Raw genomic sequence first — 124,640 nt, forward strand, 5'->3', positions numbered from 1 at the left:
ATGGAAGCTTCTTAACTTTCCCATATAAAAGCATGTCCTGAACAAGCGAGCTAGGTGATTTGCAGGAAGTCGCTTATTTGTCTCAAACTGCAATGCGCCGTGGCGAGCTCTAACAATTCGCTTTATATGAAGCAGTTACATTTTATCTTCCTAATCTCCAAATTTACCAAAAATTATCTTCTCTTCCAAGGTGTCAATCTTCCGATTTAGGTCATTTGGTATTCCGCTCCACAAAGGTCTCTGCTCAGCCCTTCAGACTCCAGAGTAGAGGGGACCGTCTAATTATGAAAATGAATCCTTCTTTTTTAGTTTCTATTCAACATATTCATGATATTTCGGACTGAGAATTGCTTAAATGACGTTATTAAAAAAAAAAACAAATTTACATACTACCTGTAAAACGAGGAATTTTCGCGTGCATTTTAATTTCGCGAATTTCGCGAGCGCCAAAATTCGCGAAATTAAAATGCACGCGAAAGCTTTTGTCTACACTACACGCATTGAATGCCAGTAGCAATTCGCGAAAATTTCATGCCACGAAAAAGGCTGTCGGCTCCAATTCGCGAAAATTTCATGCCGCGAATATATCATGTTTTACAGCAGTTATGATTACATCAATTCGTAGAATACTGCGCAATCTTTTTGTAAATCACACGTCTGATAATATTTCTCGAAGAACTTTGAATAATAACATTTACTTTATACGTCAAGAATCTGAGTCTACCTGACCCAAGTATAGTGAAAGGACTATCTTCTACATCAGGGGAATATATTACAGCTGTATTAATCACCTATACCCAATAAAATTCTAAATGCATCAAGTTGAAGATCCTTCAAACACTATTTTCTGATTATCTATATACACTGTACATTGTAGGAAGAAAATCATAGACAATACGCACCGAACGCAACATCACATATTTCTAATTCCCTTGTTGTTCGGGTTATTTTTTTTTCTTGTCTCTAACTATTGTAAAATTTCTCACTGTTTCTGTAAATGTTTCCATTTAACATTTTTATTTTTTTTTTCATGTTTGCAATCTATTACCTTGTATGGTAATGTGGGAGTCCAGGGGGAAACAGCTGAATTTCGTAAATATACGGCTGACTTGGCAATCAAGTTCGTTTCTTCGTATTGCATGTATTGGGTACATATTCTGTTGTATAGATATACTGCATATTTTATTCGAATACGGAAATAAAAGCAACAACAACATAGTTCCTTCCTATGAAAATGTCGAGTGCCCTGATTTGCCCTATATTTCTTTCGAGTGTGTCATTGCAGTGAGGACTTCCTTATCAGCCTCAGGTCACGTCTCGAGTAATTTACCTTATCCTATATTCCACAACATCCAAATCAAGGCTGTACTCAGTACAGCCTGTCAGGTGTATTCTGCCATTGAATGGGGGCGGTATAGAGGAAGCTATCCAGTTTGACTTTTTTTTTTCAGCCGGAAAAATGAGGATATCATGGATGACCACATTCGCACGCAGCAAAACAAAACAAAACTAAACTAAGCTAAACAAAAATAGCCTAAACTAAACTAAACAAAAACAAAAACATGACCGAATATAGGCCTTATACCTGAACTGAAATTACCCTGAAGAATAACACCTTCATTAGGAAAGGCCGCTGTATAAGATTTAGACAAAACACAATAACAACTATAATTTGGGAAACATAGAAAGATGCTTTGACATTTTTATATTATTTTTTTTTACATTATCATAATTCATGACAAAGTGGGAATATCAAAGACATATTGATAGACAGTATGTGCGTAATAGAAAGAAAAAATGAGAGAAGTCAATACAGTTCCATGTTTAAAGTAATGGATCAATAATAATGAATGTAAATAAAGAAAGCATAAGCAAAAAGGCATAGACAGATAAATAGATATATTGAGGTAAGTAGACTACCCTCCCCTCTCCCTCCCCCCCCCCCAAAAAAAAAAGAGGAAAAAATAAGAAAGCGGCAAGCTTACAACGGTGTTGTTATTTTTTTTCTCAGTTTCCGTAAGGATGAAATATAATTACAGTAAATAATTATGTTGAAGCAAGACTGCCGACCTCAATAAAAAAAAAAGGGAGATAAAGAAACAAAACAGAAAAAATTGACCTTCGGTGTAACGACAACAAATTAAGAGCTGTAACTACGCAGACACAATATTATGGAAGTTTGGAGAAAATTACTCACAGTCACGTGATTAAGTTCAATGCCGACGATCTCCTAAACAGGAAACGTTTCCACGAGCCCTGATGTGTTAATGAATGTGTGTCGACAGGCAAAAGGGTACCCTTCCCAGCGTGGGTGCGTATGATGGATGACAATCATGACACTGTCTTTCTTGTTCATGCTGTTCAACTCCAAGGTAAAATATCTCCTGTACACCACTGATAAAACTTGTGTTGTTGTGTGCTATGGTGTGCATACAAGTATGTGTGTGTGTGTGTGCGTGTCTATGTGTGTTTTTGTGTCAGTCAAAATGTGCACGCTTGATAATCATAATAAATTTGCATATCATACACGTATTTTTCAACACGAGTCATGTACACAGGCAATGGACAAGAAAATACTTGTATATATTATTATATTTATGTTTGTACATGAATGTGTATATGTACAATGATGATACAGAAACCAATAAATCAAATCAAATCAAATCAAATCAAATCATGTGAAATGACGCGTCACCTTAAAAAAAGGTATGAATATGTATAAACTTCATGATCATGAATATGCATGATTCTCGTGGCTCGCGTGACAAGAGAATCGCGTGAGAAATAGTTATGACACGGTTGAACACCAGGCAACGTTTATGACGTGTAAATTGTTTACCTGGGTCATGCTCTTCTTCAGTGGGTGACCACGTGTCAAATGAAGTGATGCGGGGATGGTTTGTCATAACATTTGTTCTGTGTCCTGACTAAGAGCCTCATTGGTAAACTTGGTCGTGTCAGATGGTTGTTTCATAATGGACTGCATAAGTTGACATATCAATAAGCGCGGCCACAAAGGAAAAAAGAATATATTGTATATCACAAGAATTTCAAGAGTACATTCTAAACCAGAGCGTTTGAATGTCTAGATACTAACCCACATTTGAGAAGTGTTATTTGATCACAAGAGGTAATACCAAAACCTACTAACAGTGTTTCGGATCATGGGCAAAACGTACAAATAAATTGAAATAAAACATAACAAGAGACTGAAATGAAGGCTATCAAAAACTATGGATAAGTTCTTTTTTTTTCGTCCATCCTGACACAATAATTGACTTATCAATCTAGCTTCATAAAAGTTTGACAACACACATGTCTGCATTACAGCACTAACAAATCCAAGATTATAAAAGACTGCGGGAGCAGTTTTATTAGAAAAGTAGCGCGGAGTAGCTTTCTCGATATATTTTTATCTTTTAGTTGATATAGATTCGCTGGCAGCAAAAGAATGTATACATAATAATAATTAATAATAGGTAAATAAATAAATAAGTTGCTTTACGTGTTAAATCAGTGCTCCCAGCATGATCTGAATACAGCAATAACATGTCGTGAATACAGCAATAACATGTCTCAAAAAGTTTATAAATTTTAAAGGTTTTGGTACAGCAATCGTTGAGTAAGAAGACTATCACAGTTCGTGATGTCACAGTAGTGGAAAGATTTCGGAAAGACAAAGATAATTCAATATATTCTTATTTTCTAGTATGATGGAGCAGGACTTGACTTACCTTCTTTAGAAGATTGAGGATGTTTCTGTAGCAAGTTTCCATTCCCATTCCCATCTTTAATTTGCTTGTACTATATATAATTATGCATATGTATATATTTGGAAAAAAAATGTGTTTTTTTCATTGTTACTCATTTTCAAACGTATTTTGTCAATTTACGTTTTTGCAATTATTAAAAAGATGTTCTGTTTATAGGCCTACATTATATATAATTTCTCTGTTTATTTTATGGAAATGAAAATAAATTTGAATCTAGAATCAAGTCAATTGAATGTGCACTTTCATTATCTTATCTAAAAAATGTGGATATCTCTTTATGTTTTTTTTTTTGTATTATGATTTCACTAGTGAGGCATAGCTACTCAAAATTATGTGAATTCATTACTTGGATTGTCAGTTTTTCAAACTTCACTGATGTGTGCATTCACTTAATCTGCACATACATAATTATGTTTGGAGCATATTTCCCTTTAACGAGTCGAAAAACTGGTGTATTGCGTAGATAGCTCCAGAAAAAGAAACCTATAGTGCATATGACACAAACAATTTCTTTGCGCTCGTGGAGTTATTCGCTGCTTCAGCGACGAAAACAAATAGTAACAGACGGTATATTATTTTTTTTTTATCCCCTGGACCACCGCCATACCGGTAAACATATACGAGTCAATTTTATGCCTGAATTACGAGCTAATTTGTGGCACAATTCTTCAGCGACGGGTGAGCGATTTCTTAAATCATGATCGTTCAAGTCCATGGACCAACATGAATTGAGGGGGGGGCGAATCGAAGAGTAGAGATCAGAGGCTGAGGCAAAGGAAAATAAACCTCTGTGGGCAACGATGAGTTATTTGCTTGCAAAAGCAACTTCTGCCTCCCACTCATTCAGTAAATTGTCATGCAGTGATAGAAGAGGAAGAAGATCTATGGCTATTATTAGGCGTGCAGGACCCGTGTTGTTTGTGTCGATCCAGGAGGTGAGACAATCACCCCCTGGTCGATCACAGACCCAGGAGTTGCAGTACGCTGTATTTGGAATCAACATATTTGTAATCATTGTCATGCGGGTCTGTTAACTTTGGTTAAAGTGGTCGTATACTAACTTTAGCAGTGAGGAATTTCGACGAAAGTTGTTATTTTCATGAGGATTGTTGTTAGACATAACCGTCTTGCGTCTGTATTGACATACACTGTACAATGGACATTAAGGAGGAAAATAATTGTATGAGAAAATAGCAGCAGCAGCACAAAATTAAAAAAAGGAATGAATCTTTAAAAACGTGATATATTATATTTGATTTGATTTGATTTGATTCAATTTCTTTTCTGTATGGGATGGTTTACAACTACATCGACTTCAATACTTTCATTACCCTTGTATCCGACTAAATAGTATTATGACATTACACAGTAATATTGCTGTTTTTAATAATAATTTCAACAATTTTCGTTATATATTTTCGTTGCATGTTGTGAAGGTCATCAACAATTGGACGAAAGAAGCAAATCATCAAATTGGCAACCTTATCTGTAATTCCACATATCAGTTTTGTCCCATGACAGTTCCGTTGCTCGTGTGTTACCCTCTAAAGCCAGTACAGGACTTTTTTTTCACTTCTTTCACAATATTCAAGTATTCAAAGGTATTCAATGACTTAGTTTGGACTAATACGTCAAAAATTTAAATATTCCAAAGCACAATACATTCCTCCCACTAGTAATAACCAAGAAAGAAATCGCTGTTTAGTGCTAATTACTTCATTTCCTGTGCCTCTGAGTTTGTACAAACCAAATACAAAATGTACATGCAAGTGACTCTCTGAAAGCCATTCTCCACGTGCGGGTCTCATAACCACCACACTACCTACCTTCGGGCAATATTCTTTCAGTTTGGGCAATATTTTCTGGTATCTCCCTCGAGGCCAGTCAATATCATATAAATATTCTGAAGGTCATGAGACGCTCATTAATACTTATCCCATATTTTGCTCGGTCTTCTGCACATTCTTAAGCTCATATGTTACTGATTTCCTGTTGCTTTTGCTCGAGATTATGGAGCATATCTTTCAGAAAAGGATTTAACTGTACGCCAGTAACAAGTTATTATCATAGAAGAAAACTTGAAAAGTCGAAAACAACTTGAAAACTTGGAGACAACTTGTAAATCTCGACATCCTTCGAGCACGCACTTCTTGTAAATGTGCTGATTTGTGTTTGTATATAAAAAAAGACAGAACTGCCATCAGGGACCACTTGGAATTCTTTCCCAACGCCTCCCCTTGAGTGCAATCTGCCAAACGATTTGCAAGTGTTTTGCCATCGAGGTACCCGACTCACAATGTATCAGGACAGAATAGAGATTAAAGAATCGAATAATGTACGATCAGGGAGGTACTATATAGAGATTCTCTATAATATTACCGCCATGGTACTATCAAGGAGTCGTGGGGTACCTCCTTGGTAGAACTGCGAAGAAAGGAAGGGGTAAGACCTTTAGGAATTATTGTTCTACGAGTCTATATCGACAGGAGTTCGTGAAAAATAAAGGGTCAGTGGAACTTGTGATCATCTTTCATGGGTGAATAAGTGGACATAACGATTGATACCACAACAGCAGCTCCTATAATAGCCCTATATAGTGAATGATTTTACGTTGCTGTTTACATCTTGCCTCTTTTTATTTCTCAGAGTCTGCTAGAATCGCTTTGAAGTAAGACTCCACTACTAAATAGATACAGCAAACAGAAATGCGGAAACCTCCACAAAAACACCATAAATAAAAAAAGGAGAATGTCTTCAACTTGGAAGTTTGCCTGATATCGGGAAGACGGTGTTTATTTCACAGTAATTAGGCTTATCACTTCAAACGAGTTGATGTCGATCATCAACTCAAAGTTTACCACAAACTTTTCTGAAATCAACATTCTTTTCAAACTTTATCGTAATTTGTTCTGCAGAGTGTAATTGGGTTTGTTGTTTAAATGCATTCTTAGACTTCGTAAGAATTCCATAGGGCTTATGCATGGTCTCTTCGAATCGTCAAAGTAATGAATTATTCCAGTATATTACACTTCAAGGTTCATAAAAAAAGATATCATAAAAATGTGCCGTGGAGCAAATTTAAACGGTTTGGGTACCGTCTTATGACTATGTTCAACGGAAAAAGAAAAGCCAGCCAAAACTGTACTAAGCGCAGCCAAGTAAAGTCACGTACTTGCAACCAAGGAGCCATTGATCGAACGTGTCACCATATCCCACTGAAAACATGGAGTTATTCGGGTTGCTCCATCTTCAATCGTTCACCCCTGCTCTCATATGTATATACGAAACTCCATCTTCAGCCGTCGTTCATTTAAAGATAACAGTCCCTCGTCTTCGACTCCTAAAAGTCTATGTGTCATCGTTGAGTTATAAACATTCGAGTTACCGTGGTTTCGCGTTTTCCCTTTTTCATTTCTAGTTTGAAGAGGAGATAGGGGAAAGAGAGTATATGTTTAATCGAGGACACTTTTTGAGAGTTTGGGGGGGGGGGAGGGGGGAATGGGCCTATTTTGCCCGGCTACATGCTGACATCACCACTGATTCGTTCTTTGACTTCATGAACCCAAACCTGACCTTCCAATCAGCTCACTCGACAGATCTGTTAACCTTCATTTAACGAGAGTAAACAAACACCCGACAATCATCGTAGGACCGATGTCCCTTTCCCATCTTAAAATCGGTGGAAATGCTCCTGAACTCTCACTGTCTACAATGTTTCTCGTCTAGTCGCTGTACCCCCAAGCTTCACTCGGCGACCTCGCTTGCTGTTGAACCTGGGGCATCTTTCGACATGCCACAAAAGGTCCTCTCAAACTCAAGGACTACATCCTTACTCCAGCAATTTGTACACGCGGTTCATCTCTCGCCCATCAACGTTCGATGTATCTCTCCGTCCAGACACGACAGAGATGGACTAAACCTTGATGTGTTTCTACAACCGGGAATTGCACTTTTTGTGACCAGCGATCTATTCTCCACTTGTCGTGTCGACAATCAGTCGTGTGAGCGAGTGAACCATTATACAGCTAATAGCTTGCTTTACTTATTAACGACCACTGCACATTTCGGAGTAGAGAAGCCCAGACAATTGCACTTAAAATACTGGAGAGTAAATCGGGCTGTTGTGGGGCTTTCGCTATTCAGTTTTGCTCCCCGAAGGAGCGTCTGATTGTCAGTTGATCCTCTAATGACAACGGGTGCAAGAATTGGAGTATACATGTTGTATTTCTTTGGATAATTGCTCCCTCGGGAAACTCCTTTGTGTCAAGAGGATAACGATGAGAGATGCTCAACCCTCTCAGAACCACATACATAAAGTCCTACTGAGATTGTATATACATAATTATGTTGCCCAGGGAATGAAGAAGTTAAAGGGATAGCATAGTTTAGGTTGAGATTGGGATTCAGGTGAGATAATTGGAGGCAAGTTATATGAAATATTAAAGAGCATACAATTCTAAGAGGTATTCAAAGTTAATTTGATGAAAATCGGTGTGACCCACCTTTTGTTAGGACCACTTTGTTTTGATTTGTACTAGAATGTCTCAACCATTTCAAATCGGCTTTTCATCAAATAAACTTTGAATACCTCTTAGAATTGTATGCTCTTTAATATTTCTTAATAAGTGGTTGCTAATTATCTCGCAAAAATTTAAAATTTGAAACCCCATCTCAACCAAAATTATATCATCTCTTTAAATGGTCATCATCATCTCCCTATACGCACTTTGTCAAGCTTGTGATTCTTGCCTCCTATTGTTTTATTGCAGCAAAAATGGAAATAATTGTTAATCGAGTTGCAATCTCGACACAAAAATCATTTGTTAAAATGATTATGCAGTAGGTATACCCGCTCCTTTAAAGAGGAGATCCACCCCAAGGATGAGTAAACTTCAAAAGAAAGAGAAAAATATTCCCTACATAACGATACAAAAAAATGACAAAAATCGGATACGAAATAAGGAAGATATGGGCATATGGCATTTTGAAATTTCACATTTTTTCGGAAAACACTTCTTGACCACTCGTTATGAATATTCAAATCAGCAAGTTGACAGTGTCACGCTCTCACAATTTCTTATTCATTTCATTTACAGAAATGATATATCTTGGTATGGAAACACGCTTTTACTGGAATGAGCTAAAAATAACAATTTTTCCGAATTCCATATATAACATACATGAAAAATTGTGAGGGAATGACATCATCAGCTCGCTCATTTGAATAGGCACATTCCTAAGGACTGGTCAAGAAATACTTTCCGAAAAAATGTGAAATCTAAAAATGTCATATCTTCCTTATTTCTTCCGATTTTTGTCATTTTTGTATCATTCTGTAGGGAACATTTTTCTCTTTCTTTTGAAGTTTATCTATTTTGGGGTGGATTTCTTCTTTAAGGGATACGCACCATCACTGGCTATCGGACGGAAGCTTGGTAGTCTAGTGGATGTGACGCCTGTCTGGCAATCCGAAGGTCATGGGTTCGAATATCCTACGTAATTATGTATGTCGACGGACGGGTGTTCGTTGTAGCTATTCTTTAATCACTGTATAATCAGGGGGCATTTACGTCGATGAATGCAACTTTGTCAACCAATTTCAAAGGTATGATCTTATCGGTTTGTTGGGTTTTTTTTAATCAGTACTGATCTTTCTGCCAACTAAAAGAAGAGGTGCACATAGAGAGCATAGAAATCAGTTTATATACGTGTGAGATGTGAAAGGACGAGTAGGGCCTACATACCGAGTAAAATTCAAACCCCTTTGACATGGCTACTCCCCAGAGAATTAAAGGCGTGATACAGCCTGTTTCCCTGGTAGTCATTGTGTTAAGAGGTTTAGTTATAACCCTTGCAGATTTAAACTCCATTGCTCATGTTTAACTCGAAATGCAGAACCGACCCTAACAAAAAAGTCCTGTGGTACTCCCTGTGGTACTTGTCGGTACCACACAATGTACCACACACTTGCAATGTTACCACAGGAACTGTGTGGTACTGTACCACAGGCTTGTAGGGTACTCCCTGTAGTACTTGTCAGTACCACACAATGTACCACATAAATAAATGTTACCACAGGAACTGTGTGGTACTGTACCACAGGCTCATGTGGTACTCCCTGTGGTACTGGTTGGTACCACACAATGTACCACACAAATATATTTTAACACAGGAACTGTGTGGTACTAGGTCACAGGCTCGTGTGGTACTCTGGGATGTACCACAGGGCAGTACCACAGGACATTTCCACAGGAAAGTACCACAGGACAGTATCACAAGACAGTATACACACAAATTGTCTTGTGGTATTTTGGGACGTATACCACACGACAGTACCACAGGACAGTACCGCATGAATTGTCCTGTGGTATTTTGGGACGTACCACAGGAGAGTACAACAGGAAAGTACCACAGGATAGTACCACAGGACAGTACCACACGACTTGTTCTGTGGTATTTTAGGACGAACCACAGGACAGTACCACAGGACAGCACCACAGGAAAGTACCACAGGATAGTACCACAGGACAATACCACAGGAATTGTCCTGTGGTATTTTGGGACATACCACAGGACAGTACCACAGGACAGTACCACAGGATAGTACCACAGGACAGTACCTCACGACTTGTCCTGTGGTATTTTGGGACGTACCACAGGACAGTACCACAGGACAGTACCACAGAGCAGTACCACAGGGCAGTACCACAGGAAAGTACCACAGGATAGTACCACAGGACAGTACCACACGACTTGTCCTGTGGTATTTTGGGACATACCACAGGGCAGTACCACAGGACAGTACCACAGGAAAGTACCACAGGATAGTACTACAGGACACTACCACACGACTTGTCCTGTGGTATTTTGGGACGTACCACAGGACAGTACCACAGGGCAGTACCACAGGAAAGTACCACTGGAAAGTACCACAGGATAGTACCACAGGACAGTACCACACGACTTGTCCAGTGGTATTTTGGGACATACCACAGGACAGTAGACGTACCACAGGACAGTACCACAGGGCAGTACCACAGGAAAGTACCACAGGAAAGTACCACAGGAGAGTACCACAGGACAGTACCACACGACTTGTCCTGTGGTATTTTGGGACATACCACAGGACAGTACCACAGGAATTGTCCTGTGGTATTTTGGGACGTACCACAGGACAGTACCACAGGATATTACCACTGGACAATACCTCACGACTTGTCCTGTGGTATTTTGGGACGTACCACAGGACAGTACCACAGGATATTACCACAGGACAGTACCTCACGACTTGTCTTGAGGTATTTTGGGACGTACCACAGGACAGTACCACAGAGCAGTACCACAGGACAATACCACAGGGCAGTACCACAGGACAGTAGGCCTACCACAGGAAAGTACCACAGGATAGTACCACAGGACAGTACCACACGACTTGTCCTGTGGTATTTTGGGACGTACCACAGGGCAGTACCACAGGACAGTACCACAGGATAGTACCACAGGACAGTACCACACGACTTGTCCTGTGGTATTTTGGGACATACCACAGGACAGTACCACAGGAATTGTCCTGTGGTATTTTGGGACATACCACAGGACAGTACCACAGGGCAGTACCACAGGACAGTACCACAGGATAGTACCACAGGACAGTACCACACAACTTGTCCTGTGGTATTTTGGGACGTACCACAGGACAGTACCACAGGGCAGTACCACAGGACAGTACCACAGGAAAGTACCACAGGATAGTACCACAGGACAGTACCACATGACTTGTCCTGTGGTATTTTGGGACGTACCACAGGACAGTACGACAGGAATTCCTGTGGTAATTTTCGATGTATACCACAGGAGAGTACCACAGGAATTGTCCAAAATCCCACAGGAAAATCATAATGTGCTATTCCACACAGAAGTACCACACAGCAAATTAAATTCGTAAGAACCACAGAAAAATGCTACAGGATATTCTTTTTTTTTCTTAACATTTTATACCAGAGGACTATTACATCAGGAGAATATCAAACAGCAGTACCACACAGGAGTACCACACAGGAAAATTGTAAGGCAGAATCAACTGAAATTTATAACAAAAATACAAACAAAAAAAGCACATATTAATATTCCTCAATTAATTGATAGATAAGTTATGCTGTGAATTATAGCAATTGATTTGCCATTACTTATTCTGTCCTATACTCCTACAGTATTACCTATTTAGTGAAAGTGCTGATGTAAAGCATGAGAAATTTCATAAGGACTTCTGTGGTAGGCCCTACTCCTGTGGTACTCCTGTGGTACTCCTGTGGTACAAATTTTTACATAGCTCATGAATATTCATAAAAAGCACTCTAGATTTTAGAAAATACATATATGATTTAAGAAGTCAAAGTATTAATGATGGAACTTACTTTGAACTTTATGAAAGATTGTCTAATTATGTTATGTTATTCCCAATATCATAGATATTGTTATGAAAGTGTAATTTCATATCTTGATAATAAAGCATAATCGAGTTAGTAACCATGCCTTAATGCTTTACGGAGAGACGGCTATATATATATGTACTGATACGGTCGATGGCTACCTAGGAATAGAATATGACTATATAGATCTATTATAGGCCTAGATTGGCACTTGGCCATTAGACTCTCGTTTGAGGTTATATGTTAGGAGTAGGACAGGTTATTAAATAGGGCCATGTTTGTCCTGAAATCCATCACTCACCTATCAGGAATATTCCTTGATATGTGGCTAAAATTCTCCCAGAATTTTTTTTTTCGATCTATCCTGTGTGGTACTCTCCTGTGGTACCATGGAAATGCTGTGTGGTACTGCCCTGTGGTAATGCTGTGTGGTAGTGATCAACCTGTGGTACTGTCCTGTGGTACTGTCCCAAAACACCACAGGACAGTTCCTGTGGTAGGCCCTACTGTTCTGTGGTACTAGTCCTGTGGTACTGCTCTGTGGTACGTCCCAAAATACCACAGGAATTCCTGTGGTACTGCCCTGTGGTACGTCCCAAAATACCACAGGAATTCCTGTGGTACTGTCCTGTGGTACTGTTCTGTGGTACCGGTCCTGTGGTACTTTTCTGTGGTACTGCCCTGTGGTACGTCCCAAAATACCACAGGAATTCCTGTGGTACTGTCCTGTGGTATGTCCCAAAATACCACAGGACAATTCCTGTGGTACTGTCCTGTGGTACTTTCCTGTGGTACTGTCCTGTGGTACCGTCCTGTGGTAATTACCACAGGAGTACCACAGGACTTTTTCGTAAGGGGAAGTAATTCATTATCCGTCAGTTGTGGAATTCTATTAGTTCCAGATATGTTCGTGATGGTAAAATTGATAATGATGCTGTCTGGAAGGAAGGCTACGGAGTAAAGCGCCCTGAAGATGAGAAATATCAGACTTGCAGAAATGGTTTGAAGAGCAAAAAGCACGTACACAGTCATCCTCCAAATTCCACTTCGTCCGTCGACATGTCACGTGCTTCCCTGTGATGCGGCTTTTATAGGCTTACCATGACACGTTTTGTGGTGTTGTTGAACGATTTATTAAGCCGTTCATTCAAAAGGGGAACGGCAATACAGCAATCAACCTTGGGCCAAGAAGGTATCATACACTACCATAGCCTGTGACTAGAGCACAATATACGTGATACATAATATGATTTAGTCACCACCACATACACACAGACAACAAGGCAAGTGCCAAATTGTGTCTCGCCCATTCGCGTACAAGAAATTAATATTTTCTAACTCCCAGAAGTTCATTGACCCGCCTATGACCTTTTGTGAGCCATAATCGAAACGCGCCATAAAAACTTAACATTGGGCCGTAAAAGTTTTTTGACCCCTTTCTGTGACCTTTGACCTAGTGATGACCTTCAACTCCCCGAGGGACATCTACCATCCAAGTTTGGTCACAAACGGACAAAGGGATCAAAAGTTATGAGCCACAATCGAAACGCGCCCTTAAAACTTAACATTGCGCCCTAAAAGTTCGTTGACCCCTGTCTGTGACCTTGGACCTTGTGGTAACCTTCAACTTCCCAAGGGACATCTACCATTTAAGTTTGGTCACAAACAGACAGATACATCAAAAGTTACGAGCCATAAACGAAACGCGCCCTAAAAACTTAACATTGGGCCCTAAAGTTCATTGACCTCTGCCTGTGACCTTTGACGTTGAGGTGCCCTTCAAGTTTGGTAAAATGTGTAACTTTGTATAACCACTCTTCCCTCCAAGTTTGATTGAAATTGAAATCCTCAGTAGAGAGTTATGCAAGTTTTTGTAGCGTTACGAACAGACGACGGACGGACGGACGGACGGACGACGGACGGACAGACGCCGCAGGCGATCCCTTATTAAGGGCTTTTTACACTTGTAAATTTTTGCTTAGCCCCGGACCAACGGTGGGGCTAAGGGGGGGGGGGGGGGCCTTAGCCCCACCGTTGGTACGGGACTATCCTTAACCCACTTTCTGTTTACACTCGTTTTTGCCAAAGTGGGCTAGCCCCACCGATAGTACGGTACTATCTGGCCCTGCAAAATAGCAGGGGTTAGCACCGCAATTGCGGTGCCAAGCAAGTGAGTGTAAACAGAACGAAAAAATAATCCTGGGCTAAGCGACGGAGACGAAGTGCGACCCTCACTGACCAATCAGAAACGAGGTTATCAAGTGCTGCCGGTGCGTGCGTGTATACGCATACAGTACACAGCGTAATTATGAATATTCATGTGGTTTGGAAAGTCCGGGGCTAAGAAATATGAGTGTAAAAAGGTTAGTTTTCTCCTTAGCCCCGGACAAGAGATAGTACGGGACTAATTGGCGAGTGTAAAAAGCTGAAAAAATTGGTACGGGACTAATGATAGTCCTGGGTCAGAGAAAGTCCGGGGTTAAGAAACACAAGTGTAAAAAGCCCTTTAGTCTCCCCACACCTCCGATGGGCTCGACAAAAACATGAAATACACTAAAAACAAAAACCAAGGGATCAAATTGCAATCAAAGCTCAACTGTCCGATTCGAAGCCGACAAACCGGTTTTGCCAGATCCAGTATCTCCTTCTCTTAATCCTCCTTCTATAATTTCTTCTTCAATTCCATCTGTTTCTCAATATTTTTTTTCCTTGAAATCAATTCTACGTCCCCTTATTTCACAACGAATGAAATCACATTCTACAATACACCAGCCTTGCACCAACGTGGATTTGGACATCTTCGCGCAAACACACCAAATGTCCATGTTGTAATATCAAACACGACAAAGTCATAACAGGAGTTCTCACCGTGAAACCATGCTTACTTTCCTGTCTATACTGTTTTCCGTTACTTGACCATGTTTTGTTTTGCAGATAAAAGTGCCGTTTGTGTTGATTCTTAAACGCCTGCGCTTTGTAAGTTAAAGGTGAACCCCGCAATACCGAGGTACTGGCAGTCTGAACTACGAGAATTCTCTGATTATAAGGAAAACGGACAAACTAAATGACAATTTTATCAGTAAAATTTTCCCTGTAAAGGTTATGGAAAATTAATGTCCTTGTATTCGTGTTTGTGATCGTTATAAAGGGATTCGCCTCATAATTATGACTGATCAATATCAAGACCTGATATCTCCAGAATGTTTGATCTTGTTCCGTGACAAATTAAAGATAATAAAAAGTTTTGGTACCTCAAAAGTGTCCTTGAATTTCCTTGCCTTAGTTTGTGTTTCAGGTTAAAGTACCTTTCATATAAGTAACACTGTGAGACTTACTCGCCCCAAAGTGCTCTCATGTCTTAGTAATCATGCAATTAACTGCGACCAGCAGCCCCATACGCATAGCGACCAGCAGTCCCATACGCATAGCGTAATCGGGCTTCGCATTGTAGCATTCAGGATCATGACAGATTTAGTATCGCAGGGTAAATGTCAACTTCAAATCCCAAAAATTCTTCAATTTGAAGACTTACCAATTAAGTTGAAGTATTGAAAACAGGCTTCGGGCAACGTTTGGTTCGGCCTATAGTCCCTTTCTGTTCGAATTGATGTGACTCGGTCGACAGGACCTTAGGAGAGCTACATACAGTACACCGAATACTACAGCCAGTGCCTGCGAACACATCATATGCAGTCCGCACACAAATTTCAAATCCATGAACGGATAAGATGTTTGTGTGCGCATGCGCTCGCCATAGTATCCAGTGTATGTAGCTCTCCCAAGGTCCTCTCGACCGAGTCACATTCAGTCATCAATTCGAACAGAAAGGGACTATTGGCAGAACCAAACGTTGTTCGAAGCCTGTTTTCAATACTTCAACTTAATTGGTAAGTCTTCAAATAGAAGAAATTTTTGGATTTTAAGTTGACATTTACCCGCGATACTAAATCTGTCATGATCCTGAATGCTACAATGCGAAGCCCCATTACGCTCTGCGTATGGGGCTGCTGGTCGCAGTTAGCTATGCGTACAATGGGCTGCACGCTGCTGGTCGCAGTCAGTGGTTTCGTACAATATTAATATCGACGCTGGTCAGCGTCGGCTCTGGTACGAAACCATTATTGCATGATTACTAAGACATGAGAGCACTTTGGGGCGAGTAATTCTCACAGACAACGTACTTTAACCCGAAACACAAACCAAGACAAGGAAATTCAGGGAAGCTTCGTTCTTCCCAAGAACTGTAAGGAACTGGAATTCCCTGTCGTCAGAAATTGTTTCAGCGCCATCTGTGGGATCATTTCGAAACCGTCTAACGGTTGATCACAGTGGCTAGTATTTTTGTCAAATTTTCTATGTGCTTGTAAATATCTGTAAATAAATTGTATTATAATGCAAATAGCACCAGTCTGCAAGAATCTTCAGTCTATTGAAGGAGGCAGACTTAATCAGAAGAAGAAGAAGAAGAAGCTTTTTGAGGTACCAAAACCTTTTATTATCTTTAAGAAACAAATTGATTAACAAAAAGCAACAACAATACAGCCAGACATGCGTTGATGTCTAAAAGAAACCCATGGCAATTCACATTTTTACGACGAAACAGACACCAGCTTTAAGCAAAGTCTCAGCAAAGTCTATGATTGCATTCAGAGGCATTATCATTTGCAAAAAGGTGGAACAGACTGAACAATGGGCAGGAATAAGAAGTTACACAAAACTGGTGGGAGAAAATTATATTTTGAAGATGTTATGACTGACAGCATTGGGTGGCGATAATCTCCATACGAGCAGAAATGTTGGCAAACATGGAGGTACCAATCTTTTGAAAGGGACATAAATGTGAAAGATTTGGCAAGTCGAGTATACAAGCTATCATAGTACACTAGGGTGCAACATTCAAGATTCGACATCGGTAAAATCCATACTAGGAGTGTTATCGGCCAAAGAACAGCCAGATTTTCCGGTCTTGAGTCAATTATTGGAGTAGAGTTTCCCCTGATGTCACGGGGAGCCAGAGTGCGCCGCTGTCGGCCGTACGTCACAAAGCTCCACACTGATTTGCGGAGCCCAGTTATTGATATGTAAAGTAAACCATCTGGATTGGGACGTGATCTTTCGACAAACTTGTTACGCTGGTATCCGGACAGCGTAATGAGATTTGATTTCTTTCCTCCACTTATTCATTGATTGAAGCCACACGAGAGCTCGCCCGCTTCCGTCGTCCAAGGACAGGACTGGTGAAAGATGCCTCATACACACACGTGACTCATATTACCCTGGCTGACATTCATGTTTTCAATGTCATTTATTTATTCCCACCCCCCCCCCCGTGTTTTGTCAACCCCTGTGGCTTAGTCCAAACCTAGTTTGTGATGGGGGAGAATGACGCGTCTACCCCTCGCTGTTAGCCTCGAATAAGATGCCGGGTGGGGAATATATAAAAGTTCAAGCCCTGTTTTTACAGACCTTACCGCAACAACGTCCGGAGAACAATATTCCTCGCCTCGGGCAATATCATAATACAACCGCGGAAGAGAGAGAAGGGTACCATTTTAACAAATCGAAAACCTTCTCCGGGTAGGTTTCTGCGAAGAGGGTAGGTCCACTGATGCGACTATACCCTGCCCACCAGGGCCAGCGTCGCCTATACTTGTACTTATACTAGATGGCTTGTGCACGTTGCATAGAAATTAGAGGTTAGCCTACAATCCATACTGTGATGCAAGTGTCAATCCTTCTATGTCTGCAATGTTGCGCATGCGTGTTAAGTGTATCAAAGGGATGTTACCGCGGTTTCGTTCTAATAGAAGGGCTGTCGGGGTAATGTCGCGGTAACTTCAGGGTAATGTCGGGGTAATTATACCCTTGCTGGCTAGGGTAGAATTTGGCAAAGGTTACTGCCACAACGTCGAGCAACATTTTGCTGGGACCGTTTTAACAGGCAGGGTAAAATAAGATTACCCGGACGCTACCCGTACGTTGTCGCGGTGAAAGGCTCTGTTAAAAGCGGGGCTTGACCAACGAGGCCTCGATCACCCCATCTGCATTCGCCCCGTTACGACTAAGCATCACCAAAGTATATCAAGACAGAAGTATTCTAAGCTAGGCAAACACTTCTAATGCAAGGCATTTTTGAGATGAAAGGATTTAGACCTGAACTGAATAATAATGGAGTATAATGCACAGACAACAGCTCCCATTATTAAATGAACGATTATCTCTCAGTATTATAGCTTGTGTTTGTGACTGCACAATCTAGTTTTGAGCGAGGTAGCGAGCTCTTTTTACTTCCTTTTACTATGTCATGCATTCTTCTTCATGCGCATAACTGGTCCACCCACGGGAATGGGAAGGAATTAGGCCCTAAACTCAAGAGTCCTAACGTCGACTTCGACTGTAGAGTGGCGGACGATAACAAGAGAACAAGGTATTATGTGCACGCGGGGGCACCCAGGGGCACCCAGGTGTTGTTGAAGTCGGTGTTGACTGCGCAGCGTGGAGGCGATCATGCCATCGGATCGTCTGCCTAAATCAGTCGCGACAGGCCGACTGACAGTATCGACAGTCCCAGGTTGACAGGCTGATCAGCCTCATTCAATTAAGTTTTCTCGAGCGCGCCGCGGTCTAAAAACAGCAACAACAACAACTAATCAGTGTGAGCTTGATAATCGTGACTTTGCCTTTCACGGGGTTTCTTGGAAGCCCTTCAGACTTGTCATGTTGAAGCCAAGACCTAAGTCGATATGGTGTTTTCTTGATCCTGCACCCCTGCAGGGGTGTCAGTTTGGCAGCCGTGAAAGTGTTAATTATAGTTGGAGGACAAATCATGCTAAACCACCGGGTCCCTGGGCGGGATTAACAACTTCCTGTTATACAATGAATTCGATGATGCCTTTAGGGCATGAGTTCATATTTTGACCAGATTAAGGGGTACACAGAGTTTGTCTTATTGTTATTTACACGCTCTGACGGACCAATAAGGTACTAAAAGAAACTGATCAGGCGCAAGTAAAAGGAGAATTAGAGGTTTATTTCGTTTGTATAGACGTGTGAAGAAACCAGCATGAGGCTGTTGAAAGCTACATTCATGAAAAGAAGTGATAAAAGGATCCATTAGACGTAATTTGATAGTTATATATAGTTATGCTAAATCAGTCATAATCAGTTAAAAACAAGTATTAAAAAGGCCAAAAATTCTCAATACTACAGAGACGTATTCAACGGCAGGGCCTGGCTTGAAGTTACAGTTCGTATGCATTTAGGGTAGGCTGTTTGCCCAGTCTTCACATTCTGTGGGATGTAATGAGCGTTATAGGGCTCACACGGGTAAATAACTCCCCATAGAGACGTGTGTTAAAATTCAAAATTAAAACAATAAATCTGTAAAATAGCTGGGAGAAATGAGGTGTTTCATCTTCACTAACCTGGATAAGTGAGCTATACCCTGTCATCCATCAAATTTCCGAGGCGGCCGGGTTCTTCAGCTCAAACTCTGTCCAAGGGTCCGCAAAGCCAGACTACGTGTTCTTTTCACTAAAAAAAAAAAATCACCTATTTTCTGTACATGCACCCAATGAAATATAGTCCCTTCAAATTCCATGAGAAAAGCTTTCATCTTCAAACCAGAATGCAATTTGTAGAGGAATTCATACTCAGTATCTGCAGCTATTCAGTTTTTAGATATGCCAAACTGCATTATTGATTTTTAATTATTATTTTCTTCATTTATTTTGGTATCTTTGGTACGAATTTGTGAAGGGGTCTGGGACATTCCATTTTATTTACAGGTGTGAGCCCTATAGACATTCGAGAAACAAACGCATGAACAAGGTACGCATGGATTATAGATCTCACTCCTCATTTCAAAGTGGGAGAAAAAGAACCCACAGAGACAACATGGGTAATTCGAGACAAAATTGGTGCATGGTTGTGTTTGATACAAGAGGGCATCTTACGGTTAGAGGGATCGAACTCGGACGGTACGCCAAAGAAGGCTAGTATAAATGACTTGCTTTCGAATAGATCCAACAAAACTTGAGGGGGAATTCAAAGAATGCATGTACATATTCAATCTCCTCACAGCGACAGCGAGTTGGAATTGACGAGGAAAAAAAAGATGAAACTTGAAAAATGGAGCTACATGCTTGAACTTAGCTTAGGGACACAATACATTTTTTTTTTCAGTCTAGACATAGATAATGGAGGGGTTAGTAGAAAAGAGCAAGTCGAACTTTTAAAGCTTCAAAGCGATTAGGATTCGGTCCACTTGTTGTCATGTATAGTTAAATCACAAGTCATTAGAGTCCGTCGGCAACTCAAAGCACATTAGATCATTAAAAGCACCTCCCCGTCAAAAGTGAGGGGATGTGAGGTGAGGGCATCATCTATTGTGATGATTATTCGTATAAATTCTCGCCTCGCGGTTAAAGCCACCTCATCAACGGTTGAAAAGGGGGTAATAATCGACATTGCCGGAAGGGTGATGCGACTTAACGACCCTCCAATTCTCACTTCGTGACTTCACGATTCATTCATTTTCTCTTTTCTTTTCTTTTTTCTTTTTTTTTTTGGGGGGGGGGGAATCTAGATTCTGCACGTCGTTTCCATATCAGCCGCAAGCATCAAATAATGTTCGGACGCAAAGACTCACAGAACGTGCAGAAATTTTGGGAGGCAAAGCACGATTCCCTCTTCGTCCGACATCATGCTCACTGGGTACGCTGCATTCTCTGGCGTCTGGGGCCTTTCGTTCATAGTGTAGATTTATATGAATATCTCATAAACGGCTGGCGATGAATAAATGACAAGATGACATCTTTCCGACGGCAAAGATGTAACTTCTTGAATAAATTCTTCCACTCTAGCTGCGATAGCCATAAGATGATACACGTACAATACTATTTTTAGAATATCATCTATGGTGAAGATAATGATACATTATAATGATAATGATTGCTCATAGCTTTAATCCTATAAATAACCGTTTTCATCACTACTTCTAACGTTACCAGTATAGTAACACCTTTAATTTTTATCATCATCTCATGTGTGCATAACGGATTCATTTTTGAATTGATATAAACCAGAGTAAATCAATAGAATTACAATGTCAAGGATTTTGACGTGGTGCACAAAGCCATAGCCACCGAAGTCTGCCTTAAGAAACCCGACTTCACTCCATGCATTTTCTTTCTTTCTTTCTTTTTTTCTCTCCTCAGGCAAAAGGGAGAGAGAGAGAAAAAAAATGAAATAATTGAATTCTTCCACCTGACATGGAATGAGGTCTAACTCGGCGGGAGAAATCTTTCATGTTCATGTTTACCCCGCATTGTTGGTGGCACGGAAACTTCGGAACGGCACTGGCAAAGCAAACAGCGAAGCTGAAACCAGAAAATACGAAAAATCTTTCGCAAACAGTCGACTGATCTTTCCTTCTTTCTTTCTTTCTCTCTGTCTCTCTTTCTTTCCCTCTCTCTTGTTGTGCCGTTGATTCATCCTCTAAGCTTCTTGACAGAGTGCCTTGAACTTTCGAGACGCGACTCCAGAAAACTGACCCCTTGTTACGAGTGTCCTCCTTTGAGGTAACGTCTTGGAATTGACAGTTGCGGGGCGCAGACAGTCATGTCCAGCATACAACACTGTATTCAACATTATCAGTTTTTTACGATCCTGGGAAGTCTACAGTTGTCAAGGCTGAGGAAGAAGCAAGCAATAAACCATGCAGACATGAGTGATACTTTTAAAAGGAACATTAGATTGCAATTTTCCTTTTCCCCCTTTTCTCTATAATTACATACTAGATACAAATTATACCAATGTTTCTTTGTGTAGATATTAACTTCTACGTCTTTGTGTACATGTAAACTTAGTACGTCACATAAAGATAGACTAATGGCATAAAAGAGTAAGAGAATGGTGTGGGAGGGGACAATGTTGACAGAGCAAAATAGACGAGAACTAGTGTTTCTACAGAAAGTAATGCGTATAGCTTCACTGCATATACACATGTCGAGTTTTGAGCTGGTTGCTTTTTAATGATCAAATTTCGTTTCCCCTACGCTAGTCACGAGTTTATTCCCTTTAAAGGGATCGTATAGTTTCGGTTGAGACCTAATTTCAGGTTTCTAACCTTTTTTGGTGAGATAATGAGAAACCACTTATGAAATATGAACGAGCATGTAATTCCATGACGAATCACCGTTTATTTGTTGAAAATTGGTTTTGAAATGGCTGAGATAGCCAAAACAGAGCGATTCTAATAAGTGTGGGACCCACACTTAATAACGATCGCTTTGTCTTATTTTGTTTTTGGATGTTTCAGTCATTCCAAACCCGATTTTCATCAAATAAACTTTGAAATTCCTCTTAAAATGGCATGCTCTGTACTATTTCATAAGTGTTTTCTTGGCATCTCGCAAAAAGTTGAAAGCCCAATTCTCATCTCCACCAATACTGTCCTATCCCTTTAATGATCTCAAAGTATGTAATTAATAAGCAAACCTTTTGTTACCATTCTTTTTCACTACAGCTACTGTGGACCATCATTAATGTGGATACTCTGCTATGTGTATGATTGTTAGGCAGCAGTTTGCACACTTCCGATGAAATGTAAATTCGAGTGACTTTAGTGATGTATATGGAGAACTCCGCAATAGTGTTTTCTCGTACAACACAATGTAAAGTAAAATGTTTTCTAAATTTGAGGCAGCCTATTTTGTCTCTTGCCAACATTAAAAGGACAACAACTTAATCTCACTTTAGCTATTTACCTGAAATCAGGGAGGTGTCACCTCCCTGCTGAAATCCAGAGCAGCCCCGTAGCAGGGAGGTCTCACCTCCCTGCCCGTAGTTAATGCAGTACGATACAAATAAAAATTAGTGATATTCATAATGTCCTTTACTACTCAGACTGAGCAACTATTCAAATGACATGAAAAAAACCTAGGTATTCAAAAAAGGGGAGCAATGGATATACAGTATTAGATATGCATACACAACATTGATAGTTCCTGTATAGGAGTCCGAGATTTCACTTACCAACACGTTACGAGGGTTGGGGTTGCTCTCTAGATGACTGAACAAAGCCCGTAAACATCCGAAGCATATCAAAATCGAAAACAAAATTTGCTTAAATCGCGATTAAAAAAAGACACACAAAACAAAAGTAGACTCTTTGTTCCAAATCGCTCTTCCAGTGTTACTACAGTGATCTACTAGTTTAGACCAGTAGAGCGATCTATCTCTCGCAAACGCCGAGATCTAAATGGTTATTTGAAAGAGATGATTCCCGAGGCACCTCTTTTCACTCCAATTTTGTGTATGGACGTGCTGGCGACGCGTCGGAGCGTGTTCTTAATGTACACAGCTCACACCACAGAGATTTTATGCTAGATTCTCTTTGGCTCACACTTCTTTATACTCTATTCCCAGGTGATCAGACGGAAAATCATAGCATTTCGTCTGCAATGAGTGAGACCAAACTTCTTGGCGCGCCCACAGAAAATATTCTAGATTTCTTTTCAATTTCTGAAGAATACCAAAATTTGCGATATGGTGTGAAAGAGAGACGCAGACAAAATGTATGCGTGTGTGTGTGTGAGAGAGGGAGAGAGAGAGAGAAAGAAAGAAAGCAAGAAAGAGAGAGAGAGAGAGAGAGAGAGAGAGAGAGAAGAGAAAGAAAGTAAACATGTTTCCTAGATTTTTTTTTCTGTCATTCAGTAGAATGAAGGTGAGTGCACTTTGATTTCGATTTGTGAGTGAAAGAGAGCTGTGTTATCCATTGTGAGGACAAGGGTCGGCGGGAGTATCAGAGTTCATGGTAGGTTGACGTCATACAGGATGAACTTTGTGAAGTACTTCGGTTATTTTTCGATGTCCTGATATCCCAAGTCACTTTTTAATCAAAGAAATCCAAGATGCAGTATATACCTACACACCAGCTAAACAAAAACAAGCACCTGTTATATATGTGCAGTGTTGTCAAGTTCAAGTTTTATTTAGTATTTCCACTTTCTCAGTGATGGGATTACAAAATGATTGACAGTAAAACAAGAGTACAAAATATATACAACCATATCTTTTGATTGGAGAAGAAAGAAAAAAAAAAACATACTTAACACAAATGTAAATGGTCATTATCATCTGAGGATATCACAAGTAAATGTCAGAAATATGATGGGGCCTACATACAAGCAATGATGCTTGTAATACTGTAGGTTCCCGAATTCATAGGCGAGGAATTATACGGAGAACGGATATGTTCATCTTGCCCAACTAAAATTATGCCAGCGCAAAAATCAGTCGCTATGTACCCAAATCGCCTGATGAAACGTAAACTCGTAACTTCAGACAAAAGTGCAAAAGTGTGATACTGCGTATGCCATTGAATTGTGATACGCTTTAGCCAGTCAAAATGACTCAAAACCGAGAAAACATGAGCAATATCATTTTAGTGTGCTTTCTTGAAATTATTAAACTAAAACATTATCACTTATAGTATATTTTCACCCTTTCATAATTGAATATAACCTATGGTAGTATTCAGCTTATGTAAGATAGTCAGGGGAATGTTACGATATCATTCATCCCATATATTCTATATAAAGTCTATAAAGTCTATAAAGTCTATATTCTCCTTCGCTGGACCTAAATTTTGGAACTCCCTTGACAGCAGCATAAAAGAATCTCTAAGTTTTAACACTTTTACTTTGAAATTAAAGAAAATGTTTATCAATTCTTATATCACTGGGGATTTGCATTTCGAAAGTTGCTAACTGACTTCTTTGTTGTTAATGTCTTTACTTTGTTTAATCTATTTCATAACTGTTATATATATTACTTATAGATAGTCCACTTCTTGGTAAGACCAAAGTCTCATGTGCCCTGGCATTGGCCCTTGAACTCTTCCTCCTTTGCCCTTTTCTCTCTCTTCCTCTGTCTTCCTGTCCCCCTCTGGCCTTTGACCTCCTATTTATTCTTTCCTCGCGTATGTAAGAGAGCAGCTTTGTTTTTGTCTGTGTGTGCGTTTTGTGTGCGTATACTTGTTTTATTTTCTGTTTCCCGAGGACTATGTCAAATTGTCTTGTTACATTATTACTATAATTTTCACGACTCACGAGGGGACTGCATTCTACAAGCTTGGCTTTTTAGCAGTCCCCTCCATTTCCGACCTTTTCTTTCTTATGATTCAGTCACATTTTGCCCATGTATTTTTTCAGCTAGTATATTTATTGAGTCATGTAAACAAATGACGTGCATCTAAATTTCATTTGGAAATGTAATAGTTACATTGTACTTAATTTGTTTATATGAAATTGTCATATTATATGTTTTGGCCGGAAATGAAATAAAATGAAATGAAATGAAATATCAATGTAAAAGCCAAAATCATAACAACCGCCTTTATGCCTTTAATACCCAGCGACACAGGATGAAGGACTCACTACCAAACTCCTCACTCTCATAATATGCTTTAGTTTCGGTACACCTGTACTCTACTTAAATAGATCATTGTTAATGTGGAGAGTACTGTCATTTACTGCAAATCAAACCATTTCAATGTTAATTTGGTGCTTTGTCCTGGGAAGCGGCGATTTCTTTCTGTTCAGTTTGTTCAATCACTTTGCCTTGATGTAATGGTCCATTGTCCGAATCTGGAAGAGGTGATTTCTTTCTGTTCAGTTTTTCAATCTCTTTGCCATGATGTTATTGTCCATTGTCCAGATCTTAAAGGGATAGTACAGTATTGGTGGAGATGAGAATTGGACTTTTAACTTTTTGTGAGATACCAAGAAAACACTCATGAATTAGTATAGAGCATACCATTGTAAGAGGAATTCAAAGTTTATTTGATGAAAATCGGGTTTGGAATGACTGAAACATCCAAAAAACAAAGTAAAACAAAGCGATCGTGATAAAGTGTGGTCCCAAACTTATTAGAATCACTCTGTTTTGGATATCTCGGCCATTTCAAAACCAATTTTCATCAAATTAACCTTGAATTCCTCATGGAATTACATGCTCTTTCACATTTCATAAGAGGTTTTTCATTATCTCACCAAAAAATGTTAGAAACCTGAAATTAGGTCTCAACCAAAACTATACAATCCCTTTAATATCAAAGCAGACCTTTATCTCAAAGTGCCTGATATAAAGCATAGAACCTAGGTGATAGAACACATACTTCTGCCTATGTATTCTTAGGCACCTCATTTCCCCTCTATCCAGAATTGTTGCCAGTATAAATGCTGATCAAATATTTGTTGTGTTGTAAAAGTTATAATGAGGTTTGCTTTGTTGAAGAAAGCATTCCATGCATCCTTTGAAGATACGGTAACTTTGTGGAATGTTGAGACTATTTGCGATACCTATAGTTATAAAAGTGTGCCTAGAATCTTTATTCTATTTCAATAGGCCTATAACTTTTTTTTTAAATTTCAATATAATTTTTTTTGGGTTCACATGTTTGTCCGTATTACCACTAAAGGGCAATCTTTCGTTCGTTGCTTCATATCTAACCTTCACTGAAATTTTCGGTCGAATCTTGTTTGTTAGTTGTTTGTGTGTTTTGTTTTATTCCGTTGTTGGTTCGTCGTCGTCGTCGTTGTTGTTGTTGTTGTTTGTTGTTTTCTTTATGGGAAGGGGGTGGGGACCGGAGGAAGGGCCTCAGAAAGTTGCGAATAAAAAGACAACAGATCAATGCTAGAAAATCAGCAACTCTTTGGCCATTTGTTGTCGGAGGAAGCAAAGGTAAAAATCATACTGCTGGAAGGTCAGCTAGCACAGTGTGCTCACTGTCTTGCGCGAGGATAAACTAGTGTAGCTGCAAAGTGCTCATGCACAAAATACGTTTTCATTCTACTCCTTGCAATTTCTTTCTTATGCCTCGTTGTCCTTTCTATAGATATGATAGTGTCCTCGTTCACGCAGTGATATAAGGTCAAACGAGTCCGCCAGATGACATAACCGTACCAGAAAAAAACAAAAACAAAACAAAACACACACACACCAAGATATAAGCAGGCACTTCCGCTTGAAATGCACAACATGTTCGATCTCGTATAAGTGCGTCGGGGAAAAAATAACTTCGAGTGATTCTTGCATTCATTCATTCTTTTCATTTTATTTAATTTCTAACAAAAGTATAAAGCACAATATGACATTTGCATGTCATACGAAATCAATGCAGCTCATTTTTTTTTTTAATAAAGGGAATGCAATCATGATAGGCCAACTGTAACTAAAGTAATTATATCAAGGGAAAATTGTCGGAAATGGAGGGAACTGCTGAAAAGCCTGGCTTGTAGAATGCAGTCCCCTCATGAACATTATTTCCTTCATTGAAGTAGCGAAATACAAGAAATCCATCGAAGTTATTCCTTTTAAGCGTGACAGATTTATATTTATCGCCATTCTCCCATTTGGAATGGGGAGAAGAAAAGCTTAGTATCCATAATGTCACACAAGCTGATAATGCAAATGGATTTACGACTAAAAAAGAAGAAGCGAAACCCCGCCGGCGACAATTTATATCGTCTTTGTTTATGAAACTATCACGCCACAGCAACAGATCATTTGAAAGCGGAGGTTACAGGCATCAAAACCACCCACAAAATTGGAGGAAGTCGGAATAGGGTGGAAAGGATAATATTTCATTTTGCAGTAATCTGTAAATAGAATCTGCGGGATTCCAGTCTTTTAGATATGAGTAAAAAAAAATCGTCGGTATCTTCGACGAGATAAAAAGAAGATTCCTCTTTTTAGTTTTGCTGTCAGGTGGCTATTGAAAAGCCGACTTGTCGGGGCGTAAAATCTGGCATGACAAATGTCTACATTATGGGGGCCCACGAGGGGTATTGAAATCGTTGTTCGGTTAACCTCGAATCAAGTGGGTGCCGGTACATCCCCCACCCCCCACCCCCCCCCCCCTCTCTCTCTCTCTCCCTTTCCCCCTCTCTCTTGTTTTTATAGTTGAGAGCAACTCATCGTCATTATTATCATCGTTTGAATAGTATATCTGTGGTTAGACCACGGGGTATTTTTTTTTTCACATTTCATGAGAAAGAGAGTAGCGTTAGGTTGAAAAAAAATTCCTTCATTTAACCATCATCTTTGTGACGATATATACCACCAAAGGAGAAGGGGTTGTAGTTGCTAATTGGGTAGACCCCAAATGAGAATTGCACTTTACGTCTAGCTTAATATGATAATATGATATGATAATATGAAGCCTGCGTCTTTTCCCCCTTTTTCCTCCTGATTTTACCATCCCCACTTAGACAATATAGATGATGAAATCCATTTAGCCTACGCTGCTTCCATTTTTAAAGGGATGGTACAGTTTTGGTTGAGATAGGGGAATCAGATTTTGATTTTTTTTTTTTTTTTTGCGAAATAACTGGAAACCATTTATGAAATATCATAGAGCATACAATGCTAAGAGAGATTCAAAATTAGGTTTATAAAAATCGGGGGGGGCATGAAAAACTACATGAAATGAAATGAAATGAAATGAAATGAAAGAAAATGAAATGACATGAAGTGAAATGAAATGAAATGAAATGAAATTGAATTGAATCAAATGTCTAAACCCTTCAAAGTTCGTAGAATTTCCAATGGAGTGTGAGAAGGCTGTATGCACAAGGACGATAGAGGGCGGAATGTGTCAATCGGGTGAAACGACATTGCCTCCCAGAGGAAGTGTAATTGCCGAATACAACTCGGCAAGGCCATCACTTCAGACAAGAAGGCAATACATAGTTCAATATCCCCCCATACACCGAACTTTCGTCGACCCTTCATTTCGTCACTTGAACATGCAGTCTGAACAAATACCTCCGACGAATTCAGTTTATTCATGAATTTGGCTGTTAATTAACTGATGTATCAGAGCCCTCAACCGTCTGTTAACATCAGAACTGCATGTGTGCATCATGAATTTGCCTTGACTCGTAAAATGCGACACCCAGAGAGGTTGTATATAGAGAGTTATCGGTTCATCTGTATTATGTATTCACTACTACTGTATTGTAATTGTCAACATTACCATTGTCGTCATGATAAGTATGATTTCTCTAGTAGCAGTAGTAGTAGTAGTAGTATCGATGTGATATAAAAATGATAAGAATAAAATAATGACAAAGATAAAGAAAGTAATGCTGATATTGAAAGCGTAAGTAGTACCATTATCTTGGTCCTCGTTATGGATAACATATGAAGAATTTGTTCGCAAAAACCGATAAGTCCATTTTTTGAAGATTTTGAAGTACGGTCTCTGTCATAAAGTACAAAATAATACCTTTTTAATGATATATTGGTCTCTACATAGAAAGGTACATTTATGAAGTTATGGTCAAAAGAAGCAAAAATTTTCTTATCACTCTCTTTATTTTTCTTGACCTTTAATCGTAAATATCTCCATTTGGCAAATATGGACTTATCGGTTTTTGCAAACAAACTCTTCATATATTCAACACGAAAATGGGATGATTATCGTCAATAGTAGGAAAACTCAAACTAAACCATTCTAATGTCAGCAGTCAGCAAACAAACCAAACATATCAAGCAACAAAAAGAGTATTTAAGAAATAAAAAAAACCACAAGAAATACGCAACACAAGAAAACGTTGGTAGACACTGCGCCATATGATTTCTAGCATTTTGCGTTTAATATAACTTTCAGAAATATCATTGTAGTACTTCGGATTGCCACATTATAAATACGATAAGATTCAATTCAAGGTGCGCACCATTTACGACTTCTTAACAGATGTTTTGCCTCTGTACTAGTCCACATAGCATTGGTTACTATTCCCAACGCGTTAGCCATTATATCTGTAAAATATCACATTAACGTGTGGCATATGAATCTGATTAAAGAGGAAAAAATTACTTATATACTTCTCTTCTTGGTAATAATGTAATACTTAGAAATCACTTGTGTATGATAAACTGGGAGAAAGAAAACAACTTGCAAAACTTAGTGTCATGAAAAGAAAACTTTATGAAAACGTAATAAAAGCGTCTGTTGTTTCATTCGTTCAACAAGAAGACGCTGTGCATTATACGGAAGACGTGTGCGCAACACAAAGTTGTGACGTAAGCATTGTTGTTGTTTTTTTTTGCACATTTGAATAAAATTTACATCAATTACCTACCTCATCTATCTCACCATTACAACATCTAATGGATTTTTTTTTCTTTGTAAATTTTAAGGCTTCTGAGTTGGTACAGCGGCAGTCTGTTCGAAATCATGTAGAACGTCTTATCATTTTCTTTTTAAATTTAGTTCAATACAAGTTAAGCGCCTCAATTAGGAACACGCTTGGATTACCGTATATAGGACCGCTTGCCTACCGACTATAATTGAGTATTAGTAGAGCCCTCTCATTTACGACCGATAAAGCCGATATTCTGCGTGTAGGCTCCTACGGTGAGAGGTAGGCCCCTACGAATTTCTTGAAACACCAAATTTTGTTTTGCAGATATACAACGTACATTCTAATATAAATACGACGAAATGATATAAAAGAGGAATGTATGCACTATAGAGCCTACAGTGGTGACAACAATTATTCTCACACCAGAACTGATTTATAAGTAGTGGCGGTAAACATACCCCCTTGGCAAGAAAACAACTCTTTTTTATTTTCCTGAAAGTCGTTTGGAAACCTTAATTCTACGCCAGAAGTGAGTTGATAGACGCACCCTACGACGGACGCGCAGACGCGAAAGTCATCCTCCTTTCTGTAAATGCAGGCAAACCATTCCGTACTTACTACGTGGTTGGAATGTGTAAATGAGAAAACAATAAAGATACAAGCAAAAAATTCTGGCGACAGAGCGTACAATAAAAAATCAGGTTTTGATATACTTGATACCAGCATGAATTGAACATTTAACAGTGCGACAACATTAATTAAGATAAGTTTTCAGTCAATTCTGTCGAGCAAAACGCTGCACATGACTGAATTACAAGCGCCAAAACTTGCAATACTCATCATATTTTTCGAAAAGAAACAAATGTAATACATTCACTACTATACACTTCACTGATACAGTAAGTTTATCCCGTCTATGACGTTTCACACACCCATGTGGAAAAGTGCACTTGTGAACAGAAATCAATTTCAACTAGGCCTACTTGTATTTGAATAAATATTACACAAGTTCAACGATGACATTTCGTGCATAAGAGTAAAACCGTTTTCGTGGACTTGAATTCATTTTAAAATAGTTGCTTGAAAAAAAAGTAACTAGACAGGTATTTTAACATGAGTTACATATGGCAGCTAAGCACATTGAATTTGAACAACGCTTCCCAATCATTCGCACTTTTTAATGATAAAAGCAAAGTGAAAAGCAACAACAGTACTGCATGCGTACGATCAAAGACTCAGGAAAAACGGTTTGATTACCGCTTTCAATAATTACATGTACTTAAGTTATTTCAAATTTCTAGATCATCTATAATTGCACTAATACAATGTATTGGCAAATGGTTCAACAAACTTACAATGCAACATAATGAAAACTCTTGTCCGTGTTATAAAGAATGTTATTAGTCTACAAATAGAGCAAAGGAATGAGCATCTCACCTAACAAACAAAATATTACGTAGTATATCCAGTTTGGATCAATTACACACAAATAAAAGAAAACACACGTATACTATAAACTGACAAGTGAAAATATATCACTTGTAAAACACACAAAGATATTACAGCTTCGGTTCATTGCACCAATGTGAACGTTGAACTTGCTACAATCAAGTATATTTTGTTCATTCATGAATTATCTCTAGGTCATAGGTCTGGACATTATTGATATCATTCGCGTTGATATTCTGACATTGAATCTGTGTGAGATTATGGTAAACACACATAAAATTAATAAAAATGCCAACTCACAGTCACGACTGCTGCATTGCCTAAAAATAATACTCCTACTTTTGTAGCGTTCACACTCAGGAAACAGGCACTCTGGTGTGTTCGAATTTTGAATAATCATAAAGATGTTGGCCATGTTTTTAAGAAGTCGAATGTCACTTCTAACTTGTAATAGTTGCTTGCCTAGTTACTTTGTCATTCTCCGTTGAAACACGATCTTCCCGAAATTTCAAAGATTCTTGTGTGTGCCGGTATTCCTCTCTCCGGAAACACTTCAATCGATCATAATGACCTAACCCTCGGATTTGAGAAGAAAAAGTTGAACCAAATGTTGGCTTATTCATACGACCAGGTTAGATTTGTTCTTTTCTTGATAAACAGAAGACTATCACTTTGTAACGGTTGTGTTTCGTATAGCGTTGTCATGACAAACTTTCAATTTTGGCTAGGTCACGCTCAAACGCAGCACATACATGTATTAGCTATCATCTATAGCTACTGAGCTTTTCACATTTGCGAATCAATAAACTCTCTGTTCAGAGAGTCCTTTGATTGACCGCTTTACAGGAGAGAAATCTCTTCGCTCTTCTCCTTGTATTCATGTTCCCCTTCTACTTTCCATTTCTATAATTCTTTGCCTTCTGGCTTCATTTTTCTTCTTTTTCCTTCCAGTTATAGCTCTTCCAGCAGCCACCTCTTCATCATCATCCTCTTCCACCTCATCCTCCTCCTCTTCCTCCTCCTCCTCCTCTTCCTCCTTTTCCTTCTTTAGTCTCCTCCTTCTCCTCCTCCTTCTCCTCCTCTTCCTCCTCCTCCTTTGTTTGCTTCAGTATCTTCTTCTCTGCCGCTATTCAACTTCATCCTCCTCCTCTTCCACCTCCTCCTCCTCTTCCTCTTCCTCCTTCTACTCGTCCTCCTCCTCTTCTCCTAACTTCTAACTTCTTTTCTTTTCGACCAGCTAATCTCCTTCGTCAAATAAAATCAGAGCTGATCATGTGTGCTTAAATTAAGCCAATAGATCTTCAATATAATTATCTCTGGCAGTAAACCAGTAGGGTATTTACAGGCAATAAATAAAACAGACTTATCTATCATTGATTCTAAGCCAAGTACTGTCTGTACGTTTTTAATAGCGCCCATCTTCAGAATCTTCATATCATTCATCAACGGACACGCCATCAAGAATGATAATAATCAGTGTAATTTACGGCGAAAAATATCTCCATGTATGAAGGGGTCTTTCAGAAATACCGTAAAATCAAACAAAGGAACAAATTATAATAGTTTGTAGCCTATGCTGAACAACTTTGTAAGTTGTACATTTTTTTTTTCATAAAAGAGTATTAATCGCCACGAACACGAATACATATCACATGAATTATAGATGACATCACCTCATGGATATTAAATTTGTTTCAATTCGCTTGCACACAGGCATTCAGTATCATAACAGTTTGTATATGACTTCTAGTAACGTAAATGGAGGTCGAGTTATTTTATAGGTGTATAGATGTAGCCCTGTTGATTTTTTGAGAGGTTATAGTAAATTATTGACAGACAATAAAATTTTTTAATGATAACCATCTAAATGATGGAGTCGAGTTCAACTTTAAAGGTCCGTCTTTTTGTGTGAAAAGGATGCTGAACGCAGAGACGCTACGGTAGAAGAGTACCACTGCGGTTGAAGTAATAGCTGAACTGCCACTTTTGTTTCATACTGCCATCACAGTGATGTAGAATCACACGCGTTCCATCGGGATGGACGTCCAGACACTTTCCCGTGGATAGGTCCATCATTGTTTGACCCTGTGACAGGGAAAGCAAGGTGTAGGTCAGAGGTCAGGGGTCACACATTATATTTCATTCATGAAAACAAAAATCAATGTTCTTCTGGCATACATTCTTTTTTGGGAGGGGGCATAATTCTGACTACGGTTTTGCTGCATTACAACATGACGCTATAGATTCAAATTCAACATTTTTGAATGAAATATAAAGATATATAACTATGCACACACACACAGAAAGAAATGAAGCAAAAATGCAATTGTGACAGCACGCGAACTATATTGGTATATACGTCGTTGAAAAAGTTCTGGAGTTGCAATTAAACGCGAGGTCCGGAGTTCGATCTTACCTAGCGCTAACAACCTCGAACAATTTATATTCGATGAGATGTTTTATCTATGGGCAGCTAGCACGCCAATGTTGGGTGAGCAGTAATATGTAGCAAAGCCCTCTCTATTATATAACAGTAGTACCACCACGGAAGTTACAATCAGAAGCCCATGAGGTCATTTTATAAATCAAAAAGTTTTTATCGAATCAACAATTTATCCTTTCTCCTTTTCTATTGTATCTGACAGTAAGAGACATGGACGAGGAGCTGTGTGTGTGGTTGAGTGGATAAGACTATATCAATCACGAGATTGCTGGTTCGAGTCCAAGTGTCCTTCTATGAGTAAGGCACATTTTCCCCATTGCCTATCAGTCATTCGGACGAGACTCCTATGAAGCGTCGGCTCTCCGAAGCGTGAATTCCCGAGTAGTTCGAATAAGAACAAAAAATCAAGTGGAGGGTATACTGAATGAGACGTACGGGATGGATGGAATAACAGAAAGTAATAAGCACTAATAAGAACGCCAAGGCTTGCTAGCTTACCTTGGTGTGTTGGAATCGTAGATTGGGAGACTGTTTGCAGGCTCGGATGGTAAGTTGTACCTGTCCCCTCATCAGAGATATACATCGATTCTTGTGGTACAGGTGGTTATCCCAGCCTAGACTGAAGGCCTTCGGTAGAAAAGAAAAAAAAACTTACAAAACATAGTAACAATAACGATTAAAATAATGATAATGATGATGATTATAATGGTAGTAGTGATAATATCATATAATAATAATAATCATAGAAATATTAGTAGTTATCCCAGCCTAAATTGAAGGCCTTCGGTGGAAAAGACAAAACCAAAAAAAAAAACTTACAAAAAACAATAGTAATAACAACGATTATGATAATGATAATGATAATGATAATGATGATGATTGTAATGGAAGTTATGAATATATCAAATGAAAATGATATATAGAAATATTAACTATAACAAAACGAATGATAATTACTGCACAAATCACAAAAACAACTACCCAGGTAGTTATATTCTTAAAAGCACCGAAGCAATATGAATGAATTGAATTGAATGTTTTTGAATTGAATTGAATTGAATGTTTTATTATCCACAATGCGAATGTAGAAATGTGCCTTCCACCAGCGTTACATACAAGAGATAAAAACAGATAGCAATTTGTTCAAAGAACAACATATATCGTGACAAATTACAAATAACATGAAACAAAAATGTTTTGCAATGATTGTTGCAGAAAATAAAGATTATAACCGTTATATTCATAATACACCTTACATGATTATATCTTAATCAATCCAATGGTTCTAAATAAATTTCATAATCATAATAATTATTATAAAAAATTCAACTTTCAAACAAATTTTCCACTTCTAATCAACATCTTTATCTTCTACATTATTTTCCTTCGTTTTCAACTCATCATTCATCTTCGCATAGATTATCTTCTCTTAGATATAATATCTAAATCGACATGATTATCATATCATGTAAATGGTAAATGAAAGTAACCTGGATAATAATTGAGTTATCGTTCCACCTGAAATTGTCACTACACTACTATCCGAAAACCAAACTAGCAAGGAATGTTTGTCACAAAATCACAAAATATAGTTAAGTCGTCTTCTGGCATTTATTATATATTTACTTGTCCCTCTCTTCGGCAGGGTTTTATCATTGCTCATTCCTCATTTGTAAGTTCAAACATTTTGACAAATTGTCATCACCACCACCACCACTTACGCTGACCCAACGACTGATAAGAAATGAAAGCATCTTTGGCACGGAAAAGGAAAATAAAATTATGAACAATATTGTGATGGATTTGATTTTTTTTCTTCAAATTGCGGTACATGTGATTGTGCGTGGGTGTGTATATCATCAGTATAAAGATCAGAGCAGAATTACATCAGTTTCAGTTGAGATGGGGTTTCATGTTTTTGACGTTCTTTGAAGATGATTTTTTTGAGACAATGAGAAACACATTATGAAATAGAATGAATTAGAATAAGCGCTCCATCTCATGAAGTAGTTTTTAAGTATCTCGCAAAAAAGGCTGAATCCTCACCTGAACCGATACCAGACAATCCCGTTAACAGTAATCATGACATCTAATATGACAGTGTCACTCAAATACATTCCAGGATAAAAAGAAAAGAAATGGGAGAGTGACGCATACACTCTGAAATTCATTTTATCCAGTTTTTCGTCACTGACGTTGATTGTTGCAAAAGGCAGCAAACTTTCTTACCTGATTGTTACCCTCTCCGTGACAGGGGTACACAGCCATGGTTCCTTTCCCCATTGTGTCCAGACATACTCCAAGTCCCAAATTTCTGAGCTATATTACCAAGCGCAAAGAAACAAATTCCAACATGGACTTCGTAATGCAGAAAATTACATATCCACGGCATTTATTTCATTTTTTTAAAAAATTTGTATAAGGTACCTTACGTGATGAAGTCACTTTTGCAAACTTGGCATTTAAAGATTGAACAATTTAATGGTGTTATAAAATCCATTCAATTCACTTCACTTCAATTCAATTCAATTAAAGTCGATCTCATTGTGCACATACGTATTTCCCAAGTCTTACATTAAGCAGTTCGCTGTTTTCCTCGAATGAATTCGTATCAATTTCACGATACAACAATTTAGATCTGTTTAAAATTCTTTTTTTCTAACTACCTATAGCAATTAAGACAACATTCGTAAATATTTCTAGTTCCCTATTCTCATTTGGATTTCCTTATCAAACAGTCAGTATATCACTTATACTATACACACTCCCCCCCTTTTTTTTTTGGTATGCCGATATGTATTATACCATTCCATTTTCATCTTACTTTTCATATCATGATTATATATGGGTACTTTGCATTTGATAACTACCATGACTACCCGGAAAGAATATAAGGACAGGAATGAAAACATACAAAACTATAATACACTACCAAGAAGAGCAAACGCATCGTCTAAACTGGTCCTCTGGTACACGTATTATAGATATTAAAAAACCTTTGATTGATTTGTTAACTGTTGTGTTGTTTTTGTTGTTGTTGTAACACTGTATTCACGGCCTCTCCAAAAAAACAGCCGTACCTGGCTGATCGAGGGCATTTTTCCCGTGATTAAATGAAATAAAACAAACAAACAAACAAACAAACAAACAAACAAACAAACAAACAAACATTTAGTGGTCTCATTCACGATATGTTTTAATCAGTATCTCTTTCTCTACTGAGTCTTTATCTTTGAAAAGGCGGGTACTAATATTGACTTTGATGAAATGAAATGGGAAGAGAGTGGGGTACTAACTTCTCCTCTAGCATGTGACTTGGAGTTTGGTACGTTGAGGGCGGGAAAGACGTTGTTGAGAAACCATTTGAAGTCGTGACAATGGAGGTCTTCTCGTAGTTTCACCCGGTCCGAGATGTCGCCGAACTCCTTCCCCATGAGCTGCGGCTTGAGAGAGTAGAAGATGTCGCGGTAAGGCTGGTCCACCCACACCTCTACCAAACGCATTGTGTTACGCATGAACGTGCTGGAAGCAGGGGAAAAAAAGACACGACAAAGCGATATTTAGAATACTGCTTTCATTTTTATACTTCGTTCATTGCAATCGATACTTTACGTAACGGAAGTGCACTCAAATTTCACTTCAGAATCGAAGGCTAGCGCTTAACCATGAACTTTATAATTATGTACTACCGGTATGATAAATTAGATGTAGGGCCTACCTCTCTTGTTGAAAAGTGCAGGGTCCATGGTTCTAAAATCGACTGCAACCTTTTTCATCTAATGGATTGAATAACACCTCAACTTATTACAATTCCATTGCTGTCCTTACCATCATTTCGCTCTGGAATACAACTTGTTTTTCTTTCTTTAAGGGAGGCTGAGGAATTTCATCTGGTAATTATCACGCTAACGGTGACATTAGCGCTGTATCTATCAGAATTAGAAGAAAAACGTATTTATCACGCTAACGGCGACATTAGCGCTGTATATCTATCAAAATTAGAAGGAAAACGTATATCTGGAATATTTCCTTGTGCGTCTTTCATACAGCAGTGTGTTGTATTTCAACCTAATGCAGATTTTCTTCAACGTGAAATGTCATCCTAAAAGGCCAATATCTTGAAACTAATAAACGCCCTATCTTGGGAGAGAATCGAGAAGCTTGGAGCGTGCCAGTAAATCACGAGTCCACAGAGATGTGACTTTTCTCAGAGTCAACATGGTGTGCGGCGGAGCATGAGCAAATTTGTGCAAGGTTTCATTTCATGATGAAATTTTATTCCTTTAAAGGCAGCTGGGCACATTCTAAGTTTTTGCAAGAATTCCAACACAGCTTCTAAACAGTAGGCCTAAGCTCTTTCAAACGAATTTTCCATAAACCTATTGCGCTATGTATAGTGTTTGAGTAACAAACTTAGAAAAAAAGATTATTCTTATTGTTCTTTCTGCAAATTATTCTAAAAAATTGCCTACATTTTCGCGTTGTTTATTTGTGTTGAAATATATTGTGGAATGTATGTAACATTTTTTTAAATGAGCATTTTGATACATATATGCACATATTTCTTCTTTTTTTTTTGAGGGGGGATAAATATTTTGATGATCATGATTGATCAGTATTGCTTATCACAGCAATGCGATGAGCGTTGTTTGTTGCCGATTTTTCTAGTTGTAATAACTGGTATAATACTGTAATCGTTCCACTATCCGCAGCAGTAATAGTGGAATTTTAGTATTGTGACTCATGATCTGCATCTGATGTTTTAAACATAATCATGTTCTGATCTCCCACAAGTCCTGCGAATTATGCCAGACAAGAAGGTGGCGGTGATGCCATTCCTTTAACATGACGTGATGCGGTTTGAAAAATTGATCTCCCGCCACGGGTTGCCATGGGATACTATGGAATATCATAGGAATGTGCAGACGACAATAAACAGCGGTATTCAAGTGACATGACTGGGTAAACTTAATTTTCTTGAATTGAATTTGAATGACATTTCGAAAACTCTTGCCACATGACTATCTGCACATTTATTATGAAAGGCCTTGCTTTTTAGCAGTCCCCTCCATTTTATGATAATGTGTAATCATCGTAAGGTGCTACAATTATTGTACATTCTTTTCATCCTACATAGTTTTACGCACCTTATTTTCTGTTACCAAAAAAAAAAATGGTGCCTATATTATGTTCTTGTCGAAAAATGAAATAAAAATTGAATTGAATTGAATTGAATTGAATTTTCAACAATTCTTATTCGAAATTCTCATAAAAGTCATAACATCTATTGCACTTCAGTTTACAACATTTCCTTTATTGGCTAACAATCGATTTATATGAATGTTGTACATGATTTGTATTTATGTATCTTACTGCCACTGCATTTATATTGGAAATATTGATGAATGAATGAATATGTGTTGAGTGTAAACAGAATCATGAAATGAGTCCACATGTATCTATCTTAATAAATCAACGGAGATCCGATGTATGATGATCATACCCTTGGTATAGCTAGGATTGCACATATATTATATTCACTAAACATATTTGTTTAATCTTCACATAGCATGGTGTCATGGGGTTATCTGTCACTTGCATAATACATCTTATTAACATCTTATTAACTGTGAGATTTAAGAAAATGACAGTTACTTGAATCGTTTAGTAATGATACGTATTGTGCCATATACCCTTGACATAGTACATTTATGGGGAGTCCTTAAACTGATGGACATTACGTTAATTGTGATGAGTATCTATCGTTCCCTTCAGATAGATTCTGCAATCCAACGCTCATTGCCAAAGCAAAGTTCACACACACACACACACACACACACACACACACACACACACAAACGACCCAATTATAACACGGCATCGCCAAATTGATTTTGACAGCCTATAGGATATCACTCACTTGATATTTCCGTCCGGGAACTTGTACGGCTGCTGTTTTCTGAAGATGTGCGCTACTCTAGAACACGGGATGATCTCCAAAGTACCCCCGCACATCCACGTCTACGAGGCAGGCAAGATAAGGGAAGAAAAAGGCCAGGAAAAAAGGGCATAAAATACATGTGCCTATCATAATTATGGGTATTCACCATGCGTTTATACGCACACATAGATGTGTGTATGTCTACATAGTGCGTCTATATATACAACATGGCTTTGGATTGGTGTACTTTTAAGTGGCAGAGAACTCCTAAAGTTTGAGAAATTTTAAGTTCTGATTGCAATACTTCCGAGAACGAAACAATGGCTCTATTTGATTCTAGTTTCAGATACAATATGATAATGATCAGTGATGATGATGATAATAAGAATGATAATCATTATAATGATAATAATTTCTATACCGCAACTTGCAAAAATCTCTAGGCGGTTGAGAAAGGAGATCGTACACATAGTACAAGAGAGATTGAAAAATATCATTTCATATAAACTTACATAAAAATCAACAAGAAATGTCTTCAGCGTTCTTTAAAAATGTCTAGTGTTAACATAAATATTTCGAAATCTTGTGTGTGTCGCAATAGGCAGGTATGTGGGAAGTTTTCAATTTTCCATTTGACAGTTAATTTCCTTCACCACTTGTACGAGACCTAATTTTTTTCATTTTTTTTTTTTACTTTTTGTTTTTCCAAGCTATGAATTTTGATCGCAAAAACCGCACACACAGTCGTGAGCGGAACTGTGCCGTACTCGGTGGCCTCGTAATGATACGTCTACGAAACCCCAGGCTGATTGTGTGGTGACATGATTTGATTAGGCGATGTCCGGTTGATGTTCGCGAATGTCTGTAATAATGATCTAGATGATGATGTAATATCTTCATAGCAGTGTCCGTGGCACATGAAAATAAACAGCTAAAACATGGAGCTTTCAAAAAAAAAATGATGAAATTTCATAAAAGATCAATCTTGCTGCTGTATAGGTATAAAACAAAGGTTAGTTGTTCATGTAAATAACGTGTATGTCCACTGAAAACACTGTCCTGAGTAATTGAGACAACAATCATTATTATCATTGTAATTATTATTATTATTATTATTATTATTATTATCATAATCATTATAATAATTATGATCATTATTATTATAATCATCATCATCATCATCATCATACCATTGTTTCTATGCCCTTTTCTTTTCAAGTATTCCTGTTAATGTTATCATTGTTGTTTTAGAACAATCGTTATTGATGTCATCATTTTCATTTTCTAACGATTGTTAATATTATATGCGTGAGTATTATCATTACCACTAGCATTATCGTCATCCTACTACTACTACTACTACTACTACCACTACTACTCATACTATTAATATCAAAATTACCATTATCATCATCGTCATCATTAGATACTGATTGATTATCTCCGGTAGTGTAAATGTTCATGAGACATACGTTTCTTATATTCAGCATCGTTTATTTTATCTTTCCTCTTAGGCCTACATCGAGATTCTAAGTTAACTCTGTCAACAACGAGCGAAACATTTGGTCCTACCGTATAGGGTTTGTTCATTGAATGACCGTTAATGATCATTAATGCAAGGCTGTGCTATTATCATTACCAAGGCGTGAAAGGAAGAAAAAATTGAAAAAAAACCCATCTCTAGGAATCGAGAGAAAAAACATTAGCTTTGCAGTCTCCCCTAACACTGCAATCTCTTCATTACCTTGAGAATACACAGCCACATGGGATTCATTTAGAGCGTAAACATGTTTTTAGGTTGTCACTGGTGCATATTGCCACCGTGTATGGTGTTTATCGAACGAGATATATGTGTTTTTGATTTAGAAAAAACAGGACTTAGATAAAGAAGAAGTATATTCTTCGACCAAATAAAGAAATGTCCACTCATATACTTCAGTAGTCATCACAACCTCTGCATTACGATTTGCTATTATGGTGAACTGGGTTATTAAAAGCTGTTAGTAATGAAAAACAAATGGAACATTTTGGAGCAAAATAAAAGAACATGAAAAATACCACTATATTAATAGATCATTCCTCGCAGCTGAGAAAATTCGAGTTGATTTGAGACATCCTGTTATTATTTCTCATGTTTGTGATTCGAGCAGTCAAGGAGGCCTATATATACGAGCGTAAATGTCCTCATTTTTAGAATACTTGGACTTTCATAGCTAAGCATTCCGCGTCATAATCTCTACCCTGCTGCTGTAGTATGTCCATTCAGACTATCAATTTACTTGTATTTAATAGTGTTAATATGATTTAATACTGTGCAGTCGTATTTCACAGAGTGTTCACTAAGCAATGTTCTGTTTCAAACTGTGAATTGATGATTCACAGTGTATTCACAATGTAAAAACGTGCGATTTAAACAGTGTGAAGAGATTTCACACTGTGTTTCACAGTGTGTTTCACAGTGTGTTTCACACAGTGGGACACTGGTGTTGGATACTGTGCTCTTTCCAGCAAGGAGAGGCTATTGACGTACATCGTATAGGGTCCTACAGTCCTGATACATGCTTCACTTGTCGACTAAACAAACATGCGCGACTATTTTACATTGGAATGAAGCATAGAAGTCCCACTAGAAGCGAGAAGGTTTGCATTCTGTGGTTCCTCTGCATCGCGAAGGCTGGATCTGCTTTCATCGAGTACGCCAAAAGGACAGTTCGATTTCAGTGGTCTATTTTAATTCATATACATATACGTACACGTACTTCCATCGAGCCATAAGCAGGGTATTACATTCAATACAGACTGCACAACACCTTGCAATTGCCTTCAAACGTTGTACAAATAATACGCAACATGAGTAGAAGCATGAATCCGCATTAACTTTTCAGTCTATTTTCCTGGAAGTATAGCAAGCGTGAATACGACGCGACGGTTCGTGGTAACCATGACAACCGAACACAACTGCTCACCATCGAGCGCAGCATTGAATTCTGCACATAAAAACTGCATGGGGATGTATAAATGCATTATCAAATTACTTACGCCACATAACCTGCGTTAGGCGTCTCTGTAGAGTATACAAACACAAAATCATCGTGGATAAATGGCGACGTGTTCGTTTCGAACAGAATGATCTATCGTACCATGAAGCTATATAACGGGTAGCTCCATGATCGTACCATGAATTTACACTACGGAGTACGGACTCTACAGCTAACGTTTCATGTTCTTATGGAAACGTGAATAGACCCTTAAAGGGGAATGAAACCCAAATAAACATGTGGATTGAGTGAACTCAAAGATACCAGTAGACGACATCGGTAAAGTTTGGGGAAAATGAGACAATCCGCTGGGAGTTGAATGAATTTTGAAAGTTTCGATACCACCTAGCTGGGTAAGACGACTACACCAGCAGCTGTTATTCGTGATGAGCAATGATACAAAGAAAACACAAAGAGAATTCAACATATTTCATTTTGATTTTTATAGAATGACGGCAGAGCACTTGCCTTCTCTCTTTCAGGAGGCAGGGGAAATGATAATACCCTGAAGTGAAATACATGTTTTGTCGAAAAATAAAATAAAAAACTTTGAAACACTGAAACCCTCAAAAGTATGTCAGGAACACGTAGAAGACATGTGTGCTTGTCACGAAAAATGAAATCTATTATGGAATTCTCCTTATGTTTTCTTTACATCGTTGTCCAACTGTGATATCAAGAATCATATTGTTGATTTCTTCTTATCCAGCGACGACGGTATCAAATCTTTATGAATACATACTTGAAAGGGTTGTCTGATATCCCTCAAACTTCACTAATGTGTCTACCAATATTTCCGCATTCACTCGATCCACGTATATAATATGAATCATTCCCCTTTAATAGGGTAGCGAGCATTACCTTTTTACAATATTTTACTCTTACCTTAAAGGATAATTCGAGATTCTCCGCTCCCCAGATGTCAAAGCCCGGGTCGTATGTGCCCAGTTTGTAGAAGAAAGCCTTGTCAATGGAAAACAATCCTCCCGCCATTGCTGGGGATCTGAAAACGGATGAGCGTTTCATACAGTTACATAAAGTATCTTTGAACAAAACAAAACGAAAAAGGCAGGAATTATTCGTTCGAGCATCCATGCTCTCCCCCTCTTCCTTATCATAAGATGCAATTCATCTTTAGTAGTAATCAGTGCTATGAACATGCATATATGGGTATAGGCAATCGGTTTTTCCCAATTCTGTAATAAATCGGGAATAGAAATGATGGTGTTCTACTTCCTAGGTATAAATTTTCACAGTGTTTGAAGACTCCGTAAACGGCTCCAAAGCTAGTTGTCCACTCATTGAATGAACATTGGCATGATTGGGGTCCTGTGGCATAGTGGATAAGACTCCCGACTCCCAAACGGAGAGCCCTGGATCGATTCCCGCCCAGTGCTATAACGTCCTTGGACAAGATGTTTTTACCCATCACATCCCTCTCGGGGTACCTGGCAACGCTAGGGTAATAGTAAAGGCATGGCCCTCTGGTAGAGCAGTGGCAACAACGGAGAAGATACCCTGGATTTAGAAGACCTTGTTAATAATATGACTACTGCTTGAAAATCGAATTGCCCGCGCATGTGAAACGTCAGAACAGAGACATCGTATGCATAAATGTCGAGAAAACCACTCGTTACTTTGCTTCAACTTTTGCCCTCATTGTACATGGAACGAGACGGTTTGCATCCTGTGAATTTGTTCACTTTTTTATCATTTACCTGATGGGCCACGTGGTATCTTGTCTTCTCCTTAATTCGTAATCCGGGACAGGATTCCACGTGAATTTCATCTCCCAGTTAAAGGCGCCTATGAGACCCTGGCCGGAACTGGTATACCTGTAAGAACCATGACGAAATATCAAAGTGTAAAGATGACAAAAGACATTACAAAGACACTTTGTATCCTACCATGATTAATGCTAAGTACAGTAGCCGTGATTTCCAGGAACACCTTACGATAATACTTTTAGAAATAATCTTATTAATCTTAATAAACTTAATCCACACTTGTCTGTTTTAAGGCTTCCATACAGGGGTAGAATTTTACACTCCGATACTATCGATTAAACTTAGTAGGACGGCAACGACACAGTTTGATACACCTGCACATCTCTAAACCTCCAAAGTGTTCTAATCTAATCTACAAGATAAAAATACAAGTCCTTGTCGAATGTAAGGAAAAAATCCTGACACAATTGTAAGTTAACTCTCTGTCTGATATTCATATTGCATTTTGTTTCAATTCCCCAGCGTCGTTTCTGGAACAATGATCACGCCGTTGTCAATGGTTGTTTAAATCATTACTGGCTATTAAAGTATACGTATCCTGGCTATGGCGCTACACTTTCACTTCATTTCATTTCATTTCATTTCACTGAAGAGGATACTTTTATATTCCGTTCCATTCACTTGCAATAACGTGTAACAACAACAACATCAACATCATCACGATTTTCTTGCACCGCGAAAAGGAAAGAGGTGAGAAGGCGCGCGCAGACATGAATCTGACGATGAGTTGTCGACGAGGTAAATAAATTGCCTGTCAAGCATGTCATGATTATTGATTCATGTCTCAAAAGATATCGATATGCAGCTATCATCGCTTTCCCTTCAGGGCAACATGAAGACAGGTCGCTGGCTTTGTTTGTTGGACAAAGAACATGAAGAAGGAGTGTGGAACGAGGAAGGTGTTTTATCTATTTATTTATTTGTTTATTTATTTATCTATTCATTCATTCATTCATTTATTTATTTATTTATTCATTCTGCGTTACCATAAACATGCCAGACTGAGACGATACAACGAAAAAAAAAAGTGGATAAATCAACATTACTCCTAGCAATTTGCTGTCAAGTACTAGAAAACATTGACGGAACATGAATAGACAAGCATGTCATGATTATCAATTCATGTCTCAGAAGATATCGATATGAGGTTATCAGCGCTTTCCCTTCGGGGCAACATGAGGATAGATTGCTGGCTTTATTGGACAAAGAAGGGAGTGTGGAGTGAGGCAGGTTGTTGTTTTTTATTTATTCATTTATTCTGCATTACCATGAACATGACAGACGGAGACGATACAACGAGAATGTCGATAAATCAAAATTACCCCTAGCCATTTGCTGTCAAGTACAAGAAAGCGTTTTCGGAATCGAGGAAGACGTACGGAGATGTATGGTGCTAATGAATAGTACCTCATCTTTGGCATTCTCTTCCAAAAATGCCCCCAAAATTTACCAGGTGGTAAAATCACCAGCTGACTTTTTTGATGTGTGCCGAAATTATCCGGTCGTCTTTACGTAAATATAGCTCTCACTAATCAGCCATGATTCAAAGTCAAGTGTATATAGGAGCGATCACGTGATTCTTATACAAGAGTTTGTACACAAAAATATCACAACAATAATGGTTTGGGTTGGGAATGTAGCAACTACAACCCCTTCCCCTAGAAGTCGTGATCGCTAATTGTCTACTAGTACTCGAGTTCAATGAAATGCACGACACATCAATTTTGTATGCATATTTTCAGTACTCATTTCATATACATTAAAGATGTGTGATAATGTTTCTCTGGATAAAAATTCTTTTATCAAGCATTTTCACCCTAGTTATTATACTGGCATTTTTAATCTACAGTAATGTTTCATGGAAACAACTTCTTGTTCTACACGTCTGTTGTGTCCTATGACCCTATTGTTTTTGTTATGTAAGTCCATGTTTAGTCCCCGTCAATGTCAATGTCTGTATGTGTGACCCTGTCATCGTTTGTCGTCGTCCATGTCTTTGTCTCTATCTCTATCCATGTCCCTATTTCTGTTTTTTTTTTGTATCTTCAGTTATCATAATTTCGTACATAACTGCACACTTTATGGGCACACTCGCCACAAGTTCTGTACTTCTAGAAAAGTGCGCCAATCAAATTGTTCAAATTGATCGCACTGTATGTACTTATACATGTATAGCAGCATTGTATGCGGGATATATCATTGAACTGAAATTTGATAGTGACTAGCTTGACCTACTGGAATGTGCGAGCGTCGATGGAATCGATGGACGGACAGACGACATTGGAGCTGTTGTCATGGATACGCTGTAGCAGGGGTTCCAGCCAGCCGACGTTGCACTCGACGTGCGAGTCGAGGAAGGTGAGCACGGGCCCCCGGGCGATGTCGGCCCCGATGAGACGGGCCCGGATCAGCCCTTCCCTCTTCGGTAGGCGAATGATCCTAACCTTGGGGAAGCGCTTCATGTATTCGTCTAGGGGCGCCTTCAGATAATCTGGGGATGAAGGGGGGGGGGGGGGGGGGAGAGGAAGAATGATTTATGGAACGGATCATCCCGATTATCTGTATAATTTCCACAGATTACCACCTGTAGCCATACTGTACACGATGTAAATGATGTGATTACTTCTTGTTTCTCTCTTTTTTTTTAATTAAGTAGCGGTCAAAAACAATTTCTGATCAATAATGTACATGAACATACAACTCTGTACTGTGTAAAATGTTTACTTACTTACTGTTCTCCTGCCGTCGAATTTAAACTTTCCGCAGATTTTAGTGACTTTAGTTAAATAAACTTAAAAAGTTTGATTAGAGTAGACATTTCTTCAGTCATGCGCCTTTGTATGTGAATATATAAAATTCCATTATTCCGCGTCTCACGATCCATAACTAGAGAAGTATGTGTGTGTGTGGTGTGCTACAGATTGTTTCCTTTGCTTTATTTGTTCGTGTGTATTTTGCCTCTGTTAAGGGGAAAGTGACGTATTGATAGAGGGGTGATGAACAATAATCATTTCCTTTGTGGCGATATCAAGGCTTGTAGCTACAAAAGCCCAAATGGCCTGATACTGAGGGGACAATTCCAGATCGTGCATGAGAGGAAGAGTCGACAGAAAGACAAAATTAATAAATCACCTCGCTGGCTGAAATCGTCGACGAGGAGCACTTCGGCGATAAGCTCTGGAGGTGATCGGTTGATCACGCTGTGTACCGTGCGGAGCAGCGTCGACCACGACTCCTCGGTGAAGCAAATGATGACACTGGTCCTCGGGAGGTCGTTGGCGTACCCCATGGTCTTACACCTGTAAGCCAGTAATCGATAGGAAGAAAGGACGAATGACAAGGTCAGAACAAACTGGTTTGCTCCGGCCCAACTCATCCTTACCCCTTACTGTTCTGTTCCATTGACTTGGGACAGTGTGCACAGATTTCTGTTCCATTCTGCACTCAAAGGGCACACAGGGTTAAAGGGAAATTGAGCTCAGTTTCACATAATGTATGTGGGTTCATGGAATGCAGAAATAGTAGTTGTAATCTTCTGTGAATTCGGAGGATTTCGGTCAAATGTTATGCAGCGATATCAAGAAGAGATTTCCACATAAGTTCTTTTTTAAATCAAAAGTACGTTCTTGTCATTGTTCATGTTGTCATTTCGTAACGAAATGATCATTCTGCCGACGAAATGACTGATTTCGTAGCGAAATAGGCCATGCGACACTCTGCGCTCCATACAAATTGTCCATGGTTTAAACCATGGTTTCAATCATACCACCTTCGTGAATTCGGGCCATTATTAGAGTTTTGATATGGCTGTCCTTAGGAATGGTAATCAGGTGTTCAAAAGTAGGGATGATGCAGTGTATTGTTCAAGACTGCAGAGTCGAAAGTTTCAACCACCAAACCACAATTAATATCAGGAATATAGGCACAACGGGTTGGTTGCTCAATCCACTGTCGTTTGCCACAGTATGTTACGACACCGCGCAGATCACGTGGTCCGATCGAACTCTTTCATGTCACTCCAGGCAATGTCATGTACACGGAGTCAACCAACAGACAATTACATGGACTCACCAGCACGACGGTATTGTCTCACAAACAAACAAGCGAATAAACAAAACAAATATCGCTAAAGAGAGGCACGGACATGGAAATGATAAGCGCAGAAATCGTTTCGACATCTGCGGGAAGGGAGAGTGATTTCATCGGGTTGAATGTGGGCGGTATGTTGTACAAAACCTGTCGGAGCACATTGACTCGCTACCCCCAGAGCAGGTTAGCGGCGATGTTCACCTGCCAGGGACCTTCCGCTTCACAAGCACAAGATGAGCACGGTGAGTATAGTCCTGAAAGTATTCCGCAGTAGTTCCCGCATTTACATCAACCTCTTTAGTTATTCTTCTTGTAGAAGAAGACCATCTGCATATCTCTGGGGTTGGGGAGGGGAATCTTGACTCCACTAATTTACTATTTGAAACCAGTGACAGGTGACAAAAGAAGAAGTTATTCGTTTAGAAGCAGCGATAAGGGCAGTAGGGGCAACACAAGTACATAGCAGCAGTACTACTCGCAGTTGCGGTCCAGAAAGTAGTAGTCATGGTAGTGGTACTAGTCATGCTAGTGATTGCATGATCATTTTGGCAATGTGTCAAGTCAGTGGCAAGTCGAGGGAATGAGTTATAGTCATTACAAATGATAATTCTATGAATTCACACATTTATTTGAGCGAAATTTCCTTAAAAGACGCAATCGAAAACTACTTTCTAAACGGAAAGACAGTGGTGGTAATTGTGGATGTCAATAAAGACAAAGTGGTAGGGATGAAACTATTAATACCGCCGAGTCAAAATCAGGAGAAGTAACAAGAGAAGAAGGTGCCGAGTACAATAATTACTGCATTACCATCACTGTTAACGTTGCTACACAGAGTTACAATACCTAAATATGTCCATTTACTTTCCTGTAGGTAATTTTGTGATCGATGGCGACGGTCGCATGTTCCGTCATGTCCTGAATTACCTCCGCCGGGGAGCCCTGTGCCTCCCCGATGACTTCACGGAGTTCAAGCTCCTGCGGAAGGACGCCGAATTCTACGGGCTCGGGACCCTCTGCGAAGAAATCGACATCAAGCACCACGAACAACTCGCTATGGGAGTTGAAAGGACATCGACCTCCTCCCCGACCTCGAATGACCATCGCTACTACGCCAAGGTTGTCGAGTTTTGGGTGCGTCGAAGAGAGGATGTTCGGACTTGGAGAGTGTATGGTAATTTCAAGTTGCTGAAAGAGGTGCCGTCACTCGGACTCTACATGTATACATACACGACTGGAAGCCAAGCGATGTGGTTCTCTACAGCGGATGGGATGTACGACGAGGAAAGAATCGAAGTCACTAAGACCGGACTGTTGGACGAGCTACGAACTCTTGGCTTCAGGCTGCACACCACTGACTGCGTCAGTCCATGGTTTAGATACGTTTTAACAAAACTGTAAACGGCAAGCCTTCATGCGTCAGATGATTTTTAATAAGAAAAGACAAAATGAAGAAAGTGATGTAAAAAAGGATATAGCTGAGGTTTCATTCAGGTCGAATAATGAATTCGGGTGAGATGACACATCAAATGTGCACAAATAGCATGGCTGAATAGACGGTGATATTAGTCACAGCAAAAGATCTGATAATGACACTACCTCCACAACTCTTTTAATGGTTTGCCAATAGATCACCATAAACATTTCCGCCTTGACAGTAGTGACCGCAATAAGTACTCGCCCTTCCAAGTTCGTCAATTACTGACTCACAGGAATCATTTTATTCAAATAGTTCTCATAGTGGGGATTTGGGCATATTTTGAATTGTGATTTGGGCTTCTTTTGAATTTTGATATTGTCAGTGAAGAATTGTATGATTGAAGCCATCAGATGGAAGGATGAAAGTTGTAGACTTCCCCCACTTCATCCCATTTTCATTTGCATTTTAACGATAACAACCGAAATTCCTTTCCCTGGTTTGCATCGAATTCGAAATCTTTTAAACTTCTAACTTTGTTTTTTGGCTGATTTTCTGAAAATTTCACTGTCCTGGTTCTTTGATATTAATCTATCGAACACATACCGAGTTGAATGGAACACAGTTTTCATATTTCAATGAGGGATCGGGCATTCAGGCGTGATGAATGCCTTTTCATATAAGAAGGCCTTCGTGTAGGGAGAAAATAAAACTTGACTGGTCTGCATTAACGAAAATAGCATGGAAAGTACAATACGCAATCAGCGACGAATGTAGGCCCCAATCTGCAATCATGAATTTTTTTTTAGGGACATTGCACACACTTCATATCATGCTGGAATATAGAGTCGTAATACCGTATGTCCAAAAAAAATTACAACGGGACCCTCCGTAATGATAACTTTAAAAATAGTGAATCAATCCAAATACAATTTCAGGGTACGAAACTATAACTCATTGCCCACATCTTACAGAACACCCCATCCGATTTGCTTCAGTGGTCAAAGAGAAATGAGGAATTTTGTAGAGCATGTCAGGAATCTCTTCCCTCCAAGTTCTGTTTATTGTGTTAACACACAAGAGCATCCAAGTGCTAAACTTGGAAGAATCAGACTCATGACATACTTTACAACAATCCACATTTCTCTTTGACCGCTTAACCAAATTGAATGGGGTTTTCTGCAAAATAGAACTAAGATGTTATATTTTAAGACCCTGAAGTAGCATTTAGACAGTTTAATCATATTGGGTGTTATCAATGCGAAAATCTGATTGTAATTTTTTTGGGGGACATACTGTATATCATTCAATACGCAATGTCAGGTACATTCATCATTATATCGACATCTTGTCAGCCTGAATAGACTTTGTGACGAAACAGATATGAAATCTGTTCGGAAAAAAAGTAAGTAACAACAACACGAACGATATTCTCCGAGGTTCAAACTATGGTACAGCTCACTTTGCAGAAGATGTATCACTTCGCCCTCGCGAGTTCTTCGACGGCTTCGACTCGACAGTCGAGGTGACATGGTTTCATTCCCCCGATTGTATCGAGCATGGCACTGAGCGTGGATTTCGCAATCGCCTATTGGGTCCTTCCTGATGTTGCGAAATTCCGGCTGTTGCCTGGCACCTGTGCGCGAACTGCTGTGGCAATACACCAGCAGCGCATCTACTGTACTTCCCGTCAAAATCGTTGGAAAACTGTACTTATCACGGAATAACTCTAGTGGGACGCTCAGTAGTCCAGCGCTGCTATAGCGTTTCTTTCTGTTGTTTTCGTTCTGCTGTTTTTGTTCTGCTGTTTTCGTTCTCCAGTAGTGCATGTACTATGAAAGTCTGATACAATGGAAGGTGAGAAAGTTTCTTCGGAGGGTCAACATCTCGTCAAGTCTCTTAGCGAATACATCGGGCTAAATGTCGGCGGTGTCGTGTACCGAACTTGTCGCAGCACCCTCACCCGCTATCCGAACTCCATGCTTGGCGCTATGTTCACCAGTTCCATGATTCCGGCAGCACGCGATGAACATGGTGGGTACAATATGACTTCCTTCGGGGCTGGAAGATGTTCCATTCCTTCTATTTTTTTTTTTGGCTAATATATCAAATTCAAATTTTCAAATCCAAATTCATTTCCATTATTTGAAGAAAAAAGAATGTGGTTTGAGCATCCATGTACACTTCTCCTCTTGATATAAGCAGGGATTCTTCGTAGATGTTGTTGTTGATGATGATAAAGATGATCACATTGCTAGAGTCAGATTAGCTGCGAAAAGTGGACACTAAATTGCTTCCAAACGGTGCATGATGAATCTCCCAGTGACATACAGGCAATGTTCCACGAATGGATAATAACACAAACCAGGAATTGAGATGGGAGCATGGGATGTCATCTTTCCACCTTCCCTGCACAAACAAAAGCGCGCACAGCTCAGGGTAAATTCTTACGAAATGCAAGAGTAGACGGTTCTGTAGTACAAAAAGAAAGCTCACCGTGGTGTATGAAGCAAATCTACCAGGGTCTTTTTTCTGCCTGTTGCTTATTTTTGTCATGATAATGTTCTTCCTCCTTTTTTTTTAACTTCGTCTTCATTATCAGCCTTCCCCATCTCTATTGTATCAAACAGATGCTGCAGATGCTCTTAAAGGAAACGTATATATTATTAAAGCTGCATATCAATGGTTCAATTCAATTCAATTCAATTGGAAAAAAATATCAATGGTTACAGAGCACGTTTTCCATTTGTCCCTGTAAGAATGAATGATAATCCTCACCACCTCACCATTCCCCCCCCCCCCAATATAATAGATTCATAGTACATGTGACAAATGACTTCTATTCAAGTCCCCATGTATGAGTGTCTCCGTTGAGGGCGTAATAGATTGTATATCTCTGACTACCTGAAGTAAGTAACTTGCCCCGAAGACTTCTTGTACGTATATTTGGGTACCACAAAAATACAAGGAAATGATAATGATATGCCTACACGCACGTTCATATTGACGGTTGTACCGTGCACTAGATACTATGTTACCTCACATTCGAATACGTTAAAAAGGGGAATAATTGGTGTTATTACCCTGGATTCACTTACAGCACAGTCGTGGTCTGAAATAAAGTAGGTTCATGATTGTTTGACAGTGTTATGGACATGGCAGTCGTCAAAAACGAGCCTTTAAAAACACTGGCAAAATTTGTTCAAATACAGTCGGAAGGAATTCCATCTGATGATTCTCGGAAAATAAATAAACAAATCGGCACTGACAAAGGGACCTAGGGGCGTTTTAATCTTTGAAATACCTCGGCGACTTCCGTCCGGTCATGTTTGAGAGAAAAGGGTTAGGTGACTAGTCCCTGAGAACAGTCAATGTAGTTCAATGTCTCATTGCACCTCCATTACAGTTACAAGATTTGCTCGCAAATGAATAATACACACTGCTTTTGTGATTACGAACTCAAATTACCAAGCTTATAAGGCAAATTGGTTTGATCTTGAAAATTTGCTTGATACAGATAAAGGCATACAAAGCATAAAAGATAATCCTTTGGCAAGGCTTGGTGACTGTGATGTATATAACACCTTGATAAATGAACGAAGGTAACTTGTCATGAATAGAAAAGTGCCAACGAAACCGTCAATGTTTAGGTATAGATATCTCTTATACACAATTGTTGTGCGGAGGCTAATAAGAAGAATCACATGATTTCCCTTCAAATTCAGGCAACTACCTGATAGACGGTGACGGAGAAATATTTAGGCACATTCTCAACTTCCTCCGGCGGGGTGACCTCTGTCTGCCCGAGGGGTTCCGGTTCATAAACCTTCTCCAGAAGGAGGCCGATTTCTATCAAATCCAAGAACTCAGCGCCAGAATATGCGCGTATCGTTTAGCGGAGAACTACGAAAAGGCAGAATCTCCGAGGACGACGACCTCCGCAAACTTCGTCTCGCACGGAGGCATCGTCGAGGTTTGCATCCGCGAGATGGACGACGAGCCCCACGTCTATCGAATCTACGGGTCTCTCGTCACATTGCAAGCCATACCGCAGCTGACCGAACACCTGGACCACTACAGGAAAGGGAGCCAGTGTTTAGAGTTCTTCGCACAGCACGCCATGTTTCCCTCCCACACCTATCGCAGGTTTCCAAAGACGAAGCTCTTCGATCACATCTGTCACCTTGGTTACAGGCTCCACAGCACGGACTGCATCACCGTGGTGGATACCGAGGGAGAGAACACGCCCTGGCTCCGCTATGTTTTCGTCAAAAAGGAATAACACTTACTTTCCTATAAACCCATCTATAGAGCGAAATACTGCGCCATCACGCAGTCCGGGTTCGCTTATCCAAGGTCATGGCTAAGATAGCCGGACACTAGGCACAATTTTTCATGTCCGATCTTTCTATTATTTATTAACGTCGTGATGTTATTCACGTCCCAAGCACTTCTTTATCCAACTGATATAATGTTCATGTTACAGCAGGTGATACACACATTTTGCTGCATGTATTTTATGTTCTATGTCCATGCAGGTACGGCACTATATGGTGTGAGTTTCAACTTTCTTTCTTTCGTTTGAGCTTCAGTCAGATGAAAGCACACTTTCAATTGTACTGCAAACTATATATAAACCTGTGAAGTTAAAATCTGAAGTTACTACACTGGGAATAAGCGAGGTGAAAAGGGAATATTTCCGCGGTAGTATAAGGATTCAAAAAACATTGAAAATATATCATAATTATATTCATTAGTTGATCACATCAGTGAAGCCGTAGGAAAACTAGAGAAGCCGAAAAGCTATAAACTGAAACTGAAACTGACGTTGTACTATACCCGTGACGTCAAATATTGTAGTCTTCTAATCCAGGGATACGACCGAAAATTATGCGATTCAAATTTGAAGAGTTTTTCCAAATTTCACCAAACTTTACTGGTGTGTTCTACTAATTTCTTCTGCATTGGCAGAATTTTCAAATGTTTTGAGCATACATCTATTCCTTTTAAGTCTCGCTGTAGCCAGGGACCATGTCACCATGGATACATCAAATTTGTGTCTCTCATTGTGTTTGAGTTCATCCACCATCTTAATCCATTTTGTAATTCAAAGAGACAATGACCCAGTTTCCTCGATGGACTGAGAGATAATCACAATTTTTAGCTGTATGACATCTCACTGGGCAACGTCTGCTCTCATATAGTCTTGAACAAACGATTAAATCCAGAAAGAACCGCGGGTCTAGTGGGGTATACAACCATGAGGAAAATGTCTTGATGATACATCGGCCACTTATGCGGTACAGTGTATTTAGTTATGTTATGTTTCGTCAATCATGTACGCCCTATGGCAAAATGTTTGTTTGTGTGTGTGTGCGTATGTGCGTATGTGTGTGTGTGTGTGTGTTTGTGTGTGCGTGTGTTTGTGAGTGTGTGTGTAAGTGTTAATAGTTTATTCTTAGGTAGGACGTAACAGTTTTAGTCATTTTTCTGCTTGCTTAACTCTCAAGCAAGGAAAGAATTTAAAGTATACAGGGTATATTCTTTTAATTGTTCCATGAGTATTTTTTTCATAAGTAGATTAGCATTTCAGACTGTGTATATTATGAGTTATGTTCTGTCGTATACGTCTTTCTAATGGCAAGTTGTCTGTTCAGTCGATATATTGCGTAAATCATGTTGCTATATGCGCTATTGGTTTCAGCTTATACCGTCAGATGCTGTCAGATTAAAGCAAACTGCCAATATTGCAAACTATAAACGTATGAAGTAATGGTAATGGTAATGGTAATGGTAATGGTAATGGTAATGGTAATGGTTTATTTAAAAATTCATTTGCAGCCATGGATATGGCTGAATTGCAGAATTTTGTACAATATCATATTTCATTTTATGATAACATACATAATCATACAATCATTCTTCGATTAAAATATAAAACTACACAATTATATATATATATACGTGTATATATATATATATATATAAGACACCTGATGACCAAAATATCAAAATTGATTAAATACACTTGTACATACACATTGAAAAAGCTGCGAGAAAAATTAAACATAATCTTCATGTCACCATCATATATGCATACGCAAACTTATAGACTAAAATATATATCAAATATACACAAATCATTATACTTCTGCAACAACTTTCAATTTTTTTTATACATGTACTGAAAAAAAAAGAAAAAAAAGTGATAACATGAGAGATATTAAACACCTGTGTATGGAGACGGAGAGAGAGAAACACAGAAGGGATAGGAAGGAGATAGCAAGAGAGATATAAGGGGACAGAAGAGAATACTTGGAATGAGATGTGCAAAAAAATATAAAATAATGAATCAATTTCTTTTTCATCTATATTTCTATTAAAATCATCATTTCAATCCGTATAATCTTCAACATTGCTATCTTTTTAACAATATTATGTATCATTAATGGTCAAAATCATACAAAAACCGAAATACCTTATACATAATAGGGTGGGGTTACCCACACATATGCAATAAGCATACAAACATAACATTCATTTATATTTCACATATCAATTATCATAACAATTAAGATTATTTTCTATTATAAAATGGGTTCAAGAATGTAGCCAATAGGAAGCGCTGAAATGAGACACACCTCCTTCCTTTACTTCAGTACAATTGCACTGCCTGTAATCCTATGGTAGATTGCCAATCGTCTGTGCGCGCGGCGGCTCCTTTGATGAATTGCATGCATACGCGCTGTCAATCCTGTAAACAACTTTTATAGAATGGGTAGCGAGAATCCTGCGATCTGATTGGTCGAGAGCTATGTGTTGATTTTTACTGGCCGCACGCTACGTACGCTGAGTCACAGTGGTAAACATGTTATCGCGCACTTGTAGCAAGAGTACGCGTACTTGTAACAAAGGTTTGCGCACTAAGCAAGCGTTCACGCACTCAAGTTGGCCATGCGTCCAGTAAATACTGATGCATGGCTGGCCGTGCGTCCAGTATACAAATATACCAGGCCTGAGAGGCTCTGGTTGAAACTATGCGCATGAGGTGACTTCAGTAGCACTATTTTCTGAGGGGCGCAGCCCCGAAGAAAATAGTGCTACTGAAGTCACCGAAGGCACATAGTTTCAACCGGTGCCTCGAAAATCGGCCTGGTATATTTGTTTTATATCCCTCCCAATGAACTTAAAAGTATTCGACTGCTGGTATTCTGTAATTTACCTCTTTTTTAAGGGCATCTTGCTTTACTTTTCAAGAAGATTGACTAGTCATTCACGCTCGGGAAAGCAGCTCAGCAGGAGGGCAGCGCGTACGCGTACTATGAAGAGACAACTGCGCGCTCAGCCGCTGAAGTGTACTCGGTGCATTGCTGTACAACGTACTGGTAAACATGCGCGAACTGCAAACTCACTACGCGCTTCATACATGCAATACGCCTATCCGATCTGTCAACAAGTACGTTCGGTTGCCAGTGCGGCGATGTGCGTGCTCGAGCTGATCAACGATGTGACTGTGAGCTGCAGTTGATTGGGTGATTTCAAGTTCGGTGCTAGTGCTAGTGCTAGTGCTGAGATAGCACTAGCACCGGCGATAAAACCGAACTTGAAATCACGTCGGTGTTGGGAGTTGACCTCAAAATTATGACGTATTTCCGGTTGCTGGTGCTGGGCTCGGTGTTGAATGTCGTCTGCTGAACCGAGCTCCGCCGTTTGTGTTAGCGATTTACGTGCTTTTTCTCCATTGACTAACACTAGCCCCTAGGGATTATCATTTTCGTCATTTCAAGTTCGGTGCTGGTGTTAGCGTTGCCGTGCGAGACTCATATTTACGTCCATAAGTAGTTGCACGTTTTACGTGCAAAGTCTATGCTAATGCAGTGGTCGCCCACGTAACGTAAACGAACACCATCGACATGGCTTTATAAATGTGAGCCTATGAGCAAAATTAGGATAACTGTGTTTTAAAGAAGGGATGAAATTTGTGGCATTTTAATCATTCTTCCTCGTTATGTGTCTAAAACTAAACAGTCATGGCTACATCTTTTTATATTTGACTTTAACTATGCGCTATCACTTTTTTCGTCGCGCAATTCCCGCGGAGCTCGCGGTGCTGTGATTCCAACACCTAGTGCTGGTGATCGATAATTTTGATCGGTATCGCCTCGTTAATCTGACCGTCGGTGTTGGAGCTCGATTTAACGCTGTTATTCGGGGGATAGCACTAGCACCAGCACTAGCACCGAACTTGAAATCACCCATTGTGTTTTCTGTCGTCTTTCTATGGACTATCATTTCCTGTTAAAATGCAAGTATACATTGTAAATTTGGGTAGCATTCAGTAACAGCGTACAAATGTATATGGTTAGATTAGGCACTGGAAAAATTCTAGCAATTAAAGCATCGAGTGCCACTGTAAATTCGTGTGATTCGTACGGTGTTCTAACGTAAACAGTGAACAAGTTAGACTCTAACTTACTCGTTAGACACTCTAAAAAATAATTATTAGGAATGAGATTACGGGAAATAGGGCCGGAGTCTGTCTGTTAGACAGGTAGAACTAACGTTAGGCTTAACTAGCGCTAACGTTAGAGCAGGCCTACTATCTACTGCAGTTTCGTTTGTCAACATCTTTTGGGTGGGTCGCTCGAGTTTAATAGTGAACTGCGAGACCAACTTTCAAACGGCGAAGCATGAACTCCCCCAAAGGCCTACGGTACGTCGAAGAACCCTAGCTTGCTTATTGTTGTCTAATTATAGATCTACGATATCGCCTACTCTGTTGTAACGTAGAATGAGGGGGGGGAATTACAGAATACCGGTTTTGCCTCATATAAATTAGCATATTGGTGCGTATAAGAGCCGCCGGAGGCGGGGCCGAAGGCCCCGCCTCCGGCGGCTCTCCCTTAGAGATGAATTTCAGCCCGAAGGGCTGAAATTCATCTTTCCCGTCGTCTGGGGCCCCCAAAAAGCCCGGGAACGGAACGGCCTTCAAAAAGTAGGTTGACCACACAATTTTTATGAAAATTGCGTGGTTTCGGAGGAAAACTGCTCTAAATCGAGATAACTCGAGTAAATCGTCGATAAAGAAAATCGAGCCGATTTTGACGGAACTATTTTAAAGGTGATGACGTCATCACAGCTAGCAGCTCTTCTTCCTTTCACTCTTTTCGACACAAGTCATTCACGATCAATCACACTACACACTACTGTAGTTTGGCAAGGCAGCGCGTATACGCGTATTGTCAAGAGACATGTGCGCACTCAACTGCTACACGTATTGTACACTGTACTAGTAAACATGCGCGCGTTCTGCAGACTCAATACGCGCTACCACTGCACACGTACGCATCATAAGCTGTTGTGTGTAGGTACTGTTGTACGACTGCATAGAGTCAACATGGTGGGCTGTCAAGAGCACCCACACAGTGCGTAAGCTCTACTGTAAGCTAGCACCAGCAATTAGATAAGTGATTGTTTTCTAGTCTCACCTAAATTGCTATCGATTTCTGTGATACGGACTATCCTCAACTCCTAAAAACGTGAGTATTCATCGTAAATTTGGGTAAATTTTAACGGCTAGTCTAGACTAGCATCGTCAGGATCTAGAACTACATTATTCGGGGGACACCCCCGAAACCCCCAACAACGTAAGATACCACACTTCTCACCGCACAGATCAAGGAAAACACACGTAAACAAATGCAATCGTCGACAGCCGAATCACGGACCGTATCGCAGATCGGATTAATATTTCAGATGGTTGCTATCGGCAAGCGTAATTACGCTCTTTTCAGAGCGATTTGCGCTCTCCGTGATTGGCTGCCGGTATTCTGTAATTTACCCAATGAGGGCTTTATAAGAGTCTGAGTCTCTCCAACGTAACCCGTGTCGCATTGAGTGTATGCGTGCCTTGTTGTTCTCGCGAAGTGCAGTGATCTAAGGCGCCGCGATACCCATTCATTTGTACATGAAATCTCTCGCGAAGCGAAGGTGCTGCGATACCCATTCATTTACACGTGAAATATTTCGCGTCGCGACGCGAAGCAAAAAAGACGCGAAAATCACCAGCGCTAGCGTGGTATAGTTTTTACCATTTCCCTAGGGAGTATAGTCTTTTTCGCGCACTTGTATGGTAGAATTATGTTTTGTTGTTTACAGTGCTCTCGACCAATCAGAGGACGAGATGCATTTTGTGAGGGATATGATAAAAACTGATGCATGCTCGTTTACGGCAAGCCAAAAGGAAATGCATCCAGTAATTTTGTCATCGGGTAACACGATAGAAAAATGGGTTTTTGACAAGAAAATTACCCATTCTATAAATCAGATGACGCACATGTCTTTTCGTGCGTCAGTCGGAATATAGTGTGCATGCGGTAACTATGGAATTTAGCCTAAACCCACTCGGCTTCGCCTCGTGGGTTAAGCATTCCATAGTTGCCTTATGCACACAATTCCGACTGACGCACTCAGACCTGTGCGTCATTTGTATACTAGTTCCGGCGGGCTGGGCCGGCCTGTCTTCCCTTGTGCATAACATGTGTGGCGTACGTACGTACGTATACTCTACTATACGTACACTTTGTACAGTACAGTAGACCAAGCGTTATGGGACCAGACGCGTACATGGAGTCACTTTGAAGAGCAAATCCAACGATTTAGCAGGTTAATTCTCACGCCGTTTTCAGAGTATGTTGTCTAGTAGGCCTATATGAGAAGTCTATATCAAGTCTTTAAGGTAAAGGGTGCATATTCTATGTAAAATAAGTAAGTTTTCATGCGGGAACTTAAGTGTCCGGAAACCCAACCCCCCATTACTGAGTATACTTATACTGTATGTGCGGGACTTCCGCGAGTGCGACGTGCGTAAATGTTTGGGACGAACATCTTCGGACGTCTTGACCCACAAAGGTACGTGAAAAACGCTGAAAAATGATGTTAGTTTTCGAATTTTCGACCCATTTTATAAAACAAATGATGCACAGGATTATTTCGTGGCGTTAGTGGAGGCGTAGCTCACTCTCGGGTATTTACAATGTAGTGCAACATGCACTCGGCTTCGCCTCGTGCATGTTTCACAATTGTAAATACCCTCGAGTGCACCACGCCTACACTAACACACTCTATCCTGTGCATCATTTGTATAATAATGATCTGAATGCATAAGCTCAATCAATGTCAGTAAAAAAACTTCATCAGGGGGGCATTTTATGAAGGAACTTGTCGGATAAAATATCTGACAAGTCAATTATATCCGACAAGTTTTGAGAAATTCTTTAGTCTGATTGGTTGATTTCTCTGAACTTGTCGGATATAATTGACTTGTCGGACATTTTATCCGACAAGTTCCTTCATGAAATGCCCCCCTGGTGTGTCTATCCTGAAAAAAAAAAACCCGTCTAAAACGCTTCATCAGCGTGTTGATGTTAAGTTTTTGATGTCTGGTTATTAACTTATTCTGGGAACTGTTGTATACATTTTCTAACGAGACAAGTAAACTCTTCTATATTAACTCTCAGAAAAGCACACACACATATTACTCGTCTCGACTTTCATTCAATCATACTCCATGGCTCACTTACCCTTTCGGTCTGACGTCGGGTACCGATCGCTCAAGGGAGATCATGTCGCTCACGTACTCGTTGAAGAAGGCGTGTTGCCAGCCAATCTTCACCTTGGATTCATCCTCCGGCCCTGTCTTCACCAACTTTCCCATCTCTCCAGGCCCGTGGGGGTCACGTGGTTGTGACGTCACATCCAGGTTCCTTACAGGATGTACGCGTGGTGTACGGTCTTTCTGTATGATCTAACGAGAAGAACATCAAAGGGGGGGGGGGGGGGAGAGAAGGAGGAACCAGAAGTATTAAAGAAGAATGAAAACCAAATATATGTTTGGATTAAGGGAATGCAGCAATATATTAACAGAATACGTCATCAGTGATGAAATTCAGCAATATCGGACAATCCGTTCAAAGCCATAAATCTTTAAAGATTTGGTCAGCCATCGCTGGATAAGAAGACTACATCATTTGTGACATCACTGATGGAAAAGTATACAGAAAATTCGGCATACTTTCACTTTTCAAGCATTATGAAAAAGCACCTTATTTTCTTCTTTCAGAAAGCAGGGGGATTAATATTACCCTGAACAGTTATTTTGTCTTTAACAAATCAAGGGTATCTGTACTTTTCATATAAAAAAAAAATGATTTTTTTTTTAATTCTCTTCATAGTTTCTTTACATTGTTTTCCATGTGTGACCACGCAAACTGTAGTAGTCTTCTCATCCAACGCTGGCTGCAACGAAACTTTAATAATTCATATTTCTTGAACGAATTGTCTGATTTTCAAATTTTGCTGATGTATTCTAATTATACATATTGATGTAGTCACTCAATCTACACGTACTATATTCGAGTTTCCTTCCCCTTTAGAGTGCCAAAGACAGCAAATGTAAGATAGTAAATTGTTCTGGGTATAGATTTCGTGAGAGAGAGAGAGAGAGAGCTAAAGGTGCGTGTGTGCATCCTGATGACGTTCTCGGTTATCTATCAATATACTAGGACATGCGGGACAAAATTATTTTTGAAATGTGTGCAATTTATGCAAGAGCGTTGTGAAATAATGTAAGAGAGAAACGATACATCAACATTGGCATACGTTAATTTACAATACAAAATTGTATTAAACGTTCTTGAGTTTCGAAAGACGGGTATTTGCCAAAAGTAATGGTCATATTTTGCCCCCGAGAAACGTAACAAAGATTGATGTCTCCACTTACTTTGTCCTCGTGGACCATTGGAGCGTGCACGTCATGATCTATTTGGTTCATTATCACAATACTCTCTCCGTTATGATTAGCGTTGTCCTGGAATGTTTGTGGCGGCTTGCGATCTTCTGCCGCATACTTCTTGACTTCAAACGCAAGTCTCTCTTTATCGCTACGCACGCTGTCTAACTCCTTCTTCAGTTGCTCGATTTGGCGTTTCATAACATCACCTCGCACGTCCACGGATTTCTGCTCAACAATCTCACCTGTACCTCTCCTCGGCAAAACATCCTGCCCACTTCTATTGGAATGCAACAAGTTTTCCTTCAGTTCGTTCCCCCACGAGAAACGGCTGCGCTTTTCCTTGACTCGACTCAACGTTCTGTTCAAGTACGCGCGCTTTTTCGCAAGCGCGTGGAAAGTGTCTTCCTTCGCCGGCATCGCCATGGTGTGGACGGGCTGCGGGTGGACATCCTCCTCGCGAATGTTGCGCTGGTGATCGAAGCTGGTGGGGAGCTTGAGGGTGGAGCCGCTGCCCTCATCGGTGAAGGACGAGTACATGGCTAGGATGAGGACGTCGAGAACGAACCAGAGGAGGGAGGTGTAGAGCACAGCCAGGATCACCCGACTTGACGTCCCCTTTGCGCTTCGCATCGTCGTAGAGGGCGCTGCAAAGGGAGATAAGAACAAGAACGTGACATGACTAATATGCAAATACAAACATAGAAAGTTGGTCCAAAAGTTTCCATCGTGCAAGTGAATGTACTTAAACAGACACACATCATGATAGTTTGTCAGAATGCCTGATAATCTTGACTATCGGCATACGTTTTGAAGAACTTATTTCAAGAGTCCCCATGCAGTTTTTTTCGTAAACCCTGTGGCGACTTGTTTGTATACAAAGCTAATGCCATTTTTAGATTGTGGGTTTGAGGGGGTTAAGGCTGGAAGGCAATCTACAGTCCTGATAGCACACGTAACCATACTCACATCTCGCAACGTAAGAGATAACAGGGAAAGCGACGATTGCAATTTAGGAGGAGGGAAAAGAGGAGAACGGAAAAATCGTAAGTGGAAGGAGAGAAAGAAAAAGAACCAAAGAAATCATGTCATTTTATGAATAATGAGACTGTGCACAGGTGAGGGACTTTATCATGTTCTGTCTTGTAGAAATCCAGAGAAATCCATACGCTTATAGTGCTGACCCATATTGTTTAAAATAATGAAGACACCACGTTCCATACAGTGTGAGGGTAATTACAAAAAGCCAAGTGTCGACTACAGCAAGGTAGACGAGTGGTGTCGTGTAGAGCAGCCTCTGCATTTTATCGTCACTTTCTTGGCGCTCTAAAATAATCGACTTGATGTCAACACATTTCCTTGTACATCAACTCCGGAAGCGTACTACCTCTCACATGCATTACACCCCCCCCCCCCCCCCCCCCCCTTCCTCTTCCTCCTCCTCCTCCTCCTCCTCCTCCTCTCCATTTCCACGAAAGGAAATAAAGAAGGGGGTTTCAAATCACATCGGGTTCGGTCGTTGCTGCACATGCGCGTTGAACATTATCCAAGTCATTTTCCTCAACTACCCTACTATCTACATCAATAGAATCTGATGAGGAAGAAGATTGGTGTTTAATTTTCTAAAATAATTGTGAGCATACGACGGAAGGGTATGCGATTCGTACTTTCCTACATTATGCATGTCATATACAATAATTAGGCTGTAATAAATTATCATTCAGAGTTTGAATCGATTCTTGTTCAGCAATCTGTTCCCGATGAGCTTCACACAGTAGCGACTGCCCATTACTCTTCATCTCTTGTTTCATTATACGCTCCAAGCAACGTATCGTCCACGCTCCGAGAGTATAGTGTAGGATCAATTTGGAGTTATGTTGATTAAACATGGCTCCTTGGGATGTACTTAAGACGGGATGGGTCCTATACGTGATTAATCCTGAGTCAAGGGGATGTTTCGAGCTTAATTTGGGTTATTGGAAGGCGCCAGGGAGACCTTTTCTGCCTGTTAGGCACGGTTGCCTTCTGCTGTGAAGATAGTTTACCAGAGAGGTGTCGTCTGCTTTGAGACGATGGGATAATGAAGCGATTTGTTCGGCGGGAGCGAAGGACGGGAGAGATTTCACCGCTTCGGAGGAGAACGGATTGCCGCAGCTCTCTGTGACGAAATTAAATGTTGCACGTCCGGACTACATCTCATTCAGACATAGCCATTCCCTGGAACACCGCAAACATTCGCCATGAGACAGGAATATTAGCGTGGCGTCTGTCGATCGCCTTGCATGGTTTTTCGCTCTCATAGACGCAGTCACATTAATTTGGCACACATCGGTATAGTGGTTAAAGGATCGGGGCTATCACGGAAGTGATCATGGATTCGAATCCTGCATGGTGCGAACACCACTTCACAGGATGCCTTACTTGTTCCTTCTGCCCATAATGTAAATTTATTGTGCAGTAATTAGAGTGGGAAGACACCCATGCCAAGGCTTAATTTGCTACCTTAGATAGATAATCTGGGTAGATTAGAGCACATTGTCAAAATAATTTATGAGAGAAACTTGTAGTGGTGGATGTATTTCACTAGGAGATTAAAGCTAGAAAACGTATGGGCAAATGGTTAATTTGATGTGTCAGACACTATGATTATGATATGTTTCAGGCAAAATGAAGACGACGAATACGTCTAAAGAAATAGTGGGTATATCAGAGGATGTGATCGTCGATGCGATTTCAGAAATAAGAAATTAGCAGATTTCTCCAACCCCATCTCACCCACTCACCCCCCCCCCTCCCTTATAGCCATGAACGAAATAAATCCGACGCGTTTTCAATGATTTATACAAGTCAAAGAACGTGAAGATATTAAATTATCTTTCAGCCATGGATCTGAAAAAGCTTTGTGGATTTCCATACGCAGACAGGAGTATTAGGGCCGTCTTCGTCATCACATGTTGAATTGTGCGTGAAATATTTAGTTTGATCGGAAATCTATCTGGATTTTTGCTTCGATACGACATTTTGTAGATCCATTTTTCATTTATTTGTGTACAAATAGAATTGTTTCTATTTAAAAGATATCTCTGAAAGACAAAAGAAAACAATTTTACATTTGTATATTATTTTCTATTTATTCAGGTACAAATATCCTAATTGTTCCAATCTGAAAGATGTTTCAGTTTGATGTTTCCAGGTTAGCATGCCTGTACAGTGACGGGGCATTGAACTGCACATTACTTGAATATGAGACCATTCTGAAGCAAATACATTTCACACAACAATAGATTATATAATGTACTCTTAAATGAATCCCACACGGATTGGAACAATCATCCCCCAGCATTCCCACTGATTCCCACTGATCAGGTACTAGCCATCCCCTTTAAACAATAGTTCTAAGTAAGAGACATTTGCGGTTCTAGCTTTGTTACTGATTTTCAAGCCATTTAGTGTTAGTACTCATTCGCAATTCTGCCTCGTTTAAATTCCGTTTACAGTATATAAGACTTACCGTGTCCAGTACATTTCCAGAACAGTAAACAACAGCGAAAAAAAAGAGGATGTGACAGAAAGCAAAGAAACATGTGGGTATATGGCCAATTCAAGACTCGTCACTTTGCGAGTAGTCCAGAGATCAGACGATTGTCTGATCTCGTTGTACATCATCTTCCCGCCTTCAAATAGTAAAGGACGATAATTTGCGAGCTGTGATGATAAAAGGTAATTACATCTGATACGCTTATGTGGTTGCAACTAATAGACCCTATCGTATAAGAACGATTACACCCGAAGACAATAAATCCCCCCCCCCCCCCCCGGTTAAATACCGGTTGGTGACAGGTTACAGTTAAAAATAGGGTTCGGGTTAGGATTCGGGTTAGGGTTCGGGTTAGGGTTCAGGTTGGAATTCGGGTCAGGTTTAGGAATAGGTTTAGGATTAGGGCTAGGGTCAGGGAAAGGGTCTGGGGTCATTGTCCAAGAGATAATCGATTGTCCTCGAACCGACCCTATTACTGTTTAGGGAAATATGTTATGAATTTTACAGTAAATCGCTCATGCGGACTGGCGCGGTGTAGCGGAATGTGCATTTTAACTCCATTGGGTGGGGAAATCATAGCAATACTATTCTACATTTCTTCAGTCTACTTGTTTCTATTCTTATTGATGTTAATCAGTGTCTCGACAACTGAAAAAAAAGCAAATGTCTTGGCACAGGACTTGAAACAGGCTATGAAATGAAAGAAATAAAATGGAATGAAATAATTCATATAAGGTGTATGTGCAGAAACGAACACATATTTCCATGGGCAAAATCATTATAGGATGTGACCATTATAGGAAAACGACCATGATTTATGTCAGCTAAAAAAAAAACCAAGAACCTACCACTGAAATTACAGGTTTTCCGTACTGTGTTTAAGCTTTTGGCAGTTAACAAATCTACATCGAAACTATAGCAGTAAATACATGTATATACAATGTTTGTTTGATGTGGATAAACATGGTAACAACTTCGGTACACATGGCGTCATTGCAGCGAATTGCGTCCAACATGTTTACGGTATCAGGCCACTTATTAAATTCAACATCATAGCACGCGCTTGTCCGCCCAAATCATCTCCTCTTCAAGCCACAATTTGGTAGGACGTCCCGCCACGTTTGACGTGGCTGTTTACCGGCGGTCATTTATTTCGCGGCGAGGACCGTAAGGTGCTAATATGAATTAATTGCGCGCGTTGTTCGCCCTTCCGTCACGTGACGTAATTATGGTTCCAAGTCAAGATCATTACCCCGCGATCTAATTAGCCATGTAAGATGCTCTTAATGACTTGCTAGCACTCCTATAACAACACGGTACTGTTGTCAAGCCAACTTGCACAGTGTTTTCTAACGATTCATTTAAAGGCTGGGAAGGAAGCAGCACGATGCCGACAACAACTCAATAGGGGCTTATTCCGTCCATTTTCAGTGATTTTCCGATTGTTTCTACAAATACTACTTTCCCATCTGCCTGCCTTTCATCACACCAAAGGATATCTCCGTCGCCAAGCATGTCCTCTGCTGATTTGCTTTAGTGTGCCTTTACCTGCATTGGTTCTGTCGAGGCAGCAAATGAACATAATCAGATTTTCGTCAGTGGTATCGTGTTCCTGTGTGGCTCAAAGGTCTCTACAGGACACAAGTCGTGCTTTTAAGAAAAGCGTCCACCCCTGTATAGGTAGCTTCCAACTGCCTATAAGATCAATGTCACTGTGCGGTATTTCCGCAGTACATTGTACTATGATGGTAGTACTTATAATGATAGTACTGAATCATCTTTTGCTTTCTTGTTTCACTGTTCAAAAGGATGCAGACAAAACCTGCGTCTCAATACGACTAAATAACAATTCATCATTTTCATTCTCTCCAAGAGCAGTAAGCATTATACGCTCTTGTCAACAAACAATTGTCATAATTATATTATGCTATAGGATAACACTGTCGGTAAAAACGAGTATAAATATTAATCCAGAAATGCTGGAGAGAGCAGACTGATGACAGACGTTTAAAGGGATATGTCGGCACTTTCGTAATCCTTTGACCAAAATGTAAAAATGGTTATCGTTGGTTTTTTTTTTGTTGTTGATAAACTCTCTCTCTCTTTCTCCCTCTCCCTCTCTCGACCTCTCTCTCTTTCTTTATCCCTCTCTGTTGACCCCGCCCTTTTCAGCAATATCCAATGCTGCCGTGAAGCTGGTATTGCTACCAGCAGGTTTCTGAAAGGCACCAATGGGTGGACAAGCAAACAGCTGCCTACCAAGGAGAGAGCAGTGGAGTCGAAAGCAAACAAAGCAGACTGGTCGTTCACGGAGTGTTTCCTATTCATTATTAACCAGGAAATGCATCTCATGAAGCCAATGGGCAATTTATATCATCATCACTTTTGTCATCATCATCATCACCGCCATCATCATCATCATCATCATCATCATCACTATCATCGTTATGGGATGTCGTCGTTGTCACCATAATCATCATATTCGAGGATTCTTTTAGGCATTCCTCTCTGTCACTGCCCCATGGCCCAATCCCATCTTATGCTGAAAATTTATACATTCCAATCCTCTATCCGTACCAATGTGATTGGGTTACCCTGTGTACAATTCCATCATCCTTCCAACCATAGTTCTGTGTTAAAAAGTAGGTTCTTCATCACGATTATGAGCATAATGAATGTAACTATACAGAAATAGTCGACCCAATGAAATGCATGGATTCGGAAATGAATTTAAGACTGTTACATAATCGTTATACTAGCTAGAGTACAGAAAAAACACCTCCTTTTTGCGGATTCGAATTCAATGTTACGATTTTCACTTTCAATGATCAAACTGTAAATCTAAAAGACATGAGCAGGCCTACTATTATTAAGGATTTACTTCTCAATAACAACGCAATTCTTTTTGGCATATACTCGAGCCACTCATTTGAAATAGAATATTCTTACTTAAGCTGAAAAGGTCAATTCGGTAGTGTGAGGTCACCTTGATGTTTTGTGTTTTGTTTTGCTCTTTTTTTCACTCCGGGTGGTCAGTGGTGGTGGTGAAATGTCGACCATATTGTGAGTGACAATTCAAAGCTTTGTGGTCCATTTCTTGGAACTGTCGAATACGGATCGTAAAATCTTTTGATGTCATAATTCACGTATTTCATTAAAATGTCTCAGAAGTCAGTGGCCTTATATGTTTACGTGCTTAAAATCTGTTTTTAAAGGAAACCAGATCAAAAATATAAATGTGGATTTAGTGAAGGCGGCAATATCAGTAGAGCACATAGGTGAAAGTTTGAGGAAAATCGGACAGTCCATTCAAAAGTAAAAGAATTGTACAGTTTCGGTGCCGTCATCGCTGGCTAAGGAGACTGCTAAACTTCATGACGTCATTATGGACATCAATATACAGGAAACTAAAAAAAAATAACATATTTCACTTTTATAGCATAATGAAAGAACACTTGACTTATCTCTTTCAGAAAAAGGAGAAATAATTTCACCCTTAGTATCATGCCAGTATAAGAAGTCGATAGACTGTTAAGTTTCGTGGAAAATGAAATTTTGTAAAATATTCTTTTTTTATATTGTTGTCCAATATGATGTCATGAACTGTAGTAGTCATATTATCCAGGACTGGCTACATTGAATGGATTATCGATTTTCCTCAGACTTTCCTGACGTGTTCACTCAATTCACATTTATAAAATTTTGTTTATTTGGGTTTGGGTTTCCTTTAATGGACTTTTCTGCGTGAGATTGGCTGATCCATTAGGCACACTAAAATGGACACCTGTAAAGTTCAAGGATTTGTATTATGCGAATTGATGAGAAAACTACTCAGCCGAGATTTATCTCTGCTGAATTAAATTTTGATAACATTTTGATTCTGTGTGTATTCAATTTTGATGAGTAGACCTCGTGTACCGGACGCCAATGCATGACTACGATGATGAAAATATTAATTACGATAATTACAACACTAAGAATGATGCTGATTATAATATCTCAGCAATGACTACTTTTGCATAATCTACGTATGGCCTTGAAACACCCGCTTTTGATGGAAGGCCCACTTGTAACACCACTTTGCCCAAGCAGGCTCTGTAAAATCATCCGCCAAGTGTCACATACAGTTTGCACACTCGCAAAACCTCATCATTTCCAAATTGCAATCTAAATTGAAACTGCGTGTAATTGGACCCGCCTCAGACATCAAGACCGAGGTGTTATTTGCTTATCCATTAGGGCACTTTCCGTATTAACATTGACTTCTTGGCCGTCTTCAGTGCGCGACATGTGCCATTGATCATTTGAGATATAACATGTATGATATATGCCTACGTGATCATTCACGTCATGGCCAACGGTTCTCCTTTCTTTCCTAAAAGCCACGTAGCCTTAGCAATCAGCGACGAATGAAAAGTGTCAGTCGGATTCGGAGCTAAATGAAATAGCCAATACAGTGATGTCAAGTTCATTGGGCAATTCTCAATGAAGTAGAGAGAAAATAATTAATATAGGTGTATTGTGTGTGTGTGTGTGTGTGTGTGTGTGTGTGTATATATATATATATATATATATATATATATATATACAAGGCTGGACATTGGCGATGTCCCTGGTCCCCTAAATATTGATGTTGGGCCACCAAATGTTTTAAAAAAGACTATTTTTGGTGGCCCAGATTGGGCAACTAAAATTTAGAATGGATTGCTATTTCTTATTTTATATCTGAAAAAAAAAGATACTTATGTGTTTACTGTAGGATTACTCTGCATAACTTTGTACTTTTTAAGAGTGAGTTAGTATGTACGTCTGTCCGTGTGTTTTTGTTGTAGCAAATATTCACAAGTAGCAATGCTTATGTAACTACTAGCTGGCATGTTTTTCCTTGCTGAGAGATTAGTAACTATGTTGCAAAATTTTCCGTCTTACTGTACATTTCAATTTTTATTCTGATATCGCGTTCCGTTGCCATAGCAAAAACAAGGCTGTATCGGCTTACTGGTTGCTAGAAAGAATCAATTTGTTCTCAACTTGTACATTGAATTTGAATCCGGCATGAGACTTGCATAATAAAACGAGAAAACGTTTGTCTGTACAAAGGAAAGCGATTTCTGTTCCAAAGGTGTGCTACCGAAAACAATGCACTTCGATGTTTTCAGTTTTTATTAATGTACTAAAATCCATGGATATCTCGTCCTTGAGGAGCTTGTATCTAATCAACCAGGGGCCTATTGCGTAACAATTTTTTACCTTACATAACTCGGGTTACTTTAGAGAGGAGCTTTTTCCTGCGTTTAAGTCAATAGCTGAATCCATCTAACCTTCGTTTTCCGTCTTTCCCGGAGTTTCTTTAAAGTAAAAAGATATATGCAACAGGCCCCGGTCCTCTACTCAACATACTTTTTATTCTTAGAGTCTAATTTCTATCCATTGGTTGAATTGCAAGGTCAAATGAACGTCAGGGTAGCATTTTCGTCATTTAAAATAGAAAAGCTTTCAAGACATGTCAGAAAATATTTGTTATAAATATGTTGAGCATGATCATTGCAGTGCATCGAACAATAATGACAGTTTTAAGGCGAAATAATGGTCATAACAATGAATAATGATGAATCTCATTCATCGGCGTGTGTTAAAAAAAAATACAGTCCTATACCAGAACTGCACAAGCACATACACACACTTTTCCAAAATCTTTTCGTAATATTCCATTGGTATTTTAAAAGGATAACATAATTCGGTATATTATACCCAGAGACAAAACTACAAAATTTCATCATTAACATAACCATAGCATTAGACAGAATTGTAAAATAAAATCCATTGTTTCTTCGTACTATCTTTACAAAAAGTACACCTAAATAAAAATGAAATGAAGAAAAGTGAAGACAATGAAAACCTAGCTGTGTTTCAAAGGAAAACCTATCAAGTCCACACTCCCTCCCCCATCTCCCCATAGCAAGTTCTCCCCTTCCCCTCCTAAGATGTCTAATCCCACAGTAATCTTTAACCCATAAACCTATAGACACACAGAGTCACAAACATTCACACGCAATCAAGAGTTTATGTTCCACAAATTGAATTGCTCTTGAACTTCGTGATAAGATACATCTCAGTATACTTTTTTTATCCTTGATGTCACCGTAACTCGGCCACGGACGAGCGATTGAGTGAAGAGGTCGCATTAAAAACTAATGAATTCCATGAAAGGTGTTAACTTAAAACCGTGAAGTGATTACCATGAGTATGAAGGCAGTTCACCTAAATTAAGCCAATGGTTGCGTGATGTCTGTCTGAGTAATTATTAAGGTCGGGCCACAATTCAAGGTCGCTGGCCGGTACGATAAGGGTTCAATTTCAATTTCAATTCAATTCAGTTCAATTCAATCATAGTTTATTTCCAATCAATGAAAATCAAAACATAGTGCAAGGTATACATGTCATGAAATGATATTTAAACATTTGCAAAAGAGTCTGGTATACGAGATAAATTGTGTTAAAATGTGTTTTTGGGTGTGTGTGCGTGTGTGTGTTTTTTTAAATGGCTATTCTTTCCAATCTTCCTTATACCTGAAACACGGATTCAAAATCATACATGCACACTTACTGCATGTTTTTAACTTTTAAAATTCGACTTAAAGACTGCTGAAGTTAAAATATACGTATGTGTTAAAACATATGTATATGTGCATATCAAATATATATTATATTACATTATATCATATGTCATATTTTATCATATCATATATCGTATCAAAATAATCATATAATATAACATATCATATCATATCATATCATATTACATATTATAATATCAAAACTAATCGTGACAACTTTATATGGATAGACCGATCATTTTACTTGTACAATGCTAGGTCTACGGAGGCACCCGTACATCAGTAAGGATAAAGCCACTAAGTTTTGTTGCCTTTTTCTTTAACTGCATGCTTGATTATAAATCAAGATTGCAATGTCTGTAAAGTGAAAGCGAAGATCTCTCGTTATGTTTGCAATATATACATAGACGAGGTAAGATAGACTTGATGCAAAAGCTGTTTATGAGAAAAGAGAGAGAGAGATCATGCACGTGAGTATTGGCTCAAGTTCAATTTCATCCTTTTTTTTCTATTCGGAGTTTGCACATTTAACACGTCGATGCAACAAGGCTCGCTGGCTATGCAAACGTGGCAGTGAACTTTCGATCTATCTCAGCCAGCTGCGGGTACGTATAGCTGCCTGTGCTTGGAGAGGGGAAAAAAGTCGATATTCCATTAACTCTACTTAAATGACCAATTCACCTGTGTAGATCGAGCTATCCTATCCTATTACCCCGCTGAGTATTGCAGCCTCTATAGAACTTTGGAGTCTGTGTGTGTGTATTGTGTGTGTGTGTGTGTGTGTGTGTGTGCGCGCGAGCGTGTGTAAGTACATACTTGAAGCGGATGTTTAAACAAAAAGTGGCGTAAATTAATACGCCATCGATCAGTATCAATCATTTTGCAGTGTTTACCCACCTCATCCCAACACTACACTCGAGACATATAATATAGTGGCAGATATGTTAATATCATAATGTACGAATTGAAATATGCGGGTTACTTCTGTGCGAGAGATCTCTCAATTCTATAATTGGTTTCATCAGACGAAACGTATGGCAGACATTCCTGTTCGGTTCTGATCGACACTCGTGGCGTCTACGAAAGGGCGTGTGAGTTGGTTCCTTATCGCTGACTTATACACGCCTTTGCACCTGCCGTGTTTTACTGACTTTTAGTTAAACCAACTTTACACTCATTATACACATAATTATATGAGCTAAAGTCATAAGCACACACACGTTTACAATTTGCATTTCTTGTTGGTCAAACGGTATTTAAAATATCCATCTATCTATCTACGTATCTCTCTTTCTCCATCACTCTGTATAAATTATATATATATATATAATAATATATACCATTTTAAGTATATGCACACACACGTACAAAATATTCATAATTCATATTATATATTATACAAATATCATGGCAATATAAATACATTTATAAACATACAATGATTATATATATATATATATATGTATATATATATATATACATTGCCATCATTTATATACATGTACGTATAAAACAACTATCAGCCACGCTGAAATTCTAAGTTTCCGTCGTTGATTTCTGCATTATAAAGTAATCAGTAGCTCCCCCTTAGGTGTTAGATCTACATGCATGTACGCACGTTGTCTACTGGCTCAGAAGAGTAGCTCTGAAAAGCATAGCGACATTTCACAAGGCTAACACTTTAGTTATTAGCGTCAGTGCGTTATCAATTCAGTAATGTGGACCTCTAAAGAAGATATCGACCTCTTATACACCTATATGGCAAATATGATGTTGTATTGTGTATGTTAATGTCAGCAAATGCTATGCACACATCTGCGCGTGCATATTGAGAGATAATTGGTTCTTCCATAGAAAAGTGGGAAAAGCATAGTCTTCTACCCAACTCATTCTATCACTGAGTTTGTGTAATCAGCTATACATTGTATATATGTCACGATTCAAAGCGATTCATGCGCCTGCATCCAACGTTCTGAGAGTTTTGAATCCATTTCATCGACGTAAGTATTTTGTGCGTCGGTGAAAGTACACTCGACAAAAATAGCATTGGTCGTTGGATTTTACTGTAATTGGGAAGCTTCGTAGAAAGTGCGTGGTGATGATCAGCCTTGGCAAGTGTCTAAAAAATGACATTAGTCAATGACCCTTTCAAGAAGTTAATTAGCTTTTCTTCTTGCATCACCTGTTTCAAGGCTTTTCATAGGTTTCCAAGGCTCCTCGGGTCAGCAGAAGGAAAATCCTCAAGTTGTACAATATCAAACATGTTAATGATTTGGGAGATGGTCTTTCTTCATGATGTGTTCTCAACAATAGATTAATGTTTTTGTTTGTTTGCTTATTTGTTTATTAACATGCGAAAGCAAGAGCGACAAGGCGACACGGAACAAATAAAGGATAAGACATCTCAGGAGTAGACTGTTGGACACTCCTTTCATAGAGGGGGAAAAAGTGACTACATGGTTATACTATTGTACAAGTAGGTCCATGGTATACAAATGAACTTAAAGGACAGGTTCACCTTCATAGACATGTGGGTTTAGTGAATGCAGCAATATTAGTAGAACACATCAGCGAGAGTTTGAGGAAAATCAGACGATCCGTTCAGAAGTTATGAATTTTTGAGGTTTCTGCTCAGTTACGACTGGATGAGAAGACTACCATAGCTTGTGATGTCATATGTGTACAACGATACAAAGAAAGAATAGAGAAAAGTCAACATATTTCCATTTTTCTCGCATAACGAAAGAGCACTCGACTTCTCTCTTTCAAAAGGCAGGGGGAATAATATTGCCCTTAACATACGTCAGTAACAAGTCGAAGAAATGTGCACTTTATTCAAAAAGTGAAGTTTTGTGAAATTCTCTTTTTATTTTCCTTATATCGTTGTACGCATGTGACATCATACACTGTTGTAGTCTTTACATCCAGCAGTGACTACACAGATACTTTAAAAATTCATAACTTTTGAACGGATTGTCCGATTTTCGTCAAACTTTCACTGATGTGCTCTACTAATATTGCTGCATTTTCTCAACCCTTATGTATATGAAGGTGGACTTGTCCTTTAAAGTAGACTTAAGGGTCTATCTCCCCTCTATTAACCGTACTGAAACCACGATGATGATACCATAATTAAGATGTCCATGCATGACCAGTCGATTTTCTTGTCAACCTCTTCTCTTTTTGATACGCGATTACATCGGCAAAGAAGGGTACCGCTGTACAGAACATGATGAGAAACATGGGATAATTGAGCTTCTTTACCGCCAAAATCAATCTACGTTAAGTATCCGCCACACTAGAGCGTATCAAAAGCACAACGAACTCGAAAATTTGAAGATACGTTGGCATTACACACCGCATTTACGAACAAGCCTCGAGCGCGTTGTGTGGACCATAAGATATTCATGAATTGACGACGGAATGATAATGAGACACTGCCTTTCATTGTAATGGAAATGAATGTGTATACTATAATTCACATTTCCATGTGCAGAAAAGTCAGTTATTAATATGGGGTTTGAAAACGACATAGAAAAACAAACAAACAAACAAACAAACAATCAAGCCTATTTCAAATCGGACTCTTATAAAGAGTGGTATATGTGTAACAAAGTGAATTGTGTCATTAAAGGAACAAAATTGTATCATAAATGACCTAAATTGTCATTGCTCCATTTCCTTAAAACAAACCCACTTTTACATTCAAAACGCTCAAGGTGTAGACAAGTCTAAATTACTTACTTATTCAATAAAACGTATTTTTTCTTCGTCTCTTTTGCTATATACTTATCACAATATTCGTACTTATATTCTGTACTTTGAAAACTTTCCTGTTCTGTATCAATGCGCTTAGAAACGCCCGCATTAAGCGCGATGCACATTTTATTCATTATCATCATTATTATCACATTAAAACCCTAGAGACATGATTGTGCAAGCTATTACATGCAATGGCAGATACTTTCAGCAGCTGTTCAGTGAGCTTGACAAGGTTTGTTTGGGATACGTGACCAAACAAGCGACAAGAAAAACAAGTGGTAGGCCTACGTGTGATTTGATATACTAACAATTACGGTAATCCTTTCCGCTCTGACAATGTCTCATTAAGTTTTTTTAAAGGCATAATTTACCATTTGCAGATGAAACAAGAACTCAGCATTAGCGCATCAAAAAATTCTAGTTCTAAAATATGAGGTTGGAGATAGAAACAAAAAATGTAAAAATTTGTACAAGTATAATCGATGCTAAACATTGCTAAAAATACAAAATGTGAACAATAGTTATAATAAAAATGTTTCCTGATTAAACCGTGTACAGTTATGGTTTAATGAGAAAAATAGTGATATCTCCTTTTATACAACACCTCAGAATGATGTCGAATTGTGATTGGCCAAGAACATGTCACATGACATTCAATAGAAAATACCTATCAAACTCATTGAGAGTGACAGCCATACAATAGGCCCCTGGCATGGGCCTATAGCACGGCTCGAAGGTACTATAGCACGGCTTCGCGGGGGGCTACTAATGCATGGCCGCTCACAGAGTTCTGTGGCTCACACCCGTAGCAAAGCGCCAGCAAACTACATTGTACAGTGTACGTGCTGGCCGGCTGCGCTGCGCTGCCGGTAAGTCTCACAGACCAGGCGCGGCGGAGTACTGCAACGTTAACGTGTACGCGCAGTTACTTTACCTACCTAGTTGCATGTGTGTATCGCGCGGCCTGTATACACCTAGCGGTACTGCTGTGTTTTTACTTTTGACTCTGATCTGCTACGTGGACCGCAGTGATCCCAACATCAAAACTTCATTTCAAGTTGAGAAACCGTAATTTGATTATTTTTCTGTGTTTTTATACAAAATCATTTTCGGAAATAGACAAAGTCTAGACCTACTACTAGATCTACCGACATCTCAGATCGACCTAACAGTCAGGCCTAACTCGATCTAACGTTAGCGTAGAATGGGTATAGACCCTGCGGAGTTCGTGATTCCTGTGACTGTGTGGTCGAATCATGACGAGTGTTTGAAAGCAGTACACAGGGTGGTTTACAATTCTCTGCCTAATTGTTACATTTATTTTTGGGCCTTCCTGAGTTGGCGGTCACTAATTTTGTATTGTGATTGTGGACAAGGTGTTGTATAAAACGAATAATTTATGATTTTGTTCGTGCATTGGGGCACGTAATACCGCACTCGGCGCGAGATTCGCCACTGGTCTATTCAACGCGGCGCTACGCGCCTTGTTGAATAGACCAGTGGCTCATCTCGCGCCTCGTGCGATATTCGTGCCCTATGCACTCACAACTCATAAATTATTCGTATAATATTTTAAGCTCTATTGCAAAAATCTTATATGGTAGGATGTTTTGTAATACAACTGACCTACACATATGCATCAAAAGTGATATCTTGAACATTTTTTAAATCACTGCACCCACGAAAGGTAAACAGAGCCTTTAAAGGGATGGCATAGTTTTGATTGAGATGGGGATTTAGATTTTTTTTTTGTGTGTTCGAGATAATGAGAAACCAGTTCTGAAAAAAGAGCATGCAATTCTAAGAGGAATTCAAAGTCTATTTGATGAAAATCGGTTTTGAAATGGCTGAGATATCAGAAAACCAAGTGGATTTAACCCGTTGAGGACGGGCTGATTTCGCTACCACAGGCATTTCCCATAGACACTTGCCCGAGTATAAATATGATAAAGTTGGGCAACAACTTTATTGGGTTTTAGATGTCTCAGCCATTTCAAAACCAATGTTCGTCAAATAAACTTTGAATTCTTCTTAGAATTGTTTGCTCTTTCGCATTCTATAAGTGGTTTCTCATTTCCTCACAAAACAGTTAAAATCTGAATCCCCATCTCAACCAAAACTATATACTATCCCTTTAACAAGCAAGATGATTGGGCCAAAGGAAAAGCCGCTTGACTTTCCCCCCATCTTTCGTGGCATAAAGGATAAACAATGTTTCTTTGCGTATAACTCTACCTTCACCTAGTGACATAAGGACACTGTAGTATTATTTCCTTTTAAATTCAGTCATTATCTCTTTGCACCCCAAACTACAAATCCTGGTAGCATATACTCAAAAGAGGAATTGTACACCCCGCTCAATGAAATACAGTACGCTAATCAAATGTAACCTAGCGAATTTTAACCGCAAAACTCTGAAGAACCAAACGTACAAATCGTAAATTTCCTATTGTCTACATTGTATATGAATTTATCTAACAATGGACTAAATGGATACATTCCGATGAAGCGACCTAAAACAAAACGTATACGAGCAAATAACTTAACACCAACATGGGCACAATTTCATGATTGACTTTTTTAAAATCCAATCTGTTTGATGCGCAAATAGCATTATTATTAGGAACAAAGTGGTCTAATATCAATGGGAAAGGCGTAGAAAATGCATATTTCGTGAATCTTAAGAATACATGCGTGTGGAGAAAATGTGTAACATTCCGCTTTAAAGTTGTTGTCGAGTCGGGCAACATTCTGAGATACACATCAATCCCAAACGACATCCACGATATTTCTGATCATAAATTCCAGGACTTACCTCCAGACGATGAACTCCAGAAAGCGAGGAGAGGGAAAGGGAGATGAAGCGGTACGGCGTGTGATCCCTCCGGGAGAGTTATCCGCACGTCGAGAAGAGCTGCCGCATCGTCATGATCGTGGCGCCTGAGTAAAACTCAGTGGATCGTGCGGAAATCCTCGTCCCGCCTGCTCGCTCGAATGCGTGGCTGGCACAGTGCGTCGTTCAGTAGCCTCAGCATGAGCGCGAGCGGGAGAAGATCCGTGGGTGATGACGTCATAACTTTAAGCCCATTCTTTCTGCGCGTAAGCCTGCGGAAATTGGGGGACAACAATAAATGCAGTCTCCAACTTGATCATTTTATGCCATAATGTATGCTGCAAGCACAAAATATGAGTGTTATTACACAAGGTCGAATTGATCTTTGATAATGATCTCACAACATGATCTTAATTTGGGACCTTTGTTTCGTGATTATTTTGATTTATTTGTCTAGATACCTACGCTCTACTATACAATCATCGTCTGCCTATCAAAGAATTGTCATTCTCACAGACATTAATAGATTATGCAACTTATGTAAATGTATGAGAGATATTATCAAGGAGTTTTTAACATGCTTTTAATATATCAATTACCACTTATTTTTATATCATAATCATTCAATGTTTCCCCAAGATCATTTGTAATTTTCTTATCTTTTGTTCTGTGAAAGAAAAAAAATTGTAATGACTTTAATTAGATTGAACATAATTAATTATCTGTATACATGCTAGTCGCTATAGACAGTTGACAGGACGACTGCTTTATAGCACGCAATGTGTCCTTCCAGTCAATTTATCAATATTCCAATGCCTTTTTCTCATCATTAAGTTTTTTCCTTCTTATCTTTACGACGCCCAAGTTAATTCGACAGTCAAATAATTATTAATCTTGTTTGTAAGAAAGAAATGTTACCATTCATTTCACTCCTGATATATATAGGACAATATTTTGTCATAAAATTCCAGTCATTACAAAGGTTTTTGTCACCTCCGCTGTTTATCCGCACTACGCTGATGACTGGTGGGGATGGATAAACTACCAGCTTATTAAATTTCTCGAGTTGTATAAACGATGCCACAACCTGTTGCCCAGTATTGAAAGGTGATATACTATTTTCTAAAGCTGGGTAATTACAGGGTATCTACTAATTAAGTCCCTCCAAGGGAGGAAAAAGAGTTATAGCCACCTTCTAACTTCATTTTGATCGTGATCTAGCATCGTGTTGATCGATAGCAACCAAATCGGGTGACGACAGCCAAGTTGGTTGTTTGCAATCCACAGCGGGAACGCGAATCTCTGAGACCTGAGCCAGAAGTTATCGATCGCTCGAGTTTTCTCCCGTCCGCATGCTTCCATGCTCACGCTATGCAAATTAAAAATCTTCTCTCTGACAACAGCTGTCTAAACAACTTCAGCAATCATTGGAGAGATTTTTGCACACAGCGCGTGAATATGGATTTCCTTGAATCATACCGTGTGAGTTCTGAATGATTTATCTATCTGATCTATAGTGTCAGATATTACATGCAAATGCCTAATCAATGATTTTGTCTAATAATAATATCCCTCGAGTTCCTCGTGCACATGATTCATAGGGAACAGACCTCTCATCCAGTGTGGTTCTTCTCTCTGAAACTCATTGCCAGCGAAACTGAGAATGTAGGTCTTCATCCTCCTTTTCAAGGAAGAACTGAAATCATTTTAGTAGCAATAATTTTAATGCTTATGGGACATCGCTCGCTTTAATCCCATTAAGACACAAGTATCATTTAGTGCAAAGCGATTCAAAAGATAGAATCTCACCTGCCATGAGAACATTGACTCTTCGCATCTCGTATATAGACATATCAATTTGATTCAAATTTCTTAACAAGCATATAAAATGTGTGAAATTCAAGTTGGCGTATAATAAGTACATTTTTCATCAGCATAGAAAGGGCTATTTTATGTCAGAGGAAATTGATAATAAACGCAGAACGATTGTAGTAGGATATTTTTCCTCCCTAAATAAGTCAGATCTCTAGCGAGATTTGTTCACAGACTTAAACAAGAGCACAGGGTCCATGAGTGTTGGTAGGATGACATTTATATTCGTGTTTTAACTCTGCCGGCAATATTTGCTATCTCGTAAAGGGACGTGTCAGTAGGAAAGAGCACCGTTGCTACATGGATTATACGAGTTGAAAGCAAGCATAGTATTATCATTATGATCCCTTTTATCATTCCCTACCACCATGACCAGCTGGTTGTACGTTAACAGGTGGAACGAAAGAGAAAAAGGATCATAATTATACTGTACGCTTTGTAGATCTATGAGTTGGTGCAACCCCTTCTGATTGAGCAAGTGTTCCTCTCTCCCTCTCTCTCCCTCTCTCTCTCTCTCTCTCTCCGTCTGTCTGTCTCTCTCTGCGTGTCTGTCTCTCTCTCCTCTCTCTCCTTCCCATCTCCATATATTTCTCTTTCTCTATGCCTCTGAGCTTTCCTCTATCAATCCGTCATTCCTCGATTGATGCATCTAATGTGCATTTATCTGTATTTAGCATGTCTATGATACGTATATGCACGTTATTTTGTATGTATATGATGTATGTGTATGTATATTCGTGAGGTTTCTACCTATCTATCGCCACATAGCTCGTCAGCAAAATAGCTTCCCATATCTCCCTATTATATATACCTACGTGTTTCGCTATTTACCTATGTTATCCATCCAATTCTCTCTTTGCGCAGGGTTTCACGGAGGGATACACGTTTAGCCGGTAGGGGTGGTGATTATAAGTGTTGCATTTTAATAGTGGGAGAGAGAGTTACAGTTGCAGAGTGTGTGTATGTGTGCGTGCGTGTGGGTCTATATTGTGCGATCCGAAGAACATCAGGTGTGTGTGTGTGTGTGTGTGTGTGTGTGTGTGTGTGTGTGTGTGTGAGGGAGAGAGAGAGAGAGAGAGAGGGAGGAAAGAAGGAGACTCAATCGAGGACCAAACCCAAGAGGTGGAGGAGAACACAACTCTCTAAGTATTGATCAGCCTCCGTTGACGATCGCATTTTAACACACTGGGCGTCCCCGAGGCTCAAGATAGTGGATACTTGCCTTGTAAATCAACACCAACTCCTCTCGTAAAAAAAAAAGGAAGAATAAAAATGGAGGAAAGGAATTTGCTTCGATATTAGAGTACTTCGATTAAGCTGCGACATTGATTTCCAGCGTTCGTGTATTCGTTTCAAGTGGGCCGCCTACTTCGGGGGGAATGCTAGAACCCGAGAGGCACTTGACATTTATCGAGTCAAAGGCTCGCAGTGGGAATCCAGCCTTAAAAACGGCAACATTTTGTCCAATCTGCTCGCGACACGACGGGCCACTGTGGCCTCTCGAAACGCTTCGACGATTTCTAACACTTCTAATGGGGCATATACAGATTTAATAGTCTACTCCTCAATGTGTCTGTCACAGGTTTATATTCACAGGAAATATAAGAATAAAACACTACCAAAACAAAAAATACTCTTTGAACAAATTGCATTTATTTGAAAAAGAAAATTTATATCAATTACAATTATTATGCATGATACACACACACACATACACACTCATATAATTATATAGATATATAATCATATACATATGATATGTGTGTGTGTGTGCGTGCCTCTGTGTGTGCGTGTTAAAACATTAGGCATGGAACTGTTAGCAAAGTCATAAAGTGTTTTTTGAGTTTGATGTAAAATATTCTAAGCCATATGAGCCAGTTGCTGTATGTAAATATTGTGGTCGTTATATATTTGCTTATTGATATCTTAGTGTATTTGTGAGTGTCTGTCAGTATTTATTTGACTTGCAGAAAACCCCACCAAACTGCAATGCTGTGAATACGGTGCCAATCAGGTACAAACACACATAATACATATGCACATGTACACAAAGCGCGCTCGCACACACACACACACATGCACACACACACACACACACACACACACACACACACACACACATACACACACACACACACACACACACACACACACAAGACGTTGCTTTTGGTTTCTGATGCAGATGTGGATATAATTTAAGGAATGTTTGTAAATATTTTGAAATGCAATGTTTGATCCAAGAGTACAGGACTGGAGTCACTCCCCCCCCCCCCCCCCCCCCCCACCAGCATCCCCATGGAAAGGTTAACAATACTATGAAAAGTCACTGATTACAATAAATTCATGTTACCAAGCCACTAAAAGCTGCATAAGATCATCTCATATTGCATGTGCATATCTTAGCTGTCTTACCCCCATCAGGCATAACCATTATGACAGCGGACATTTTCATGGTATATTTCTAACAGCCTCATGTTGGCAAAGAGCAAAGAAAATCCATCCACCTTCGCTATACAGTTGCATAGATTTACACCACACAATTTTTTTTACTGAAAATTACCTAAAGAGTGACCCCACGTCCAATTAGCTAAATTGATATGTAGCATCGAAATACAATGGACTGTGCTAAATAGAACGTATGAGGGAGTCCCCAGAAGATCTCAAGGCCGCGAAATTGGCGTCCATGTTTGCTGGATGCCGCTATACGGGGTAAGATAAGCAATACGTTTACAGTGATCATTAATATATTTGACAATGCCACGCGGACAAGCATTACTCGTTTACTTCTCTTCCCGTTCTCATTTCCATGCTATTTGCTTTTAGCTCGCTGGCCAGACAAGACAGCAAATAAGACGTCCTCACGATCGATGCATCATCTCTGTTTACCATCCATCGTAATCCCCCGGCTCAGGGAGACTCAAATGGCTAGTTCAGGAAGGCTTGTCGTATTTACATGAGCTTTCGCGGCGAGTATGGATTTTTGCACACGCGAACTCGCACATTACGAACTTTTAAAAATGTACCAGTAATATATCTAGCGTCACGGCATTAATATCAAGGAGGTACTAGGTGAAAGTAGTATACCTCTTTGGTAATATATACCTCACATTGTAATTCATGTTATCATATTCGCGTATGTTCGCAAAACAAAAGAAGGCTATAGAAAACTCTGACTAAACCGCCATCCGAGGTAATCCTCTCTTTACTCAAGAGCGCACCTGTTGAAATGTGGTTGTGCAAACTGCTCAAATATAGGTGGAAGCCTGGAAGGATATGCAGAAAATAATCTTTTACGACCTATTCTTTATTATGATGACATTTACCGAGTTTCATGGTTGTGTCTTTCAATCCTTGTCGGCGTGTTGATATTATGCAACCATGGAGCTAAGTAGCCTTATGATGCAACTTAGGCTTCTTTAACGTTGTCGTATTGGTTACGCTAAACAGGCATGAATTCGTAACGATAAATTTCTATTTGTCAGTACTTCTGTGTACATCTATTCGCGTTTGGGATTGTCATGACAAATACAGAAAAAAAAAACAGGAAGAACGATTAATCAAGCTGTTAGATAGATAAAATAGCAAGAAATAATGTTTTTAGGAGAAATGACATTGAAGTCAACATTATGAGTGGAAATTAGGGCCACCTACCACGAAATCACACAGCATCAAATATTGATGCGAGAGTAAAACTTATATCAAAGTGCAATTTAACCACAATAGATGTTAGATAGATAGAAGTTCATATTGGTAAATTTACCAGATAATAATAATTCAAGGTTGAAATTTATAGACAAAAGAGCAGACAGATGGACAGTATAAAACATAATAGCCACAGCAATGAAGTCATCAACAAAGACATCTATATTTCCTCCACCGCAACACAACATGAACATCCGATCTCAAGGACCCATGGCTCAAGCAATAAACCAGCGGGTATAGGCATTTCATTTCCGTCCGCACTTCCGAGCCATCGCCCGCTGGTCCTCTCATACGATGAAAAATGACACCCATTCGTATCACTCACATCAACAGTACTATTAATCCTCCCTACCAGAGGTAATCTAAGTGATATTATGATTTGATATCATATAATTGAATTGCTGCGAAGTGCGCGACCATCCCTGAGCCGCAGAAAATTGACACAAACAAACGAATGCACACAAATTGAATGAAAGAATCATTGTGTATGTCTTGCTGACTGACTGAGTTCTGTCAAGGTCGGATGAGGGATGCGGGGACATATCGGAATTACAAGGCAAACGCCACGCGATGTCTCACCAGCATCGCTATTTGTGATTTAAGCATTTATCAATGCAACTTCATTGACCTTTTGACCTTTTACCTTGTCCGACTTAACCAATATCGGGACTTGACAGGTATCATAGGTGATGTACCTGCGGTGTGAGTTTGGTGGTTATAGCTCAAAGCTGTCGAAAGTTAATGAGAGCTCATAATGTACAACGGCGCTTAAATCTGGGAAAGTTCATTTACATTTTGACCTGTGACCTTGTCAAAATTCACCAGTATTCGAACTTGACTGGCATCTTTAGGTGATGTACTTGAGGGCTTTTTACACTTGTAAATTTTTGCTTAGCCCCGGACCAACAGTGGGGCTAAGGGGGGGGGGGGCCTTAGCCCCACCGTTGGTACGGGACTATCCTTAGCCCACTTTCTGTTCACACTCGTTTTTGCCAAAGTGGGCTAGCCCCACCGATAGTACGGTACTATCTGGCCCTGCAAAATAGCAGGGGTTAGCACCGCAATTGCGGTGCCAAGCAAGTGAGTGTAAACAGAACGAAAAAATAATCCTGGGCTAAGCGACGGAGACGAAGTCCGACCCTCACTGGCCAATCAGAAACGAGGTAATCAAGTGCTGCCGGTGCGTGCGTGTACGTGTACAGTACACAGCGTAATTATGAATATTCATGTGGTTTGGAAAGTCCGGGGCTAAGAAATACGAGTGTAAAAAGGTCAGTTTTCTCCTTAGCCCCGGACAAGAGATAGTACGGGACTAATTGGCGAGTGTAAAAAGCTGAAAAAATTGGTACGGGACTAACGATAGTCCTGGGTCAGAGAAAGTCCGGGGTTAAGAAACACAAGTGTAAAAAGCCCTTTGTAGTGTGACTTTGGTGATCATAGCTCAAAGCCGTGGAAAGCTATTGAGAGTACGCCACAATCATACTATGTGTAAAGTGCTTATCAGGTAAAGTTCACTAACTATTGACCTTCGAACTTGTCGAACCTCATCAATATTCGAACTTGACCGGGGTCTTGGTTATAAACCTGCCTGGTGTGAGTTTGTTGGTCACATCTCAAATCTGTGGAAAATTATTGAGAATATATCACAACAAAATATGTACTCTGAGTACAGTCATTTGAAAGTGCTAATCTGGGAATGTTCATGGACCTTTTGACCTCTGACCTCGTCGGACCTCATCCATAGTTAAACTTGACCGGCGTCTTTAGACTATGAACCTGTTGTGTGAGTTTGGCGGTCATAGCTGAAAATCTGTGAAAAGCCATTGAGAGTACGACACAATTATATTGTGAGTATACAGTACTTTTTAAGGCAAGTTAATTGACCTTTTGACCTTTGACATTGTCTGGCAGTACCTGTAATCGAACTTGACCGGCATTGTCAAGTTATGTACGTGTGGTGTGAGTTTGGTGTTCATAACTCAAAGCTGTGGAAAGTTAGAGAGAGTGTACCAACTTGTTGACGACGCCGACGATGACGAAAACGACGAGGACGGAAAAATGACGCCTATAGATGTTTTGATTCCGTATATACGCGGGCCAAAGAAAGAAAATAAATTAAGGTATTTTACTACGTGTGGTAATTCTGTCATTTTTTTATATCACCAATCAGATGACATACATAAACAAAACAAATGAACCACAAAAAATAGATATAGGTGCCTAAATGATGTGATTTTATGTGTGGGTGTGGGATGGGTGAGGGACTCTACTCGCGATGTTCCAACTTTAGAGCAGTGGAAATGTGGAGTTGGTACCTCACGTGATTCGTATTATGCTACAAATACTACATCTGATTTACAGCGACGATAGTTTGAATGTGTTGGAAGACAAGACAAATTTCAACCGACTTGCGTTCCATCTTGTTTGATTAAGCATATTTGAAATATATCTCTAATAATTCGACAACAGAAATCTCACATCTTACCTCAGATTAGCCTTATATAAAATCAAAATGCTTCCCTAAATCGAATGGATGCCACGTTCGATGAGGACTCTAAACCATTCATCCCAAATAATCATCTTCTTTCATGCTTTGCAATGACAGTTAAACGCTCAACATTAAAAGCTAGGCTGCGTGATTTTGACTCCATTTGAGCCAAAATGTAATTCGCAGAAATTCGCACGAGTGCCTCTGACTGATCTCACAAAATTCCATTCAGTTCCGAAGGCAACTGCTCTAACCAGAAAGTTGTTCAATGAAGAACAATTACTGTATCGTGTTTGCAAGATTATTGTCAACCTGACGATCGATGTGTTCTCATCCATACTATTATATGAAGCACTCTTTTAAACACAAATAGCGACGTTGTACTAAAAAAGAAAATTTATACCAACTTCACGTTTATACCGAGAGCATTCGATGATGAGTCATTGCACTGTCCATGTAAATAAAGCGTTTAAGCATGCTATATAGTCCTAACCTTGCATTGACAACATGAATGAGTTGACGTTTTGGTGTCATACGTTTAGATGAGCCAGTTGTGATCAGGCATGAATCTTCGCGCCTCCTGAAATGGGCTTCGCCAGTCTAATCACCAGCAACATAATATCAGCGACCTTCAGCGAACATCCAAAACTGCGAACGTTCAGAGGTAATCTTACCTACAGTGGTCTTGGCGGAGCGGATGGCATTTCTACTCGTTCGGGGGTTCTTGGAAGTTTTCGAACTGCAAGAAACTCGGGGTGTTGATGCGCACAATCGAGAGTGTGAGAAGGGACACCGGCCAGAGTGGAAGCCATCGTGGTAAGAAGGGAAAAAAAGTAAAAAACAGGGTAGAAGGAGAATATGATGATGAAGGTAACGAAAAAATAAGAACAAGATGAGGAGAAGAATGAGAAGAAGGAGTATATAGGAGAAGGGAAGGATGCACAGAGACATAATAAGATAGAATAAAGAGTAATTGATCAAAGACTCCTGAGGCAACCATATAAAGGGAGTGCAGTCGGAATGGAGAAGAGAAGAAACGGAGAGAGATCAGTAATCTATAAATTCCTTAGATTGGAAATCAATCTATGAGATTGTGGTTAGGGACAAATGCAAAATCAGGCTTAAAAATCAGATTGACTTCTAAATCTATCAGATTGAGATTTTCAATCTAATTTTGGATTTGTCCCTCATCTGAATCTAAGGAATTTAGAGATGGACCCTAATTACACCCTGTAGAATTGCTTTTGAATAAAAAATATCAAAATGCAAATTTCTCTGTCAGCCAAGGACATCACACATCATTGTAGCCCTTGTAAAAAAAGGAGTAGAGATTCGTTTTTGCCGATGCTGAAAAGTACTTTTGATAGCCTATACACTAAAGGAGGAATATATTTTCCCCCAACACTTATTACACAACAAACGACAAACGTGTCCCTTCATAAACATGAAACACACAAGCACCCACGCATATACACCCCCTCGCTATATCTCCCTCCTTCCCTCCCCCTCCCTCTCTCTCTCCTTCTCTCTCTCTCTCTCTCTCTCTCTCTCCTTCTTTCACTGTATACGATATATTCTGAAGAATTAAATTCTTCGCCAACCGTACAAAATAACTTTCTTGCGGTTTCCTGCATTGATAGATTCATTGTCTCGGATCGTGTCGACAGCAAAGACCTCCGGACGGAAACGTTGCCATGGTAACCGGAACAACCAAAACTTTTACAGACATCTGCCTAATCTATGTACACGCTTGGAGAAGGCAGGTGTAATCCATACCGTGGCATAGCCGAGCTTAGATTTACGCCGCATCATGACAACTGGCAAGATTTTTGTCATTATTGATATGCAATAACGAGGAAAAGCTAAGTGCTCGTGGTCGTAGAACCTCGATCCCCTTGGCAGCGTGACGTGTAATTATTGTGTCCTGATTCCACTTTGATTGGATTTATAGCGGACTGACTAATTTATTGGACACCCAGAAATGGTGGTAATCATTCTATACTGTCAAATGGAGTGCTTGTAAAGACCAACATGTACGTCCAAGGTGAAATCCTTGGTAACGTAATGTGGATTTTTTTTTCTTAGAGATCCTTGAGGGACGCGAGGTATTGTCGAAATCCAGCATAGAACACTTATCCTCTTGGCGATTTTGTATTCATTGCAGTATTTCTTTAATTTTAAATTTCAATTTCATTTTCATATTTCTCAATGAAAAATACATCAAATGCAACAAAATGAAATTAGAGCATGTCTGTTTAATGTTTTGTTTTTATTTGATGTGAAAAAGGCGTTTCCTTAACATATTATTTGCAATGACAGGTTTATAGGAAAATCTTTCCTGGTATTTACTCGTCATGAGTATGAACAATGTACATTCTTTTGTTTCACCTCATATCTCATCATATGCAAATATTCATAGGTATATATCTCTGCTCAAGACTCCACTCTATGAACTACAATGTATGTTGTTCGATAGTGAGAAAAGCGTGTAAATCAAATCTGTTCGACTGGACTTAATTGTGAAAATCACAGAGAGAACATTTTCGTGACTCGTCCCGAGTTACTTCTCCAGTTCTGTCTGGAATGCTCGCTAGCCAGACAGAGCTGAAGAAGTGACTCGGACGAGTCACGAAACTGTTCTCTCCGTGATTTTTACAAGTATAAAGTCCAATCGAACAGATTTGATTTACACGCTTTTGGCATATTACCTGGATGAATCAAAATCTGCACCGATTTATGAGGATTTCAATACATAGTTTTTGCCAAGAGGCAAAATCACTCTCATAATCGGGGATTTTCGAACCATCATTAGTCAGATTAGAGAGCATTACTAAATGCATCGCAACGTTAATGGCGTTGACAGACGTGCAGGAAAAAAATGAGAAAAGAATTCATACATAATTATAATATCTAACAAGAGTACATTTGTACTATCATAGAGAAAGAGAGAGAGAGATTGAGAGATAGAGAGGGAAATAGAATAAAAGATAAAGATAAACAGACATACTTTGTGCAAAGTTCATCAGCACACGCACAACATCCCCTTCAATGCCTTTGCACTGCGATTGTGCCTGATCGGTGAACGCTAACCACCTCATGAACATAATCATTATACTTTCATTTTCACACGGAGCACTCGTTGATTTGATGAGCATGAAGTCCGGATGATTCTGAACGATGAATCCTTGAAACGCCCTGGTATGAAATGAACTTGTTGCAGCCATGCGTTTATTGCTCATTATGCTATTCAGTGTGATGATGAACATATAATTGAAAGTACTTATCTCTTTTTTTTTTCCTTCATAGACGACGATTTCATTTCATTTCATTTCATTTCACTGGAAATTTGCTGCTTTCGACATATTTTGATAAATCGACTAGGTTACGCAACCAGTACTAGTAACTATTAATAAAGGTTGGTATCTGGGGAGGGATAAACACATATGGATGAATCAATTTTGGGGAGTAAAATTAGACAACTTAGACCCTAAAGGTGTACAAGAGGGGAAACGTCCTCGTTTGTCGAGTTTTTTTTTTTTTTTATTATTCAATACGTGGCCAATAGAAAGACGTCTAACTATCGTGTAACCATCAGTGATGTAAGCGGCCCTTTATTACTCGAGTCATTCGGCCAAGCAAATGCTGTGCGCAGTGTGTGTGTGTGTGTGTATGTGTGTATGTGTGAGTGTGAGCTAGTGTTTGTGTGTGTATGTGAGTGTGTGTGTGTGTGTGTGTGTGCGTGTGTGTGTGCGTGTGTGTGTGCGTGTGTGTGTGTGTGCTTGTGTGTGTGTGTGTGTGTGTGTGTGTGTGTGTGTGTGTGATGCATATTATATCAATGATGCATATGACGTCGTCACGTCTGTCTGAGACCGGAAGTATTCTTTGTTCGTATGTGCTAATTGGCATATACGAATTTTCCATCACACTGCCACCCGCGGTATACACAATACACAGTCTATGATTGATGAAATAAGACTACTTCATCATAATGACGCACGTTGCTTGGAGCCAGAACTGACAGAGGGAAATGGGAGCAGATGGTGTTGTGTGTGCCAGAGGAGAAAAATCAGGGTTTTCTATCTCTAAAACGATAAAGGCAGCGTGCCTCTTTGCATTTCACAGGTTGATAATTCAGCAGCATTTTCCTTGTATATCAGCCTTGCAGGTATTCTACTTTCAGCATTCTTCAGACACGGTCGATATTAGGCGCGTTTCCTCAGACTGGAATCTCTGCGATTTTAACAAGAATCAGCTGAATATCATTATCACACAGAAGGATCATTTTTTTCGAATCCCACAGATATGATCATGATTATTCAATTTTTATTTCGTCATTTTAAAGTCGTTATACTGGAATTCTGGACCAGTTAAAATATACGTCTGAAAACAAAGAGTAAAATTTTAAAAGAACGCCAGTGAAAATTTCATTAAAATCTTATAAAAAAAATTAGGGAACATATGAAAGTGAAAAGTTTCGATAGATTTTGCAAAACCGTTATTGAACGTTTTGACATGAGTAGGCAAATGAAGGGGCTGATGATGTCGTCACCTTACAATTTTCCATTGATCTCGTAAACGAAAATAAAAAATCACATTTTCTGCTATGAAAGTGTAAAACGTAATGTTGTTCCTGCCTAAATCACTTTAAACTAATGATCAGTCTGATATATTGAGATTTGAGACTTGTGCATGATTGCGTTCGAACAAAAGAAAGAAGGAAGTTTCAAGATTTTGTTAACACACTATGATATGGCAAGATGTGAAGCGATGACATTATCAACTCACTTATTTGCACATTATACATCGACTGTTCAAGAATTGGTTTGCGCAAATTAACAAAACGTCACAATTGAATGACTTTCCTTACGTTTATCAGATTTTGATCAAATTTTCCCTGTTGTGCTTATAAAATATCACTCTTCTTTTTAACTTGTGCGGAATTTCCCTTTAAGGCGAAGATTTCGTCAGTCAGACACGAACGGAAGGAGAGCTCAGGGTAACATTATGAGCGCATCATAATCACAAATCAAACACCATTACACCTAGTGGCCATTGACAACACCGCCTTGACATACGTCACATACAGTATATGGGATCGTTCTGGGGCATGTCACGAATCGTTTAGTCATTTTTTTTTTCTGAGAAACTGTTATAAGCTTCTTAAATCTTTGCATTTGATTGGCTGAGACCAAATTTCTGCGACAAATTTGTGGGACAAAACGCTTCATGAAATGCCCCCCCCCCCCCAATCATCATTAATTTTATCACCAGGGCACCGTTTCATGAAAGTTGGCAGCCCTGACAAGTTGTCAGTCTCTGACAATTTCAGTAAAAATTTTTGTATGGTAATTGTCAGAGACTGACAACTTCTGACAACGGAGCCCAGGTTCGTTATAGGGTGATAATTAACCTTGCAGTGAAAGGTATGTATTTCCGGCGTGGATGATTTACATAACAAAGTCTACAATACAAAAACAAAAAACAAAATAAAATGCCCGAATGAGACAAATCAATAATTGGAAATATAGTCTATGAACTCCGCTACGGAGAAGTTTTATTTTGTGGGCTCCCATGTGGAGGCTATTTGATATTCGCGACATTACGATACAAAAAGTGAAGCAAATTAGAAGTGACATTCTATTTGCCCATGTTCCCAATTTCAGTCAACTTTTTTTATTGCAAAGGAAAGAAAAAAGTACTATATAGGTACAGTCAATGAACTTTTACTCATTACCTTGAAGCACACCTTACGAGCTTTCGAGCTTTGAAAAAAGCTATCCTCCAATTATTTCAGTAATACCTTTTCAAGGACTTGGGCCCTTTATGACACTGTACATCGGCGATTTGTTATACCTCATCCAAGTCGCATCAACGCAGCCACACGTGTAGGAATCGCGGGGAAAGTTGCCGTACAGTACAGCTGAGCCGAATCAATAGCCACAAGTACAACAGTCAACGACCGACTGAGCCATGGGATGAATGGCCAGATTGAAAACATAAGCCAAGTATATATTTATGGGGAACATGACGTCTCAATTCAGTTATTGCCGATGTTTATTTCATCGTCATATCAGTTGAACTTTCACTTCCGTTCTACTTTTGATAAGCACACTGCTTATTGATCACGGTATGCACCTGTATGTCCATGTTATGTTATGAGTACGATTAGATAGATGTCTCTGATTTTGTCATTTTTCATAATTAAAGTGTTGTCAATCTATTACGGGTTTTTTTTTTCGCAAGTGATAATAAAATGATGGTAATTCTACAGTTGCAAGAATTATTGTTTTCATTTTAACGAACTTCATGTTCTTGTCCTAAATCTTTGCCTAAAAAACCAACATTAAGCTTGTCTCAGGGTCAAAGCTTTTGCTAACTGCCTTTCTTGTAAACTACAAAATGAGGAAATCTGTCCTCTCTTTCGTATTTATGTTTCATTCGAGCCGACATTAATATATATATATATATATATATATATATTTTTTTTTTTTTTTTTTTTTTTGACGTCGGATGTCCATCACTTTATATGGCTTATATCTCACTTTCATCCCAAATCTTTAATTTGTTGTGGAAATAGCACAGACCTCTGATATGAATAGGGCGAGAATTGTGCCTAGATTTTTTGCCTATTTGAGCAACGAGAGTGCGCCTGTAGGGCATGCTTCTTCGTTCGTATAAAGGTTTGCCATAATTGCAACATCCATGAAATGAACCCGCGTTGAACAACAATTAATTAATTAATCTGATCATTGTCCATTTCTGGCCGCCGTTTGGGTTGTTGCAATTACTGGAAATGGATATCGCAGCAGAGCTTTACATGGCACTGCATGGTATTTAGGTCTCTACACTGTTGATATCCTTGCACTTTCCCATCTCCGCTGTGTGTGTGTGTGTGTGTGTGTGTGTGTGTATCTACGGCTTTTTTATCTCTCTCTATCTCTATCTATCTATCTATCTGTCTGTCTGTTTATCTATCTGTCTATCTATCTGTCTCTTTCATACCATCCCCTACCCTATCTCTATCTTTATTTCTACATATTTTTGCTGTACTACAGTGAATCAACAGCAATAGCAAATGTCCATCACATATCCACACAGTCGCAGAAACTGAGCAAATATAGGATTCTCGACAGCGATGCTCTTATACACCCGTGAGTGGTATCTAGATTTATACATTGGCGCGTATAAGGGAGAAACAGGGGACAGGTTTCCATGGTTACCACATCCCCGTGGTTTAGTAACAGTATTTTTCTGTTACAGTGTGTACTACTTTATTGCTATATCGTTTCGGAAGTTGAATGATGATAATTCTTTTTCATTAGAGGGGTGTGTCGTTCTTGTGCAGTTATTGTTTCGGTTGAGAATTTTGAACAGTCTTTTTATAATTCCTGAACAGAGGACTGATCTTTAAATTAGCAGCCAGTTTTTGAAAATTAATGTTCCAATTTCTCTCTCGTATGAGCAAATTTTCGTAGATTGCTTTCTGTGTTTATATATAGACTTAATGGATTAAGCCGGTTCTGCCTATTATTTCTGATAACTCTCCAATAACAGATTTGAATGGAAATTCAGAGGTTCCAACTAAATGACAAAGTGATAATTTCTGATGAACAAACAAAAAGTCCCTCAGGACTAGATGAGCTCATTAATTGTGTCTAGTTCTTCTGGCTGAGTGCGCGTGAAGAAAAAAAAAAATGTCAGTCGCACAGACAGAGTAGGCTGGGCACTTAACGCCCTAATGAGATACGTCGTCACCGTCAATTACCAATCACTCTCCAGTTTTGGTAGATTAAACATGTTAGAGGGACGAGCTACCTTTGGTGATAATCCAAAATCATCATCAAATTTCATCCGATTTCTGACAGAAGTATAATTCATGGTCAGGTAAATTTTATGCAAATTTGTTTCTGCGTATACTTATCCACATTCTCTGGAATAGCCTACGGTGCAGATAAAACAAATCTAAATCGAAGTAGCGGTACTAAAAATGGGAGAGCTTATAACATGAGCAGTAGATAAGCCACAATAAAATGGTGTGTGGTTTATAGGAAATATACGAGGGACAATTAATACACTCAGCAAAAAAAAAGAAAAAAAGTAAACACTTTTTCCAGTGCATATTTTTCATAGAAGATTTTGATAAAAATCTTTTGTGTCATATACCATTTCAAAGGTTATTTCATTGGTTATTGACCTGGTAGGTTAACACAAAGAAACTTTTACGCATGAGTGGAGATATTCGTTTTTGTCCTCCATGACACAAAAGCGAAAATTGCAAAATTTTACATCTAGTGATTCATTTTGCAAATGCCCTTCAAGATAGCAATGGTAACAAAAGACAAATTCCACACAATGAGAAACATGAATGAATAGCAAAGAGTAAGATTTTGTTTTCTTGTATCTCTTTATATCCTAAAACAAGAACAAAGTAACAAAGTAGGAAACTAAAGACGGAAATAAGAATTTTCTTTCAAGTTAAATTCAAATCTAAAAGAGAGTAAGATGCAACAGTGGTAAAATTGACTTTTTTATTTCATTCTTTTAATTAAGCGATTTAAGAATCATGAGACAAATAACATTTCAAATTTCTACCATTTTTGTTAATATTGTCTCTTTTCTATAATGTCATTTGAATTTGGATTTGACAGAAGGTTCTTTATTTTCTCCATTATTTTTTGCCTTTTTTATCTTTGGGGGCTGCAAAGACATTATAGAGATCAATGGCTAAATATCCATATTAATTTGTGTTTCTGACTGTGTTGGATTTGTCTTTTGTTCTCATTGTTGTATGGAAGAGCACATACGCATGAATGAGAAATTGTCCAATTTTGCAATTTTTACTTTTGTGCCTTGAAAGAGAAAAACGAATGTGTTCACTTATGCATCAAACTTCCATTTTTACTGACCTACCAAGTTCATAGCCAATGAAATTGCCTTTAATATGGTACACAAAACATTAATATTTAGCCTAATATTCTATGAGAAGTATGAGCTTGAAAAAGTGTTTACTTTCTTTTTTTTTTCTTTTCTTTTTTGCTGAGTGTATAACTTTCAAGAATATTGAACGCAGAACAAGTATGGTTTGGCCCACGATTAAAAAAAAACTACAAAGGAAAAATATCTCTTAGGTTCTACCAATATTGTCGTCGATGTTATAAGATGTTTATGAATAATAATGGTGGACAAAAAAAAAAAAAAAACATGTTGTAGTCCGGACTAAGTGATTACACCGTCAAGATAATAATGTTCACAAATCGAGTATTGTTATATCAACTAACAGACACTAGGGTATCGAGCGCCCCCATTGTTTCGCACAAACAACATATGAAGAGAAATTTCTGCTATAAAATCGGTCAATCAATAGTGCTTGAAGTTCAAGCTTTGGCTTGGATCACGCAGCCGTTAACGCCCTTGCTGTTGTATTTACAAAACAAATAATGAATGTTTTTAATACGTCTCTGAATAAACCTGACAGTTTATTCAATCAATAAGAAGGTTCATGAAGGTACTCAAAATCATGGATATCAATAAAGAGCTTTTCTATTTCATTTGCTCCTTGGAAAATGCATTTCAATATTTAAAATCCAGTTATGCATGCATTCACTATTAGTATGTCGAGCAAGTTTCTGCCAGTTAGGAACAACCTTCCACGGTATACCTTTAGGTACTATAAGGTATCCAAAAGATTATAAAATGAATTTGAATAATGCCAACACACCAGTACAGCACAATGTTAAGAGCGATATTCTAACCCCCTCCCCTTCACCCATGGGGTCTACATCAGGTGAGAATCACTATTCTCAATGGCCACATTTTATTCGCATAGTACAGCTCCACGAATTTTGATTATAACAGTGTATAAGTTGCCCCACCGAAATGTCCGTGTATCCTTCCCCCCAGAGCTCCAGGGGAGAGAGAATGATCGTCAACTAGGTGCTGCGGCTCTCTCTGGTACCAAAACCCGATATGTGATGTGTTATAAAGAGGGAGTCCCCGTATTCACCCAAGTAGAGTTTGATAGAACTGTCCTCTGATCAAAGGCAATGGAAAATCAATTCGAAATCCTGCTTCACAAGCCAAATAGGGGACATAGAATCCAGAATACAGCGGCAAGGCTGGTCGCGGGTGCTATATTAAGAGACCCAATTACATCTAGCTTAAGAGAAATTCACTGAATATAATACCACTTGAGAAACGCATCATATTTAAAATCCTCACAATGTGCTTCAAGGCAGTGAATAACTTTTCTCCATCCTACACCGCAGAACTTATTCACCGACATACCCCAGCTCCTAGCCCCAGCTCCTTCTCACTAGACCTCCTATCAAACGTATAGCAATAGAGCCTTCTTAGCATATTATTCTCTGCTGGAACTCCCTATATGTAGAAATAAGGAAAATAGCTTCATTTGCATTATTTACGACTCATCTCAAGACCCACCTGTTTTCAAAAATGTAAAATACTAGTACATGTATACAGATTTGTTATTCTGCGTTACTCTAAAAATGCTGTAAGAAATCTTATGCAGTCACTTCCTTAACTCTAAAATGATAATCATCTTAGTGCTGTTGTATGCAACTATATTATGTCTGTGACTTATACAACTTGCATATCGAGCGCGAAGAGAATTGATTGATGATTATCATGTACTTTGTAAATGACAAATACTATTACTATTACTGTTTTGATTATTAAATCTTATTCTTATTCTTATCTTAATTATTACCACAACTATTATCATAATATTCATTATTGTTATTACTATTACAATTATTTTTATCATCATCAGCACCTCCGAATATTCTGCATATCGAAAAATATTACAATTGTAGAAAAGGTATATCTTAAAATGATGTGTATTATTTTTTTTTGTTTTATGATATTCTTTATTTGAATTTCATTCGATATCAGGTCTATGTTAACAATGAAATTTATATAAACAAAAATAAACAGCTGTATTCTTCTTTCTTGTGTTGCTAAATCATTTTTTTTTCAAAATACAGTACAATATATTTTTAGTTGGTGTTTTTCAAATCATACCATGCATAAGAAAAATGACATAAAATTGTACATGACTCTCAGAACAAGCTATCTTGATCAACTTAATCAAGCCAATCCATATCTGCCTCATTACACAAAAACTTGAATGAATATAACTCGGTCATCTGATGATTACTCCACTAATTCATGGCTTATTTGCAGAGGAAAACTTTAGTATTTGTCTACATCTGTTATCTGTAACAGCATGCTATTAACATAATTAAAGGCAATCAATTAAATTTGCTTATTATCAATGTATACGTTTCCCTAATTTCAAGCACTGTTTAGGAAACACAATTATGATTAATTTGATATAGGTAGAGATATAATGATCTCCAGTAGCATGTTTTCATCGAAGTGCTCCACGAAAGCAAAAATCTGATCCTATCATTGAAGCCGTAATAAATGGCAGGCATTGGGGAACATTGTCTTTCATTTCAATTACTCCATTAAATCACCGGTGTGAATTCCGTTTGACCCTATTAGCACAATATGAAAAGGGAGCGAATGTGTGAGTAAGTAAAATGGAATGAAACCAGCGTTTAAAGGTCCTGTTTATCTTTGGGAGCAGTGATTTAACAAATGTTCAAGATATCACTTTTGATGCATATGTGTAGGTCAGTTGTGTCACAAAACATCCTACCATATACAATTTTTGCAATAAAGCTTAAAATATAAGGAGATATCACTATTTTTCTCATCAAACCATAACTATAGACGGTTTAATCTGGAAACATAGTTATTATAAATATTGTTTACATTTTGTATATTTAACAGTACTTAACATCGATTATACTGGTTCAAATTTCCTTATTGGTTGTTTCTATCCCTAACTCACATTTTAGAATTATATTGAAGCACTAATGCAGGGTTTTTGTTTCTTCTGCAAATGGTAAATTATGCCTTTAAAGCACCCTAGGTCACTTTGTATCGTAAGTTCACAAATAAAAGATCACGAGATTACGGTGCAAAACCAGCCAGCGCGCTATAAGGCCTGCCAATACCCGAGACCAAAGTCCAATGCAATATCATCTTTAACCCTTACTGTGCCAATAGGGAATGAGTAAAATGAGCACAAACTTCATACAAAAAATTATGGACAGGTAATAATGTGGCATGCAGGGGGTTAAATTGATATCGACCTTTTTATACAGAGTCAAAATCAAAGAAGAAATATGGTACATGTTTCCTTAAAGGACAAGTTCACCTTCATAAACATAAGGATCGAGAACATGCAACAATATTAGTAGAACACATCAGTGAAAGTTTGAGGAAAATTGGACAATCAATGCAAAAGTTATGAATTTTTTAAATTTTTGTGTTGGAACCGCTGGATGAGGAGACTACTACAGCTTGTGAGTCATATGCGTACAACAGTATAAAGAAAATGTAAAAGAAAATTCAACATATTTTCACTTTTTTCGCATAATAAAAGAGCACTTGACTTGCCTCTTTCTAAAGGCAGGGGGAATAATATTACCCATAACATTTGTCGGTAATGATTCAGGGGAATGTGTACTTTTTTCAAAAGATGGAATTTTGTGAAATTCTCTTTATATTTTCATTATATTGTTGTACGATGTGACATCTAAGTTGTTCATACACTGCAGTAGTCTTCTCATCCAGCGGGTACTGCACAAAAACTTCAAAAATTCATAACTTTTGAACGGATTGTCTGATTTTCCTCAAACTTTCAATGATGCGTTCTACTAATATTGCTACATTCTCTCAATCCTTATGTTTATGAAGGTGAACTTGTCCTTTAAGATCGTACATTAAAAAAGTCATTTGATTTCAGAATTTCATTCGTTTGCGTGAAGCAGTACTATTGGTCTCCAATCAGATATGGTAATGACATCACGTCAGTTTCATTACAGGTGTATACGGCCAACAAAGCATAAACAAAGGGTCATGCTTATTTGATATTGTTTTAACAACTGTAAACCCAGCACCTTACAGTGCCTTATATATCAGTATGGCTACATTACTAACACACATCAGTAACTTGTCATAATAAAGGACACAGTATATCTTCGAAGAGATTTTATTTCTTAAAAAGAAAGTTAGCAATTTGTTGTTGTTGTGTTTTTGTTGTTTTTTTTTTGGGGGGGGGGGAACGGAAGACTAATAAGGCTGTGACATCATCATGCACCTCCTCCAGTTTATATATAATTATATGACAGTTACCGATATCACTGTCCTGGTAAAAATGTATGAAACTTTAGGTTTCTACAACTTTCTCATCAGAAGTCAGATTCACGTAAAACTGTCACTCCCCATTTGTTCAAGTCTAATCTTCGTGTTAAAATCAACTTAACCCTTTGCGGGCTTTGAGTGTCGGATGACGCAGAACACCCTATAGAGTTGAAGACACTGTCCAAAGACCCTGGTACAGATAGGATTAAACATAGCATGGACTTGCACTTTTAATCTTTCTTTGATGGCAGCTTGACGTGTGGAAAGGAAGCATTGACGAGGAGAACCACTTACGTGAGGTCGTCAGTTTTTCCTTCGAGTCACATTTAAGGGGGATAGCAATATAGTCTGGGCAGGAATCAGGGCTCGAGCGTTCGTCCGGCCCGACTTCCGCTCAATTCGCGTCGGTATACTGGTCTGCATTATATGAACAAGTCCAACATGCCTAGAATAACCTCGTTCTAAGCGCTATGCTTGAATGGAAAACTGGGTCCCTTCTTTGTAAATCAGCGTGGATCGCCTGGAATAAGGTTTCGGCTCTCTGCCAAGAATATCGCCTTCAACTTCGTTTCGTCTCCTCCATCTACTACACCTCCTCATCCTACCTCACATCTTTCAATCCCCAAATTCCACCCCTACTCCTTCATCATCATCATCTTCTTCTTCTTTCGTTTTATCTTCTTCTTCTTCTTCTTCTTCTTCTTCTTCATCATCATCATCATCATCGTCATCATCATCATTATCATCATCATCTTCATCATCATCATCATCATCATCATCATCAACAACATCATCATCGTCATCATCATCATCATCATCTTTTCATCCTAATGGGAGTCCTGCAGTACAACAAATCAGGTTCTGGATTCAAACACAGGAGATCCTGAATCTCGCCCGATGAGAACATCTTTGAATAAGATGTATTTACCTACTCTGTCCTTCTCTCACCAAGGTGTAGAAATGGGTACCGGACAACGCACTAAACCAAACGCAGACTCCTCTTCGGGAGCGGTGCTTCTATACAAGGTCATACTCTGTATGGGTAGATAGGGCAATGCTGTAATTATTGCGTTCCTTTTTATCATTACTGTGATTATTGTTTTCATTGATCACCATTACTGTCTTTAACTATGGTTATAATCATCATTATCACAATTACTATTAGCAGCAGCATCACTGCTATCGAGGCTACTCCATGAATGAACTCCATTTCTCTTTTCATCCTTTATATTGTACAGAAGATGGAATTATGAGACAAGGAATCCAAAAGGGCACAAGTTGCTAGTCAAGTCAGTGGATTCCCTTTTAAAGTGAAATTTCCGGAGAAAACAAGAAATCTGTTGCTTAGTCACTGTACCAGATTTGTTCATATATCTCTTGGGACTTTAAGCCGTATTTCAGTATAAATTACCATCATTCAGTTCCATGATAACGTCGATCGGAGCAAAAGAAGCAACGAGAAAGTGTCAAATCTATCATATACGATACGACTTCCCATCCCAACACGAATGAACTCGTGTGGAGTCTTGACATAATTTCAGCAGAAGTGAGACACTGAGCGTAAGATTTTTATTCTCGTTTAAAAAAAAAAAATATTAGCATAATTTGTTTCGGTCACATACAACATAATGACTTCTTACATAAGTATACAAGTACAGTATAATCGTACTGGGTTGTCGCAATGAAAGAAAACCTTAGGGGAAGTTCTTCAACATCGATGACAACTTTGCGGAGATGATTGAATTTAGAGCTATCCCATTTTGTAAATTTTTTTCTTGTTGCTAACTTTTTGAGTGTGTCCCTTGCAAGTGACCTAAACGCTCACATGAAGAAAGAGCTCAATGACTTTGTTTTTATATTTACAAAGTAATGTTGAATATAGAGTGTATAAACCAACGCGTAAAAATTTCCTGGGATCTCTCACACTGCGCGAATGGTCTGATCTTCTCAGGAACATGTAGTAGGGTTTGGGTTTGTTTATCCTTTAGGAACTAACTGTAAATTCTTCTCTGAAATTTCGAGTGAAAACACTCCACTGCGTCGGCAGAAATGTGAGAATCTTGTTTGCTTAGTGTACATCGTTGCTAGCCTGAATAGAATCGACTTGCTTTATCGGTTGGTGCTGATCGCGACTTGGTAAGTGAACCCTATTGTCACACGCAAAGCTTTTGCGTGGTGCATGGCGGACACCCCCGGGGTTGGAGTCGGGAGAAAACCTCAACAATAATACCTTTCCGCAAGTCTGATGCACAAACACGGAAAAATCTCCGGATATTTCCTCGTATCTATAAGATCCGACCGGGGTAACTCAGGAAACTGGGCCTACAGAAAAACAAACGAATCCCAAGACCCCATTCGGGCTTGAAAAAATAGACTAAATAAAACAAAACTTCAAAAACAGTGACGGTGTGAGAAACGAACGTGGCACCAAAAAAAAAAAAAAAGCACAGAAATGTTATTGTGGATCGCTTAGGCGATGTTTGTTGCATGCTTGAGTTATTATAGAGAACGTGAGGGTCTATAAACCATGACACCATACAGCTAAGAGTGTAACAAGCCAAAGAGAAGTATCATACAACAACAATAAAAATGAAAGAAATGGAAACGACGAACCCATGTCAAAGTATAAGAATCGGTCTAACCCAACTTTCGATGTTAATGTCAATTTCACCATGACAACTGTTGTTACTTCCTGTATCGCAAACTCCGCTTGTTGAGTTGATATCTACCAGGAAGGACTATTCGTATTCAGCCACTCATCTGCACGTCATTTTTACTTGAAAGTGTTAAGACACTTAAAATCTTGGTGGTTTTATTTTTCCTCTTCATTCTAAATCTTCTTCTTTTTCTTCATTTTTTCCCTATTTCTTTCTCCTTTTTGTTTGATATATTTTTCTTCGTCTTTTCTATCTATTTCCCCCCTGCCGTGTTAATTTCCCTTCATCCACATTGCGTTTATTCCGGTTGACACGTATAGTCAGACAGGTCATATTTCTTCAAAATAACTCGACAGTGATAAGTCGATAAAAGCGGTAATAACCGCTGTCAAGACGGTCAATGACACAACGACCGTCGCAAAGTGTTACAGCTTCAAAACATGCTAGAATGAGTGCACACATGAGGAAAACTACGGTCATCAAACTTTTATCCACTCTCATGTACAAATGGTAGGGTTGTTTGTTGAATCAGTATTAGACCTTTGATTATTCAACTATTCCACCCTGGCTTATCATACCAAGGAGTTTGCAACTCCTTTAGATCATAATTCCGGAGGTTTTGTGTTTCGTCGACAAGGGACACTCGTCATGCGTCTTCGGTAGATGACACTTTCGTAATGCTTTTCGCCCAAAGCATCGTGGAGGAATAGAAAAACGAGAGGAGCGTAACGAAATGGACACTTTGGGAGCCATATACTTCTGCATCCCTCCTGAGGAGACGTACTCGTGTAGTGTTTCCCAAGATGATACATCAACGGATTAGCTGAACTGATGTCCATCGGCAACCTTATACTCAGGAATAGACGCTAGACTTCTATTCACTCTCCTCCCATACTGAAATATGAACCCTGACAAAAAAAAAAGCATCTAGAGGTGTACTCGAATAAAATCTTTGAAAGTGCAGTGTCGTGGGATAGAGACGTCTGCCCACGCAACGCGAGATGAATCGTATGAGGGTCTTATTTGTCTCGTCAATCGGACACAAGTCGCTTCAAGTGATATCACATTTGTGTCACTTTCGGGTGTTGACAAGATGCCTGGACGCCGGGCGAAATTAGCCATCTCTCGCACAGAGCAGTAAAGCAAGAGAAGGAGGAGCTAAAGCAAGAACGACCATTTCGTAGACCGGGGACTCAATGGATCGTTATTTCGAGAGAATATAAATGTTTATATTTATTTTTTTCTTTTTAAATCTCTGAGTATGTTATATGTTTGCAACTGCAGCTATGCGTATGTATTGTATGTATGATGCTTGTATCTTTAAACTGTGTGGACCACTCTGAAAACCAGCTTTTGGTTGACGAGGTGTTCAAATAAAATTGAAGAAAGGAATTGCATTGAAGAAAAGGATTTGTAGGTATAACAGAATTATGTTTGAAAGAGAAAGAGACTGGTAAATTGATTGCAGTGGATGAAAAAGAACAATGAAAAAGAGGAGGATACATTTTTTATTAGAACGAAACGAGGCCCTAAAGTAAGGAGTGGAATGAGTAGGGAAAGAATCGAGGACAGAGAGACAGAAGGTACAAAACCTCGCTGTTAGACACAATACAAGTACGTCCTTCAACTGGTGACTCTTGACATTTGCTCCTGCAACAATTGCTCCCTTCTTATTTTTCTCCAAGGACTTAGGGATAGTGTGATAAGGTTTCCGATTAAGTTTGATGTGAAGATTAGGATTAGGGTTGGGGTTGTGATAGGGTTTTAGATTTAGTTTGATGTGAGGATTAGGATTATAGGGTTAGGGTTATGACTGTGAGTAGAATTCATATTTGGCCTAGCGTGCAGATATTTCATGGGAGCAATTGCAGCAGGAGCAAGTGTCATGGAATACTTCCAACTAGCGCTTGCATTTGATTAAGACCGTCATCTACCAGTGAGTAAAACGGTCTGTTGAACTGGTGTCACCAATGTGGCCAATTGTTCATTTTCTACAAGAAATTTCTGCCCCTCTTCTCCTTCCTTTCTTCTTAATACATGGTATAAGATTATTTGTCTCGTTAACCCATTAAATCCTAGATACCACATTTTGGAGGTTGGTATCGTATCTTTTTATAGCAATTTCTATTATTCCTTGTTAGTATTTCGGTAGAATAAGAGCTTTGAATATATTTTGACACCCATTTTGTTCGCACACATTGTTTATCAATTTTGGTTGCGAAATTATCTATAGCCTCTAAATTGCTGAATATATAAATAACCATTAAATTGGCAACATTTTTAGAAGACTAACACTTTTTAATCTCTTTTTTTTTAATCTTTTATCATGTGCAAATTTAATCAATTTAACCAGTCCTATCCAACCTTTTCTCCTGTGTGAAATACGTTACAAAATGAAGAGTTACCAATTTCAGGACATGATGAGTCAAAGCGTGATCTAGACACTCGTTTCTTGACGACATATTTTTGATGGTTTAGATTTTTAGAAATGTAATTTTATATCAGTTCTTTATTTTTCTTTTCTAGTACATTTTCAAAGCAATCGGCACAGGATGTCTGACAAAATTTGCCAGTCCTCTCTGGCTTACTAGCAGTGGGAACCCCAATCTACCAATCTCACCAGCAATGAAGGAATCAGGGTACAAATATCTTTCCCTATGACATTTCCATGTGGCATGGCCAAAGCTCCCACTGACTTGGAGACGAACTACAAGTATTTGAAGAAAATCTGAAAATCTCTTCCAGGCATGCCGGGCTAAAGGTGAGCGAGTGTAAGCCAGAGGTTGCCCCGATGCCAACCGATAGCATCTTTCTGTTATCTAAGTTAAAGGTGCTGGTCAGATCTCGATCTTTGCCATCGAATTTCAATTTCCCATAGAAGCACAAAGCTTCGCGTTTAGATATGACACCACTTCTACTAGGTATGTGTTTGATCTTACCAAGCACACACACACACAAAAAAAAAAAACAAGACCCTCAAGAAGAGATATGAAAATTGTTGCAAGGAACAAATCTACATCATCTAAATATCTCTCAATCTGCAGGAATTTTCCATAGAGCATTATCTATTGGGCGCTCTGGACTTCTTCAGGGTTCTTCGGTGATGATTTATATTGCATCATGGCATTCGGTCAACCATTATATTTATCCGTATATGACATTCATATATAGTATCGTTCTTCATTTATTTACTCATTCATTTACTATTATGATTTACTTATTCATTTACTTATTTATTCATTTATTTGCTTATAGAACAAATTCATAGACAGTAATTGAGGAAAAGGAATTTACTAGAGTTAATTCTCAGTGACACCGAAATACACAAAGAAATTTCGATGTATGATTTATTGCATTCTAGATGTCGAGTAAAATCTTCATCGCCGACTCAATTCTTTCTTTACGATGGGACACGCAGAGTTGAATACTATCAAATTTCTCTCATGTCACGACATGATAAGAACGGGACGATAACAGGAATGTCTGCTTGTTGCTGTCAATAATAAGGTGTGGCGGTGAATCCGGGTCATCGTTAGAGAGGGACCTGCCGACATCCGCTAACAGCACGCGTCTACCAGCGGACCGCATCTCCCTCGGAAGCAAGGTACTGGATGTAGTGTTGAAGTATACTCGAAGAGGAAACCAAGTGAAGTTTGTATTCTCGCCTTGAGTGAATATCAATATGTAACTTTCAGTTAACATTGTCTGCATGAAGTACAGATTGCGGATTTTAAAAGAATAGTTAGATACGCAGGTGGTAGGTATTAGGCCTTTACAGTGCACTTCTGTTATAACGAACACGGTTATAAGGAAACTCTAGTTACAACGAATTAAAAAGTCAGGTACCAAAATTATCACCTATATCTCTTATAACATTCTTCACTGTTTGATACTATTCACTATACCAAAATTTCTAAATAGCGAAAGAAAATTGCCGGTCCCGAGAACTTCGTTGTAATTTGAGTCGCCGGTATTTCTCATACTGAATTCATAGCAATATGTCTTTACATCTCGTGATAAGTCGCCGGTAAATACGGCAATTCCCCCCGTAATCTAAAACATCTTAACTTTGTCAAAGAGCAGGGCATGTTGGTTTGTATAGCAAATGAAATTATTTTTCGCACTTTAAGCAACAGTATACATGTACTTAACTTCGATCACTTCTGTTTCTTTTTTACTATACAATGTATGATTACTATAGGTCCTCAATTGTTGTACAGTCTTTTCATTTCACTAAGTTCTATTTACCTTATTCTCTGTTATCAAAAGAAGTGAAACATATCTTTTGTCGAAAAATTATATAAACCTTGAATTGAATTGAAATTGAATTTTGAAGTTAATTCGGTCTGTTTGGTTTGAAAAATCAAAAAGGTATAAGATATCAAAGTTTCCCAATTAATATATTGAATAATGATTTTGATCATAATTACAAATTCAAATAAGAAGGTTTGATGATGTCATGACATCATTTTCTCTTTCTTACGTTAGAAATCGTCTCTTCAATTTGATTTTGACATTAATTCAAGAAGGAAAAAACATTCTCTTCCTACACTGTAAAAACATCGGTGTTAGATTTAACGCCACTGGTGTTAAATCTAACACCGATCAATCTTCAATAAAGGACCACACCCACAGATGTTAAAAATGCACTGTGATGGTGTTGAAAAGTGTTCACCTGACACTTCGTGGTGTTAATTTGACACTGTACCCGGTGTTATTTTGACACTGTACTGGTGTTAATTCAAAAATGACACCACATGGTGTTGATTTGATATTTGCTGGTGTTAATATTAATGGTTTAACACCCGTCCAGCTTCAATAAGGGACCACACCAGCTGGTGTTACTTTGGTGTAAGTTTGTTTCACATTTTTTCAAAAATGTAGTATTTTAATGTAAAATTCTTGATCGTCTTGTTTAAATAAAAAATCAACAAGAAGTGCAGTTACTAAGAAACTCTTCAAAAACAGTTTAAAATTTGGAAATGACACCCGTAGGTGTTAATTTAACACCATAAATGAGCACCGAAAATTTAACACCAGCTCGGTGTTCACTATTTAATACCGAACTTTTTGCAGTGTACCCTACCTTCACCCTTTAACATCGATTCTAGACCTATTACAATTTCAGGAATGATGACTTTGAAATGGGTCAATAGGGGTTTGTAACAGCTACATTGTTAACAAAATACAAGGTTGTTTTTTATGCACGTACTTTTGGAGCATTATGATGTGTTGATAGCATAGCCTTTTCTTATTATATGATCGTATCACTGTTTTGCGAAAACAGGTGATACGTTGACTTCCATGATGTTGAAATCTTATAACCGTATCAGGGCGATTAACCCCCCCCCCCCCCCCCCCCCGCCCCAGGCAATGACCTCCCGGATATGTATACTGGTTAGTGATAAGGTTAGAGTAAAGATTAGGGTTAAGGTTAGGTTTAGGGTATAGAGTATTGGTTTGAGTTAGAATTAGGTTCAGGATTGGGATGAGGGTTAAGGGCTTTTTACACTTGCAAATTTTTGCTTAGTCCCGTACCAACGGTGGGGCTAGGGGGGGCCTTAGCCCCACCGTTGGTACCGGACTTTCCTTAGCCCACTTTCTGTTTACACTTGTTTTTGCGAAAGTGGGCTAGCCCCATCGATAATCCCGTACTATCTGGCCCTGCAAAATAGCAGGGTTAGCAGCGCAATTGCGGTGCTAACCCCGCAACTGCGGTGCCAAACAAGCGAGTGTAAACAGAACGAAAAAATAATCCGGGGCTAAGCGACGGAGACGAAGTCCGACCCCCCATTGACCAATCAGAAACGAGGTAATCAAGTGCTGCCGATGCGTGCGCGTACTTGTACAGTGCACAACATAATCATGAATATTCATGTGTTTGGAAAGTACGGGGCTAAGAAATACGAGTGGAAAAAGGTCAGTTTTCTCCTTAGCCCAGGACAAGAGCTTAGTACGGGATTTATTGGCGAGGGTAAAAAGCTGAAAAAATTGGTACGGGACTAACGATAGTCCTGGGTCAGAGAAAGTACGGGGTTAAGAGACACAAGTGTAAAAAGGGCTTTAGAGTCAGGGGAGGGGTCCGGGGTATTTGCCCAGGGGGTAACTGCCCTATACCCCTTATAACACGTAAACGTGATGAAATGTTTGATTGCGTTAATTAAAGTTGATATAACATCGGGTAATTTTTTCCCCTTTAAGTTAGAATGTAAGATTTTACTTTTCCCTAGCCACAAGCCATAGTTCTCACAGAAGTCTTATGTGAACAGAGAACTTTAAAAAAAAAAAGTAAGATAAGCATTCCCACCTGTAAAACACATGTGGCAGTTTGCTCATGTTCTAAACATTCAGAACTTTCCCGATGCCCTTTGACATCACGGCCCATGCAGTAGTTTGATTATACTTAAAGGAACTTTGTATTGATTCATAATACACTGATCATTACTTTAGTGGCCAAAAGAATACCTACACACTTGTCATTATGATAACGTTTCTTCTGTTTTATTTTTCAGATTGCTTGGATGCGTACGCCCACTAAAAAAAGAAGGAAAGAAAGAAAGAAAGAAAACTCCAAGCCAAGATTCAGCCGGTAACATTATCTATCAGTCATTGCTGAAATATTACTTATGATTATGCTTAACAAAAGACATTGGAGTGTATACCTTCCCCTATACCGAGCATAACTTACATGTTTCCCTGCATTTTTTTAAAAAAAAAATCATATTGGCAGAATCTTTGTTTGGAGGTTTTTTTTTTGTGAGCGTCTGTTTTGTTCTTTTTTGTGTGTGTGGGCGTATCCAAGTAAACTAAAGAAAAATAATGGGAATACCAATATAAAATATATGGCACGCATTTAGATATTCATTTTGACCATAATATATAAGTGATGTTGAGGGTATCAGGAATCAACACAAGTCGACATTCATTGCATTACGTAGTCCCTTTAAAGTTGTCAGATGTTAAACCTTCGAGATATTAGATGGCGTATCCCAGTTATTACGCCAGACTCCCCGTCGTGTATAGCTACTGTCAGACTGATTCTGGTGAAGATCGCTATTACGAGTCCAATTACTGGGACTCAGATCTGTTCATTCATAGCTGGTGGCCGTTAGGTGAGAGTTCTAAGGGACTTGCAACAAAATATAACTTGAGTTTTGAGGTATGGCGATATTTTGCAGGTTTAACTATTGAAAGAATATTACAATTAGCCATTAAATAAAGCGATACAAACCGCATGATGTTGCCGTTTATTTGAATAGCATGAAATTCCAAACTGGGTGACGACAAATCGTCTTGACGTCATCTTAAGGTCACAGCTAACGGTGCCTTTCTCTAGCTCTCAAAAATTTCTCTCAGCTTTGTCGACGTCACGGAATCTCAGAACTGAATATTTAGCATCACATGATTCGACCCATATCACCTCATATAATGTTTAGGTCAGGCGTTGTGTCTAATCACAAAGTCGCATGATGAAGAAAACCACGTGACATCGTATAAGATATTTTACTGCCGTTCACACACACACACACACACACACACACACACACACACATACACACACACACACACACACACACACACATACACAAACACTCATAAACACACACAAAATATACATGAACACCACAACATCTCAGTCGCATACAAAATTATTATATACATAAACATCACTACAGCTCAGTCAAAATCGGCAGCGATTTTTATCAAGCATTCATGACTTTAAACACGTCTAAATCGATGAAATCGGAAGATTAGCAGATTTTTTTTTCTCCCTATGTGTTATGTTGATTAAAGTTGAGATCCAACGTGATTACGTGCTCATCCGAAAGTAATGACAAAATACTCTCACGTTCGCTCTCGTGCCAGTTGGCTTGGTGCGTTGAGGAACGTGAGAACATGCACATCTCACTGAGGGGTATAGGCAGCGTTGCTGGTACAAGTTGGTTTTTTTTTCCCCAAATTTTTTCAATCGCTGTCGAAACTGAATGACAAAATTTGCTTGAATGACTCAACTCCAAATGTTATGCAAGCCATATCAATTTTTCTATTCGACCTCCCCCCCCCCCCACCCGCCATAAAAAAGGCGCGTTTTACCTCTGTCTTCGCAGGAGACAGCACAACATTTCCGTCTCTCTAGGCAATATAACTCAATCCATCAAAGGTATATAGGATACAACCCAATTGTGATAAATTCCCAATTGTCTGACTGCATTTATGAACAAGATATAACGCGGTTTTAAAGTGCGCCATCGGGGCATCTCCGCCCATCTCACTCCCTCTCCCTCCCTCTCTCCTCTTTCCCTCTCTATATATCTATTTATCTATTTCTTTCTCTCTCCTCCCCTTTCTACTCTCCGTTTTCTCCCTCTCTGTTTCTTCCTGGCTGTCTGTTTCTTCTCTCTATTTGTTGATCTTTGCTAAATCATCCGTGCAGTACCGTGTGACATCTAAGACAGCCAATATGTTCATCTATATCAAGAATGTATTGACGAACGACAACAAATCGACCTCGGCAGCGTATATGCACTTTGTTTCATTCAACAGAGGACATTGACCGACATGGGAAATAAATGTATCTAAACTCTCCTTTCGTTTCTCTCGCTTCCCTCTCTACCTCGACACGTCATTCCGAATCCCTAAACCAAACAAACCGAGAAAAAATAACAACAACTGCCACTTTTGCAGCTGCATCTTTACAGACGTTTTTCTCAAAATGTACCCACGTTTGAAAAAAAAAATCAATACTGAGCTGTCTTGTCATACATTGTATAAACAAGTGTCTCGGATGTTGTGTAGGATTTTTTACGAATTGAAAAAATATGGTTATCTGTGCCTCAAAGAATGTGAACATTATATTCTGTGATTGACTTGATTTATACTACCTACTTTTTTCCTAGACAGTTACGAATAATTAACCAAAATGATTATGATAAACGATGAACTAGCATGGTAATTAATGCTTCTCCATAGATGTCTAAATAGGCCTATTGACAGCATGTTATTCTCATGTTATTCTAATTCTATTTTGTATTTCTCAGTCTAATAATATTGAAAGTAGATATAATCCCAGTCAGAAGAATCTGACAAGCTTTGAGATCACAGATATTGAAAGTTGACACACCATCTATTCACGTTATCATCATAATAACTACAACTATGCGTCTACTCTTTCTTACGCAAAACAACTATGACGCTCGGGTCGAACTTGTTACAAAGGTCTTGGTGATATTCGTTATTCCGAAGGCTCGTTATTCCGAAAGTTCGTTACTCCGAAACACACAGATTTCCTATACAAAGAAGACCGTTAATTCAAAAAATGAAAAGGGGATCGTTAATTCGAACATTGTGGCGTTATTCCATAGGTTCCTTAATCCGAAAATTTAAGAGTGTTTGTTATTCCGAAGGTTCGTTAATCCAAAAATGAAAAAGGGTTCGTTAATCCGAAAATGAAATAAGGTTCGTTAATCTGAAGGTTCATTAATCCGAAAATAAAATAAGGTTCGTAATCATTCCGAGGGTTTGTTCATCCGAAAATGAAACAAGGTTCTTTAATAGGAAAACGAAGTACGGTTCGTTCATCCCAAAAATTGAAATAAGGCTCGTTACTTAAAAATTTGATAATCTATAATGGCGATAAACAGTTCATCTTGGTGATAATGTTGAAGAGGGGAAGGGTGGCATACAGGTAAGGAGGAGAAATGTTTTTTTTTTTATATCAACAACACAATTATCAATCATGATTGTATTTCAGGTCGTCAGTAAGTCTATTGTGTGTATTTGTTTTTGTTTATATACATATTAGTGTGGGTGTTTGCGTGTGTTCGATCAATTTTCGTTGAGTAATATCCTACCATTTTTTCTCTTTTTTTAACTGCAACATCGTATTTACCACTACATGAAGTTTATTTCGTTTTCAGATTAACGAACCATCGAAATAACGACCCTTTTTTCATTTTCGGATAAACTAACGTTTGGAACAACTATCCTTATTTCATTTTCGGATCAACGGACCTTCGGAATAACGAACCTTATTTCATTTTCGGAATTACGAACCTTCGGAATAACGATCCTTCGGAATAACGAACCTTCGGAATAAAGAATTGTAATCGAAGGGTCTTTAGACTAAAGCCATGGATCTTAACGTGAATGTCCATATTGAAAGTATATAGCTCATAATTGCATCAGTAACATAATATTCACCTCTGTACTTGCACGCCTGATAAGTATAAACACATATCTTTTAATCGGGTAAAAATATATGAGATACATATTATGGTACATCCGAAGCTGCCTTGTCATAGAAATGCTGCTCACTACAGAAATACTAATATTTTGTGAATATACTTCCCATTCTGCGTTGAGCGAATCTACGCACACGATACTGGAGTTACCAGTTAATTTCAGGTTTTGTGGTATTGTGGTATAATGGGGAATATTACTAGTAATAGCAATTGCTTCCACGAGGACCTGGATAATGCAAAAATTGACGCAGTGACTATACGAACTTCGTTTTCTTCTCATCTTGCTCTGTAATATATTCTTGTCGAGAGTTCGCAGATAATCTTTGCTGAGTGAAGTCACAAGGCAAATTGTAATCAAGGTACTCTTCAGAGTTAAAAGTAGGAGTCCATTGATACAACGTATTACGTATACGCTCTTTTGTTCCACCTGTATATTTATCAATATACATATTACGTATCTGATTTAGATATATAGACAGCGGTATATAAATATCTGTATGTAAATAAGTGATTATATAGGTATACATACACAATTCATGCAGAGATAGAGATAGATGAAAACTGAGATAACGGGACTTCTGCGAGAGAGACAGAGAAAAGGTAAAAGAGAGAGCCGGAGAGATAGAATATTAGAGGGAGGGAGAGAGGGGGAATGTAATCAAATGGGATACTAAGTACAGTACTCGGATTTGTCTCTGGCCAAGCACGAATAGGCCTGTGTTTAACAACAACAACAACAACAACAACAACAAATCGATCAGGCTGTGCTATAGCTTGTCCATTGCCACGTGCACCATTAGTCTTAACATTGTCCGCTAAATGACACAATCCCACGGTCGCATTCATTATTGGTAGCACGAAATTAAAGCCGCGCGGACGACGAGCTCAAGGTGTTACCCGCTAAGCCACCCCAGAGTCATCAGGATGAGCTCGGCATCGGGCGATATAGGAAGTAGAAATAAATCCTTTTATACCGATTCGCCTTGACATCAACATGGCAATAACGTTCTCTCCGTCATACCATCAAACGCAGCCACACGCGGTACTATCTACTATCATCAGGCGTGTTGTTACACCAGGGACGTGGTAGAGTGACCTCCCTTCCACCTCACTGGTTGGACAAACCCTGCACAAGTCAAACTTTAAAAACGCTTAAACGCCTCAGTCTTCGAAATTCAAACAGTTAAAAACGAAATCCCCATAAACGTTGTATACTTTGCTTTCGTTTAACTATTCACCATTACCGATAAGGGGGTGGGGGTGGGGTGGGGTTCAACATTCGTGACTTGGTCCGTGGCAGAGACCAAGTGAAAGCTGAGATGTTGTATTCTGTAGTTATGAAAATATTATCGATTTATACGACATTCCTTTTCAAATTGAAATTCCTCTTTCAATTCGTTTGGTTGTCTGGTATGGCGTTTGGGCGACTACTGTTGAGACTTCCTGAATGCTACATAGTATAGTATAATAGTCTCCAGTATCTTTAAAGAGAGAGGCAGGCCTACGCATGTGATGATATAATGTGGATCTACTAGGGTTGTTGGTTGTGGGGTTTTTTTTTCAACGGTATATTGTCAAGTAATAATTTTGACAATATTTGACATATGACGATATAAACGAATCGTCTTTACACTTAATCCTGATCATGATGAATATTCTTTGTGCAAGTCCGAAGGTATGAACTTGAAGTACGAAATAATGGTGATGAAGTTTCAATTTCCTTGGCAATTTTATAATTTTTCACTCTTGCATCCGACTGTAATATCAGATAGGCCTTGAATAGTACAAGACGCTCATAAAATTTTTTTTAATCATTTCATAAAAAAAGGAAAAAATAAACAAAGAACACCATTGAAAAAAGTCTTAATACTCCCTATTTGAGTTAGAATTGCAATGAAGTATTTGAAGTGCCTGTGCCTGTCGAATATCAATGATCTTGATGCCTAATCGAGAAATAATTTCATTAAATGACATGAATATACTATCTATTTTGTTTCTCTTCAAAGTGAAATGACGCTCCATATTCAAGGTGACTTCAATGAATAAATTAAAAAGCAAAATGGGAGAAATTTGATTAAACCTCGTGACTTGGGAGTCGTCATTGTTCAGTTAACGACGAGGAAGTACCACTAATCTTTAGTGGTATCTAAAGACGATTTTTTTTTCTTGATTTCATAAAAAAGGAGATTATTTAAAGTATGCAGTGGGAAACTTGAGAGGTATAATTGCCTCATCAATCCAGCTCATCCCCATCGTGTGTTTAGGGCTAACGTTATTCAATTTAAAATTCCAGATTTGATATTTATAATAATATGTTCATATTTCATGTTCAATAACTTCTACTTGTTTATATCGACTTGAACGTCATTGTCATGCGTTTTATATCAGTCTTGCTGAAAGCAAAAGTGAAACGAGGCTATTGCCTATAAGAGGAAAATGCCCAACACAGGCTCCGCCTTGAAAAGAATAAAAATAAATGAAAATAACAAAACTGTTGCGGACAGGTTTTGATTTTTTTTTCTCTGTTTGGTTGCGAGACCAAAGAATAACTTGAGACAACACTTGCCAACTGTAAAATTTGGCGACGGTATGTTGGTTGGTACTGATTAAGAAGAAGAGGAGAGAGAGAGAGAGAGAGATGTTGAATGAAAGCAATCATTCATGAAGAGGTTATCTTGAACAGAATATTTCATATTCAAGGAATGTGAACTTGTGAAAATGTACAACGTAGGGGATGAGGCACTGTATTTGCCCCCACCCCCTTGTTTCCTGAGTATACGGCCTTGGTTATTAAGTAATGTGAGGCTAGCTAAAATACACAGTGTTGACTGACTTGATTTGTTGATTGACAATCTTTGATTTGTTAGGCGTAGTAAATTATGATATGCAGAAGAAGAAAGTTATTTACTGGCAGAACTCTTACGCCATACTAGACCAATGTATTTATTACCTTTGGATATGAATTTATGTGTATCGAGGGGTATTATGTTGTCGTCAAGCTGTTTCACATGCTGCCCGCCAGTGAATTATTTTTGCAAATACTTTGCCTCTTGAGCTGTTACGTGATCATTGTGAGATATTCAAAGTACATTACCACTTACCTTCACCACATGAGATGATGTATCCTAAGTCCTTTCGTGGCCGGAGAAAGTGACCAAATTTTAAAGAAAATGCGATACTGATTTCTTTCCTTTGCCCTGGAACAATATTAAATCCAGCGGAAAGAAGAATGCCTCGGCAAAATGTCCTGGGTTCACACTGTATTCCGACAAGATCCTATCGAAGCCGATCGTTGGTGAGCCGCGTTCCTCATCAGACCCAGGCAAGTCGATCTGGTATCTGCCAATATGTCTTCAGGATTCCGAAAGTCGAACACTTTCCGTACTTGCAGGTCCTTTCTGACCATGCCACTCACCCACTGCGAGCAGACGATGCGAAGATACGACCTCTAGCGAATTTGCCACCAACCGCGAAGCGACCAGGAACAGCCCCTGTACGCGCGTTGGAATTTATAGACGATGAGCGAACCGGCAGCGAGCAGACGATACCATCTTATGGATTTCGCGGGGAAAGTGAAATTTTTGCTTTACCCTGCAATCATTCGTGCCGTGTTCCGTGCGCCGCGGAGCAATTCTCTCATCACAAGTCAAGTGCAGTCCCATGCCCTTGACGCTCCACTGCTCGACCTAATGCGGGCGCTTTTGTCATCGCTCAAGCACTCGAAGAGGCAAAGGAACTTGGTGTATATAATATACGTTATAAAGGAAGCAGAGGTTAGGTAAGGGAAATACAGGCTTATATGTACATATGTATTTGCATATTCATGGTGCATTCTGTGGAAAACGGGTATTTTCTGTTTTATTTCAGCTTCAGACTTGTGGAAAGAATCGTAAAGAGGAATGTCTCCGTCCTTTGAATGAGTACATTCTTTTGATTATCTTACGATTAACCTATGATTAGCTAGGTCTTGGGGAATTCTTGATCCAATAATGATATGATATGATATGATATGATATGATATGATATGATATGATATGATATGATATGATATGATATGATATGATATGATATGATATGATATGACATGCTATGATATGATATCATATCATACCATAAAATATAATGTAATATAATATGATATGAAATACTAATCAGTTTGTAAATGATAATGATATAAATCATATTTGGTAAGTATGCGTTGTGCAAAGTGTGCGTTTTCCCCATACATAATAATTTTCATCTTTTTTGACGACCAGTTGACATTTACTTTTTCTGAAGGGGGCTTTATACTTTTCATGGGAAAAGTACAAAATATGAGTAAAGTCTGATATCTGTCTTCATTTTATTTCCAAGCCATTCAGTTTATCATTATACCTATTCCCATCTCCGCTCTGATTGCTCTCTTCTATTTTCTCCGGTATTTCTGTAACTTTTTCCTCTTAAAATTTTCGCTTTTGCTGGTTTTACTGAGAAATAGGTTCGACGTACACTGATTGCCAAATCCTTGTAGACAGAACACTCCTTGCGTCCTCATGCAGAATGCTTTTTTTTTTTCCCCTTTCTTCTTCTCTGTTTTCTCCCTTACGTCTAGTTCCTTCTGTCTCTTCGGGCCGATTCGACACAGTATTAGCGTAATGGACGCTGTCCACATAATCTGCTGGCGAAAGACAAGTTGTGGAAATGGATACCATTCTTTTCTCGGACAATGAAATGGAGCGCCGAGAGAGGGCTTAGCGTTAAAGGCGCACAGACGCTGTTGACTGTAAACATCTTCATCAATCAAGTGAAATGTCACGACAATTGCTTTTTAAGTAGCACGGATATCTATGAACTTTTCATATTTTCCCATGTATTCTAAAATGTAAAACCCTACTCGAATTATTTATCAAATGAGGTGTATGTTAAAAAAAAATTATACTCAGCTCTCGCTTTTTTTTTGTCGATTACCCACGAATAAGCCCCGTAGGTGAAACAAGAAGTCTATTAGATTAAACTCCTCCATGAAATAGTATCAACATTAATAGTGGTGAAAATTGTACTGGGCTGCTTATACTTCTATACTACTAGGACTCTGTTTAATTTACTATAATATACTCTTCTCTTAGCGGTGCTGATATTGCTAAGATGGCCATGAAGGGGCGATCATTGTACAAGCGATTATCATACTCATTATTCAAGAAAATGCCGATCAGTTGTACTTGTCGATTCAGAGTTATTCGTAGTTAGGTATTCGTGGTCAAGTTATGTAACTTCTGTATCACTCATTTCACATTGCGCTATATGAAATGAATTTTGCAGTGTTTATCCCTGCATTAGCTAACCATACTATTATCATATCATTATCATAATTATCTCCCTCTTCTGAGGATGAGACGGGAAAGTTGGCCGCAAACTTTCCGGGAGGACATTGGAGGATAGAGTGATAGTCCTGAGAGAATGCAAGGCATAAATATTCAATACTTCAGTCGTACCAGAACTTACAGCCTTCATTGACCTCACTTCTTACCCATCGTTCAAGAGGTTTGAATCTTCACCCACCTTGGAAACTACGTACTGTATATACCCCACAACCTTGTCTCAATCAATATTGGATATCGAACTACGAAAAGAAGAAGAAAAACAACAACAACAACAACAACAACAAGAACATATTGACAGTCTCTCCCCATTGTTACTTGCCTACTCTCGACAATGTACAGAAAACACTTAATTAAGGTCGAATGAGCGTAATTCTGCAAAAGAATCTTGAAAATATTCAGCTCTTTAACAGTATTTTTTCCGCAATTATTGTTCATTGTTGTTGTTTGTGCATGCTGGAAAAAGTTAATTACCTGTTCGGCTGGGGATGATTATTGTCAAGTTGGGCTTAACTTTAATTATGAGTTTGCAAGGAGGTGAAATATGTAGCCATTAATTCCCAATAACAATAACAGCCACACAAAACAAAACAAAACAGAAAAGCAGCTCCTATTCCCTATCAGGGACTAATCATGGCCACCAGTCCTATTCATTAGCCATGAATGAAATGATATTGTCATTCATAACGCGTACTTCACATGTTGTAGGTCTCCGATTGAGACACGCGCACATAGACGCACACTCCTGCCATCATTGATTGTTGACGGAAATTAGTGTCAGCTGAAGAGGCCTAGCAGGTTTTTTCTCCCCTCCGAAGTTGTCTGATGTTATCATTGGAAGACCTGCTGAGGCTTATGGTCGAGGTCTGAAGAGGAGGTTTAGATGTCAAGGTTAATCCGCCTTGGAAAGTGGATATGTCTGACTAGTAAAGTGATGCCAGACATCGCCAAACAGTCAGAAGGACGGACAGGCAGAGGTTCGCCTCTAGTGAGCCATCGCAGATAGGACTTGGGTACTAGCAAGATTTCGATGATGAGGTTTCATCCTCACTGATGGACGGATGGATGTACGGTCGTTTGACGGTAACGAAGCAACTCCGAATCCAGATACAAGATTGTGCACGCAAGATACTGTGATCTTGTCATCTTGCTGGTTATGACTTCACTGATTTCTTCTTTTTTTCTACAAGTTTATCTTCTTCTTTTTTAGACCCAACACGTCACAGTACAAAAGAGGTGCAGACAAGTGCGTCTATGTCACAATACAGAACAAGTGTCACTGTACGCTGCACAATCCAACATACCACAGTATACTTGATCGCTCTTCAGCAGTATCTTATGCACAGTATCTGTCTTAGAGGAGAAGGATGTTGGTGATGGAGGGTCATGAGCTAGGGTGACCATGATATTTATGGTTGGGATGATGACAACACGCATGGCATCACATCTGTAATTACAAAGGACCATGCTTACAACTATCTAAAAGCCGTGTGAAAAAAACTTGGAAAAAATCAAAACACCAGAATCTAAAAAATCAATATAAAGTTTAGGAATGCTTTCCTTCTATACAATTTAGAGGGAATTACTGTGTTTTTGGTAAGTTTCATTGAATACGAGTAGAGATATCATGCATGTTTTTTAAACGAAGTTTAAGAACCGACGTAAGTTGATTATCATTTAGATCATGTTGATGAAGCCTGTGTGTTACAACTGATTTTCATTACTATCAGAGTCCCGCATCAGACGCCGTTTTGTTTAATGAGCTACTTCAGCGTGCTCCATTATCGCCATCGTCAATTCAGAGAAAAATCTTATTACAATGATTTCGTATATCGCCAAAAGGTGGTAAATCATACCTGCTATTATACTTATGTCGTCAGACTAAAACGAAATATTCATTTATCATCAACCCTGAAGGATGATAGAAAGAAGCGAGGACACTTCTAAATCTTCTAATACGTTTATCACAGATTAAACTACATACGGCTTGATACTCGTCTACCTCCTCTACCACGCTCTCTACCTCCCATCTCTGTCTGTTTCTCCTACCATCTAACTATCCATCTATCTTTCTATCTTTCTATTTATTTATCTAACTATCCATCTATGTATCTACCTATCCATCTATCTATTATCAATCTATCTATACATCCGTCAATCCATCTATTGAAATATTTATCCATCTCTCTATCCATCTATATATCTATCAACCTAGTATATATCCATCTATCTATCTATCTATCATTTATCTATTCATTTATCTATCTATCTATCATTCTATCTATTCTTATATCTATCTATCTATCATTTATTTTCTACCTATCTATCGATCTATCTCATTTCATTTTCTGCAGCATTCTCCTTATATTCCAGTAGTCAAGACGTACTGACTTCTGCACGCAGAGCTTTCCAGACTGTGTTATATCATGAATCATCCCACGCCCGGGTCGATGGTGCCGTCTTTGATACCCGGTGCCTGAAATCGAAGAGTTCAAATTAAGTTTGCTCCGCTCTGAGATTGGGTTTGTAAAGATCGCAGCTCAGCGCCTGTAGCCCCCAAACCTAGCATGATACGCGGAGGTTGATCTGTTTCACGATAGTTCAGCATCGCGGTGAACACTGTCATTTCTATCTTACCTTGTTTTACCGCTCAAAATGTCAAAATGTCAGTTTCCAATAAATTTTGCCACAGCAATGGAGATTCACAAGAGAAATAGTGCTATACATACGTTTATCTTGACGACTTCGTTTAAGGGGGTCACTGAAATTTGATGGGAAATTTGTATATTACAACAAAACAAAGTCAAATTTCAGAATTGTAATGAAGTCACATATACGTTATTGTTGCCCATTATGCATTACTCTGTCATTATTTTGATTTTGTTTTTCTGTCATATACAGTCGCAGAACCAGTGTCATGTTTTGACTCATGGAGCAGAATACAAGGCATGGTAGTTGATGGTAGAATGGATTGGCAATCAGCGAACTTCGTCGTCTGAAAAACTGAATCTACCGTGAAGAAAACCGACCGGGCGGAAGATTGCGTGTCATTGGACTATGATAATTAAGATTTCACATACATTATCATAATGGTATTTTTTAACAAGATGCACAATGAATATACAAAACTGAGTTAAAGAGTGATGAAGAAATTATATGTGATTGTCTCAGTTGTTGCACAAAATAAGACATGAGCAACTTCTTGTTAAAAAGATGCTTGAAATCGAATGCTAGCAGCAAGATGTATTTCTTTCCTTAAAATTGATTCATTGAAATTTCGATCGAGAATAATGCATACTCTCTACGCTTGCGAGACGCCTCTATAGTGAGGCCTTGTTCGGTTTTGATTATGATGCATGATGGACTCACAAAAAAAGCACCGCGTTACCTCTCTGTACTACCCCCTCCCCCTCTCCCCCCCCCCCCCTTTAATGACACATTCAATGCGAATTCTTTGCTTACAGTCAGTGACCTTTCTGGGATGAATCTCACAAAACCTTGTACAATCTCATTAGGTAATGCCTAACCTTCCCGTAATCTATCCAGATCTGCATAAGTTAAGGCTAAATTCACGTCTTCTTCTCCTTCTTACTTCTCTCCTTCTTTTTCTTGAAAGTGCTGAAAGCGTATATAAACTTTTTTTTTTCAAATATGACTGACAAGGTAATCTGATTGGAATGATTCATTTTGACATTTCATAGGATTTTTTGTGATTTTGATTGTCTAAAACACAAAGAAGGTGAGCAGTGTGTAAAGAAGTGTTGATGGTTATGTACAACAATATTCTCCGATTTGACATATTTCAAATTTGAATTTGAATTTTAATTTGAATTTGAATATTTTCCTTTAGATGACTTAAAAGTATGATATGAGGAGACACTGAATATGACAACCACCGACCATCTCACATTACGCTGTAGTCATATGATATCATAGCACTGTGAGTAAAGTAAGGGTGATACTTTCTTTACGTTTGCAAGCTTGCTCTGATGTGAAATTGACGGTTCTTCGCTTTGAGATTCCAATAAGCAAACGGTGTAGATGAATTACAGCTTAACCGTCATAACTTTCTTGGTTATGTGCGCATTTACTCAAACACCCTCTGTAAGTTCGTTGTTTCTATTTTCGCATGTTGTTATTTCAGAGTGAAATGTCACGGGGAGCATGCTCCAATGTTCAACAAACCTTATATGCAATAGAATGTGACAAATATTTGGAAAAGTTCCCACAAAAGTTTCATCACATACCCAAATCAAATAGCACTGGCTGACTGGCTCTTCATGTGTTAAAGTCGAAACGCGTTCCGATATACCGCGCCCTTTCATTAAACTCGCTGGCCAATATCGTTTCATCAACGACACATGAAGAGGAATCTTCTGGTGATTGTGTTATTGGCCAGACGTTATATTCAGAGGGATATAAGCCATTGGCGGCTCTTATGCCTTTCCTTCACCGATGGGTCCTCTTACTAAACTTGAACGTCTATAGCTTCAATCTACGATCAAAATGAAAATGTCAGCGTACTATACACGGCGGAAGGACGTCAGACTGCCTTAAGGTGCTCTTTTGAATTTTGAATTCTTTTGAATATTTCAAGGTAGGGAGAAGCAGATGTTAAAAGAAAACAACAACACCGATTTGCAAATTATCCGATAGATCCTACAATTTGATTGGCTCCCTGAAAAAAAGAGAGAATTTTCAAAAAATAGTTATCAATGCCACGTTATTCTATCTATGATCACAATGTTTATCTTATGTAATACATAATGAGATTTTGCTTATACAAAAGATGACGGAAATATATTTTCTGCAGTAGTGTGATATATCATTTCACACTATGCAACTGCTCCATTGACATTAGGTCTGACACAACTCTTCTCCTGCCAATTAACTTTTTCCGAAGAATATTTTGGCGAGAATAAGAAAGAATGGAAAAGAAGCAGCGCTGCAGCATCAAAGGTGAAAAGCGCCATCAAACCGTCGCTCGTGAGGTGAGAGTTTAATGCACTTTTGACGAGTTTTT

At 38.9% G+C, this 124,640-nt stretch overlaps 1 protein-coding gene across 1 annotated transcript; it reads right to left on the bottom strand.

Annotated features, from left to right (window-relative positions):
• Nucleotides 1-33,657: 33,657 nt before the first annotated feature.
• LOC139709636 (polypeptide N-acetylgalactosaminyltransferase 13-like) lies at nucleotides 33,658-117,455 on the bottom strand. The gene is made up of 13 exons (XM_071621595.1): nucleotides 117,362-117,455; nucleotides 80,047-80,336; nucleotides 63,306-63,961; nucleotides 62,107-62,330; nucleotides 48,151-48,317; nucleotides 47,254-47,509; nucleotides 44,950-45,066; nucleotides 44,117-44,234; nucleotides 40,173-40,273; nucleotides 37,549-37,774; nucleotides 36,482-36,571; nucleotides 34,751-34,879; nucleotides 33,658-33,894 (listed from the first exon to the last, which is right to left on the bottom strand). The coding sequence occupies exons 3-13, from the start codon at nucleotides 63,945-63,947 to the stop codon at nucleotides 33,745-33,747; spliced, it is 2,220 nt and encodes a 739-aa protein (XP_071477696.1). The 5' UTR covers nucleotides 63,948-63,961; nucleotides 80,047-80,336; nucleotides 117,362-117,455; the 3' UTR covers nucleotides 33,658-33,744.
• Between the last annotated feature and the right edge of the window lie 7,185 nt (nucleotides 117,456-124,640).

This window comes from Diadema antillarum, unplaced genomic scaffold, assembly GCF_040938485.1.
Source record: "Diadema antillarum isolate AM-2024a unplaced genomic scaffold, OU_Dant_1.0 seq00001455_RagTag, whole genome shotgun sequence".
Classification (NCBI taxonomy): Eukaryota; Metazoa; Echinodermata; class Echinoidea; order Diadematoida; family Diadematidae; genus Diadema; species Diadema antillarum.

Bases quoted from the DNA above. Each gene is read 5' to 3' on its own strand.
- LOC139709636 (XM_071621595.1), bottom strand. From the start codon at position 63,947: ATGCGAAGCGCAAAGGGGACGTCAAGTCGGGTGATCCTGGCTGTGCTC. The intron at 48,318-62,106 runs GTAAGTGAGCCA...ACTGGCTTACAG, and splicing joins CCCGACGTCAGACCGAAAGG to GTGTAAGACCATGGGGTACG. The intron at 34,880-36,481 runs GTAAGAAAGTTT...TTTCTACCGAAG, and splicing joins ACGGAGAGGGTAACAATCAG to GCCTTCAGTCTAGGCTGGGA.